This window comes from Amphiura filiformis, chromosome 10, assembly GCF_039555335.1.
Source record: "Amphiura filiformis chromosome 10, Afil_fr2py, whole genome shotgun sequence".
In the NCBI taxonomy this organism is placed as follows: domain Eukaryota; kingdom Metazoa; phylum Echinodermata; class Ophiuroidea; order Amphilepidida; family Amphiuridae; genus Amphiura; species Amphiura filiformis.
Genome location: NC_092637.1, coordinates 16,638,291 through 16,753,719, shown reverse-complemented (window position 1 = coordinate 16,753,719; position 115,429 = coordinate 16,638,291). Strand labels below are relative to the sequence as shown.

General features: G+C 38.0%; 3 protein-coding genes across 3 annotated transcripts; 2 read left to right on the top strand and 1 right to left on the bottom strand.

The window, feature by feature from the left end:
- Positions 1–3,912: 3,912 nt before the first annotated feature.
- LOC140162570 (histone-lysine N-methyltransferase NSD2-like) lies at positions 3,913–50,028 on the bottom strand. Its single transcript, XM_072185828.1, is given in 18 exon segments — positions 3,913–6,152; positions 7,195–7,408; positions 13,302–13,408; positions 14,598–14,856; positions 15,203–15,472; positions 16,812–16,924; positions 18,576–18,784; positions 19,595–19,754; positions 21,753–21,932; positions 22,239–22,439; positions 23,373–23,603; positions 37,863–37,986; positions 38,461–38,712; positions 40,091–40,236; positions 43,294–44,313; positions 45,132–46,149; positions 46,152–46,555; positions 49,644–50,028. Coding segments are annotated over 17 exon segments (5,430 nt in total). The 5' UTR covers positions 46,425–46,555; positions 49,644–50,028; the 3' UTR covers positions 3,913–5,499.
- Positions 50,029–52,092: 2,064 nt separating this feature from the next.
- On the top strand, positions 52,093–80,767 carry LOC140162569 (mitochondrial proton/calcium exchanger protein-like). Its single transcript, XM_072185827.1, has 14 exons — positions 52,093–52,205; positions 59,960–60,038; positions 61,024–61,546; positions 62,476–62,760; positions 63,534–63,737; positions 65,203–65,322; positions 66,396–66,527; positions 67,784–67,936; positions 68,621–68,689; positions 74,306–74,431; positions 75,892–76,023; positions 77,521–77,789; positions 78,310–78,451; positions 80,401–80,767. Exons 1-14 carry the CDS (start codon positions 52,121–52,123, stop codon positions 80,692–80,694), a joined length of 2,613 nt encoding a protein of 870 aa, XP_072041928.1. The 5' UTR covers positions 52,093–52,120; the 3' UTR covers positions 80,695–80,767.
- A 21,817-nt stretch (positions 80,768–102,584) lies between these two features.
- On the top strand, positions 102,585–111,166 carry LOC140162142 (serine/threonine-protein kinase 16-like). Its single transcript, XM_072185415.1, has 7 exons — positions 102,585–102,670; positions 103,924–104,143; positions 104,952–105,094; positions 105,723–105,843; positions 106,180–106,275; positions 108,222–108,346; positions 110,767–111,166. Exons 1-7 carry the CDS (start codon positions 102,594–102,596, stop codon positions 110,891–110,893), a joined length of 909 nt encoding a protein of 302 aa, XP_072041516.1. The 5' UTR covers positions 102,585–102,593; the 3' UTR covers positions 110,894–111,166.
- The last annotated feature ends 4,263 nt before the right edge of the window (positions 111,167–115,429 follow it).

Below are 115,429 nucleotides of genomic sequence, written 5' to 3'. Positions count from 1 at the left end.
TGCCTTATAATATACAAATCTTTTTATTATTTCTTATCTTCATTCTAAATTGTCACATCTATAAATTTACAACATCAGTACTGTTTTCACAAAGTCTACCCAGTTTGGAATTTCAGATATCTTAATAAGATAGACATACAAAGTTGGGGGCTTCGTATGTTTGCAATTCGTTGGAAGAATCGTCACAACATTTGATAAATTGAGACATTTATACAAAAGCAGCAATTTCATGAGTTATCATAAATGAGCAGCCATGGTTGCATAGGGCTATTCCAGCTGAAATCCATACACCCCCTATGGAAGACATGACCTAATAATAATATTCTACACAGGGAGTGTGAATTTCAAATGAGGTTACCTGAATAGACTATTCCAATTGAAATCCCTACACCCCCTGCAAGACATTACCTTAATCTCCCACACCAAGAGTGTGAATTTCAAATGGGGTTACCTGAATGGGTGACTCCATTTGAAATCTATACCACCTGTGCGAGCGATTAAGGTCATGTCTTTCATACGGGGGTGTATAGATTTCAACTGGAATAATCATATTTCTCTATTTATATGAAACCTTTTTATTTCAATTGCTGTCAGTGTCACATCATAAGTCACCATTAATTTTGGGCAAGATTTTGAACAAAGGCTCTCACACTTATGCTTAATTATAAATTAGGGTTAGATTTTACAGTTAGGGTTTGGATAAGTATTAGGATTGGGATTAGCAGTTAGATTAGGATTAAGGCCTTTTGAACTAGCATTGGGCTATTCCATTTAAAATCCATACACTTCCGGTGGAAGACATGATCTTAGTCTTCCACACAGGGAGTGTGTGTCTCATTTGAAATCTACACCCCCTGTGTGGGAGATTAAGGTCATGTCTTAGTTATAGTGTGGATTTTATGCAATTGCTCATTATTGTCTGTCCAATTAACTTAGACACCCAGTTTTTGTTACTTATTTGAAAAAATATCCACTTTTAAAGAAAGTCATGAAAGAAAAGTGTTAACATTCGCTGAGACCTAACGGGATTTTTGTGTTTCCAAAGCATTGAGTGAGAGTTTACCAGAAATTCTATAGAAATTGGAAGGTTTTTCTCAACACTTTAAAAATAATCCGGTAGAAGTTGGGTACCATTATTTTGGAAGGTCTCATTATACAGATTTGTAGGTATGGTGATTTTGGATAGTGAATGGATGAATAGTAAATTAATTATACTTCTCACCAAAAACATTTTATAAAAATGAAAAATATAATTCAGTTCATAAAATGCAGACAGTGTTTCTAATTGGCATATTTATTCTTAGTGTATTAACTATAAGTGATCCCAGCTGTCCCTCAACCAATTACAACAATTCGGCGCTGTATTTGAATCTTCTTCTGTGCATGCTTTTGGCTTGGCCCAATTCTAAGAAAATACCAATTGTATGCACTATAAATGTTCTGATGTTATTGGTGAGGAGTATAATTCACAATACACTCCAGCCACATAGTAACTTGCTCTATCATTTGTTATAATGCACCAACTGTGACATCTTTGAGGTATAGAGGTTGAGCATGGAATTATTGACTGGCTCCAAACAAAGGATTTGAACCGGTGTCCTTCACCGAAATCATGGCACAGTGCAGTCCATTCAATCAAATATTGTCATCAACCTATTTGATCGCAGTGTATTTGTTATGTGTGTGAGACGACCTCTCGCGGTAGATTGCAAACATGCTTTTGTTGAATGCATTTGAGTAGACCGCCATTATTGTGAATTAGTAAAAGGATCAAAGAAAAAGGGTGGAATCACTGATCAATATGCATGATTACAATGTTCAAACACCCTTACTGTAAATAGATTATCCCATCAAAAGTTTCAAGTCATTAGGAATATTCGGCTGGACCCAGATATCTTGCTGTAAATCGGTCAAAATTGAATAAAAGTAGACAAGGAAGAATATTTTTTCATCGCTTTACTAATAATTTCTGTTAGGTCTGACCGTGTTTAGCAACTTTTCTTTCATGACTTTTTTCCAAAGTGAAAACTTTTCGAAATATATCCTAAAAACCGGGTGTCTAAGTTATTTGGACAGACAATAGTACATGTGTTGATAAGATGGTAACTTTTTGTTTGCAATGTAAAAAGTTGCTCACATACAACACAATTACTTTTCTGCTGATGAATGTTGTGGTTTACAACCGAGCAACTGAAACAGGGTTCCTGCATCTTGAAGCCTTAAAATTTCAAGGACTTTCAAGGTCCAAAATTTTCAAGGACTTACCACAACACAAAAAGTTGATACGGCTCTCCATGAGGCACATATTAACGAAAAGTGACAGCTCCTCTCCAGTCCCCAAATTATACTTTAGGTAAAATTCCAATTTTCAAGGACTTACCACCTTGTGCAAATTTCCAGGAATTTCAAGGTCTTGAAAAGATGTTTTCAAATTGAAGGACCATGGGAACCCTGCTGAAATTGCAGGTAAGAAACTCCCAATAGATTTTGGCATTGCAATTAGTAGTACTTGGTGTTAGTAGTGTTCATAGTAAGATTTGGATGACATTCCTTGTTCCCAAGCGTCCAAAAAATTACAACTTGCTTCTTTAAACTTGAACGATAACTAGACCTAGTTTATTTCAGTGTAATTTTAAAAGTAAACACATCTTTTTCCCCCAACAGTGTATTCTGTTATCTAAGAAGTTTACAAAATATCTCACTGCAATGAAGCATTTAAAGCAAAAGCTTACAGAAGGTTCATGGCCACGAGATATCTAAAAGAACTACAGATCACATACTATTTTATGGATAATTGCTAGCCTGAAGTGGCATTAACAGTTTTCATTCCTTCCCAATCCAAACCTTCAAAACAGATTTAAACCTGAATTGACCTACATGAGTTGCAACACCTTCGACTGATAAGGGCTTGAATTTGGCACTCAACAAATTTTTACGAGATGAAGTTGTCGCACGTCTGTTACTTGTCCTGATAATAAATACATCTAAAGTTCCCATTCCATTTGAAATCCATACACCCCAAATGGAAGACATGACCTTTATCTTATGGGGGAGTGTGAATTTTTAAATGGGGCTACCTGCATGGTTACCTACATTTGAAATCTACACCCTGTGTCTGGGAGATTAATGTCATGTCTTCCACAGGGGTGTATGGATCTCAACTGGAATAGCCGAATGGTGGCCTTTCAAATGCCATTATCATCTATTTACAATCATTGCTCAAAATGTAACCCAAAAGTTGTGCAGCATATTTAGTACCCAATACATTCAGGTCATTCTGTGAAATATACAAAACATTAGGGTTAAGGAACTGTGTACTGGTAGATGAGAATGTTCAAGATTACCTGGTGTAAGTGTAAGCCCTGGATCAAATATAAATCAAGTTTTAATCTAGTTCTGGCTTTGCCAGTGAAATTTATATTTCCTTTGTAGTCTTGTCTGCTCACAAACAAACTTTCACAAAATTTTAATATTCATCAATAATCATGTTCCAAAATATACAAATTGATATTCCCTTGTCAGCAGAAATCTTACATAGTGCCTGTCATCAACACCAGATGGAACCGACATTGAATTCCATAAAGGTCAAAGGTTACAATGAAAAGGGCTGATGACAAACCTGATTACGCACTATCTGCTCCTTAATCTTTAGATGTATTCACTGTTAAAGTGACGTAATAAATCGGATTAGCTACCATAGCAATGGATGAATACAATTTTTACTATATCGTCCTGCACTACAAGCAGGTTGCACTCATCACTTGTGTATGTCTGCAAACATAGACTGAATACAATACCGCTCTTTTCAAAGATACTTACAGGGGCGAGTGATCAGAATAATATGGTTCAATGCAGAGGTGTGAGCGTTGTAGTGCAAGGCAATATAGTCAAAATTTGTATTATCCATTGCTATGGTAGTTAATCTGATTATAACGTCACTTCGACAGCGCATTGAATTCCATGACGATAAAAACCTTTAACCGTTATACAATTAGGAGAAGACAATTGCAATGTAATAAAATACAGAGGCTTATCATTGCAACCTTCTTGGAATTGTTATGACAACAATTACACATGTGCTGAAATGCATTACCAGCTTTCATACAACCATTGTGATAAGTGAACAATTGCAATAATTTTGTCTCTTAAATATCATTTACATCTAACATATATATAGTACTTTCATTCAAACTAATAATTTCTTCAAAATTGTGCAATGCGCCCATGTTTAAAACAAAAGACATTAAATGTGTGCAAAAGAAACAGCAAATCAACAACAATATAATATTTCAATGGACTATTTAATTTAAATTCCACGTTACCACTTATGGACAATTTTGGAAATATCCTCCACAGGGAATGAACACATTAGGCAGTTCTATTTGAATCTCACACACCCTCTGCGAATGATTCAATCTGAATCTGTCACAAACGGAGGGTGGGTTTCAAACAGAGTTTGATTAATGTGCTAATTCCATTTGAAATTCATACTCCCCCTGTGGAAGCTATTCCAAAATCTTCTACAGAGGGAGTGTGGATTTTGAATGGCATAACCCCTTGAAAAAGTTTAGTCACCATTATGGTGGGCATTTAAAAACATTTCACAATAATTCACAATCTTCATATTTAACTCTTTAACAGACACCTTGTCGATATATTTGATAATCATTCGCAAGAATTTTTTTCATCCCTTTGGGTGAATTTCAATTTTATTGTAGACAATTTTTGCAGATTTAGGAAGAATATTAAGCAACTTAAAAACCATAAAAAAGAAACAAAACATGATTTAAAAACACCTGTTGTACACATGCTCTCAATCTCAAAAACTGATTTGATACATGAAATGATTAAAAAAAACCAATTTGGACATTTTCCATTGATATCCACAGAACCATGTGAGGAGAGTAACAGAAAACACCCAAATTCTACTGTTGGGTGCTAATTTTGCACTATTGGGTGCTAATTGGGTATTCGGGAATAGATAACATCCAATTTCCACTGGTATTCATTAGGTATTTGAGGAATCAAAAATACGCTTTCTCTTATTGCAGCCTCAAAATAATACCCCACATTCAAATGCACAGTAAGACCAAATAAGATACAAAAATACACACAATTTATACAATAAGGTGCTTATTTGGTAACAAAGAAGTAGCAGCAATTACAATATCTCCCTTTGGGCTCTTTTTACCTCTCTTTGGGTTCCTTTAGCTTTTACCAATTCAGAAGAAATTACCTCCACATTAAAAATATACATTCAGAAAATATTTCGGTGAAAAAAATACATCCAATTCAAATAGGTACACAATTGGTGGTAAGGAGCTGAGAACCAATAGCAATATACCTTTGAATTGCTTAAAAACCACCTCTGAGAAAAATAATCATTCGCACCAAAAATGCACAAATAAGTGGATAGTTCAGCTGGGTGCTAAAACTCCTTATAAAAAGGTGTTGGGCTTCTTATACCACCTCCACACAAATTTGGTGCTAAATGCCACTTCAGGATTCACCCGCTTTACCTTTGGCTTTGTTCGCTTTCTTGAGCAACATTTCCCGTAATTTCTCCTTTTCCACAGCTTTGTCCTTCTTTTTGTCTTTCTTCTTGTCCTTCTTCTCTTTGTCTTTACCCTTCTCCTTCTTCTCTTTATGCTTTTTACCCTTCACTTTATCCCCTTTCTCTTTCTTCTTCTCCTTCCCTTTGCTCTCTTCCTTTTTCGCTGCTTTTGTTTTCTTACTATCACTCTCACTTCCCGACGCTGATGATTTTTTAGTCTTCTTCGCCGGTGGTGCACCGTCTTCCTTCTTTTTCGGTGCCTTTGGCTTTTGCGGTGCGCTTTCGTCAATAACAAGTTCGCCTTCGCTCTCATCAAGTAAGATCACATCAAGTTTGTCCGTCTCCTCGGAGAGTTCATCAGCGCTATCTTTCTTCCCTTCTTCCTCTCGTTTCTCTTTCTCCCTGATCTCCTTTTGTCTCTTCTCGACGACCCTGTTCATATCATCCGTCTCGTGCTCGTCGCAGAAGATGAAGTCCTTGACAGTGACGACTTTTGCTTCAAAATGTGCATTGCAGAATGAATTGGGGCAGTCTTCGCAGTACTTGAGAGCCGGCTTGCCGCAGTCATCGCAGTGATGCCAAGGACAATCCCATTTGCCTGTTGAGTTGTTAACAAAAAGAAGACGATATTAAAACTGTTAAGCAATAAAAGACGTATTCAAAGCATTATTGTTTCTGTCTGACCTAATTAATGCTCTGGAATCTCCATGGCTCGAAAAAGTGGGGAATTCAGGAAGCTCATTCCCAGGAAATGTTGGTGTTTGGAGGGAAATTCTGGTATTTGGAGGGAAATTCTGGTATTTGGAGGGAAATTGTGGCTTTTTTTGTATATACAAACATGCTATAAATTGTGGGAAATTTAGCTTGCTTCCCAGGAAATTAACATTTTCTCGAGCCCTGGGAATCTCATTTGTGTCATTTCAAACTTTTTTTTAACAATTTTTTTTGCATTTCTTTTTTCTTTCCTTTGGTTGTCAGAAAAAATTTGGAAGAAATTTGTACCAAACAAACAGAAACAAAAACAAAAGAGGTTTCTCAACTTTCTTCTAAAATAAACCTTTTCCTTTTGACTTACAGGGATATCACAGGCTTAAAATGGTTGTCCCCCTCCCTTAAAAAAATTAAATCCCCCCTTCATTTTTGTAAATTTCAACCTGGCAGTTATCAACCATGCCAAATTAAGACCAATGAGTCTGGGGATTGAGTGCATCAGAGATCTACTCTGTTCATAATTATCTTCACATGTGAGAGGTGAAATAAATTGAGATTCATCATATGCACACAATCAACTGAAATCAACTGTAAAAGAGCAAATTTTCATGCTATTTTTATTTTCGCGCTTTTCACGTTTCAAACTGCAACCGCAAAAATAACAATGTGCAAATATTCCTTTTATGTATAGGAAAATGTAAGAAAATGTAGTCCTAATCACCGTTGGTTTTTTCAACAGTTTCCTAATGCATCGACATTTTCTACATTTTCTCAGATTCAAAACCTGGCATTTTATTTATCACACATCACTAGCGTACCACGCGATCAGCAACGCATACAATGTGCATACTTGTGCGCATTACGTGACCGGTAGTTCCGGGATATGCAATGGCGGCTTCTATTGCCGTTATAATAGATTACACACTCACCATATGGCGCTTTATCCAGATCTAAGCATTTCAGATGGTAAGCCTTGGTACAAGTCTTCCTATCGCACAGTACCAGTTCTCCTCCTTCCCCGCATCGAAAACACTCATCTTCGTGCACCTTAGCGGCCTCTTTTGGTTTTCGTTTCTTCTTCTTCTTTTTGTCTTTCACTTTCTTTGCTTTCGCTTTTTCTTCCTGAGCTTCAGCAGCTGCCGTCTGTTGGTGAAGAAATAAGACAGAGGTGTAAGCGAGGTAACGATCCACTCCCTGAAAAACATGCGAGCCAAAGGCGAGCACCTCGCCAAATTTAAGGAAGTGCACGGGGCTTGTCCGGGGAATAGGCTGCAGGGTATCATCCCCCTCAAAAAAAAAAATTTTTTGCCCTTTTTATGACGAATTATCATCATCCAATCCCGGAAATTTTTACATTTCGGATTTTTTTATATTTTGGCCACATTTCCGAATTCGGGAATTTCCGGAAGACTTACACCTCTGATAAGAACAAAAATATTATTTTGATACAAAAAGATTTCTGTGTAGTACAGTACACTTTTATTTACTTTTATGGTTTCAACAGGTTCTCCAATGGTTTCTTCAAAAGTGACAAAACTATTTTTGTATTATTATGGTGGGCCCAAAGAAATTATATACTAGACGGCTACACTACAAGATTTTTATTGCGGCCACCTGCACAGGCACACAAAGTAGTGGTACTATTTGGTACTGCACAGTACCAGCCAAGTACCTTGGCAACGGTGTACCTGTGCAGGTGGCTGCAAATGGAATCTTGTATAGAGGCTGTTAGCCTTTCGCCATCTTGTGGGTACAAATGATACGCGTGTTTATGCGTCGGACACTACGCGTAGGGCGCAGCTTGCCACGCAGCTGTTATCACACATCGACACGGTGATTTTGCTGTTCACGCATGGAGATCGAACGACCATCGCAGCGTGTACCCACAAGATGGCGGCATATGACGTCACGCTGACGACCTCTATTGTAGTAGTGGTGATATGCAAACTCATGTGTGGTTGAAGACGTAGCATGAATATCTATGGGCCAAAAAATATACGGCAAGAATTTTCGCACCATGTACGTCAAAGTTCACTTTTCAATGTGTGAACAGCAGTTGTTAGATAACAGAAATGACTGGTAAGTAAGTCTTATTTCTGTCTACTAATGACCTCAGAAGGTCAAGTCATCTGAAAAAATAAAAATTGCCGGCACAAGATGCGGTACCTTTGGGGTGAAAATATGGCCTATTTAGCCAATGCCAACATAGGGTTGAAAAGAGCTGTAATTCATACTTGGGAAGCCACTTGCCAATTAATAGCTCCCAAAAGAAAGGAACATGTTTAGATATTTGAAATGCACTCATTCAAAATCATGCAAAATATAACGACATGCAGTTATGTTGCACAGAACTGCTATAAATTATCAGCCAATAGTGACGCATGCCAATGCCAGCTCAGCACGATGATGCCATGCTCTAAAGCAGGAAATTCCTATAGCATCAGGAGCACCAGAGAATTATGTCAAACTAGTTATAGCAGATTCGACCCATCATGGAACGTTTTCCAAACATATTCAGGCTACCCAGGGTTCGCAGGTTTTTGCCGCAGGTGAAAAAAAAAACACTGTTTTAACAGCGGTTTTAACCACTTGGCAAAAACAGTTTACTTTTTTCATCTCAAAACAAGTGATTGAGTTACAAAAATAAATTCCAGTGTGTAACAAGGCCAGATTCGAGGCATGGGTTTTTATTGCTCATAGTGGATTTAACTGAATTGTGGCATATCAAATTCAAAACTTTTTCATTTTAAGGACTTGACGAGATAAAAAATATGTTGAATGATTTATCAAAAGTTGTGTGTTATTGTTTATGAGCTTTCTGTGTTACTTTTTAATATTTGACTGACATAATGAGTTTTTGCCGGTTTAAACCAGGTTTTTGCAGGCAAAAGCCGAACCCTGAGGCTACCGTACAATCAAGCATGTCACCCTAAGACTAGGTACAGATGATTGACCTGTATTTGTTGGAAAAACATCCCACGATGGGATCAATCGGCTATAATCATAATCTCTTTAATTCGTCCCTCTATTTATCTCTGCTGATGAATATTATAGCATCAGCTCTGCCAATATAGTTACTGTGCAGTCACCCATGGCAAGTGCAGCATTCAGGTACAAATGTTTCCTTTGAAATGCAAACTTTTCATGAGTTGTTTCAATAAGCCAATTCACTATACAAAATTCAGACAAGACATCAGCAAAAATTAACTGTAGTAATATAGTAATAAAAGTCCGAAATAACAAAACTAATTCGCATCGGACATCTCGGTCAATCAAGACCAATCAAATGCCATGTAAAGTTTGATTGACAGGGATGTCAGACAGGGGTGTCTATTCATCTGTTATTCGCCCTCATTTTTTAGCCCTTTGGGGAAGAAATGTGTGCGTTCAAGAAGGGAAAAAAAGAAAAGGAAAAAAAAATCATAAGAAGTTCCAACAGGATTTTTTAACAGACTGCCATGAAATAATTAAAATTTTCTGGAAGAATTGACAGTGACACCCCTGAGTCGTTAATTAGATGTGAGCTCCTTTTTTTTATTTTGGTCTTTCATGATATAGTTATATATATACAACAATGGTACCTTTACAATTGCAGGATTACAAATTAATTTTCACAAAGATTCTCATAAAATGATTTGCATGAATCAACATCATTGATTCTTGTAAATTTTGGTCTTTCATGATATAGTTATATATACAACAATGGTACCTTTACAATTGCAGGATTACAAATTAATTTTCACAAAGATTCTCATAAAATGATTTGCATGAATCGACATCATTGATTCTTGTGAATTGCCAAATTCTGTCCTTACCTTCATGAAAGCATCAAAACATTTTAACCCTAACCATGAACCATTACTTTAATCCTAACCTCAACCCTACGACCCTACCCCCCTAAAGCCCAGTGAAGATATCTTACACTTCCCACAATTCAGTTCTTCCCTGTAATGATTTGCTATTCAGTGCAACGTAGGTCAATAGTGACAAATATACCTCAACAACTAACAGAGTTTATCCAGATCCATAACATGCTCAATCTGAGGCTATTGACGGACGTGTTGATTACTATGCTTTATTCCGTACAGTACGCATATTGTTATAGAGGGCCTTACTACAGGCTGTATGCATTGTATGTACAAAGAGTAGCCTGGGTTCGGAACAATAACCAAACATTGTGTACATTCTTTCCAGATCTTGCAATTGAGGTAGTTCTTGTCACTATTGACAAATATTGCACTGAATATTTAGCAAACCAGTACAGTGACGAAATGCATATACTATGATTAGCTCGTAATAGGCGGGACTCATAACATCATGCACTGATAAGAATGGCGTTGATGCAGTTGGACGCAGCACCTATGCAACGACTCACACTTTTGTGAATTCAGGTGAGCAATTGAGCATAAGTTAGGGCTTTTAACATGCGCATTAACAAAATAAACAATTCCCACCTATTACGAGCTGATCAGAGTATAAAACATATCCTAGAATTTTGTAATTACCGTAACCACCGGGTATAAGCCCACCTTCGGCTATAAGCCCACCCCCTATTTTTCAAAACATTCTGGGAACAAGGGTGCACTCAGGTATAAGCCCAGTACTAAATTTTGGCCAAGTTCTTAAATCAAATCAATACTTCGCTCTCATATTTAAGAACAAATATAAAAAATATCAGTTGATAATTAACATTCCACATTTATTATTTTAAGAAATTGACATAAAAGATAGAAATTACTGGTACATTGGGCATATACAAATGGGGTTGATTGTTCTTATTGTTAAATTCAAGCACAAGCCCTTCCCCGGTTATAAGCCCACCCCCATTTTTGAAGTGAAATCTGCCATCTAGGGGGGTGGGCTTATACCCGAGTGGTTACGGTAATGCTTACATGAAGCTGAAACCCAAATTCTACACAGTATATACTTGAAAAAATGAAAAATGATTCACTCAATAAATTTGATTCCCACAACTGTGCAACAAAATGATACCCTCAAATATTCCATCATCAAATATGCAGACAAATGCATCTCATTTCAGTCCATTCATTCTATTGATTTATTACCTGATGTATGCTTGATCCTACAGATGTAACATGTCTGCCACTAGTTGACACCTCAAAATTACAACAAAATGCTCGTATAAATCAGTGTTTTATTTGAGAGATAGTGTGGATGGAGCAAACAAGTATGCATCCAAACCACATCAAAATGGTGCAGTTGTCAACAGTCTACATTTATCATTTTTCCATGGGTAGGGGTTGTAAACTAAGCCTTTAGGTGTATCAATAACACCTTTTTCTAGGCCGCTTTTTGATGTATATCGATGGATCATTTTTCAAAAAGTTTTTGTAAATGGCCAAATTTTATCTCACCGTAACAACCTTCGGTTTATCCTTAGTGTAAGAGAGCACGAAATACTAATAGATTAGAGTTAGGGTTAGGATTAAGGGTTAGGGTAAGGGTTAGGGTTAGGATAAAGGTTAGGGTTAGGATTAGGATTAGAGTTGGGATATGTTTGGTATTCTCTTACGCGAAGGATACACCCAACCTTTATTTTCAAAAAATGTCTGAAAATTTTGTTACAATTTGGGTGAACATTTTTGGTGTAATTAATGGGTCCACTTTTAAATTCTTAGCCAAACTAATCATAATTCCACTATAGAAAATTGGATAATTTAGCTTGCTTTTCAATTCAAAACAACTTTTAGCTACTCAGTCATCCCTTTGCCTCAGCTGGTGTAGCAAGACCCTCAGGACCCAATGACAAGGAGCAGTGACAAGGGACCCTTTTAATACCTGTGAGATTCATAACAGGAAAAAGGGCACTTGGTCTCGGTATCATACAAGTGTGTGTACACATTCCAGGTTAGGCATGTGTGCTACATCAAACAATAAAATATCTTGACAACTAGTATCATCTATGATACAGACCCCACCTGTCTGGTATTTGATGCTATCTCTCAACTGACAACTGCGTCGTTTTGATGTAGCCCGATACATATGGTAGGCCAACATGGGAATAACTATTCAATATTACCACACCATAGCACTTACCCTAACCCTTAACTCTAATCAAAGGGTGCGGTAGGAATTCTACACTTATCCCCCAACGTGTAAGAAAATGAGTAAAACCTACTCAAACAAAACAAGTATATTTCAACCATGCAAACACTTTATCAGTAATTTGACAAATATCACTCGATTCTTTCCACACAATCTTGAAAGAATCTCTTTTGGTTCTCACCAAGGACACACTATTTTGAATCACATGCATTGGCCTATTCTAGTTTAAATCCATTTACCCCCTATGGAAGACATGACCTTAACCTTCCACGCAGGGAGTTTTAATTTCAAATGAGGTTACCTGAATGGGTGACTCCATTTGAAATCTACACCCCCTGTGTGAGAAATTAAAGGTCATGTCTTCCATAGGGGGCGTATTAACTTCAACTGGAATAGCCCAATAGAGTTTGCACCAATAAAACGACTATGTATAGTTTGGTTAAACACACTCGCATTTTTCCTTCTCCATTCACTCAACATTTATCACAGATAATTTGGCACAAAAAAATCCTTCTTTCCAGACAACCTAATAAGAATACCTTGATATCTCCCATTTATTGAGCAGTTCCAGTTGAAATCCATACACCCCAATGGAAGACATAACCTTAATCTCCCACACAAGGGGTGCAATTTCATATAGAATCACCTATTCAGGCGATTTCAAAACCACACTGTGTGGAAGATTAAGGTCATATCTTCCATAGGGGGTGTATGGATTTCAACTGGAATAGCCCATTTTGGAGCAGACGACACTGAATGGGTGACTCCATTTGAAATCCATGCTCCCTGTGTGGGAGATTAAGGTCATGACTTCCATAGGGGGTGTAAGGATTTTAACTGGAATAATTAATTTTGGGGCTCCGAATCGGTGGCTCTATTTAATATCTACGCTCCCTGTGTGGACATTATGTTCATGTCTTCCATAGGGGGTGTATGGATTTCAACCGGAATAACCCAATATGATTCTTACCTTAGGTCTCACTCCCATAAAACCGCTACAGTTGGACGCACCACACTCGCATCGTTTCTTCTCGTTACCAAGGCAATCAAGGTTGTAGTTAAATGTCAGTTCCGTGTCTGTGGATGAAGAAATCCAAATTGATTTTGTGGTTCTTGACGCAAAGCGTTAACAGCAATGCCTCCACCTTGACATGCATCATTTTACGCAGGGCAATTTCACTTAAAGCTGGGGGTAAAAAAAAAGACCACCAAGGCACTATACGCCTTGCCAGTTCCGAGAAATTGCACTCAGGGACACTTATGCAAATTAGCTACCATATTTTGCGACAAAAACCTAATAGAATTTGGAGACCCCTCCTCCAAATCACATCATGATACGTCAAGACATTACACTTGTAAGCTCTTGCGGAATGACAGAATGGCGGACAAACAACTTGGAAACATAATACCGCCGGTGGAGGGGCATAAAAATAATAAAAGCCAGCAATAGCATATATCGTGTTATGGCCTTGAATTCTTTGATATTGTACCTGTATCAGAGATCTATTCCGATCACGGTTCATCAGATGTGAGAGGTGAAATAAACTGAGATTCATCATATACAGGCTGATGTAACTTGTATGAGTTGCAGTTGCACTATGTGGATGATGTGACATGGTATTTTCGCGCTATCATCCATCGATCAGACCATGCACTCATTCACTTAGAGCATCTACTTGAAAATATCATGTTTCTGTAAATTTCCTGGCACAAACTCTATTCTAAACAATGATTAGAGTAACAATACAAGTCTATTTTCATCAAAGAAGTTAGTTGATAAAAATTCTACCTCAGTATACCACGGCGTATATGTTTAACCTGATCTTATTCTAACTTCTTTGATTCTCGTTTTAATGATTCTCGTTTTAATGATTCTCATTACAAAAGTTACATTATGTTACTGTAAATACGGTAATTTTTGTGAGCAATTGTTTGCACACTGTTCATTTCAAACTACAATGAACTACCTGCTACCACGAAATGAGCGTAAAGTCACAAATTGGTAGTTTCGTGAAATCCTGGCTGACTGACTTGATGTTCTTTGTTTGCCGCGCAAATGTACAAGCCGGAAGTATATATGTACTTTGCGAACGGCTCATTGTGTCCCCATTCACCAAGGACATACAGACATACTACTGGCTTTAACAGGTGCGTGTGAAACAAAGAACACAGACGCAGTTGCCAGGGTTCTCAAAACTACCAGTAGCAGCGTTTAGCGCAAAAATGTTCACAAAAATTTCCACTTTTTTCTTATCAAATCCCTTACTTGCTGGAATAGTTTTGATAGCGAACAGGCCCACTCTTGTGTCTCCGTTAACCGTCCATTTTTGCGTCTCGCAGTTTGGTTGACAGCAGTGGTTCATAAAACGTGACAGGTTGCCTTTAGGCCCGGCATCGATGATCCGATCCTTATCCAACGTTAGGAAGTAGAAATCGGTGATGTTGTTGTCGTGGGCTTTTTGGATTCTCTCCCTACAAGTGTCTTCGTCGACTAATTCGCCTACATATTCGTTTACAAACTGACCCTGGGAAGCAAAATACGGACTAGAATTAGTTTGATTTGAACATCATTTGTAGTAAATAAAACCTGGATATCTCCTTCATTTTTGGTTTGTAGATTGAGTGCATCAGAGATCTACTCTGTTCATAATTGTCTTCACATGTGAGAGGTGAAATAAATTGAGATTCATCATATGCACACAATCTAAGTTTCAAACATCAAGTCCCATGGATGTGAGCTGAAATATGAAGCAAGTAAAAAAAAGACAGCCAAATGCTTGTTTGTGGCATCAAACATTTATGTATCACACACTATTAATTTTATTTTTTTTACATTGGCCACTCTGGAAAAGTTACATCTCTGGTCAATACCTTTTTAACATCCACCAATGATAGGAGTCCCCAACCCCGCTCCGACGTCTTGAACGGCGCCTCCGCAGGGTACTGCCGTTTCTGGAAGCGCTGATTCTGGCATTTTTCGCCCGCCGGGCAGACCTGAGGATGGCACTCAATCATAAGGATCCTGTTGAGACAATCACTGTCTGGGCCGCATGGGTTCTCCTGGGTTGGTTTACAGTCACAGGGCTGACATTGAGTGATGTCAAACTGAGGCATCTGGACTTTACCAACAGGCTTATTAACCTGAAATTGAAAATTAGGATATTCCATTCAAAATACACACTATCCCTGTAGACGATTTTGGAAATATCTTCCATGGAAAGAGTATGAATTTCAACTGAAATTAACACATTAGGCAGCTCCATTAGAATGTCCTATACCTTCTGCAAAAGATTCAACCTGAATCTTCCACAGAGAGAGGGGATATAGAGTTGGTTAATGTGCTCATTCCATTTGACATCCATACTCCCTCTGTGGAAGATATTTCCAAAATCTTCCACAGGGGGAGTGTGGACTTAAAATGCATTAGCCCAATACATTAGATACACTGCTGACATTCAAAGTTATGATTTTTTTGCTCTGAAAGTACGTTCTGGACGTCTCCATTTTTTTGGTCTGCAGATTGAGTGCATCAGAGATCTACTCCGATCACAGTATTTTGTCACATGTGAGAGGTGAAATAAATTGAGATTCATCATATGCACACAATCTAAGTTTCAAACATCAATTGAAATCTGCAGGTATGCCAAATCTATTTTTGTACAAAACGATTCTAGTCTAGCTATATTGTCTGTAATAAATGCCACCCTCCAATTCAATTTTTCTGTGAAAAATTAACAAAAATTAACATTTCCATGCTTTATCGTGTGAGTAAGCTTTACACTTGCATCAGTCATGTCAGTCTTGCAGTGACGATCACTAAATTGAATGGACAAAACCTATTATGACTCAAACTTCCATCCATTTCATTGCCTATTTATGGTAGAATTAGTGCAGATTCTTGCTTGGTGATGCTGCACTTTTGTTGTATTTACCACAAAAATATTATTTTCCACTCAATTTCCGGCATGGTAGTAGTATTAGTATTGTTGTAAATCCCTCCTTTATACAGGAGCACCATCGGGAAATTTTACCTGATTTTTAAAGTTTTTCACTGACAATTCACCTTCAATAAACGCCCCCTTTTGGAAAAAATGCAACGCCCCTGGAGCGTTTATTACAGACAATACGATAGTTACTAATTAACGCAATGATAATCAAAAATGCTACAGACTCTTCCAATTTGCTTACCACCTCCCTCTATCCAAACCCAATCTATCTTGTCTTTGAAAAAAGAATTCCATAACTTTTCCATGACTTTTATCTTTTCTTTGAATGAAAAAAAAATAAACAAAAAAACTAAAACAAAAAAAACCACACACACCCACAAAAATAAACTGTTCCGTGAATTTTAGCATAAATTTATTTTTAAATTTCCATAACCATAAGCCAAATTCCTAGACTTCTATCAATTCCACAACTGTTTCTCAGATCAATTTTAGACAATGGTATTATTGTAGTAGATTATACTTGAATGTATTACCTTGATAAATTTGAAGGCAGCTGGTTTCTTACTGCTGTGCTCAGCCTCTCTCGCCTCCCTTTGTTCTTTCAGAATCTTCCATGCTTTGAACTTCTCTATGGCTTCGTTGAGCGCTGAAGTATAAATAAAGATATTGAAAAAACAATTGAATATTTGACAAACTTTCTGAGATCTTCCAAGTTGCCAAATATTGAATAACACATTGGATAACATTTTCTGACTTACAATTGTGCCTATATCAGAGATCTATTCCGATCACGGTTCTTCAGATGTGAGAGGTGAAATAAATTGAGATTCATCATATACAGGCTGCATGTTACTACTAAGTACCAACTACATTTGGTTTCAGAGAAGACCGGCAGTCCTTTGCTCAAACTGATGCGAGCGCCCTGGTAATGAGCGACATACGCCGAGTTTTGCGATCCCTTCAAGAGCGCCGATTTGCGCCGGCCAACGTAATCAGCCAATCAGATTATCGGTCTGTTATTATGGTTGTCAGACGATTGAATCGGCCAATCAGAACAAACTCCTGAGTTTACGCTGTGCACGCTTTCAAAATGTAAACAACTGTCGTTCTTCTCTGTCACAAACTGTAGACATCACACAAACAGGAAAAATTCCCCAAAGCAGCATGCGCATAACCAGTCTTATCAGGGTGTTCCCTTGGCCAACATGATTGCTATGCGTACGCCTGAAATTGGGCTATTCCAGTTGAGTGAAAAAGTGGGTGAAAGACTTGCTCTATCGGTCTATTAATGTCTGGGCACACTGTCCCTTTGCTTAAAATGGCCAATTCCAGTTCAAATACCAGGGTTGTCACTACGCCGGACGGCGCCGGTCGGGGCCGTCTGGCACTCACAAAAAAAAAATTAATTTTTTTTTTTTTTTTTTTTTACATTTCCGTAAGTGGATGATGATATTTCATCATAAAAAGAGCAAGAATTTTTTTTTTAGTGGGGTGGTACCCTCAAAGCCTATTCCCCAATCCCTAGCGTTCACTAAAAGATAGTGCGAGGCGGTAGAGCTTCGCTTTCGCTACGTTCGCCTTCAATATTTTAACCAGTACTTTTTTGGTCCTGGTGACAACCCTGTCAAATACATATCCCCTATGGAAGACATGACCCTAATCTCCCACACAGGGAATGTGAATTTCAAATGAAGTTACCTGAATGAGTAAATTCCATTATTTTGAAAAAAATACACTCCCTGTGTGGGAGATTAAGGTCATGTCTTTCATAGTGGGTGTATGGATTTTAACTGGAATAGCCAAAGGACAATATGCCAAGCCAGATATGCAACCGATATAATATGTCTTTCACCAACTTTTGACCAAATTGCCTTGCAGACAAAACTTTTTACAGAAAACATTTATATGTGGTATTACATATTAAAGGATATAAAATGTTTTAATAGCATCAAAATATTCTTTGAAAACTTGCCACAAAACATTCTAACATAATGCATGTCAATTCGGTGTTGACAAAATATTTTGCAAAACTGTTTGCCAAAATTACTTTATTACAACATTTAAAAAAATGTTTTTATAGTGGTGTTTTTTTTCATAATTATAAAACATTTACAAATTTTTTCATGACCTTAATCTGACATTTAAATGTGACAGCGTTTTGACCGAAACTAAACCAGGTTTATAACGTTTTAAAAACATTAACTCAATACTGAGTATGAATCAGTAACTTACCAGCTTTAAAGACCGCTGCCAACACTGAGTATTAACTCAATACTGAGTATGAATCAGTAACTTACCAGCTTTAAAAACCGCTGCCAAGCCCTTTGACGTCGTCGTCTCTTTGCTCCCTTTATCTCCCTCGTGGAATGCAAACACCCGTCCCATGTGAGTCCAGAAGTAGTCGTGCGAGCCAAAGAACTGTACGGGGAATTCGCCTACTTGATGCGTTTTCTCCTGTATGTTAGTCGGCACATTCTTTGGATTGCACACCTGAGCTGGCCACCACCTGATCATGAGTGATAAAAAAATACAAATCATGATGTATAATCATAAGTTTATATTTTGATTTTTTTTCCACATTTGATAATTTTTTGTTTTTACTCTGGCCTGCCTGTATCAGAGATCTATTCCGATCATGGTTCTTCAGATGTGAGAGGTGAAATAAATTGAGATTCATCATATACAGGCTCCATAATTATATCTAACTTAATGAGCTACTCCAGTTGAAATTCATACATTCCCTATTCACCTATTGCGAGCCTCGAACTGGCAACAGACATGAAAGGAAGTATTATGTAACTTAACGCAATGTTATAACACTGGTTCAATTCTCATTCATGCATGCTGCCAGATCGAGGCTCTCCTCGCATATGGCGGAACCATGCAATGGATGAAAGGAAGATATAACCTTAATCTCTCACACAGGGGGATGTGTGGCGTCACTCAATCAGGTAACCCCACTTGAAATTCACACTCCCTGTGTGGAGGTAGAGGGTGTATCGGCGCTCAAAATAGACAGGGGCTAAGGTGATTTTACACCCAAAATGCTACAATAGCCCTCAAAAATTACATTACCAGGTAGATTTTTAATAGAGACTTACCCTTAAAAGTAAACTATTTTGAGGCTTGTGGCTTAAAGTAAATTGGAATTTAGGGTATTTAGACCCCGAAATCCAGAAAGTTTACAGGGAAGACTTTTTTTTTCAAAGTTAAAAAAGTATTTTGAGGCCTCGGGTGTATGGATTTCAATTAGATTAGCCAATTTCAAGGGGGGGGGGGAGAGGGGGATAATGTAACATAATGCTTCCAACATTACCTGTAATTGCCAAGCTTAACCCAGACAATGTCACCATATCTAGGCATCCTGCCGTTGACACAGTCTCTACAATACCAGCTTCCTTCCGGTAGTTTACCCATACCTATGCATGCTGGATGGAAGGCTGCAGGACAACCTTCACAACACATCAGATTACCACCTGCAGGCACACAAATAATAGGAATTATAACCTTGAAATATATCTCTATCCGAAAGTACCATTTAGCTTGGGGGTGGGAGCTGGAATCTGTGACCCGCTCTGACAAAACCAGGAACAAGTCATATTTTTGACATTTCATGATTTGAATAAAAATGTAAGCTAGGGTGTATCATCCGCCCCTTTTTGTCAGAGTTTTGTCTGTCCCCAGTCTAAAAAGTTTCCATTTGGGTAGAAACATCACCAGTAAAATTTTAGGTAAATTGAAGTTGGTTTGGGTGGGCCACGGCGCCTTTGAAATTTTCAAAAGGTTGCTGAATTGACAGGTTTAAAATGGAAAAATGCTCAATTATAGTCTAAAAAGGCTATAATTCAGCATTTTTCCATTTTAAACCTGCCGAATTCGGCAACCTTGCAGTTAAAAGTTTCAAATGCCCGGTGGCCCACCTTAACAACTCCGATTTACCTAAAATTTACAGGTGATGTTTTCTACCAAATGGAAACTTTTTAGACTGAGGACAGACAAACTCTGACAAAAAGGCGTATATCACCCTAATGTAAAAACTAGACAATAAGCTTTAGAATGATACCACAATTCAATTATATAAATAGCATCAATACTTTTAGATATGGCTGATTTTGGAAATGGTACCTTGATATTTTTTTTTCAAATTGCTATTCTGAGTAATGGGCCAATTAGTTTCCTGCCTTACACAGGATGAATAGGGTGTATTATAGTTCAACTGTTATTTAATAAGTACTTTCAAAGATTTGAAAGTCCACTTAGTCCTACAGTCAAATACCATGAAATTAAGAATTCCAAAATTTGACTTCATTTATGGGAATGTCATCTGTAAAGGCCTATAACTCAAAAACATGGCTGGCGACTTGTTCCGGGTTTTGTTGGAGCTTTAAATTGTTAAATTCTAAGGCAAAATTTAGAATTTCTATGGCAAAATCTAGACTGGCAGACATAACAATACTTAAATTGGGTCTTCAACCATTCTTTTTGATCCAACATTGTGTGCCACTTTTATGGGTGTTCAAACCGTGTTTCCCTCCATCTCCACTCATAAAAGCTTTACACAATTTATATGTACATTCTCAGTTTCTCTTTGATGAAAGAATTTTGCAACTTTCTCCTTAATTTCTGGCACTTCCTCAGCCATAATTCAATTCCATGACTTCTACAACTAACCCTTCTAAAAATACAGACTGAGTGCATCAGAGATCTACTCTGTTCATAATTATCTTCACATGTGAGAGGTGAAATAAATTGAGATTCATCATATGCACACAATCAAATTGAATTCTTGAATCAATGCCAATAAATATGGCCTATGATGTAGTTTGTGCTACCGACATCGGTATAATACAGTCCGAAATCATACATTTTGGACCAATACATTAGGGTGTCAAAAATCAGCAAAAATGTAAAGTTTTGACAGGACCTTGAAGAAACCTGGGGTGAAAAAAGTAAAAAGACCTCGGACATTAAATATCTAAAAATTGCGAAATAATTACCATTTTCTGCTATTTTAGGATAGTAAACAAGACCAAACTATGTGTGTTTAGGGGTATTATCATGGAAAATACTTGGGGTCTGTTTTGAAACTTCATGTATAAATATCATGATATCTATCGCAAAATACAAGTAGCCCAAGCGGAGTAATGGAGGTTGCCATTAGTAGTACTATAATAGTACTTCCCTCCTTTCTACAGGAGCACCACCCAGATCGAAGATGAACAGGAACGCAGATGAATAACACATTTTAAGCCTATTTTCAAGCTTATCACATGTTTTTGCATTTTTTCAAAACCACAATTGTGCATTTCTTGCTGTCATAAATCCCGCAAAAGTCAAACAAATATTGTTAACCACCTGAGCAGAACTATTTTATCATTTTAGAATATGGATGCAAGATATTTGGGGCGTAAACATTTTTCTGTGACAGAAACATAATAAGCATACAAACAAACAAGGAAAATCTTGGAACATACCTGTTGAACATATAAAACACCAACTAACGCTCACATGCGCATGATGCTTCTGCGATTTGATTGGTTGGAAGTGACGACTACATACGATGGCATTTGAGGCAAGAATAATGCTTCCAGCTGCTACACAAAAATCACCCGTATGGAAGGCAGTCGGACACCTTACGCACCGCATCAGGCGACCTGTTAGAAGAAAACAAAACCTTGCTGTCAAAGTTCATAGTGAAGACTTATTTATCTGCCCTCACCCCAAGCAGATAGAGCACCGTGGGGCAACAATTTTTCCACCCCGATCCTGGCATATCCCAACTAATATCAACCTGGCCCAAGCAATTTATCCAGAGGATAAGCACGAGTAGGGTTGAACTCTCCTGTAAGGTTTACTGGCTTCATTTTCCCACTTTCCCCCCAATTATTGACTCACTTGTAAATTTAAAAAAAACCTGCTAAAATGACTGCAGTTATATGCTGCAAGGGAAAAACACAAACCTTTTCCAGCTTTATTGTTCTTTGGATTATCAGCAAAGCATGACGTACACGCATGCAACGGACATGTGATTCCTCTGTTGTCAAAGCGTGCCTGAACATAGTCTCTCACACAGTCCTCATGGTAGTACTTCCCACAGACCGACACCGAACATCGCTTCACGTCTTGGCTACTTTGCTTGCACACAAAGCAGGAATGTTGGCCTGTAATAATAAGTGTAAAATGCATCATTATCGATTGGTTTTTAATAATATGATTCAAGGAAAATATGTACAGGGTGTCTATCTTGTTGCTTGTCTCCACAAAATATTAACACTTTAAATGACTGTTACGTCTTTCACATGTCTTTGTGTCACCAAGCCATGAGCTATTAAGATACAATCGTTCATTTAGCAGCCAACGGACATATATCTTTGTGTCGCAGAGCCCTGTGCTATTATATTAAGATACAATCACTGAATCAGCAGCCAATGGACTACCATATTGTCTCTAATAAAAGCCCCAGGGGCATTGCATTTTTCCAAAGGGGGGGGGGGGGCATCTATAAGAGGCGAATTTTTAACGATAAAACATAGGCAAACACCATATACCAGGAAATGACGAAATATCGCCAGGTGATCTCTGGTTGTACTTCCTGTACTTAAACTTCAGGGTTGCAATGCTATTTTTGGCTATCTGATCGCGATCGGTAAGCTTATTTATTCGAGGAAGCATATTTCTGCATTTTTAAAGCATTTTGGTCATGAAAAATATGAGGGTGGGGCGTTTATTAGAGTCGGGCGTTTATTAGAGGGGAGCGTTTAATAGAGACAATACAGTATGTATTTGTGTCTGCAATTGGCGAAAGTGACATCGTAAACCTGGAGGTCATTGGTCCTAAGTTCATCATTTTAGCGTAATTTTTAAGCTTACCTAACAATAAGGGAATTATCGTTATAAAAATGACCTTTAAAATTAACACCCTCTTTTTGAAAATGTCATGCCCCATGGGCATTTAAAAGAGGAAATACGGTAGATACAATCACTGATTCAGCTGCTAATGGATGACACATCTTTGTGCTGCTGAGCTATATATACCGAAATACAAAATTCTTCAACCACACCTGAGGAGGTCAAAGGTCATGTGGAGGTCTTACCTGAGATACATTCATCACATTTAAACATGCCATTAGGCATCGTCTGCAGCCCTATACAATCCAGATGGAATGCGCCGCAACAACCGCCCTCACACAGCAGCAATTCACCAGTTGTTTCGCACACCTGGCATACATTCTCCTTCTTGGCAGCGCCACCACCACCGGCGCCTTTTCCGTTGGATTTTGATTTGGCCGAGTTGCTGCTCGTTTCTTCATCACCAGATGTGTTAGCTACAATTAATGACAAGTATAATTAAATAATTTAATTACGTGTACTTACAACTTATTAATTTTCCATATGGTTTTAATTTTTGCTGAACTTGTATTATATTTTCATAATAATGCTTGCTTTATAATTTCCTAGGGTATTTCAAATCATACACACACTGGAACATGTGTGTTTGTGGTTGCTTTTCGCCAATCGCACAGTCATCACAAAACGAGTTTCTACCCACAAAGTGTGTGTTGCGTGTGCGTATGCCCACCAAACGTGTGCTTTAACTGCCACATACGTTTTGCAAAAGCCTTCTGACGCGTTGATAGAAAAGCGCAAAAACTAAAAATACACTTTTTGTGCATGCGTTTGTAGGGAGGACCTCGTTTTGGTAGCAAGATGGCGGAGCCGTGCAAGGGTGAGTACCCATGGATTGGGCTATTCAAGTTACACCCAGATGGAAGATATGCCCTTAATCTTCCTCACAGGGAGTGTTAATTTCAAATGGGGTTACCTAAATAGGTAACTCCCATTTGAAATCTACACCCCCTCTGTGGGAGAGGTCATGTCTTCCATAGGGGTGTATAGCAGTGATTCAAAGTTAGTAGGAAATCCTCCTGAAAAACAGCGTGAAGTTGGGCTTAAATACTAGTACCACAAAATGGCTGTGTAAATTATGGCCACAAAAAATCCTGAAAAATCACCCCTGGTATGTGTTTTTAACTGGAATAGATCAATTTGACTGCCTTTAGGACATTAAATCTTAAGCAGAAAACTATGTAGCTCCTGCAAATTCATGCAGTGATATATGCTTCTTGTAGTGTATTGGGCCTTGGTTAGTGCTTTCCAATATGGTATTATCAATTCATCATTTTCTATTCAATTCATGCCTTGCAATGCTGTCATTAAATTCATGGTAATACTCATTCACCTGGGAACCAAGGAAGAACAGTACCAGTGCATTGATTGGTCACGCCACTACGCCAGGTTATATAATATTAAAACCTTCAGGCCTAGTGCCTGTATAGAGCTATATCCAGTTTAAATCCATACAACCCCTCTGGAAGACATGACATTAATCTCCCACACAAGGGATGTAGATTTCAAATGGAGTCACCCATTCAAGTGACCCAACATTCAGCATCCCTAGAAGATTAAGGTCATGTCTTCCATAGGGGCATAGATTTCAACTAGACTAGTCCATATTTTCATGTACAAAAGTTTGATTTAGTATCTAAACCTTCAGGCCCATTGCCTGTATTTTTCCATTTAAATGTTTCCTCAATACCAACATTTCCTTTGTGTTTTCCATGCAGAGTTGAGTTTAATTCATTTCTGTGGACTGCTCAAAAGAACAAAATATAAACCACTTACCTTTAACTGAAGAAACTGGAAATTAATAAACTGCAGAATGCCTCTGGAGTATCTACTAAGAACCAGCATGAATCTCGGCTATGAATTTTGACTTGATGCACAACTATTAAGCTATGTGTGATGTGATCAAGCCAAGAGTCAGATATCGGGTGTTATAGCCAATAATAGTAATTCAACTTCCTCTGTATTTTACTGTTCTGAGCAGCACTAAACTGATCATTGATGTCAATGAACCTCTCTCTGGAAGTCTAAATAATTATGATGGGGTTTTCAGCAAAATAAAGCTCTGAGAATGCTCATGCAATAAAACTGAAAACCAAACTTCATTTTGATCGACATCAGACTTGGCTTGATCGCATTAATTTGTTGTTTTAAATAATCAAACAACTAACAATATTTTCCGACAGCTAATTGCGATCTTGGGGCCGTTTCACAGACTTGTGATCGATTTTAATGATTGATTTAATAGGGATTTCCAGGATTATGTGTGGTAAACTAATTGTAAGTTTGATTGTAAGACTGTGTCAGGCTTTTGTGTACCCTTCATATCGCCCCTCTGCGCCACACAAAACTTTGGCATGTAAATCGGCCAATCGGATTAATGGTCTGTTGTTATCAGCCAATCAGAATTCCACTTCCGTGTTTATGATCAACGTGGGTACGAGCTATGAGCCATAGATAAAGCAATTTTGCTGTTGCAATTGCTGTCATAGCAAAACACAAGCAAAATATTGAACTGCAGTTTACCGATTCAAAGGTCTTTGACCTTTCTTGTGGTGAGATACGCAAGGCAAAATCAGCAGACAAGGCTTTTTGTTGCCACATTAATATTGGGCCTGTGTGTTTGCCTCATGCCTCGCTGTAGGATTGACATGCTAGACAACCAGTGTTCCACTGAAAACGTACATCAAAGACCTTTGAATTTGATCAGTATACTGTATTACCTCATGGCTCTTAGCCATTCTTTGTATGACACACTATTATAATCTTGTTGCATATTTACAGCAGTATAAACACTAGCAGGCCAGTTAGCAGTCACTTCATGTATTGTCTTGATCACGAAATAATTGAAAAGATGAACATAAGGGGTCAAAATAAGAGCTCAAGTACCAGGAGTTACTTTCATAAAATCCCTCCACTCCCATAAGGTTATTTTTTTCAACAACAGAGAGTGTAGAGCATGTGACCTGCTAACACAAAATGAGCGTAAAGTCGCAAGTTGGTAATTCAAGACATCCTGGCCGACTGAATTGATGTTCTTTGTTTGCCGCGCACCTGTACAAGCCAGAAGTATGTCCTTTGTGAATGGCCATTGTTCCCCCATTCACAGAGGACATACCTCTGGCTTCAACAGATGCGTGTGAAACAAAGAACATCAAATCAACGCAGTAGCCATGGCGTCTCGTAACTACCAACGTGCAACTTGATGCTCATTTCATGTTCGCAGGTCACATATACTTCTTTCAAGGTAACAGTATTATATCATCATCACATTTTCAACTTAAAAGATTTGCCCCGGTAAAGTCATGGGAACCTGGGTTCAAGAAGAGCATAATGTCCCCTGGCACAAGCGTATAGTAATGTAAACCCTGCAAATTGTACACATAATCCACACAAAAAGTATCCGTACATTACAAAACAAAAGCAATATCTTACGAGATGCTAAACCTAAATTAGTAAATGAAGTAGTCAATAAGTATGGAAAATTTAGATCTGCGTATTTCGACACCTCATTAGGCACAATGCGACTTATTTTCTCAACATATTTGAATGAAAACAGCATTTTAAAAATGACAAAGTCTTCCAATTGCGAGAATCAACTAGGATTCACACAAATCTGTTTACCAGAATCTTTGGGAGAATTGATTCTCGCCGAAATTCTGACCCTGCGAAACATGATAATATCCATGATGGAAGAAATAATCCAAATCTGTCACTTTTCTCTTTTTCCATTCAAATTGGTATAACTTGAGAAGCCATATTGTGCACAATGAGGTATCAAAATACCTGTGGCGGTGCCCGGGGGGGGCATGGGGGCAACCCCAGTCAGAACTCTTGCCCCCCCTGTTTCCCCCCAGAAAAAACCTAAAATTACGAAAATTTCCACTTTTTGCGGTAATTTTGCACAAAATTTGTTGATTTTGCCCCCCCCCTGAAATTCACTTTGCCCCCCCAAAAAAAATTTTTCCTGGTGCTGCCACTGCAAAATATGCAGAAAATTCTCCATCTGTTGATAACTTTATTTGGTAATTTAGGTTTGGTGTAAGGATGTGCAAAATCATGCTAGGCGATAATATCATGAGCATATATTCGCGATGTGATAATTCTCACTGCGTCATTGATAACACCACGATAAACTCTACTCAACTCCGATATTGCAGTCAGATTTGACCTTTCTAAATATAATGAAGCTCTTGCGGTGTACCTAATTCCTTCTATGAATCCAGGCGGTGATGGAAGCGATATCGCCAATTTTGAGGTCGCCATTGGATTAACACATAATCATGAAATCTTCACAAACAATTCTAAATTTGTTATGTGGTGTCAAAGCAAAATTATCTTACTCTAAAACCGCCGGGGTTCTACAAAGTACCCCACTGCAAGTATGTTAATTTTCCATTTGTAATTGCTAACCGTGTATTTTGAATGGGGCTGTCAGCCCTGTATCTTCGCCAGCCTCGATGCGTCACGTGTTGCGCTTCCTCGCCGCCTGTATGAATCTATTTAATATTGATCCAATTGTTAGTTTTGTCGAAATTTGCCTGAAAATCAGGCCAAACGTGGAGAGCGTTAGAGTTTCCAGGGGTCTTCAAATTTATCGCTATATTATTGACATTGTGATCAATTTTGCCATGATATCGCGACATGGAAAACCCTGGCGATGTCCATCCTTAGTGTCTTTATGATAAGATAATGCTTTTGTTTTAACCGTACAGATACTTTTTGTACGAAGTATATATCTACACCTGAATCAGATCCCATCAACTTTTTTTCCACTCAAAATGCTGCCAATCCTGATCATCTTCACAATAGTACCAATCTGAGTCCTGACTACTAAACACACTAACCACTGTTCACAAAAGAACACATGCAAGCCTAAAACACGACTACTAGAAAAAACATTATCAAAACTAAAAGAAATAAATCAATAGTAATGTGAAACCTGCCAAGCACAAAACACAGCTAAAATCACAACTAACAACAACATGCAATTCAACCACGTAACCATGGAATTATATACAAGTTAAATCTCCATGGTTTTTGAGAGAGACAAAATTGGAGTCATTATTTTGAAATAATTACAAAATCAAGAAATCATTTTTGTTACTCCAGGCAGTATTATTGTTTTCCCATTTTTATTACCAATCTATTACATATCATTACACATTCAAATTTTATACTTACAAAATAAAATTTGTACTGGTCATTATCCATGAACTTTTTTTCTCATAATTTTTTTTACTTATTTTAAAAACACAAACACAATAGGCAAACATTACTATAATGTTACAGTCTCCTTTGATATATTACTTTACATTCTAAAACACACACACTGACACACAAAAAAACAAACGAATACCTTAACAACCTTACGGTCCGATACCCAAAGCATACCTATCTAATACCCAATTCAAACTGGGGAAAAGTCGTAATCGATTTCACAGGAAGTCGTAATCAACTTAGTTTGTGTCATAAATGTACATAGGTACAGCAATGTCATAATTTAGCATTAAGTAATTTCAATGACAACTTGAGGTCATCATTCATTTGAAGTGAATTCAATTTTATGAAGTTGTCATTAACCCCAACTTACTGGAAGCTTTTTGGTAAAGGGCAAGGAAAGAAGTATGGAGGAAGAAGTTGAAATTGTTTTCTTGGGTGCAATTTTGAACTACGGACCCCTCTGCTGCCACACACACACGACCAGGGATAGCACACCACGAGGCTGTACCTTGGCCAGCCCAGCTTTCTGTGTCCATATGTGTATCACACAATGATGCAATCGGATCATACAGGATACTTGCGCTTATACGGTAGTTGCTTTGTGCTGTAGGCTTTTGTAGTTTTGTTTGGGTTAGGGTTAATTCAAACTTCATGTTAATGTTACGAACAAACATGTTGTTGAGTTTGTGTGCATCTTGTGACCCATGGATGTTGCATTTCCAGCTATCCACCAAGGAAATTAATTCAGTGGAAACACCCACTATACACAATTATGCTTATCCTCGGACATAATTCAAAGCACAACTAAAATTTTCTTGCTCTTGGATAGAACTAATCGATAACAATTTTTGCCCAGTGTAAACACGGTATAAAATTTTCTTGCTCTTGGATAGAACTTGGGCATAATTTATTACAGTACCAAAACCAACATTTTACGTCTGTGAAGGAGCTTTGACACAATCTCAAACAGGATATTGTACAATCTGTTAACCCCATGAGAACTACCTGCAGATTGGAAAAAAAGAAGTTGTCATTATCAATTGGACCAATCAGCAACATTGTTAGAATAATTTCACCACAAAAAAAAATGGGATGAATTATTTGCAAAGCTCAATTCTGATTGGTGATTAAAGTGAAGATATCACATAATTGACCAATCAGAGGCAATGTTAGATCGGCAGGTAGTGCTCAGGGGGTTAAGATACTCAAAAAAATGTTAATGAATGGCAAGATCAACATTTTGATTTTTGAGTTAGGATGACGTTTTAAAATAATTTAATATTAGGCTCTTTACAGATTTGAACATTATAATTTATTATTTTAAAATTCTTTCCAAGGATCAAGGGATACTTAAAATATACAATGTATGTGGAACCAATACTGTGGGCTAGTACATGCAAGGTTGTACGACAAAGTCGCATTTGTGACTATTAGTGATAGTTGTGATTTTTGACTCCAAGCTGATAAAATTTTGTCTTCAAAAAGTGTACAGAATATATTTACATAAAATTCAGCTAGAGCTGTTTTAAACTACATTGTATCTTTACAAGTTGTCTGTAGTATGAGTTGTGCTTAACTATTGGATTTCAAAACTGAGTGTATATTTATTTTTCCATAGGACATTTGTCTGAAAAAAAACTGTTTTAGCATCATAATCTTCCTTATCATCTACACATTCCCACTGAACGCAAGTGTTAACGCCACCCACAAGTCTAACATATCTAAGTAAAAGACGCTCTGTGCTATACCGATCATTCACCAACTGAGCATCGATTATACAAGTCCACATAGTTACTATTAACTACCACAACCACTTTAAAAAAACACCCATGTCTATATATATGTATATATATATATAATAATCCATCAACACTGAACTGGTATAACCCTGTTCAAGATTAACATCTGTTTTTGTATTATAAATCATATAAAAAATTGAGTTGAATTTGCGTTACGCACAAAACGTAAAATCTTTGCACTTGTTTTTCTTCAATAATTACTATGTACATGTACAGACAAAAAAACCATTTTCAATGAAATTTTGTTTTATATTTCAAGAGTTATTTCAAAAATTGGAAGCAATGTGGACACAATAAAAATACATTCTATAGACTTAGTATTATAAAATAGGCATTACATATTTTGTTATAACACATACCTACTCCCAATTCAAGAAAAACACAGCACTTATTTTTGGGACTAAGAAAAATATTACCCTGTTTTGCTTAATGGAAAAATAGCCTAAACTGACTAAAAGTCTAATTTTTATATTTGGAAATTTTTTGGAAAGGGGCTTTTAAAAACATTGCACATTTGCTAACAATTACATTCACATAATTCAAAGACTTGAAACAAGTCAAAGCATTTTTTCTTAATTTTACTATTTCAGGTTAGTTTTTAATAAACTAAAATAGGAGTTTGCTCAAAATTAAGTGCATAGACAGATCATATTAGACTTTGTACAAGTCTTTAGGCTTGATTGTCATAGCACACAAAAAAGAACCATCGCCCTAATTTCCAAAAATTTTTTTACTTTTATTGCCTTTTAGTTCCAACTTGAACTAAAGGGTTACGATTGAGCAGTATCCTAAAAAAAATACTGCTGTGTTTTTCTGGAATCGGGGGTAAGGCTTAAACACTGTGCTGGAACCGAATGATTGTACTTTTTCAAATATCACTGTGGTGTTTTTGTATAATTATTAAAGAGTTGACCTTATTTCAAACAAACGTGTGATCATATTGCTTTACATCTGATTGCTAATTAAAAATAGAAATATATAATTATATATTAAACATATTGAGGGATTTTTTCCCAATTTAGCCAATTAATCATCATAAAATAACTTAATTATTTCATTTGTACACAGAACAGAACTGACACTTACAGATTATTTTACATTCCTTATTTATATGAATATGGGGCTTTTTTTAAAGAGTTCTGCTCTAGGATAAACATCACCAAAATTATTCCTGCATATAATGGACTATTCCAATTGAAATCCATACACCCCCTATGGAAAACATAACCTTAATCTCCCACACAGGGAGTGTGAATTTCAAATGGAGTAATCACCCATTTCATATCAAAATTGGCCTAGAAACGGGGTCATTGATCCCGAAAATAAGACCCATATTTGCGACACATCTCTGTATGGTCAATTGGTCATTTGTACCGAGTACACCCCCAGGCTGCGGCCATACTGTAGTACCCCAATGCAAATGCCTGACGCACAAGCACTTTTATCATCACACTACCGCTTAAGGCGGGTGGCCCAAGTTTGTCACATGGTGTACACTCACTAACATAGAAGCCCCCCCCCCCAAGTTTTGAGTTAAATTGCTCCATTGGTTTAGCACATTAATGTGTATCATAATGGCCCATATAACAGTACAACAGGCTATTCCAATCGAATTCCATACATACAGGTAACTCCATTTCAAATACATACACACTGCATGGAAGATTAAGCTCAAGTCTTCCTTCCATAAGGGGTGTATGGATTTCAAATGGAATAGCCTGATGGTCTTGGGGTGGTACACCACGCTGACACATTCTTGTAAACATCATATTCCAGGTCTTATACTGGGGTAGTGGGGTTATGAGAAAAATTTAAATTTTGATTTGATGAGATAAATTGGGATGATCAGTATGTCAATTGGGTCACCCTGAGAAGGTATCTTACAATTCCCAGAATCCTTTGCAACATGACACATCACCTCATTACATCCAATGACACTCCTGTTACTTGTGTACAGGTTCCCTTTGTTTTCATGTTGAGTATATATTGGCTAAAAAACATGGGCTGATAGTAAAGAAAGATCTGGATGTGCTCTGTACTATTGAGGTACTTTTGTCACTTATGACCCATGTTACACTAGATAACAAATCAGTACAGAAAATTGAAATGGAAGAAATGTATTGTGGGAAGTGTAAGATACGTTCTTTGTGAGTCACCCACCTTTAAAAGAGAATTGTCACCACTTGAGTGGAGCTAGATATATAGACAAAAAATATTTGAATCAGTTTCAAGGGTACCTAATTTTCACTATTCACAAAGCTAATTCACACAGTGAATTCGACCATGGAACTTGGTGCTACCTGCAATACATAGATGTGAGGTTTTACAGGCGCATAGCATTGCAGGTAGGAAATTCGGTACAACTCAACAAATGATAATAAAAATTAAATGACGTTCAATTTGTGTCAGTCCCATTTGCACCTAATTGCATTGGCATGTTTGAAATATACTTATTTATTAGCAGGCCTCGAGGGCCCTTGGCCCCCAAATTCGGGACCACAAAAATTTGCGAGGGCCCTCAAACATTTAAGATCGAGGGCCCAAATGGCCCTCGGAGATTCTGGTTTATTTCGAGGCCTGTTTATAAGGAGTATTCAATTATCTCAATTTGTTAGTTTGGTCCTTTTGCCATGGTAGGGCAGTATAGTGCATGTATTGACTGATCTTATGTATTGAAATTCAAAAATTTACTCCGTCATTTGCTAGATCCTAGCCACAACAGCTTGAGAAAATCTGAGCATCTAATTTTGAGTTGCACCGGAATTATTGCCCACAGTGCGCATCAGTAAACTTCAAAACTGTGTATTGATCCGGACCCTTAAATGTACAGACTGACATAATAGCAAACCTGACAATGGTAGCGATTCCTGTAGCATGTAGACTTGATGGTCTCACTCATCCAGACTATGGGAGAAGTTTGGACTAGTGCGACCAGCCATGCCGACTACTTGTGTGTGTGTGCGGGCCTGCCGAGAGTAGAGCGCCCTCTAACAACTGCTACCTCTGCTCTCTAGCTGCGCCGCAAAGGCTGCTTACCACCTACAAGTATACTTAATACAAAATGTACACATTAAGGCATACACACCCGTTTGTTATGTTTGTACATATGTGACTTGCTCCCAGGTAATGCGCATAAATAACATCGCAAGTTGATAGTTTCGAGACCTTGAATGAGTTGATGTTCTTTATTGAAGAACACCTGTACAAGCCAGTAGTATGTCTCTGTGAATGTGGCATTCTGCAAACCAGTTTGTCCTTGGTGAATGAGGCATATGGACATTCATTCACAAAGGACATACTAGTACTGACTGGCTTGTACAGGTACAGGTCAAACAAAGAACATCAACTCAGGAGCCAGAAAGTCTCAAAACTACCAACTTCAGACTTGACGCTCATTTCCTGGGAGCAGGTCACATTTTTGACAAAAAAAAAAAAAAAACCATTCTACAGGCTTATTGCTGATGCAATTAAACCTTTTTTTGGCTGTACTGAATTGATTTTTTAACCGAGTTTTTACAAAAAATTCAGACAATGTTTGCAAAAAGGTTTTTATATTTTTGAAGCTTTCACTTCAGTGATTTTTTTTAACTCTTAAAGAAAAACAAATCTTACCTGAACGATCGTCTGTAGAACAGGGATAATTATTTTTATCGACTTGACTAATTTATTTTGGGGGGTATTTTTTTGTTGCCTACAAGAAGCAAATGTAGCAACAAAAAAGAGCAAAACCATGTTTTGCTGCATTTTGACACTATTTGTAAGGAAAAAATATTTTACTTTTTTTTTAAAGACAAATTGTGCCTAAGATGTCGTGTTCAAAGTGCAAAAATAAGTGCAAAATAAACAAAATTTGCTTAAATCAAAAAACCCTAAAATTTGATTGGTGAGATGGTTGATTTTAAAAACAGTACACATTTTTTTCCAAACTAAAGAAGCTAAATACAAATATGTTGTATTTTCCCTCTGTAACTTCCACTGTTTGTAGTAATTCCAAAGAGGGAAGTCCCAAATAATGGTGCTAATTCCGCGAATTCATCCAAATATTGTACTTTCCATTGAAGTTCATTTTTCCCCTGTTAATCCTCAAAAGCGGTTAATCCAGTTGAAATCCATACCCCCCCTACCCCCCCATAGAAGACATGACCTTAGTCTCCCACACGGGGAGTACATATTCTCAAATGTATTTCAAATTGAGTTACCTGAATGGGCAACTCCATTTAAAATTCACACTCCCTGTGTAGAAGATGAAGGTTATATCTTCAATATGGGGTGTATGAACTTCAACTGAAATAGCCCAATGGGTTATTCCATTTTAAAACCACAACCCCCTTACAGACAATTTTGGGAGTTCAAACCAAATTCAACAGTCCCCCGTTCTAGATTTTCGTCCAAAAACAGTGGTATAGTTGTGGAAGATTTTGGAATTTCAAATTTCCCAAATACTAGGGGCAAAATTATACCACACTTAACTTTCTTCAGCTGAATTTTAAACATGTATGAAAATCCACCTGGATCGACCAGATAGATAATAAAATTGCTATAGCAGTGTCATCTTCCAGAGGGGGTTTGGATTTCAAATGGAATAGCCCATCTTCCAGAGGGGGTGTCACCGGGTGTGGATTTCAAACAGAATAGCCCAGTGTCAAAAATAAGTGCAAATTCTTTTACTTAATATTCTAGAATCTGGAGACAGCACGAGTGTCCTTGTGCTTTCCATACATGGTCTGAAAATTAAATTTACATTTTGGAACAAGTTCATATATTCAAGAGCTTAATAAAGCACTAGTTAGTATATTATGAAGATTCTAAGAAATTGTTAATAAAACCATCATGAGTTGCATGATAATCATTTATTAGAAAAAAAAGTACCTCTTGGACACAGTAAACTTAAGGTTCTGGATATGCACTGAAAGAATAAGAGCTCAATATTTCATAAAAGTTTGATGTGCTTCAAGGACCGTAAGTATACCAGTTCCAGTTTCCATTTTTGTCTCTCTCTCTCTTCAAAATTACTTCAATTAACATTTTCAAACTACCAGTCCAAGCAAGACAAATCAAAGACAACAACCAAATTCCCTCATCACAACATTTCTAGTGGATTCCAGAAGCTAACACAATAACAAGTTAGAAGCAAAGCCATATTAGACGCAGTAAGTTCAGCAAAAATCAATCACAACGAAATCAAATCACATCATAAGTGCTCTCTACGTTTTGCAAATCCACACATATTTTCTCTCGTATTTCCATGTGATCTGAAATTACTCATCTAAACCCCATCCGAATCCTTGGTTCATCTCAAAATCATCAGCACACAAAACAGACAGCATAGAACAGCCCCACAGAATTGCTTGCCGATGTAATATCAATATCGCTCATGTTACAACTTGTGAATGATCCAGTCATCCACTGAACAACTTGCCGAATCAAACACCTTTAAACCAATCCACCCTTTCTTAAAATATCAGGCTAATTCAGTTGAAATCCATACACCCCCTATGCAAGACATGACCTTATCCTTCCACACAGGGAGTGTGAATTTCAAATGGGATTACCTGAATGGGCAACTCCCACTTGAAATTCATACCCCCAGTGTGACAGATTAAGATTGTGTCTTCCATATGGGGTGTATGGATTTCAACCAGAATAGGCCATTCTCACCTTATTTTCCAGTCATTTAATGGGCACCTTGTTTATATAAAAGACAAGGGCTATTTCAAAATTATCACACTGCTGCACTGAAACTTCTTGCCGCAACAAAACTGCATTGCACTCCCAATTTCACTTTTGGAGTGCAAATTTTGAAACACAAACATATTTCAAGGTCTGGTTGATGAAATAATTTGATAAATCTGTTAATCCTCAATAAATTCTGAACTCAAACCTTACCTTTTCTTTCTTCACCACAGTACTGAATCCATTTGGAGGAAAAGAACAATGTTGTTGGACAGGAAAAACCTGAACATGTTTAAAACAAAACTGCCAACAGATGACATAGGGAGGTTTTACTTTACACATGTTCAGTGGCCAAGGACACAAAGGAGGTTTTTCCTGCCAAACGACGACAATTTATTGATCATGAAGTTTGCAAAAATGCTCAAAATTTAAAAGGAAATTAGTGCAAGGCAATCCATTTGCAATAGCTGCCTGGTGTCATATTTTTAGATAAATGTACAATATAGAATGGAGAAATTGCCAAATGTCTACAGGGCAGCTATTGCACTAATACTCATGGCACCCTGCATGGAAAACACAAGAGACACTGGTGCTGTAGTCCAACATCTTATTTCATTCACCTTTTCACAACTTCTTTAAGAATCTGTAAAATCTAATCATTTTCTACTTTTGTACGAATCCAATGGGCTAATCCACTTAAAGTCAACACTCCCCCTGTAGAAAATTTTGGAAGTATCTTCCACAGGGGGAGTATGAATTTCAAATGGAATTAGCTGGTAACCAATTCTATTCCTCCCTCTGTGGAAGATTCAAATTCAGGTTGAATCTTTCTCAGAGAATAATACAACTTATAAATAATCAAGTGTCTGGAATTCTCTTAATTTTAGTCAGTGTAACTATGGCCAAAATGTTTGCATTAAAATTTGGTTCATAATCCTTTAGTAATAAAATATTGTCCTTATTTTTTTCTCTTCTCTTTCTAAATGATTTTTTTTTCTATAAAGTTTTCTCCCCTTCTGGCACTACTGGCAATTTTTTTTCACTTAAATATTGTTTTTCATAATGAGTTGTGCAGTATAAAATTTTGATAATTTCAGTGTTATAATTGTAAAGGGGAGAAATTGGACCATACAGTTGATGTTGACCCATCTTTGTGAAGCTCTACCACATGCAAAAATCAATGTACAGTAGTTCGCCAAGTCCTTTTTAGCAATTACCAACATGCATGCATGGTCTGATTACTATGTGAAAGGAACCACGAACCATGCCAGGATCACATAGCCAGGATCACATAGCGAGACTTAGCGAGGAACTGATATTTCATGAAGTAACTCAATATGTAGCTTAGCTTGCACAGGTTTTGCATTGATCAATAAGTGCGACAGAACACTGGTTCATGAGGCTTCAGATGCATGCTAACATGATAGTCAGATTGAAATTTGCATTGCTTGTACTTGTTCTTCTACAATTTGAAAAAAAAAAAAGTTAAATCTTCAATTTGGCACTTATCCTCTTGTCTAAAAATCACTGGGACAACGATATTGAGAAATGTACTTATCCTCTGAACCACTATATTTTACCTCTTAAATATGACGCATTTTTGGGACAACCAAAATGTTTTGAAGACAATCAGAATTTATGCTTTAGTTGTCCTTGGGACAACCTCCATATTTTCCTTATTTCGGACACTGCTTGAAAATCTAGTTGAAGTTACCTCTTCCCCCTACCCACATGTCAAGCACTTGTTAGCCACTTCCATATACTGAGTGCAATCAGGCATGATATGCACCTGTTACAACACAAAGATTGGTCAACTTCAAACTGACATTTCAAAATACACCTGTCAAATTATACCTTCAGTGGTCAACTAAACAGGTACATTTTGAAACAACTTCATTCCCACGAATCTATAATATATCGGCCAGCCCAATCAAACATCAGACTACCCCGAGAACCCCGGGAAAGGAAGGAAAGAAGAGTCGTTACCGCTGCTTCCGTTGGTACTGCGCTGCATCTGAAGATCACCGGCCGACTGGATGGCGCTGGTGATCAGATCCGTGTCCAGGATCAGATCGTCGTCCTCTTGCATCTCAGCAAAGTCTGCGGACATCTGCAGATGGATAAAGGGAATATGAAAAATAAAACCCCTTTCAACTAGGGCCAGACTGCGGGCAAGTATAGACTTTGAAATCGTACATGCAAGTATTATATCTCGAATTTCAAAAAATTATAAGTTATATATAATTTGATATCAGGACGTTCCTCGTATAAATGAATGCAATTCGATATGTCTGATGTGCTCTCAGGTCCCAAAAAAATACTGTGCATATTTTGCTATCCGATTCCTTAATGGAAGGAATCTGGTCATTTTGCAAGCAGCCTGCATGCCAACGGTTAAAGAATCCTTTTAATGACACTCGGAATTTGTATGCTACATACCCTTGTACTACAACAAGGTTATCTGCGACTGCAAATCAGTTAAAAAGGAATTCTCAAGCCCAATTCATGAAACTATGCAGGAGCTATTATGTAACCGACTCTCACTAAAATTCTAGACCTGAAATCTGAAAATCATTCAAAATACCTCGGTTATTGATGGCTTTTTCGCTTTCGGTTCCTTCTTTGTATTTCCTCCGTTGGTGATATGTCTCTTTTTGTCGCGCCTTCGTCGTGGCTTGGCAACAACTTCCCCTGACGAAGCTGCTGCTGGGGCAGGAGGAGCGGCACTAGCTGGCACTCTCGTGGAAGTGGCGGGAGGAGGTTTGGATGGTTTGCCTGAGGTGTTGGTCTGCTGTGTAGGTCTGGTTTCCCCGTCTTCTTCTGCCTCATCCAGCTGCTTGGAAACAAGGAGCATCACAAAAATGGGTGAATTCAAAGAACTGCATTTTATCCATACATGTACATACTTGGCAGTGTGGTTTGACCCCCACCCTTTTTATTTTACCCCCACCCTTTTTATTGAGGCACCCTTTATATTGAAAATTCCTGACCCCCACGCTTTATACTGAGGCACCCTTTACACTGAAAATTCCATACCCCCACCACTTTTTGCTTTTTCCCCTATTTGTATACATTATTGATGAAGTCACAAAGTAAATCAAGTACGCCAAATTCTGCACCTATCATCACACGATAGCCTAGTGGATGTAAACATGCATCAAATGGAATTTTATCTTGCGATATGGTTTGCTAGCAGTGGTTTGGCACTTTTTGTGGTTTGGCACTTTTTGTGGTTTGGCACTTATTCTTGGAAACTAGGATGATTTTATCATTCAATAAAAATATATTGTAAGCTGTCACTCCCACCCTTTTTATTTTACTCCCACCCTTTATATCAATCCACCTTTTTACCAACAAAGTTTAAACCCCCACCCTTTTAAGGATTTTCCAAATTTCAAGTGGCACCCTTTAAAAGGGTGCCCTGCCAAACAGTGTGTATTAGAGTTGGCTGACTATCACTTTTTTCCTAGTCGACAGCAAATAGTCACGACTACGACTATAGTCGCGACTATCTGTGGTCAATATTGGACCAAAAAATCGGGTGAAAGATTGGTGCAAATTTACCATAAAAAGTCAACAAAACCAATTTAATGATGATTTATGGACTTTATGATTATGCGTTGGTTATTTTTACTATTGGTAAGACGTTTGTTAACGTTTTTATCACATTTTCACGGTTTATATGTTAGTATTTGGTTGGTTTTGGTGCGGATATCTGACGCGTATAACACTGATTTTTTAACATAAAAATATAGTTGTGTTAGTCGACTTTTGGTTTTTAATAGTCGTAGTCGACTTAGTCGCCCAAGCCTAATGTATATGTTGAATATGTTGAATGTTTCTAAAAGGTCAAATTCTGTTGTTTTTTCCTTTTCTAAAAAATCTGTTAAATTCACCAAGGGAATTTTGTCAACTTTATAGAACCACTATTTTCTTTTCTCTTTTCTAAAAAAAAATCCGATCAAATTCACCAATCTAGTGAATTTTGTCAACATTCTAGAACCGCTGTGACACAAAGTAACAAAATGGCGCCTTGGCAGAAGTCTCAAAAAATAGTTAATTAAATCACCCTCTATTTAAATATGGTTTGGCGAGTTGTGAGCTACCCGACAATGTACATATTTCTTAGTTTGAAAGTGGAAAAATAAGCATATTTTTAACTGTCTAAAAAACCTTGTTAAAAACAGAACAAAGCCACATCTGCAGAAACTCACTTTGAGAGCTTTCTTGTGTTTCGGCGAGAACCCCAGGTTCTCCAAATCGGCCTCCTGCAGCTTCTTGGAAGGTCTTGTCTCGCGCCTTGATCTCTTCAAAGGCATGTCTCCTGCTGGCGATGACTCCTGGACTTTCCTTTTCTTCACTAAAGCAAGAATGAAAAGGAAATTGATATGAATACACTTCAAAAATACCTGCATGATTTTCTTTTCCCCAAAATTTGTTATCTCTCCCCGTCTCTAAACATCCCAATAACAGGCGGCAGGGGTAGCGCTGATACAAAGCGCTCCAGAGTCTGCAGGGACCCCGAACTTGCAGAAAATCTGAAAGTGGGGGGTCCGTAGTAGAGTTTGGTGAGTCAGAGTTGTACAAATGCAGCATTTATAAATAGTACGTCTGCGGCAGCGCTAGATTGAAAAGCTGGGGGTCTGCAGAAACCCCTGAACTTGCAGAGGGTCCGAACTGTATTTTGTCCGGGACCCCAAAATGCAGCCTAGCGCTACCCCTGACAGCTGGCCCTGACATATGCTATTCCGTATTTCAGTTAAAATCCATACACCCCCTATGGAAGACATGACCTTAAATCTCCCACACAGGGGGTTTAGATTTCAAATGGAGTCGCCCATTTAGGTAATTCCATTTGAAATTCACACTCCCTATGTAGAAGATCATGGTCGTTTCTTCCATTGGGGGTGTATAGATTAGCCCAATCCAGTGGTGTATTTCACCAACATTTGCAATGTATTGCAAGTCCTTCATGCCGTTAAAATATAACAGAAATCCACAAAACTTCTGTACAAGCCCTCAGCAAAATACGTTGCATGTGCATACTGCCGGGCAAACAATGAAAACTGCTGACCATCACATTTCATTTCAATTCAGTGACATAGCCAGGGAAGCAAGGGGCAGCTACCCCCTTCAGGGCCTTTTTTTGCCCATTTTGGACAATTTTCGTCAAATTTTGCCCTCTTTGAAAGTTGGCTACGTTACTGTCTCAAATATAATTATAGGTTGAGTTTAAATTGTCTTTTTTTTAAATTGTGAGTCATGCATCAAGTGTACATGAGCGTGAACACAGAAACAATCACTCTGATTGGCTGATCAGCAACAATCATGACAACAAAACACTGGTCTAGATGTGTTTGTTGTAGCAGCACTGACAAGTTATCGAGCACGGTTATCGAGCACATAGACGGGTGGAGATTTTGCCTCTACTACATGCTCGTTTGCTCGATGTTCATCATAGCCAGTACACTGAAGAATAAGGAAATTTATTTTAGGACTTGCGATACATCGTAAACATTAGTAAAATGCAACCCAGACCTCAGAAATCTTTTTACAAAATAATTACTATGCCTTCGGGCAAATCCACCCAGAAATCCAATTGCCCTAGAAAATGTAAAAATGTCAGTTTTGAGACCTTTATACACCATGAACTTTACGATAATTACCAGATAAAGAAATAACATGCAGTGTGGGTTTATTTTAAAACTTACTTGCCCGTCAGGCCGACATGTTGGTGTTTTTAGTTACCAGACACAAACAAATTTGGCTGTGCCAGGCTGCTGGGCAGGATGATTTTTACAAGACCTGCCCCATACCAACCTAAACACTCTATATAGGAATCCAAATTTTCCCAACCTTTGGGCCCCATCATAAGTTAGCAGTCGCTGGGATCGCAAAATTGGCGAGTAGATCAAATGCTGGCGATTTGATAATGGCCAAAATTGCGCAGAGACTTGCACAACAGGCCTTTTCAGCAGCTGTTCGAAATATTGGAAACAAGTTCAGAGCGAAATTGTGTGCGGTACACAATAACACCACCACGACCAATCACGCACTTGCGACAGAATGTTTGATGAGCGCCTCGTGTGGACTGTGTGGTATGATTGTTCATGTACCACATTTACGGGTGGTCGAATACACCTTCAAATCGGCAGAAATTGATTGGTTGACTATACGTTTTGATAGTCGCGTATAATCACATTTTTTGTAAAAGTAGTCCTGAAAAGGTCTGCTGACTTGCCTCGAGTGCAAGCGTAACCTATTCCTTGCTGGATCTAGTCTCGGTCCCAGCTGATTTGTGCTCCTTCATAACTAAACAAACCGTCTGGCGACAACCTCATAGTCAATTAGTCATAGTACGTTTTTTCTGATTGGCTGAACATCAACTCTGAGGCAACAATTGGTTGTCAATCAAGCGCTGGGCTTCAGCGCATGCAGCGACTGATGGACAGCCATGCAGTGATAAGAATCCACACAATGCAAGTCGCTGACATGAAAGAGAAAGGCGATATCAGACAATTGGCGCCTCTGTGGCTGCCGCTATAGCTAGCGTACATTCTGCGTTTGTGGTATCTACGAATATGATGTTTAGTGTCACTTCTACACAAGTCACGTACTAATTCAGCAGTCACATGGTTCCATAGCCAATTGAAAGGCTTTTTATTTGGAAATTCATTAACCAATCAGTGATCGCCATTTCACGGGTTGTCGCCAGACGGTTTGTTTAGTGACGGAGGAACACAAACCGGCTGGGACCAAGACAATGCTGGATAATGCTAGCTAGCTGGCAAACGTCAACAAAGGTAATGCCGGTGCTAATAGTGCAATCAAAACCACCAAGTGCTCCCCAAAACAAATATTGACTACCTGTCAACAAGGAATGGAGAAACTGTCTTTGAAATATATGATCGCCTCTAGACTGACGTCTTTCCGGGTGTTCTTCTGCTGCGACAGACGTTGTGCTTTCAGTTTTCCGCTGCAAGGAAGGTTGTCGGCTACGATTTTCCAAAACTAATTTGCTTTATTCTCTTCTTTCTTGATGTTTTCTGCAGCGGAAATCTCCACTGTGTCTGTCGCAAATGGAAGAAACGCCCATAAGACATCAACCTATATCTCGGCATTATTCTTGGGTATACTTTAAGCCTGAGACTTCCTGTCATTAGTAAATTGCCTTTTACAGGACAGCTTTTCCACCATTCCTTACATAGGTAGTCAAAATTGGGCTATTCCATTTGATATTCATACCCCCTGGAAGACATGCCCTTAATCTCCCAAACATGGGGTGTAGATTTCAAATGGAGTCACCCATTGAGGTAACCCCATTTGAAATTCACACTCCCTGTGTGGAAGATTTAAAGGTTATGTCTTCCATAGGGGGTGTATGGATTTCAACTGGAACAGCCCACTGAACACATACCCCTTCTTTCACTTGGCGGTGTTGCTCCTTTCTTCATATATTTGAGCTTTTCGTCTTCGGGCAGTTCTTCCCATTTCTTTTCAATTGCCACAAATAAGTCTCTCTTAGTCATTGATGGATTCTCCTTCAGAAATTCTGGTTTCTGTTCCTCGCAAAATGCCAAAAACTGATCCGACTTGCGCCCTCTCTTCCCCGGCGACGCATTAGGATCCATATTTCTCCGCCTTGGCGGCGATGGTTTCACTTCCGGCACATATTTGGCTTTTTCTTCCTCTGGCAAATGTTCCCACTGCTCTTCCAATGTCACATAAACCTCCCTCTTTTTTAAAGCTGGATTTTCGGCCATCATCTCGGCCTGTTTCTGTTCGGCATAAAGCAAAAACTGCGCCGTTTTGCGCCCTCGTTTTCGTATCACTTTTGGCGATTCACTTTCAGCAGGTCCCTCTTCCTCGCCTTCTTTCTTACGCCTTCTGTACTTTCTCTTTATCCTCGGTACATCTTCCGACTCCAGCGCACTTTTTTCACCACTTGAACTTGCCGTTGTTGGATTATCACTTGCGGCTCCGACGGCGGGAGGCATCGCAATCGATGGAATAGTGTTCGTAGCTGCTGCCTCATCATCCTGCAACTTCTTATACGCTCTTTTAGCTTTCATCTTTGGTGAATCGCCAAGCGAAACAACATCTATATGCTCCGCCTGTATTGCTCCTGTCGCCCCTTTCGGTAGTTCGTACTTAAAAGTAAAATTCAACTTTCTTTCATGCCTACTCATAGGTAACGCCCTTTGGCATTCTACTACGGCAATATCCCACGCTTTTTGCCTGCTGGATTTCACCGCTAATTTGGCGGCAAGTCGTGTCCTTTCAGATTTCTTGACTTTGGAGACCATTTCCTGAACTAGTTCATCGTACTGTTCACGGCCGGTAAACTTTCGCATACTGCTCCCGCTCACCCACCCCCTCTCGGGGACTTCGCCAAAGAACTGAACATGGTACATTCTGTAATTTTTCCCAATTGAACCTGCAAGAAAATTAAAAAGACAAGTTACAAATAGAAGAAAAATTAAATTGATTTAGTAGAAACAAGAAATTTCCTCTGCTTCCTTCCTTTCTTTATATGTCATCATTAGCATTTCTTGGGAGTGGGCTGCTCTAATCTACATGAATAACGGGCATTAACGGCATACGGTGCTTGTAATGTTTATCTATTTTTATTTCTTTTATTACAGGTCTCCTAAGCACTACTATTGTATTCATATCAATCATTTTATTCCACTGTTAGGATTTGAATTGATTGTCCTAAGCACACTGTTCAAACAAGAATCAATACCTATATGTACATGAATTTCAAACTACAAATTGAGGACATGCAATCATACCCGAGTTAGGTCCACAAGCACTAATCAGTAATTACCTAAATGCTAATGGATACTTAGACAAGCTTAAAATCATGCCAGTATGAGTTATGATCGCCAACTTCCTGTGTAAACATAGTTACATACTCCTGGTTCGTTCTACTGCTCATTTCAGGTCAACTTTGGGAGGTAATTTTCGACTTTCCGATGACAACATGATCATACGGTAAGCTTATTTGGACAAAATAGCATGGAAATTCCATTTTTTCCCCTTTTGATAGTCGTAAAAGTGTCGAAAAGGGCAGTTTATTCTGACATGTCGGATTTAGGGTCATGTTGAGGATAATACGACACATACGACAATCAATAACACCTTTATAGTAAATTGAGATGACAAGAATTGATGTTGAAAATATGACTCCATATGTCTGATGATCTTCATGATCTGTATTATAGCTACAAATTAAATTGAATGTAAACTCACCTTTCATTTTTGTATAGATCCCCAAATTAGGATCATATGCTACCATGCAAGGCCACCACGGATGACCGCTGACCTTTGACCACACCAGGTCACCAACTAACCACTCGCAAGGTTTCTCATCATATGCATTATTAGGAGGTGGTTTGGAACCAGCAACCATGGCAACGGGTGCCTTGGACAACCCCACTGCCTTGACAGCTTTGACGTTCAACTTTTTCTCCGCTACCGTCAACGGTTTCCCAACACCCGGACTCGGCTGGCCAGTTTCTGATGGGCTGGTGGATTCCTGAGTTGACGACGAAGAATCGTCTTCACCTTTATCACTGTCTTTGCTTTTGTCGCCCGCCTCCCCACTGCACAACGACGATGTCAATTTTGCTTTACCAGAGTTTGTAAAGGTTTTTTTGATTTTCAGTTTGATTGCATTTTCTGGCGAGCCCGTACTGGCATCCTCTGCTTCCGCCGGCGACGACATCTCCGCTGTGGTTTTAGGCGCTACCTGTATGTTATCGTCTATGTTAGTAGTAGTGGTTTGTTGTATGACCCCTTGGTATGTTGGGGCAGTAGCATTTTGCGATGACTGCATGGTTGCTGCTGTTAGCTGTTGCTGTTGAGGTGAAAGGTCAGCTTGCTGCTGTTGCTGTGAGTAAGGTGTTATTCCTTGTGTGATGGGTGAGGATGATTTGGGCAAAGCGGATGGATCAGGCTGAAGCTGGGATGATATCGGCTGCTGAGGTACCGCTGTTTGCTGCTGTTGGGCAGATATCCCTTGATCAGAGTCTTGCTGATACGACGACCGCTGGTACCCTGTGTCGTATTTCTGTGGCGAGAATTGTGATTGATTTGCGGTAGTGGTGGGTGGTTGCGGGGAATGTTGCTGATATGGAACGTGCTGGGGCATAAACTGCTGAGACATAGAATGCATGGGGTTGTTATAGGACTGTTGTGGATAGCCCGATTGCGGACTGTAGAACTGCTGTTGTGGATAGGACTGTGTATAAGGCTGCTGTTGTGCTGCTGCTGCTGCTGACTGTACCCTTGCTGAGAATACTGCTGGTACAATGACGAAGAGGAACTTGAGGGCGCCTGCTGCCTGACGGGCTCTGCTATCTTATGATAGGGCGGGCCGGGCATAGGATTAAGAGGAATATGACTGTAAGCTTGCGTGGACGAACCATAAGGCATTGATTGCATCGCCGACGATGATGTACTGTAGCTTGGTCTACTCGGAGTTTCCGAGTCACTGTAGAGTGGGGGCACCGGGGGCAATATATTGCGTTGGTCTGGATTCATGATCTGGGTGCTGGTCACCACCAGCACCAGGTGTTTCCACTGGTCAGTGGGGTATCGGTCGATTCGATACCCTTTTCCTTCTGGTAAAGATGCTCCCAAAAAGGTTTACACGGAATTGAGGCACACGTTTCCTGCAAAATAATAAGACACAGTAAAATGAATTAATGATGTAGTGACCGAAATGCAGAAACTTTCATGCCATATCAAGTGAGTAAGCTTAAAACTGGCAACACTTCAACTCTATCCAGTTCATTGCCAAATTATCAGCATTTCAAGTAAAATCACATTTTTGCTTGATGCACAATACCAGTATCATCGCGGTCTATGTGATTTGGTTGGTGTTCACATCGACTGCCATTTTACACATTTTAACCTGAGAGCAAGTCATATTTTTAGCTTACATGTTTTGTTTCTCATGTTTTTTTCATTAAAAATTTATAGCCAATACTATTAAGGGTGTGAGTGAGTCCCGGGAATTCGAGTCCCGCCTGATAATCCTATTACCCGGGCAGGAAATTCCCTGACATGAAAACTATGTATCAATTTTCATATTAAAAACACAAAACAATGTGCAAATTTTTTTTTTTTTTTTGCAATTTGGTACCGAAAAATGTGCAGTACCCGGACACAAAATTACCGAAAATCACACCCTAAATACTATACATGTACATGCATTGTTGTATGGTCATGGTATTACAATATCATCCATAAATTCTACTGTTTTTACACAGCTTACTCTTAGCCCTTACTTCGTGAGAAAGGAAATTGGAATGAAACTGGAGCATGTGTGGAGAAGTCCAACAATCACTTGCAACAAAAGTCAAGCTTTGTACTTGTACATGTAGTCGCCTGCTTCAAAGCCGAATGAAATGAATGAACAATATTAGATTCCGAATGCGAACGAACAAATTGGCAGACGTTATTGCGTGGTGCTGAGTGGAAACCCAATAAGGCCCTTCGCACTTGATTATTAGTTTCCTGTTAAAGATTTTGAAAAAGAGACGAGGTGACTTTTAATTATTAATTATTAATTATCTTTTATTTTCTTTATTTAGTTTAAACTATTATTAGCAACTATTGACTCGTTTTGACTAGAGCGGGCATTTAATTATTTCACAACAATATTTGATTTTATAAATAAGTGAAGTTGGAGTTGTACTCTTTGTTCATTCATCATCATTAAAGTCAGAAAATGGCAAGTAGAAGTAGTTGAAAGTTATTTTAAAGGAGAAAATTAGAAATAAAAATAAAATAATTAATTATTTTGAGATTTTCAATTTTGGACGCGGGCGGTAAACAGGAAACTAATAATCAAATGCGAAGGGCCTAACCAGATAGCCAACCAATTATCTGCACTATAAAATAAGCCCACACAACAAACACAGCCAAAAATACAGTTCACTCTTGTTGAAATTAATTTATGCGATGATAGAAATGAGTGCATACAAATATACCCCGCCCCCCTAACTCGACACAAAAGTTGTTAACCATGAGAGTTACCAAATCTTTCATCAAAAGACCCCCTTTGCAATGATTTTTGATCAAATTTACCCCCATTTTTCATGCAAAATTGAGGACAAAATTTCACCAAAAACCAGAATATTTCAAACACCCCTTTTCAATGACACTAAATATTGACATAAAATTTGTACCCTTTTCCAAATTTCATAGATAGTGCAAATTAAACAAGCATGAGAATACATTTCAATGAAAAAAAAAGGAAAATCCTGGAATTGAAGGCGGATAAATTATGGCAAAAATGGGCTAAAAAGAAATAAAAACGCAAAAATTTGGGCAAAAAAAAAAGGAATTGCTTTTTAAAAAGGGAAATTCTCAAGCCTGATTAAATACCCCCTATATTGCTGAATCCGAGAATCAATCAAGAATTCAAGATTCTCGTAAACAGATTTGTGTGAATCCTACATGTAGTTGACTCTCGCAAACTTTGCTTTGGGGGTTAAACACAGAAGTTGATTTGCAAGAAGCAAATGATTTTATACGCAAATGTATTCTACAAAAATCAAGATTGATTCTCGCACTGCAAAATGAAATTCTGACCATTCTCAAAAGATGTGATTGCGTTGCATAGTATGCTCAACGCAAATATCTGTGCGTACGCAAGTCATACAATTGCAATTGGCTCTCATTTATCATGATCGAGAATTAAGATATTTCGCCAGGGACTGCCTTTTGACTTTGAGGAGAGCGAGAGCAATCTCTTTTTTCTCTATTTTTAATATGCATAAAAAAGACAAACAAAATACATGATGTACGTAGCACAAATCAGCATGACCATCAACAAGACCAGTGCAGCTTAAAAAATGTAATAATAGTCAAATCCTTTTTACAAAGTAAGCGAAAAGCGGCCACATTATTATTTATTGCAAAAGAATATTTGGCAAAACATTTATCAACTTGTAATTTACAAAATGTACGTGTACACGACGTCTCATGCATGTCATTGGCATGTAGAATGATGATAGACCTAGAATTTAAGAAGAATTAAGGAATTATTATTATATAAAAGACACACACAAGTTTTATAAATGCATGCTGAATCATGGTAAAACAATAAATGGTGTAATTTGTGGATTGCTGCAGCTTGCTGATATGCATGCATATTAAATCATGCAAAATTTATTACACAATTGAGCAACAAAATTACTGGGAAATAGAAACCAGCATCAGAAATTAAACCAAAATGCTCTCATAATAGAGCAGTATTATTTTGTAACACATACATCACAACAAAATAGCTTAATACAAGATACTTCAAGAAATCTACAAAATAATTCCATGCAAATAATTTTCAAATGTCATGAAATACAGATTCATTTCAATCAATCAATAACATGTGACAAATTTACCCCAATTTTTTTCCTATGAATATTTCTGATACATACTACACGCAGTAACATTGCTACAATATCTTAGAATTCAGACCTGCAAGTTAAATATATTTTGTATGCCTAGAAAGTATAATAATGATAATTATTACAGCAATATTTTATGAATTCAGGTCAAACATGTTTGTATCAATGAATGGCCGACACACATTTTAAATCATGAAATAAAAATGCTACGGTAAAAAGCTTGTTTTCTGAGACACTGCGTCAAATTCTTCCCCAATATGTTTACTATCAAATATCATTTTATATTGTCTACAACAGATCGGGGTTTAATTATTTAAAACTCTTTGATTTATCACAAAATGCGAACCTTTTTTAATCGACTGGTATCTTCTTTCCGGATTATTTTTTCACCACACAAGCCTCGATGGCTGAAAATTAGTCAACTACACAAGCCGAGGATTACCGAAGTGCTAGAGCGCCAAATACGGACGCGGTGATTGGATGACGGAAATTGACGAGGAAAGACGGGTGTCAGCGGAAAAGGCCGAGCGTGTGATGCATGTCAGAAGCGCTTTCCTTCCTTTGTCCAATGTTTTTTGCATGTTTTAGCTTCTTTTGCAAACCTACTGTGATTTTTCGTCAAGTTTATTATTACCTAATATCTCAAATGTTCTCAGCTCCCAGTTGTAGACTGGTTTGGTCTCTAAATATGGGCCAGTATGCTTAAAAATATAAACATTGAACGATTCTGCCATAAAAAATTTTAATTTTGGAGTTAGGTCAAAGGTTACAAATTATAACGGGCCTCTTTTGCATGACCGTGCCCATTTAAATGTTGCCAAATGTAATAAATTTAGGGATTTCGTTTGATGAAAGCTGACAAGGCCTAAAAAATTGGCGTAACATAAAAAAAAATAGGGTAGGTAGGTCAGGATCTTTTTTTTTTTTTTTTACTTCTAAAGCTGTACTTTCCTAAATTGCGTTTGATGAAGGCCTTGGAACTTTTTTCTCCTTTTTTTGTTATGTATTTTTTTTAATTTAATTCAATTTTGAGCATGTTTTCAGCAACTTCAGACAGTTTTGAAAAAAGGTTAAGCAACTTTGTGAAACTTTAAACAACTTTTGAGAAACTTTATACTATTTTGACAACTTAAGGCAATTGTCCCTGTGACATGGGGCCTTTTAACTTTATCAAATCATTATTTTAGCCTTTTTCATATCTTCCAAAAATCCATTGCTAGTAGTTTACCCACTTTTCGAGAAAAACACGATTTTTTGAATTTGTGTGATTCCATAAATGTGAAGGCCAATATAGCAAAATGCAGAATGGTGGAACCTCATTACACATTTTAAGCATATTTACATGTACATGAAAATATCCCAAAGATTTATTATTTTTATGTTGCTATAATTATCAATATGCATTTATAAAATGACATACTTTGGATTTGGTTGAAAATCAGAAAAGATAATGAAAATTTAACAAAAATGTGAAAAATAGGTAATTTTTTGCCTTTTTATTGTGACATAAAAAGACAGGTGATTATGATAACCTGTACCTCTTTCATTTTTTATATTTATATGTTCCTTTCTGGTTTATCTTGTTACCAAAATGTACTAAATTAAAAATAAAATCACTATTTGGATTCATATTAACACATTGTCAAAATACAGGCTTTTTGACAAAAAGGTTTCACGTGTAAATTTTGGTGTCTCACTTTTTACGCGTGAAACCATGCAATTAAAAATTATACTTGTACTTTCCTTGAAACTGATAGATTTAAACTTGTTACTTTAATCAAATGTTAGGTATTGGCAACATGTTGATTTTCAAAGCATTAAATGATTATAGAAGTTAAAAAAATTAGCAAAATTGCATGATTTATCTCATTACGAAGCCCTTTTGTATCCCACCAGAACTCTTGCCCCCCAAGAAAAACCCAAAATTACGAAAAATTCCACTTTTGCGGTAATTTTGCGCAAAATTTTTGATTTTGCCCAGCGGGATTTTGCCCCCCTGAAATTCACTTTGCCCCTAATGCCCCCGAAAAAAAAAAATTGAATGGGGGTTTCAATTTTGTCAATTCTGCTGTTTTCTTCGTTTTTTGCCATAAGTTTTCATTTAAAATATACCAAATGACAATTTGAATGACTTATCCTTCACTTTTAAGCAATTTATAAACAATTTTTTTACACTTTAGCTGGGACCAGTGAATGGGGGTCTTTTATGTAATTTTTGAGTATGCAAAAGTACAATTGTAATTGATTTTTTTAATACACAGAAGAAAGTACAATAGAAGAGTATCGAATCAAGTAAATTTTCTTCAAAATATGTTTCAGAACTTCATGGTTTACGGCAACAAAAAAAAAAAAAAAAAAAAGGAAAAAAAAGAGAGAAATAAAAAAAAGAATAAAGGGAAATAAAAAATTAATTTGCTGTTTCAGCTGACATGGACGCGCTAAGAAAAAAGATTTTTTTTTAGCTTGTAGGCCTATCCATTTCGGAGAAAAAACTATCCCCGGCTATTAAAAATTCATTGTTTCGGACTTTTTTTTAAAGAACCTATTCATTTTGACAAGAACCTATTCATTTTTTAAATGACAAGGCAATCTTATGAATAAATGATGCAAGTCTGATACAGTCGGGTGGCGGGAAACTTGCCATGGAAAACATGGAAACATGAAACTGCACATAGACTTTCTTTTCGCCGGGCTGGGATCCGTGAGGGAATCAGGGAAACTCTTTTTAGGTTTATTTGAACAAAAACTGGCAACTCTGTTTATTATTTGCACAACATTTTCTCTGACAACATGCTCGGGCAACCTGAATGATCACATTGAACTATGTCATGCGCCGGTTTATGTCGATGTTTTACCCTAACACGGGCAAATAAGATCGTTTCTTACAATACTATAGGTTGGCAACAAGGTAAGTATTCCATAGACTCATCATCACATTCATTCCATTTAAGTGTCATTGTATAAAACGACAGAAACTACTGCATGATTTCCAGCCATTCATTGCATGCATGTGGTCATAACAAACGTACTTTCACGCAAAGGTTTTCAATGTGTGCATGTACATGTACATAACTGTACGAAATTCATATTGCAACACCGTGTCTGACGTACAATGTCATGAATGACGAATGTGTATGTAACTAAAATGGTAAATGTCATAATCATCATTTATCATGTAATCAGGGCAAGGGGACGACAGGGACGTGATCATTGATTCAGTTTGATATGTGAGTTGACCTGCAGCCGGCCGGAACAGCCAGGTCGGAGTTTTCTTTAAAATTTGCTCCCCATACTTTGTTTCTAAAATTTTTGTTGACTTAAAATTTCTGCTCAGATGCCCTGCTGGTGATGATTTCAGCAGTTTGTCTTACATGGATCGAATCCATGGGTTCCTAGGCTACAGTCACCCATGGAAAACTAGTTCACCACGTAAACTTGTATGGCTCAAAATTCGGACCGCTTTAATACCCTGATTTTCATCAGTACCCACTACCCATCTTCTTTTTTTTGTTGCAAATTTATAAAGTATATAAATATGTTCATCATCTCATGTCCTGAACTTATAAAATATCTCTACATAAAAAGTGGTTTTAAACCATTTTAGAAAATCATTTTAGCCCTATATATTTTTTTGTTTACTGTATCCTGGTAACTGAGATATTTGTTTCATAACAAACCATAATTTATTCTATTGAACATGTCCAAGTAGAATACATGAATAGAATACATTAAATCCTTTGTTAGGCCACATAAAATTAATGTTTTGGTTCTCGTCCCCGCCCGCCTCGGTTTGGGTTTTTGTGTTTTTTGGAAAAAACCAGAAAAAAATCGTTTTTTTCGCGGATTTTTTCCCCCTCAATTTTTTTTACTTTTCTATTTTCGTGTCTGATGCTGCCTGGGGCCTCTTTAAAACTACCTCTCTTAACAGACCTGGCAGACCGTGTTTGATGCTCCATACACAAATTACATATTCAGCCAATCACATCGGCTTATACATTATCTGGTTACTAGAAGTCTGATTTCATTTTCTCGATTGGTCAGAGAAATACCTTCAACATACTATCGACCAATCAGAAACGCTGTTAGTAACTATAGCGTCCTTGACCTCGTGTCGTGAACAAAATCTGAGCGCTGGGCAAATCAATTGTTCTCTCGATTATCAAACATTGACTTCCCATTGCAAACCGATGGCGATACCCTTCCGGTATCGTCTTATCTTGTACATGTGAGCCCATCTCTAGATATGTTTTGCACAAAATAGTTTTTATCCGGCGAATTTGATCAATATTATTACCAAAGTTACAGCTGTTTCATCGCTACATTTCGAGTCAGTTTTGCAGCTCAGAACTAGGGATCGCAAAATTTAAGTAAAAAGCAGGTTTTTTTTAAGCAATCAGGTTAGTTTTAGTGTAAAGTTGAGAGTCGAATTTTACTTTGGTGCAGGGGTAGCGCTAGAACTAAACACTCCGGTGTCTGCAGGGACCCCTGAACTTGCAGAAAATTAAAAAGTAGGGGGTCCGGAGTAGAGTTTGGTGAGTCTGAGTTGCATAAATACAGCATAAATAGTCTGCAACAGCGCTAGGTTGAAAAACTGGGGGTCTGCAGGGACCCCTGAACTTGCAGAAAATTTCAAAACAGGGGGTCCGAACTCTATTCTAGTGGGTCCGGGACCCCAAAAAGCAACCTAGCGCTACCCTAGCTTTGGTGTCGAATTCAGCTGACGGTAATTCATCTATTCGCTTTTGAAAAATTGCCTTGGTGCCCTTCTCAAATTTTCAACAGTTGCCTTGATGCCCTTTTGAAATATTACAAATTGCCGTGCTGCCTTGCCTTTTCAGTGAAAATCCACGGCAATTATCAACTTGCCCTAAAAAAGTTGCCGTGCCCCTTCAGATCCTTAATTCGAGGGCTGGAGGGAGGTCCCAAATATATGGGGGGGGGGCATTGGGCATATATTGCAGTTACTGGATGCACAGCCAACACTAGCAAAAATCCAACTCCGCTTGCTCCCCCCAAAAAAAAAAAAAAAAAAAAAAAAAAACACCTCCCTCCCTCGTCAAATCCTGAAAATCCTCCGGACGAGAACCAAAACATTAATTTTACGCGGCCTTATACTATCTATAGAAATATACTCACTGATTATAACACCAGTTGAATAAATTAAATAGGCCTAAATAATCTCTTCCACATAGACAATTTAATACTACACCATGTATGTATCTATATGTTGTTAGGAAAAGAGATTAAAAAAGGCTATAAGGTCATCAAAGGTCAGGTTATAGGTCAATTGGTTCAGGTCAATTTCAGGCATCAATTTTGAATACATGTGATAGTCTGTGATATCATACATGTCATAATGAGGCATCAATTTTGATATTTTGTCTGTTACTGGATATATAATGGAAATGTGTGAGGTGGATATACTAAAATACCTTGGGATGTAAATGGTGAGTACAATTTAGATTGCCTAGTTGAGTTGGATTGGGCAAATAAATATAAAATAGTTACCAAAATGAAAATCACAAAAATGAAGCTTACGGAAAACTACCTAATATGGTGGTATAGGTGACAAAAATACAATCTTTTTCAACATTGCTGTAGTGTGGTTGTGGTAACCTGTTACCTATGGTTTAATTAAGTTTCAGTGACATAGTGTTGCAAGTTCAAAATACAAAATATAGCTCGACATTGAAAATAGAAGCATTTTAACCGGTTCGTTTTTTTGATAGTTGTGGAGCACCAAGTTCATGAAGTCATAAAAGAAATCAGGGACCACTTATTCCCATTTTACATATCAACATTATTTCCCTAATGTGTTAGCAACACATATCCAAAACTTTAACGAAATCCGTTGATAGTAAGCTTTCCAAAATGAAGTGAATTTAAATCATCAGTGATGTACCTCCTTTTGGCTTCTATCTTCAAAAGCATGTAAGCTACATTGATACCGATGCCACCAATAAAACGAGAAGATTTGCCCTTCATTTTGCATACCACTTTGTCCAATTTTTTTTGTAATTTCTTCACAAAATGCAAAAAATGCAAAAAAAAATCAATGGGTGTAGTACCCCCTTAAAGGCCCTTTCAGTGATTTCACAGGAACATTAAAAAAAATGGAAATTTGTCAGAGTTGCTTAGAAATAAAGAATAAGTCTACAGAATTTCATTAAACCACTTTTCCCTGAATACATCGACAAATTAGTCAAAAACAGAAGTTTTAGAAAGGTTTTCTACTTCAACTCAGATCGACTCGAGAAAATCGAGATTTTTAGTACAGTGCGCCCAATTAATCGACTGGAAAACTTCCTAGTCCAGTGTTTCTAACACGGGGAAGTAGAGTCTAAATTGATTTAAAACAGGCGCTTAATTTTTGTAGTAGAAAACAAAATAAGCAATTAAAGGTCACCGAGGCAAACTAACGGTCAATTCAAATATGAAAACAGTTAAAATTGTGTATTTTGTTTAAAATAGTAGCTACTGATGTAATAAGTAGTAGAAACAATACACAACGCGTGTTGGTACGGTGGAGTCGATCTCGAGTCGGGCTTTTTGTACTGTCAGTATCAAAAGTCCAGAATCATGCAAATGCTTTATTTTGTCTAAAATACACGGCTTTCGACCGAACCACTAGCAGGCTATGTTAGCACATCTATGCCAATTACAAAGGTACCAAAATCTGAATTTTGATGATTTTTACGATCGTCCGGATGAGCAAATCACTGAATGGGCCTTTAAGTTTACTGCTTTCTGTGTTTTGAAATTTGTTGATGTTTTAATGATCCCCGATTTCCGGTCGATTATTTTAGCTGTGTCACGTCACATGCATGACGCTAGTTGGTACCAGCCAAACTTCAGAAAAAAAAAATCATGATCGCCGATAACGATGTGATGGGACTTACATAGGATTACACAGACAGAGATATTTCTTGCCAAAATTTGACCATTTCTAGGTAGCTTGGCCCTACTTTGTCTGTGTTCAATAATGAAAAAGGACAGTCTTTAAGTAAGTAAATGTGCAAGGCTTTTGATGTTTTGATGTTTTGGGAGACTGGGAGGGATAAGAAAAAAAAAAATGATGGAGCCTATTCTTGACTGTGTAATATTCCTTCAACCAGCTGCCGTGCGGTAACAGTCTTATACGATGGACAGATAGTATCAGTTTGTGAATGAGGACATCGTATAAGTTCCTTGTACTAATGGAAAACAGGGTACTGAAAACCAGTACACCATGTTCATGATGATATGGCTTTATGGGCCATGAGTTAGTTTGTTTACATTGGTCATTGCAGTAATTCCCTCAGAATAGTCAATACAGATTCCAAACAGATAAAACTTACCTCAAATCAGTTTTAGTTGCCCTTAATAACTCCAAATTGACATGCACATGACAATTTTATTTGCTCAATTTCATACCAAAATCAAGGAAAACATGGTTTTGTTATTGCAAAATAACATGGAAATCGCACAGGGTCATATCTGGTCACTACACTACAGTCTACAGTAGGCCACTTGAGGTAATCAATATTGGTACTTGTGACTCAGTAACTTTCTGCTCATTGTAAGACTAAGTGTTGTAAACTTGATTGCATAACATTAAAATTGCCAAATGATATCCTTTATTTACTAATTCGGTACCCTCAAACGTAAATAAAATATTTTCTATACCGCCCTCGCCCTCCCCGTATTTGCCCCTCCCCTTTTAACTAAAAGGAACATAAACAGTAATAAGACTATAGCCAAAATAATAAATTCTCAATCATGAGAGGATGTACCTTCTGCGTCAGCGTATTTTTCATAGAATAACACGATTGCGCAACCTGCATGACCGAACCTTGACCTTGCCTTGTGATTGGTCAATTCTCAAAAGCTGTGTTTGTGCCGTAAGCGCCGGTCTTTGCGTAGTACGCTCGGCGCAAATAACTGTGCGTTCCCAAATTGGCTCTCATGATCGAGAATTTATTATTTTGGCTATAGGGGAACACCGTTCTTCGACGAGGCAATGGACATCTCCATGTTCCCTAATCTCAATGCCTGTGTTCGTTTAACCCGCCTTACTCTTACGTAACAATCACCAATGTTATGCAAATAGGGTTCCTGGCTCATAACAGAAAATTCATTTGTATTTGAGTTGTCAGTTGATGTTATTAGAACTGTCATTAAAGTAAACATTAAAAAAAATATCAACAACATGCTACTGCAGAACTCTGTGACTATGTGTGTGTCTGAGGGCCGATGACCGGGCCGATGACACACATTCGATACAAGTTCCATATTTGAATTCCTCTCAGTCAGAGCTTTTTATACACGTACATAATAATATCATAGGGTTCAATAAAATTAAAATGATTTTGTGCCAGTCTCTTTGTAGGCATATTTTCCCATTGACTTCAATGTGTAAACCCGTAACTGTATCTTTCGTAGCTCTCTACAAGCAAATTAAATTACCTGGAATATGATTGTATGGTGTTTAAGTATGTAGTTTAAAGTGAATTGTAAAAATATGAAAAAAGAAACATTTGGACCTCTTGCCTCATATAACCCCTGGGGATCACTTTTATTAAATTTGCTCCTCCTGATCCTCCTCCTCCTGATCAGACACCCCACACATTATGATAGATGCTAATTATTCAAATGTTAATAACTTTTTACAACATTTATTATGTTTATTGTATCAATTGGACTCATCACAAGCTTTAATTTGACACCAAATTTAACTACATTTGTATAGGCTGCATATATTAACTGAGAAAATGAGAAAGATGAATGCCAAAATGTCGCGCGCATGTTACATCTCCACCTATTTACTGGCCCAACTCAAAACGCATGGCCGGCACACGCTACAGTTACATTGCCATTCAAACCGCCTTACATTGATGCAGAAAATAGTCACCGGTCAGGTCGCCATAACCGGGCAAATATTTCTCACACCAGTCGCCCGCCACACTCGTAGAATTAACACAAAGGCATTCAACAGACCGCAAGCCACCAAGAGTTGTTACAAGAGTCTTTCATTCCCAAGACCATCAGCGAGTGGAACAACTAGTCAACCTAACTGCAACAGAAACCTTCAAAGACCAAGTAACAAGCCACCTAAGAAAGACACAACAACGCTGCTAGTAATTAACCACCCGCGCCCTCACATCCCTTCACGCTTGGCTTCTACAGAAGCGTTGTGGAGTACACCTTCAAAGTAGGGTGGTCACATGAAAATTTCAAACCCACCCCTGGAATTACTTTTTCTGTCAGGATTGTTCCTTCTGCAAAATGATTTAAAAAACCTTTTGAATCAACTCAATCGGACAATCCGTTGCAAAGATTCAGTCTTATAAAGATTCACAAAATTGGCCATTTTTACCCCATTTTTAGGGAAATCCCGATTTTGTCATAAATTTGCATATTCATGAAGCGATAATTGTGGGAATAAAGCCAAAGAAGGCATGAGATGTATTGTTTTTGTTTATTTAATGTTCATTATATGCAAATATTAAAAATCCAGGGTCATAATTGCTATATTTGCTTTTTTACAACATTTTTAAAATGGCTGAAATCACAAAAATAACTCTTTTGCCAGGACTTTTAAGGTAAATATGTGTGATTTTCACCATTGAGGGCGCTATTATATGCCAATTATGACCTTCAAAGGCCTGTATTTCCTAAACTACACAACCAAATTGTCTGATTTTTGCACAGGATTTTGCTCTGAGGGTCTAGATTGTAAAACTGAATATAGCATAATTGTACATCTTTGGGAAAATAGTTTTATTTGATGACAAAAATTTATTTTGTGCGTAACTTTTTTATGCGTGACCGTACAAAAGTGCTATATTCACCTTCATTACGAGCAGAAAATTTTCGATCTAATTAGGTAGTCGGGTTTGCACAGAAGTTACTAGGAGACAAATTATATGAGTTCAAAATGCCCAAAAGTTTCCCAACTGCTGCAGAATCTGTTACAATTTCTACCATACATTTGTGTATGTAGGCAGGGGTACACACAATAGCTAGCATTGTGGCCACCCTATTCAAAGTCAAAGTTCCAAACAAACTTTGTAATTGTGGAAGAAATAACATCCACAATTTAAACGTCAGCTTAAAACCTATTTCGTCAAGCTTTTCCAGATTTACAGAATTAAATTGTTAAATTTTTTGTTTGTTTGTCTTTTTCATGTTTTTGCGCGCTCTGAGTTCCTCAGAAGATTTTGCGCCTTAAACCATTTATTATTACCATAACCACTCGGGTATAAGCACACCCCCCTAGATGGCAGATTTCACTTCAAAAATGGGGGTGGGCTTATAACCGGGGAGGGGCTAGTACATGTACTTGAATTTAGAAAAAAGAAAAATCATCCCCATTGTATATGCCCAATGTACCACCAGTAATTTCTTTCATCTATGTTAATTTCTTAAAATTCTAAGTGTGGAATGTTAATTAACAACTGATATTTTTTTATATTTGTTCTTAAATGTGAGAGAAAAGCATTGATTTGATTTAAGAACTTGGCCAAAATTTAGTACTGGGCTTATAGCCAAGTGCACCCGTGTTCCAAGAATGTTTTGAAAAGTAGGGGGTGGGCTTAATACCTGAAGGTGGGCTTATACCCGGGTGGTTACGGTATTATGTAATATAATTAATGCTGAATATGATTAATTCCTTTCCTTCAGGTACAAGATGTATAGCCACCAGTCCCAATGTTGCCAGGAAATATCACTTAGAAAGAGATAATACACAGGTCCTAGATAGGTGAGTCACACAATGAGGTGTTGCCAAAAGGCATCTTAACTGCACTCTTATATTCACTTTACGGATTTACTCTTAAGGCTCTCACCAAATTTTCGGGCGGGGATCCGCCATCCGGGTACCCGAAAAAATACTGTTTTTGCAATGTCCAGCCATCTGTGCTTCCGGCCGGGTGCTGTATCTTGTGAATGGATGGGCGGATTAACTTCAGATTTTCAGGATGTGGGTCATTTTTGGACAGACCAGTGCAGGGACTGCCTTTTGAGGAGAGCGAGAGCAATCACTCTCTACTGCTCTCCTCAAATCTGATATAGGAGAGTGATTTTTAGCTCTCCTTAGTTCTCCTTTCTCTCCTTATGTATGTTCTATGGTAAATGCTATAAACAGCTCCCCTTTAAGGCTCCAGAAGAGCTATTTAATGCTCTCCTGCAAATTCTAAAAGACAGTCCCTGCCAGTGGATTCAAGGTTCGCAAAGTCTTTTAAAACCCCAATCCTATCAAAAGGCTACAGCACAAAGCAAACTGCAAAGCGCAAGTATCCCATGTGATCCGATATCATCATGCCGACACACATATGGGCACGGAAAGCTTGGTTGGCCAAGATACACCCCCTGTTGGGCGTTATCCCCAGACAGGTGTCCAGCTCCCGTGGAGTCTGTTGTTCAAAATGCACCAGAGAAAGCAGGTTTTCTTTTCCATCTCCTTCCTTCCTTCCTTCCTTCCTTCCTTCCTTCCTTCCTTCCTTCCTTCCTTCCTTCCTTCCTTCCTTCCTTCCTTCCTTCATTCTTTCCTCCAATCTTCTCTCCCTCCCTACTTTCCTTCCTCCATCCCTCCTTCCCTCCCCTTTCAAAAAGCCTTCAGTATGTTAGGGTTAATATAGATAGGCAAATTTATTTCTGAGTTCTGACTTGTGTGTCAGCTTATGCCACAGGCCTACATTTGTTCTTAACTAAAAAATAAAAAATCTTTTCACTTGTAATTCCAACAGGTACAGAAATAGTTTACTATATAGGAGGTCCTATTCGAGTTTATCATCATCATCATCGGTTTTTGGTTATAATAGTGGTAGTCATGGTATTACTACAGAGGACTGGTTGCACATCACAAAAACTTTAAGCACACCTTCATGGGGCGTTTGTCAGCCATGTTTGTCTGTACGTCAGAGACACCCGCTATCGACGTCGTCCGCAAGATGGGTGCACTCCACATCCAGGCACCGGAAAGAACTTGCAGAGTCCGACACAAAGATCGAATCCACCGTAAAACATTTGAAAGAAATCAAAAAAGAGGAAGAGGTGAAGAAAGGAGCGACTGCCGCGGTGTCTCCTGATGTGGCGGAACCGTCAAAGACGGTGGTATTGCCGAAGAAATCAATCATGACGAGAATTAAAGATGAGATTCTCCATTACTGGCATGGATTTCGACTTCTGGGATTGGACCTCAAAGTGGCCTTCAAGTTGCTGTGGAGGGTACTGAATGGAAAAGTGTTGACGAGACGAGAATATAGACAGGTAAATTGGCTTTAAGTGTGCCCGCATTAGTAAAATTGCCCGCTTTTTGCACATTCATTATTCAGGTTTTTTTCTGTTTTATTGATTTATTTTCAAATCCACCGCACTAAAATCTCATGTCTGATATCGCCAGACGTCAAAATAGCCTAAATCGTAAATCACAATAAAATTCTTCATCTTGACCACAGTGAAACCTCCTTGAGATATGAAAAGGTGGTCTATTCTTGAAGCTTGTCCCACAGAAAAAAAAAAATTGAAAATTAAAAAAAAACCTCTAAAAAATGAATTAACTGCATTAGGTTTTTAACTTGGCTTTGAGACGAACTAGTAACTAGCCCTGGGAACAGATTGTACAACATTAATATTATATGAATTTTTTAATTATTGCGATTTTTTTCGGATTTGGGGAGTCCCTGTTGATTTATAAAAGTTTGGTGAAAAAATTTGTATCTAAAAGGGACCCCGACCATGAGGTGCTGCGCTCCGTTTGCTATGCTCTCTGTGGCTTGCAATTGTCCATATTATATTCAGATTTTTTTTTTGGGGGGGGGGGGGGCAGTGTCTTAGCCAGAAATCAGAAACCACCCGTCCAAGCAGATACCAAAATTTGACCTTCAAATATAAAACAACTTGTCTATACCCATGGAAGGGTCACTGGGGTCAAATATGTCCTGATTTGGCCTTTACATGTCACTCTGAATTAGTCTCAAGTTCATAGAATCTTAAAATCATCTGTTTTAGAGCTATCACATCTGTAAAATCCATTAAATCCACCCGTCTAAAATTAGATTAGCCAGTCTTAAAGACAGGTGGACGCATGGCTGGCTAAGACCTTGGGGGGGGGCAAGTCACTGGCATCTCTGTAAATTACTAGACCTGTAAAACAGAATTTTACCAATTATGACCTGTTAACACTTATTTCATCACAGTTCATCAGGACAGTTGTCGACATGATGCGTCTAGTACCGTTTCTAGTGTTCATCCTCATCCCGTTCATGGAGTTCCTCCTCCCAGTTGCTGTCAAGCTCTTCCCAAACATGCTGCCAAGCACGTTTGAAGACAAGTCTAAGAGGGAGGATAAGCTAATGAGAGAACTCAAGTTGAAGATCGAGATGGCCAAATTTATTCAGGACAGCATCGAGGATATGCCGCTGGTGACGCGGACGTCGAAAGATGTGAAGAGGGCGCAAGAATTTGCTAATTTCATAACAAGGGTAAGGGGGTTAATAAAGGGGAAATGAAGTAGTAAAGGGGGGGATATGTGTAGCTTTGATTCAGCCTAATTAGGGCACAATGGATTATCGGATCGGATTCTGGTAAAAAAAAAAAAAAAACCTTAAGGGCTCTGGTTTGAGCGTTTCGACAGTATTTTTTGTGGGACATGAGAGCACATCAGACATATCAAATTGCATTCTGAATATTTAAAAAAATAAAAATTCTTACCGATATCAGATCGAATATTGGCCGATATTAGACAAATGCCATATCGGTTGAGCCCTACTACTAATAATTATGGGGTTTACTACAGGGACCCTTCGTAAAGTTACGTCTAGCATTGGGTATTCATAAGTTTATGAACTGTTACTTGAGTTACGAAGGGTTAAAAGTTGAGTGAAATGGACCCCTAGACTTTGAAATTATACTACTGGTATATTAGAACATCATCACCAACATTCAAGATAGTAGTGGTACTGGAGATCGGATAATTGTGTAAACAAGCGTAACAATTCAAAATACTGCCATTATTTCGACCCCTGATTAAAAAGTTGGCGAAATATTAGGTAAAAGTTGAGAGTTAGCACTGAATTTTGTCGAAAGAACATTGCAAATGGTCAATAATTTGAGTGAAATTTAGCTAATTTTTTTCAGTTCCATTTAGTATTTTCTATGTACTTTGTCATTTTCTATGCATCTTTTGTATGGCATGACGAAAGGATGTAGAAACACCAAAATTAACTGAAAAAGCTTTGCTTTTTTGTATTACCAGATTCGCACAAGTGGTGAGCAAGCCACAAACGAGGAAATCGTCAAGTTCTCCAAGTTATTCGAGAACGAGTTGACATTAGACAATCTGAGCAGGGACCAGCTCATCGCCCTCTGTCGGCTATTGAGACTGAAGCCTTTTGGCACCAACGACTTCCTGCGCCTCCAGCTACGAATGCAATTAAGGAACCTGATGCTTGACGATAAGGTAAATTCAAAGTCAAATAATGATGACTTGATATTGTATTGTTGCGACTCGTAATTTTCCTGGGCCTGTGGTGTGGCAGTGCAAAGGAGAGCATGGTGATGCAGCTGCAGAAGTTTCGACTCATAATCATGAGGTGGTTGTGGGTTTGAATCCCTGCAGCGCCAACGTGTTACGCACTTGTGGAAAGTACTTTACCTTGCCTGCCTCATTCCACCCTTGTGAAATAGGGAGCTGTAAGGTGATAATTAAAATGTAAAGCTGAATTTATACTCGATCACTTTTGCAGAAAAGCGATTCTCACGCATGCTCCGTGTTTACTTACATTTCCAGAGCGTCTAGCCGATCAATCGATTCAAATCGCTGAGGCTAAAACGATGTCGCTTTTGCGAGTTGAAGAAATCTCAACTTCCCTTCCCAGCGATATCGTTTGACACATGAATTCGTCAACTAATCATATACAACCAACTGGATCTATTATTTTGCTAATTAATTTACCTTTCTAGATTATTAACATTTGGTGATGAATTAATTCAAACCAATAATTATTGACAGCAACTGATGTTTTAAAAATGTATTTTGTGGCATTTAGAATATTTTAATTGTCGTCTGCAATCGCTATCGCCGTGATTAGTATAAATACAAAAGCGACGAGCGATGCATCGCAAAATTCGGCGATTGCCCATCGCTTTCCGAAAGCGTTTAATCGCAATCGCTCGGCGATCAAGTATAAATTCAGCTTAAGTGCTAAGAGGAGCTGCACAATCTTTATGATATAGGCATAAATTGTTGAAGTGTTATCCAAATGTTTGATATTTTTACAATTACATATTAATGGCCAGTTGATTTACAAGCTGCTTGTGAAGCATGTGTTATGCAGTAGTGTAGCCAAGGGGCATCTTTGATTGTTTGCGGCAGCAATTGTTGTTCCAGGAAGTATAATTTCTAGTAACTGCAGTTTTGTCAATAGGTGGCGCACCAACACATGTCACAGATGGGTATTTTCTGGAAAATTGCAGCAAAATTTGATTGTGTAAATAATCAGAAGAACATATTTGTAGCAATACTTCTGATATGTTGTGTTCAATCCATCAGGTACATGATTTAAGAAAAAAAGTTATTTTTTTGTAAAATCTAAAAATTGCCTTCTTGTATTCAGAATCTGAACCCAATATTTGGATGTTCTTAGGCCAAAAAAAAAAAAAAGGTTTGTCTCAAAGCTCACAAGAAATTTAAAACAAATGCGAAATGCGATTTTTTTAATATTTTTTTATTCCGACTTTTTTTTCATGGTATTTTGAGAAAAAAGTCTGATTTTCGCCGATTTTTTTCTGGAAAAAACTAAAAAATTTTTTTTTTTTTAATAAAAAAATTTCCGCATTTGTTTTTTGTCAAATCATGGGATTTTACAAAAGCGCGTGCAAGCTTTGAGACGAACCTTTTTTTTTTTTTGGCCTTACCATTACAGATGATCGCCAAGGAAGGTGTAGACTCTTTGACAACCCCTGAGTTGCAGACAGCTTGTCAAGCGCGTGGTATGAGGGCTATTGGCGTGCCTGTGGAGAGACTAGAATCACAACTACAACAGGTGAGCAAGCAATTGGGCTATTCCATTTAAAATCCACACTACCCCTGTGGAAGATTAGCTAAAGTCTTCCACAGAGGGAGTATGAGTTTGGAATAGAATAGACAATTGGGTAACTTCTATTTGAAATACTCACTCCAGTTGTGGAAGATATAGGTGAACCCATAATACAGGGGGTGTATGGGTTTCAAAATGATGAACCCTGACCAATTACATTTGAAAAACATACTCCCCCTGTGGAATATATTTCCAAAATCTTCCACGGGGATTTTAAATGGAATAGCCCAATTGAACGTTTTTGATGACATGTACGTGCAGAATGGGAAAGAGAAGCCATCTTTTCATGGTCAAGATAAACTGTTATTGGAAAACTACACCTACCCTATTGTTCCTACTAAATGAAATTGCGAAATTGACAACAAGACTTCTGCAGGATATAACAAGACTTCTGCAGGACATGGGTAATCGGTGCAGAATTTGGCATACTTGATTTACCTTGAACCGAATTGAGTGTGACTTCAATGCATGCAAATGGCGGAAAAAGAACAAAGTCGTAGGGGTCCTGACTTTGTAAATAAAAAGGGTGCTTTTGTAAAAAGCGTGCCACAAAAATAAAAAGCTTGGGCATTTGACCCCACTGCCAACTATGCTCTTCAAATATTTAGAGAATAAAAGATAGGATTTTGTCTTTTGCCTATCCAATATCGTGTCATAATGGATTGGCTGGCCAATATTTTGATAAACTTATTCAGTTTTAATGTAATTTTTGCGAGAAAAACTGCCTTTTTCCAGAAAAAATAAAGTTACTTTTGTGAGGACATCCCTGTTGTTTTAAATGAACGAAACCATCACGAACATCTAAGCAGCCGAATCGCGTTTTAGTTCTCACACGTGTATTACGCGAACGCATTATCGCGCGATCATTGAGGAGCAACAAGCGTGGCGGTGATGCGTGACTAATATCACTATCAACTATTGTGAGATATTATACACCAGAAAACCAATCAAATTACGTGAATTCTTTACAAGACGCACCCATTGAATAAGAATGATTGTTGTTTTTGTGTCTACTCTAGTGGTTGGACCTTCATCTGAACGAGCAGATTCCGACGTCTTTACTATTGCTGTCGAGGGCGCTCTATCTCCCGGACAATCTACCTGTAACAGACCAGCTGAAAGTTACTATTGCATCACTGCCAGAGAAAACGGTGAGCTGGAACAAAATGTGCACACATTTTCAAAACAAATATTATGTGATGCGATCAAGCAAAATCAGTCGGAACTCAGGAAATATTGATTCTGAGATAAACCAAACAAAGGAAATATTTCCTTTTGTTTCCTCTTTATTTGGAAACTCGTATCTTTGAAACTGGCTGCTCAATTTCAATGGGGATTTCTGGTTGCAGCTTTGTAAATGCTTTTTACTATCCTATAAGAAACTGAAAATTTCCAAGTTCCGATTGATTTTGCTTGATCGCATCACATAATTTATGTAGAATTTAATGATCTGATTTCAGAAAAATACAAAGCTATTTTTTACTGTGTTGAAACCAAGCAATTAAAAGAGAACAAGAAATCCATCCTGGTCAGTTGATCTTGACACGGTGAAGTTTGCACTATATTATGGAAGGAAGGAAGGAAATACGCATCATTTTCTGATAAACTATGAACTACTTATTTCTACTGATCAACTTCTTATTGGTCTTAGCTGGTCTGAATGACCAAAAGCAAATTATTCAAACAAAAAAGACAGTGCAGGGCAGGATAACTGTCTATTTCTGTGATAAATCACAAATAAAAAATCTTGTGTGCAAAAAAAGTGGAACCTTTTAGTGCCTTTTGGTGCTCTCAAGTTGTGTAAAATTAAAATTGCGCAACAAATGTGTATGGTCATAAATTTAGGTACCGCATTTACTCTATTAAACACCAACATTTTCGGAAGAAGGGGCTTTTAATTATTAGATGTCTTTTTTACATTGCTAATTCCTGAAAAAAAATTTGTTAAAAAAAACTTAAACATCACGCTGAAATGACAAACTATGAACTTAGGATCATTGACTCCCATTCACTTCCGGGTTTGCGATGTCATTTTCAGCAAGTAAAGATCATGTGTAAACCTTGGTAAAGTTGCTTACACAAGATAACATGGAAATTTCCACCTTTTGTAAACATTTTGGTTGAATATATTGATGGGGGGCATTTAAAAGAGTAAACACGGTATGCGCACAACCCCTTGACCTACTTGGTTGCAAAGTTCATTTTCTTATGTTTAAATTGTATTTTTGCTCAATGTTTTTACACCTATATCTCAATTTCATTATTGCTTACTTTGGTCTAATTGGATCAGATCATGTCACCTAATTAACATGGGCCTGTTTTATATGTTCAAGGTTCTTCATTTGCAACCTTTTTCTTTGATATATTTTTTACGATTGAATAATCATTATTAACATTGTTTTATCAGGCTTCTGAAGCAAAGATCAAACTGTCAGAACTCGCTGGTGAGAAGGTGTCCAATACCGAACGTCTTGCCGTCATCAAGGAGGAAGATGAGGTGATCCACAAGGAGAGAGAAATGAGGAGAGCAGAGGAGAGAGAAGACCTGGAAAAGAAGAGGGTAAGTAGCCTGAGTCTTTATTGCCAGGGGGTGCAAGGCGCTGAAAAGGAAACAGGAGAACATGGAAAAAAGGGAGACGGACTGGAAACAACTAGAGTCTCTCTCGTCTCATGTTGAGAGTAACGTGATGTTGGATTTTACAGTGACAGAATCAAATTGTACTTGCTAAATTAATCCTGTGGGATTTGTCTGTTCACTGGCGACGTAACTATGTAAACATACTGATTTGAGTCTGCCACTACAAAATCCATTGTGGTATTACTCTCAAATTGGGACGAGACGCACTATAGTTGATGTATCAAAACTGATATTATGTTGGAGTTTATTACCAAGACAGGCAGATTTTTCCATAAGCAAGACTGAGAGAGGCTGCAGTGGAAAAGCTGCGTTTGCAGGAAGTCGTCTGCCAAGCAAAGAATGGAGTATGAAGAAGAGTTCTGGATTAGGAGATGGAATAAGAGTAGCTTGGAGAGAGACTTGTATGTGAAGATCATTTTATTATTGAAATTTTGTTTTGTTGGCAAAATTAATTTAGCTGACCAACATAGCTTTCTGGCTCTTCAACACCTGAAAATGTCACTTAAAGTTACTATTTACTAACCGATTTCTTTCCTTTCTTTCCATCACGCCTGTCACATTTTACCTGTTTGGGATTGCGAATTAATTATCCAACATATAATACAGGTAGAAGCAGAGGCTGCTCTTGAAGCAGAAGCTGCTCTTGATGCCAAAACACAGGAAATAGCTGAACAGGTGACTTGACAACTATATATAACTTTATATTTTTATCCCTCCCCCCCCACCCTGAATACAGGCATCGCAACTTCTAACTTTCCTCTAACGTTGAAGTCAGTGTATGGTCTCATGCACATCCTTTTTGTCTCTAATTCTTCAATACTTTTTGTTCAACTTTTTGCACAACAATACAGAACACATTTGTGACCAGCTCCAACAAAACCCGGAACAAGTTGGCAGACATGTTTTTAAGTTATAGGCCTTAAAAGATGACATTTCCACAAAAAAAAAATGAAATTTTGGAATTCTTAATTTCATGGTATTTGACTGTGGGACTAAGTGGACTTTCAAATCCTTGAAAGTACTTATAAAAAGAGGTTTATTTTCAATAAATAACAGTCTAACTATGATAATCCCTATTCAATTCTGTGTAAGGCAGGAAACTAATTGGCCCATTACTCAGAATAGCAATTTGGCAAAAATATCAAGGTATTGTTTACAAAATTATCCATAGCTTGAAGAGTATTGATGCTATTTATATAATTTTTGTACCATTCTAAAGCTTAATATTGTTTAGTGCTGACATTGTTATTCAAATCATGAAATGTCAAAAAATGTGACTTGTTCCTGGTTTTGACATTTTGGCTACTCTTTGAATTTAAATCAAGTACATGTTTTCAAGATCATGACTTGTTTTAAAAACATGTTGCAGGAAATTTAGAGGTTTTAATGCCTGTTTCTCTTTAATCTTGTAAAAGTATGATTTAGGCTTGCATTCTCACCAGGAAAAGGAATTATATAGTGACCTTAGTGCTGTTATCAATACACTTAGTATGTTGGAAGAAAATACTTTTAGGGTGCACACCAGTAAATAGTCCCCATTGACTTTGTGTACAAACAGGGTCCGGGAAAACATCATTTTCTTGACTCCAGAGCGACTCAGTTCTTCAAAACTTACCCTTTCTGCAAGTCGAAATTCAGATGAAGACATCTATTGTAGAAATTATATACAGAGTCCAGCATTTTTTTCCAGAAAAATGCCAACTAGATCACCCTATAGCCATACAGCATACGCCACCTCACGAATAGCTTGGTGTTTTTGAAATGTAACACATTTTGAAAGTTTAGCCAAATTGTCATAAAAAGTCAGATCCTGCTCATTTTTCACAGCCAATCTATTTCCCAGGCCTAAATGAGGATTAAATATGACGCAGGGCCTAATAGTTGGGTTTTAAGCCTTTTCTAATGGATTTAATGAAGTCGTATTGCATGTTTCCTCGTTTGATTTTTTCCTCCTAGAGTGTAGGAGACTTGTATTTACTGGTGTGCACTCTTTAACCTGACATCAATTGTTGACAGTCATGTCAGCGTAGTCTTGAAGTTGTAATTATAGGATATTTCTCAACGGTTATTTTAATTAAAATATATTTGTTATTTGTATGAAGCTGAGGTATGGCTCTAAATTTTTATGGTTTAAAGAGTGATTATTGTGGAAAGGAAGGGTATTGTGTGACAATTTTAGTATAAAAGGGTGCCTGGATAAAAAGGGTGGAGCAAAAATAATAAGGGTTGAGTCTGACCCTATTGTACAATATGCACTTTGGATAAGGCCTAAAAAAATTTTTTGATTGGCGTAACATGAAAAAAAAATTAGGGTAGGTCGGTCGACATTTTTTTTTTTTTTTAAATTTTTTTTACACGCATTTTAAGCTGAAAATCATTTAATTTTTTCTTTTTTGCAAACAAATAAGAAAAAAGTCTAGGGTCAGGCCTATTTTTAGGGTCAGTCGGGTTATGCCAATCAAACAATTTTTTAGGCCTAATGGATAACAGCACTAAGGGACCTAACACTCCACTGCTTTATTATAGTGACCTAACACTGCTTATTTTATTGCTTGCATTTGTTTGCTTTTATTGAGAATCGCCCATCCACAGCTAGACTTCAACCATTCTTGCAAGTCAGTTCTTTGTCTAATTAATTTCCTATTTATTTTTTGCTTGTGCTTTTCATGATTATGTTATGTAACAGGAATGGAAAGCACTGTGTTCCAGACTTTCAAGTCTTATTTTTACTTACCTGAATTATCATTTGCTTTTGTGTACTGTAAAAGTGGTTATTTTCGCGAGGGTTTTATTTTCGCGAATCTCGCGAACGGATGTGATAGCGCGAAAATAACAACACGCGAAAATATACATTTTATATGGAGTGACATTATATTTGACAACAATCTGCGAAATTAACAACTCGCGCAAATTTCCAAAAACTTCAAAATCGCGAAAATAACTGTACGCGAAAATAACCACTTTTACAGTATTGGGCTATTCCATTTAAAATCCACACTCCCCATGTGGAAGATTTTGGAAATATCTTCCACAGGGGGAGTATGAATTTCAAATGGAATTAACACATTAGCAGCTCCATTTGAAACTCATCCTCCTTTGTGGAAGATTCAGGTTGAATCTTTCTCAGAGGGTGTATGAAATTCAAATGGAGCTGCTAATTCCATTTAAAATTCACACTCCCTCTGTGGAACATGTTTCTGAAATCTTCCACATGGTAGTGTGGGTTTCAAATGGAATAGCCCATTCCGGCTTCACCTTGCTTTCACCATTTACACAAAATTTAACGTCAAGCTACACTCCATAAAGCGATCTGTGGGTCCAAGCTTCACCATGCACCATAATAAGGTTTTCCATTGTCTCACAATTCATGCGTTCAATTTTTAATATTGTTTCACCATAACACTTTAAAGCTTAGACGTCAAGCTTCACTTTGACCAGTATTTTATTAGTTCAAGCTTTGAGAAAGTCGTTTTCTTAAGTCCAACTTTTACCACCAGTAAGACGGCAAAGCTTTTGATGTGGCTTGCAGAGTGTGAATGCATAAGTTGATGTTTGTAAATGTTATTGTAAATTATGAACAAGATGGTGAATGGGATGCTGTAGGTCAATTTTGGAATAATAAATCTGTAAGAAACAGAAATTTACTCTTTTCAAAGGAATAGGGAGAAAGCAAGGCTCTGTACATTGTATATAGCTCCATGCTATATCAGACTCCATATATAATATATAGTCGGAGCTGGAAATAAAGAAACAAATTTGCGTCTGACGATCAACTCCCCACAGCCTGTGATTGGTTAGTAGTGGGTAAAAGGAAGGTTGATTCATCTGGTGCCTTCATTGGAGAAAAGGAATTGCAGAAAATGGTGAACAATGTCGGTACTTTTATCAAGCAAAAAGCAACTTATCCAGGCATTGTTGATGTTGTGCCGTCAAGAAAGGACATTTTCACCTAAATTTTGAGACAGTTTATGTTTGAAGGTGCAAAATTAACCATAGGGCATGCTGTTTTACCACTACATTAAGCAATTTCAATCATCACAACAAATCAAATCGTAAACTAACCATTCCTTGAGTTTGATTGACAGGTGACGTCACACACAAACTAGTTTCTTTATCTCTGGCTCTGATTATAGCTCCATGCTTTAAGCTATTTGAACATCAGCTATATTGGATTGTTACTTCAAGGGCCAAAAATAGTGTACCTCTGGTATTTTTAAGTGAGGGAGCACAAACAAAGTGCAAAGTACAAAGTTAAGTGCATAAACATTCAAGTTTGCTGGGTACATGGCAAACTAATCAGAAGAACACTATTTCTGACCTGCTCAAACGCAATGAGTTAAATCACAAGTTGATAGTTTCAAGACCTTCTGGATGCTGAGTTGATGTTCTTTATTTGACGCACACCTGTACAATCAACTCAGTGGGCCAGAATGTCTTGAAATTACCAACTTGCTATTTTACGCTCATTTTGTGGGAGCGGGTCACATTTTTCCCTCCATGAGCAACATCATGCTAACTTGCAAACATTAGGTCGGACAAAATATTGATGTGTTTCTGGTCACATGACTGTCCCTCTCAAATCTCAAAATAGTTTTCAGTGATGGAACACAAATATTTGATCAATTCTGGCTCCCCGATCGACCCAAAATGGATACCCGAGTCAAAACATTATTTTTTAAGCTTATGTAACACGTAAAAACTTGGTGTAGGAGAATTAAATGATCTAGTTCTATGTTTGATTATAATGTCAAAAATGAATACTGCTTAAATACCTGCTATACATTATCAACTCAAAGTAACTACTAGTAGTAAGAGTGTCAAGCTATCCTTGGTAGTGGCTCTTTTGTTTAGTATTGACTCAGTTCTGAGGGTGTCAGAGCTGCTTTAACAGGACCTTGACAACTTTACTCGTCTGACAGCTTATTTTTTGTGTGCTTTATACCCTGTAGCATGCATTAATGTAGTGAATTCTCTGTATTCACAATACATGCAATGACAATGGTTGCTCTTGCCAGTCCAAATTTTGACCTCCGGTGTCCACCAGTGGAGTTTCACAACATTATATTGATATTTCATTGTTGGGCCAGGAAAAAACCTCCTATGTGTCATTGGAGACTGAACATGTTTAAAGCAGAACCCTTTATGTAACTGGTTGGCAGTTTTGTTTTTAAACATGTTCAGGGGCCACAAACACATAGGAGGTTTTTCCTGCCCAACGACATTTTATTATTTAAAAACACACAATGACATGTGTTCTTGTGTTGTACTTGTATTACACATGCTTTGGATGTTGGCTTTATCCATGATGCAATGCATATTTTGGCCTTTCCCCAGCACCCGCTAGTGGCATATCGTATTGTGAATACTAAGAATTGTGTAGTTCTTCACCGACTCTTAATTTTTCAAAGTTGTTTCAAAAGCATGTTGATCCATTGTTGTATGTTATGCTTGTAGCAATATATTTTGACAGTGTAGTAGATAGATACCGTATTTAGTCAAATAGTCGCCCCCCCCCCCCCGCCCCCCCCTCAAATAAACGCCCCACCACTTTTTTCAACCAAGATGTTTCAAAAATGCCTATATTTCCATGCTATCTTGTGTAGTAAGCTTACCAAGTTGCGCACATGGTCGATAATAGCGTCAATAATTGGCGAAAATCTGGATCAGAAACCCGGAAGTGAGCCAGAAGTCAGTGTTTCTAGTTCATAGTTCGTCATTTTAGCGTGTGTTTTAGTTTACCTAATGATTTTAACGGGAATTATCGTTCTAAAATTGACCTTGAATAAACGCCCCCCCCCCCTTGGGAAAATGTAACGCCCCCGGGGGCGTTTATTTGACGAAATACGGTAGGTGGACTTCAGGTGAACTGTAAAACTCTTTTTTTTGTTTTGAAAAGTGATCACAGAAATAATGGAAAGATTAATAGAAGTTTTTTTCTGAACAGCTACTTAGTGCTGATGCTGCATCCAACAAGCCTAGGCATTGCATTCACAGAGTTCTAAATTAGGATATGTGCAATAGCAGTGGAATTAGACTCCCCACCAGGTCTAGACAGACAATCAATGTGAAGTCTGTGTTAGAGACTAGAAGGTAGCTGCATTGTATTGTGGAATGCTTGAAGGATATAGTATTAGTATGTAATTCCTGAGTTCAGCTCTTTAGATGCACAAGACGCAGCGATGGGTAACCTTTCATCTCAACGATTGACAATTTTCTGGGGTAATGTGCAACTATACCAGAACCAAGCTCTTCACTAACTTTCAGTCTTGTTGGTATATCTTTATCCTACAGATGGCAGAAGCTCAAGCTAAAGTCGCTGCAGAGATTGCTGCTGCTAGGGAGATTTTGATAGACACAGCGCCAATCATCCAACAAGAGCCTGTGATCTTGCAGTACGCCAAGAAACCAGATATAGTGGTAAGAAAAAGAATTTTGTGTTTGTTTATTTTGTTGTTTGCTTAAAAATGTTTAAAAAAAATGTTGGCATTGATACAGCGCCTTTCACATGTGTACATGTACCAAAGCGCTTTACATTTATTCCGCTGTCATTAGAATATGTCAGCTGTCATACCTTTGGGCGGCGCTCAGTGGACAATATTCGTAACAGCTCCCCATTTCACTCCTGGGTAGAGAGAGGCAAGTAAGGTAAAGCGCCTTGCCCAAGAGCACAACACGATGGCACCGCCGGAGCTCGAACTCGCAATCCACCGATTACAACGTGCCCCCACTTAAGGGGGTACTACATCTCTTGATAAATTTGTGACTATTCTTGCATTTTTCTCAAAAAATAATAACACACTGGTAACTAAAGTTATGTATATTATAGGGGCAAGGAATCCTGTTACCTCACAGGAATTTCAGTGACTCAAGACAAGTGGTACGTTATTTATGATAAGAAAAGAGGTACCGCTAGAATGTACCTCATTTCTTAACATATGAACCACTTGAATCACTGAAATTTCAGTGAAGTAATTGGATTTGTTGCCCCTATAATATACATAACCTTTGTTACCAGTGTGTTATTATTTTTTGAGAAAAATGCAAAAATAAGTCACAAATTTATCAAGGGGTGTAGTATCCCCTTAATTGTTTTACCCATTCAGGTAACCCCATTTGAATAGTGCTGTAATCGATTGTCGTAAGTATCGATAGTCGGAAAATACATAGACTTCCGACATGTCGAAACACTCAATGTCAGTATCGATACACAAACGACATGGCACACATGCTTAGATTATCTCAAATCAGGTCTCAAATTACCGTCAAATACTCAAATTACCGTCTCCCAATTCCAAGGTGAGCTTTACATCTAGAATACATGCATCATGTCGTCTTCACGATCTCCAGCCCCTCCAGTATTGGTAAACTCAAATCCGTGTTTCAAACTGCGTGAGTATCGATAATAGTATCGACATGTCGGATGTTTGCCTCCCGACATATCGATACCCAGAAAGCTTATCGATTACATCACTACATTTGAATGTCTTCCATGGGGGTGACGGATTTTAAGTGGAACATTGATTTGGAAGGGAAGGGGGGAAAAGTTTACACGTTAGCGCTTGGAAACTGGGGGATTTGCTAGCGGCAAGTATGTAGCATGTTGTGCATAATAGCTGATCATGCAGCACACACAGTACACAAAAAGTTGTGAGAAGTTTGTGACAGTTTCATTCCTTTCAGTGGCATAGCAAAGGGTGGCAGTTGTCCCCATCATGGAAAGGCCCCTCCCCCGATGCTGATGGCCTTCATATTTGAGATTTGTATGCTTTTTTGTACTTTTAAGCCCATTTTTGACCATTTTCATCAAATGTATTTTTTGAAAGCCCACTCACAGACTTAAGACATCTTTTATTCTCTGATTTTTTTTCATTTAACAGGATGATGTCAGTAAGGAGGACATCAATGAGCTGAAAGAGGTCATAGGTCAAATAGCCCATGAAAAGGCTGCCTTACTGAAGGAGAAAGAACAAGTGGAAGAGCTGAAAGAAGACATCTCTGAATACAAAGAGGTAGGTACAGGCATGGCAGAAAGCTGAATCTTGGTCAGCAATCCAGTTACCCTGATGGGAATTGCTTTATTCCATGTGGTTGTAACTTGATTTTTGACCAAGATTCTGATTGCTGCACGGGCATGGAGTGAATTAGTGAGGAACATCCCAACATTGTGTCCTTTATCACACGCAAGGGTAATATTATTTATAACAACTTCGCAACCAGGACGCACTTTTGAAAAAAGGCGAGTCCCGGTTCACCTGAATTTATCTGGAACCAGGACTCAATTTGGTCTTACCAGGATATTTTTTAACGATTTTAAGAAAATGATAAAATTTGAGAAAAAAATCTTGAAAGACCATCGCTAAAATTCAAGATTCAAGATGGGCGTCTTCAACGCGATCGAGAAATGTACACCAGGAAACAAGGCAAAATACTGCCAAATTATGGCCCGTGGAGGGAAATAATAAGAAAAGTTGGCGACATATAAAGTAAAAAAATAGGATTTGGCGCTGCATTTTGTTGAAAATACATTGGTAATTGCCAATATTTTGAGTGGAAATGAGCTTGCCTTTTCACAGGTACCATGTAGTGTTTTCTGTTTAATTTACGTATGGCAGTGATGGTCGACACTTTGGGACAAAAATCGTCACCTGGTTCTGTGTAGGCCACAGTGTAATGAAATGCAACATCACATTTTAGTTAGGTGAACTATTTTCACTCTTCTCTGTGCGGTATAAGGTGGAATATGACCTACGACAAAATGCATGAATCTTACAAAATGGGGCAAGGGTCATGTTGCCAACTTACGGTAGAACATACTTTAGTTGTTACAGTAGCCGCAGTTTATGGGCCTCACAAACTTAACAAGCGCGTAGTGCGAGCAACTGTATGTGCAAGGTGTTCAACCATGCACTTTAGCGTGAGGATGCAACCTCTCTGGGTAATATAACAGAGTCCAAAAGTAGTGCTATGTTACAGATCATTTTAGTGAAAGATGGAATCTGACTTTGGACAGGGTGTATGAGATAACAAAGGTTAACACTCTCCATGCGGGTGTTGACTGCAAACCCGGACTGCAGACGACAAGCTCCAAATTTTCTTTAAAAATTCAAAAATTTCAGAATTTTTCATTTGAATATAATGTGGAATCAGCATGAAAAATGCATTAAAATGAGTACAAACAAGCCCTGTATTGCTTCAGTGGTTCTTACGATAGTTCTTGATATTTTGAGAAAATATCTCAAAACTTGGGCTTTACATGTTGAAGCCTATGGCCAGCAGACAAAGCATTAGTGGATGTGGGTCATATTCCCGCAAATCCTGAGAGATTATAATAATCTTTGGTACAATTACCGAATAGGGTGCAACTTGCTAGACTTGAGTCCAGTCCTCGTTTACGGAGTTTAGGGTTAGGGTTTAGGGTTGGGGTAGGGCAGTCTTGTAATAAGACTAGTAGAGTTGCACCCTATTCGGCAATCGCTCCTAATCTTTGTATCATATCTTTTTGTCAGGATCTTGAGGAACTACGCGCAGAGTCTGAAGACTTCAAAGATGCGCTACGCATCAAGGAATCCACGCCTTCCACAATACTGGGCAAACAAGTCGGCCGCCTTCTGAACAGGGTAGACACGATCGTGGAAGAAATGGAGAAAGAGAAAGACTTTTTGAAGAAAAAGGAGGTGTCGATGACGGCCGATTTGAGGATACAGCAGGAAGGTCTGCACGAGGATAGGGACCACAAGAAGGAGCAGAAAATGGAGGATGCTATTGATACAATGAGGTAGGGAAGCAATTTTAGGAGAGTGGATTTTAAATGTTCATGGAAGCTTGGCACACTAGTGAAGGTCTTTACCTTTGGTGGGAGAGATCCCAGGTTCAAATTCTATGCAGGACAAAAAATCAAATCAAATCATTCTGCTCTCTCTGTTGCTCATCTGATTAAGACCTTGACCTTGTTACAGTAGGTTTGGATCAGTGTAATATCTGAGTGTTGGCTACACTGGCCTGTCCTGCAAAAATACCCCAACCTGCTGTCTATGTCAACTCCTTCACCATGTTAAGGTTGGTCTTAACCCTGGAATTATGGAAACCTTTGGGCCTCATAACTGCTAAATTATTGGTCTGAAGTATATAAAAGAAAGTAACATATTTAGAATAGCAAAGACTTGACAAATCCATCTGTGAGGTCAAACTTGGGCCAAAATGCTCAGTTTTTGGAGAAAATCTTCCCAGATTTATGTATTTCCCCTTAAGCCTAGTGTTACTGATATATTTTTCCTATGGTTTGCTTGTACTTCCAGGCAGGACATCATTGGTGTAGAGGAATTAATGGAATCGATCAATAAAGTCAGCAAGGTGACGGACGAGGTGAAGCTACGAAACATCCTCAAAGAAATGGACGTTAACGAGGACGGAAAAATTGATATGGGTGAAGTCATTAAGGTAAGTTTTGAATGAACACGTTTCCTGAAAATTATTAATTTAAACTTCAACACTACTTGTTTATTTCGCTTACCGGGAGCGCTTTTGAGGAACGGCTAGAGACCAACCTGATCAGGTGACATCACTTGATGACGTTACCGAAGTTGGAAGTTTCCTGCCGCTGGGTTTGATCAGGTTGTCCCACACAGGATCAAGTTCCAATCCTGTATCTCGGTTTAATGAAGGTCCCTGCTTCTTGATCTGGATAGCTTCCAGGACCCTCCTGGGAAATTCTTTTTTGTTTCTTTCTCCAATACTTTTACGTTGTCCCAGTCTATTTGGTGCGTGTTTTTGCTCGCTTTTACATGTTCTCGTACAGCCGATTTAGAGCCAGCCGCTTTCGACTTATGTTCTGCAAGTCGCTTTTCTAGCTTCCTGCCCCACTCTCCGATGTATGTGGCGTGACAATCAGCACATGGAATTTTGTAGACTGTTCCCGACTGTTTCAACTTGTCTACCTTGTGTTTCGGGAAGACCAAGGTCTGACGTAATGTCTGATGTTGAACGCTCTACGTAGACGTTCAGAGGTACCTTCAATGTAAGGCAAGGTGACAGTGGACACAGTTTCCTGTGGGTTGGATTTATCTTTCTTTTCATGAGCGCGTAAGAAGGTCTAATCTCTGTATCCGCAACTACAGAGCGCTGACTTAATGTGTGATACCTCCTCTTCCTTTATGGATCCATCACTATTTCACTTCTGTGAATCAACGTTCTGACCACGCTTAATTTGTGTTCCAGTTTGTTTTTAGATTGTTCGTAGGCAAGCCTCGAAATAAGCCAGAATTTCTGGGGGCCATTTGGGCCCTTGATCTTAAATGTTTGAGGGCTCTCCCACATTTTTGTGGGCCCGAATTTGAGCCGTTGGTTTTAACCTATGAACCCCACAAAAAGTGAGCAAATTGCCACAAATTTTGCAGGCCATTGGGGCTCGCCAGATGTGTCTTTTGTGGGCCCTCACTGATTTTTTGGGGCCGAGGCCCTCCATATTTTGAGCCCTGTTCGTAGGAGAAGCCTTATGGCATCACGAGCTGTGTCTATCCATCCGTCAATGGGGGTGGATGTGTTTGTGTCAACTGTATGTCAGACATGTGGTGTAGAATTTGGTCACATATGAGCAGTTCAAATCCTCTTGCAACCAAACTCGGGTCAAAACTGCACTATTGGGAACTTTCTTGTATTGTTGATGTTCAAGGTCACATACTGAGGTCAAACTTGTAAAATAGACTGAAAATGCACTGCTTGGTTACCACTTGAACATTCAAATCCAATTGCAACAAAACTTTATCATAGCTGCACTATTTGTTGAAGATTTGTGAGAGATTAAGGTTATGACAACCATAGGGATGTAATATGTAGCTGGAATATAGCCCAGTAAACATATCAACATACGCACAAGAAAAATCAAACTTTAACTTTGTGGCAGTACCTTGTAATATATAATTCATACAATGATTAAAATTGTCCTAATTAAGGGGGTACTACACCCCTGCCTAATTTTGTGCCTATTTTTGCATTTTTATCAAAAATTATAGGGCATTGGTGACAAGTAAGATATGTATATTATAGGGGCAAGGACTACAACTACTGCACTGGAAATTTTATTTCAGCACAGACAACAGTTGTGGAGTTACAGTCAAAAATGAGGGAAACCCAATATGTCAAAAATGAGGAAAACCAATATTTGATCAATAAATCAATAACTACTTGCCTTGAGTTGCTGAATTTTCAGTGCAGTAGTTGTAGTCTTTGCCCCTATAATAAACATATCTTACCTGTCGCCAATACGCTATAATTTTTGAGAAAAATGCAAAAATAGGCACAAAATTGGCCAGGGGTGTAGTACCCCCTTAAAATATTCATACCATTCAATATTTATATCTATAACATGTATTTATATGATCCGTTCACAGGCTCTCGACACAATATCCAAAGAGAAAGTTGCCCTCAATACCAAGCAAATTGGAGATCTCATGGACATTCTATCCAAAGAAGAAGCAATAGAAGAGCTGGAGAAAACATTAACTGACCTCAAGCAAGAACTTGAGAATGGCTTTAAGCCTGTTGGTGCTGCTGCTGCAACCCCAAAAGGGGACGGTTCTTCCATACCACCAAACCTGCCATCATCGCCACCACCGCCGTCATCAGGAGCAAGGCCACCTCCACCAGTTTCAGACGTTAAGAAGACTGAAGAGATGAAGCAGTGAGGAGGATGTATTGTTACGGGTATTCAGTATGTCTAGTGATACAAATATGATATTGAATGAGAAAAATGTATCCCATAGCCATCGCAAATGAATTGGGCAAGTTAATTTGGCAGGCATGATTGTGCATTTGGATGCATATTAAAGCTTTGTAACTGATCTTTTGCATCCTAGACAGGGGTAGAATTTCGGCTTGATTCAGCAAATTGCTTCACACCAAAATTTGTAAACAGATTTTTGTGAGTCAAATTGATTCCGATGAACTATTGGGCTATTCCAGTTGAAGTCCTTACACCTATGGAATTCATGATCTTATATCTTCCACACAGGGGATGTAGATTTCAAATAGGGTTACCTGAATATGTGAGTCCATTTGCAATATACCCCCCTCCCATTGTGTGGGAGATTAAGGTCATGTCTCTCATGGGGGTGTATGGATTTCAACTGGAATAGCCCAAAATACCAAACTGTATGACAGATGCAGATATGAGTTATGACCAAAGTTTGGAGCTCACATGTCAAGAAGAATCAAAGAGAGATACTGAATTTAAGTACCACTTTTCATTGTACACTGGTAATTGAGAGTGATGTGCAATCATGTTTTGCTTTAGCTATGCAATGCTAAGATATAAAAGCTACCTCTAATAACCGTACATGCAGTGGCATGGCCAAAGGGGAAAAGGGAGGCAGCTTTCCCTAGTGGGACATTCTGCCCCCCCCCTCCCAGCTCCTACTACTGTGGTATACTGGCTACCATGATACAGTTTACATGTACTCCCTGTCATAAAAATGTGAATCCTCAATACTGGTCTATTCATATATGTGGTGTAGGCAAAGGGGTATGTTGTTTATACCAGCTATAACACTAACACATTTAAATTCATCATGAGAAAGGAATGAAACATAACCGTGCACAGTAAAATATAATGATTTGTAGTGCACAATGGCAAACCCACAAGGCTCAGTTGTGATTTCTAAATTACATGATCTTGTTATTGTGTGCTGGGGTTTTGCCTGTTTATTAAACCCACAATGTACGTTGTGCTCACAGGAACGCCCTCAATTTTTCTTGATTTTCTACTTGTTGCACGATTGTAATACGCAGTGAATACTGTATGAAAGGCGAAGCCTGAAATGCTTAATTACTGTAGAATTCGGGCGTATTTATAATAAAACCAGGATCCTGGTTCACCAATGCATTGATACACTCAGTGGATGATATAGGCACTAGAATGAAGCAGCAGTTTTCTCTGTTTTACTTCATTTGTTCAGCCTGGAGTTAAGGGATCCAAAATGAGCGTTTATTGCGTTTCGACAGTATTTTTGTGGGACATGAGAGCACCTCAGACCTATCGAATTGCATTCTGAATCTGAAGCATGTTTTTCTGATATCAAATAATTTTCATTTTTTTAAAATCACAATATACCGTACTGACGCGAGTATAGTCCCACCTTCGAGTAAAGTCCCACCCCAAATTTTCGAAAAATTTCAGAAATTAAAAAAAAAAAAAAAAAATTTTTTTTTTTTTTTTTTTTTTTAAGTTATTTATTTTTTCGGCTTTGGAGTGTCCCAGGACCTAGACCTAAATGCTAGGATCATTCATGGTTGAACCTAAAAAAAAAAATTTAAAAAAAAAATTTCAAGATGTTTTGTATTTTAATATGAAAATTGATACTTTGTATTCATGTCATACTCTATTAATGATTTCAAAATGCATTCAAATTCAATGGATTTTGAAATCATTAATAGACTATGACATGAATACAAATTATCAATTTTCATATTAAAAATACAAAACATCTTGAAATTTTTTGTTTTTGGTTTTTTAGGTCAACCATGAATGATCCTTGCATTAGATCTAGGTCCAGTGACACCAAAAACCTAAAAAAACTTTAAAAAAAAAAAAAAATTTTTGTTTTTTTTTTTTTTTGAAATTGAGTATAGTCCCACCCCCAATTTTGAAAAATGTTCACCCAAAAACGGGGTGGGACTATACTCATAAATCAGTATCTGATAATACAAATTTTATGACAAATTATAAAAATTTGATATTTTTCAAATTTTTGATATATAACAGTCCTCAAAAGTAAATTATATAAATCTAATGATATATTCTTAAAGTGTATGTAGCAGGGAGGAAAAGCCGACGGTCAATTGAAAATTTTGACCTTTCATATTGAAGATATGGATTTTTTCCCAAAAAGACCTAATTTTTTTGGTGTTTTGGGAAAAAAATCCATATATTCAATACGAAAGGTCAAAATTGTCAATTGATCGTCGGCTTTTCATCCCACCTACATACACTTTAAGTATAAATCATCAGATTTATAAAGTTTACTTCAAGTACTGTTTTAAATATCAAAAATATCAATTTTTAATGATTTGCCATAAAATGTGTATTAAATTGCGAATTTCAAAAAATCAAAATTATTTGATATCAGAATGACATTCTTCATATTCAGAATGCAATTCGATATGTCTGATGTGCTCTAATGTCCCAAAATAAATACTGTCCAAACGTTCATACCCCAGCCCTTAAAAGAGGACATAAAAGTGAAAACCAATAATATTTGGGAAAAAATTAAAATTTTATTTTAATGAAATGTTATTGCTTTAAGCAATAAAAACAACAAAAACTTTGAGTCATTTCCTGAACTTGACTGAAATTTTATCAAATTTTATGTAAATTTTATTTTAAAGACAAAAAATTTATTAGAAAAAAAAGAAAATTATAACCACTGAAATGTCAATGGCATTCATAAGTTATTTCATGACTAAGTTGTAGTCACCGGCTGCAGTGTTTACTCAGAGGCTGCATGTCGTGATTTCGGCCCAGGGATAGCTAGATTTGGCAATTCTGTATGACAATTAAGTCAATTTGAAAAGTTTTGAGCCTAAATTTGGCCAGTTTGGGAAAAATTGCTTTCATTTGGCACACCAAATTTGCAGAGAAAGTTAACTGCCTGGATGTACAGGATGCTGGTTACACTTGTAAATGATAAAGCAATAAATTTTGTTAATTTTATGCTGTTGAACAGATATTTTTCATTCAAAAAAACCTTTGTTTAAGTAAGGAAAAATATGTTTTTGAACTTGGAACATTTTTGTGGTGTACTGTATCGCAAAAGTTGTGACAATTTATAAATTCAAAATATTTTGCTCAACGGTACTAGAATAATCACAAGTTATCCATTGAGCTGAGTAAGAAGTTAGGTTGTTTATAAATTGCTTACAAAAATGAGCCCATAATGCTTTCGCAGACTACAACAAGAGGGCGCATGTTACGTTGATGACCATGAGGTTAAGAGTGTACATAAGATGTTTAATTTATTGATGATCTATAATATGTGTTCTTAAAACAACTAATTGGGCCTGATGTTTGAACAATTTCAGCCAGTGCTACCCTTCCAATCAAAAATACAAGGAAGGAGTTTTCTAATTTTTTTTTTTAGAATTTTTGGAAAGACCAGAGAAGAAATTTTACATTTCCTACAATGCATTAATGCAATGCCTCAATTGGAAAAACTGGATGAGCTCTGTTAATTAAAGTATTTTTTGTGACTATCAATCCATGTTGCACTGCATAGCAAATCAGTACAGGGAAGAAATGCATTGTGGTATTAACCCTTTGAACCCTGGCCTACCACATAGTCCCGTACATCCAACCCTGAGCTTCCTAAGGCACTCGAAAATCGCCTCAGCATTTTGCCAGTCACGCCAAAAGAAAAGGTCTCTGACCCCTGAACCCCGGTTTTCCAGATAGCCAAAGGAGTCCGATGTAAACAAAACATATTGCAATTGATGTTACGTGAGCCGCTTTAGCGACTCTTCAGGTTTTTGACACACCGTGGTAGAAGCCTCTATAGCGGCTCATTGGGACTACATGTATGGTACAGGTTACCGTGCCGCTATGGAGGCTCGTCGGGTTCAAAGGGTTAAGTGTAAGATATCTTCTGCAGAAATACAAATATATACATTTATAATGCTCCTGAGTTCAGAGTTGAGCCATGTTATATGTGCAGCTTGTTTTCTAACAACTCATGTAAATTGCGTAGTGGAATGGATTGAAAAAATAAGTGTATTCGCTGCTGTAGTGCATGTTAGTAACCATTGGTTACTGGTTCAAGCCTGGGCTCATACACCTGCTCCGAATTATGATATGCCATAGCAACGGTCATATTTTAACATGTACTACAACAGCAAATTGGCCGTGTACAGAAATCTAATGTGTGGGTAGAAATTGAGTAGTATCTGATTTGTAAAAAAGAGAGAAGAAATTAACTATTTCTGTTGAAATCCATATACCCCCTATGGAAGACATGATCTTAATCTCCCACACAGGGAGTGTGAGTGGGGTTACCTGAATGGGTGACTCCATTTGAAATCATGACTTCCATAGGGGGTGTAAGGATTTCAACTGGAATAGCACAACAGAGATTTTGTGTGTATATGATGATGGCATTATCATTCTTCAATATGTAATTGCAGCTGAATATGATTTTATTGCTGCAACTGATTGATTTATTGATTGATTGATTGATTGATAATGATTGGTATTGATCTTGTACCTGAAAATTGAGATCTGCAGAATTAAAACCAGAGAACCAGGACTCTCTATACTGCCACATGCAATAGCACGATTAGTCATGGGCACAAATTGGGAGTATTTGGTGCTAATCACACTATAAATAGTGGTGGGTTAAAGAATGACGTTTCACATTTCTTAGAGAACCCGCTTATTTGATGCAGTATGATCTGAGCATTTTAACACCTTTTTCATCCATATCGGCCAAAAAATGAGTAGGTGCCTGCAAAACAAGTATTTGGGATCTGAAAATCAATATTTTCATCAACAATCATTATTATATGCCTGATTCTGTTAAAGTTGGTATTGGTTTATGTAATTAATGTCTAGATTTCCATTTTTGAAAGTAGCATAAAAATTAGGAGTTTCTTGTTCCATGCATGTTTTAAGATGGCGGACGAGTCCTGGGTCTCTGGGTTTTATTCTGTGGATCTGCTATGGAGGTGGGTTTGTTAGTGATGTTGTTGTGTATTTCGCTACTCAGAGTATCGAATCGTGTGCGATATCCTAATTCTGCAGATCATATACACACACATATAAGTTGGTTTTGTTGCCATGTTTTCAGCTCAATTGCATAAAGACACTTACGTCACTCACTACCAAATTTGAGGTGCAATGAAGTTCAGCTGAACAAAATGTATATACCAGTGCACTAGCTTGCGCACAATATGTAATTGAATGGAATGTAATTGAATGGACGAAAGCTTGACAGTTCTCAAGTTGTCCGACGGCGAACCCGCTAAAAACCCACTAATTGTTATGAATTCCCGTCGTAAAAGCCTATCCCACAATTTGAATGGATTGTACCTTGATAGCTTAATTTGCACCTGACTGAAATGAAAATACTATGCTGAAATGAGATGTATGTATTGGTTGGACATTAGGTGGTCCTAGTATTATGCATAGTAGGTCCAGAATAAGGCAGCTAGCAGTGTGACTAACTGAAGGTAGTAAGGCAGAATAATATTTTAATATTGATTATTATTCATTTTTGGTTGCACACTCACTTGCAAACTAACATATTATCAATGAATTTATGCATGGTGCTTGATATTATTGTACATGTTACCATGCACAAAATATTGTTTTTTAATTATTTTTTTGAAATATGACGAGAACAATGACTATATAGAATGACTTGGCTTGTCAAGACAAATTGATGAATGGTCAAAATTATAATTTTGTGTAATTTTGCTTTGAATTTTACAATAATCAAGTTAATCAGTAAATAAACTACTGTGAAGTTATTTATTTTTGCTAGTACTTAATTCGCTATCCAATGACCACCATTATCGTTAGTATTTAATCTCGCAAAATCCAGCAATTCATGTTTACAATTCAATGTAAAACTGTCAAATTTGCGGGTATTTAATTTAGCGAATTAAGGCTTCTGTTGAAATTAGGGAAATTAGATACCAAGTCCTAGCGAAATTAAGTAGTTTTACAGTATTTGAAGAGTGTGGAACTTAAGGGTTGCCTGTAAAATACCGGGCGAGGAAAACCAGGCAGAAATACCAATGTTAATTGCTGGTACTACTGATCAAAGACATTTTGGTCAGTGTGGTAAATTGTGGGAATATTAGGAAATAATCGTAATTCGGATGCTATCTTTGATCAAGTATGGATTGAGAGAGAAGTTGCAGGTATTTTATTTTATAGTTTTACATGTATGTTACCTGGTTACATAGAACTTGGTATTTACAGAACAAAATTAGTATATTTTAGTAAAATTTAGCTACGCAACTGTTACCTGTCAAATATATAATTATTTTTTATACCTTAGCTGTTTGGTTATTAAAAGCTTCCTTCATCTAATGGAATTTTGGGAGCTGCAATGCAGAGATTAAATCGGTAGATGTTGCAATCTATAAGTGCGGATAGGTTTGTGCTGGGTTTGGCTGCGATCTGATTGTGATGATTCACCTGTACGTGGCAGCGAAATTACATCGCTTTGAATCCTTTGGAAAACGTTCTAGATATAAATCAAAAATTCGCTCCATGGGCCACTCAGAATCCGATATTTAGATTTAATCCCATGGTTACTACTACCTTCCTTACAGAGCCCCTGATTGGTTCATTACATGGCATATTTATCTGAGTAGCCAATCAAAATAGAGTTTTTAGATCTCTTAGCAAATCCTGTTCAATCCTACTCACTATTCTTACCACATCTCTGATTGGCTCAATACATGATACAGGCCTTTTTGTAACCAAAATAGTTCTTAGAAGGTGGTAGATGGGGATTAAGTACCTTTTATCTTAATTTGATTAAAGTATGTTATTGTTTTGTAAATAGAAATTCTATTATGTAATCTGCTTGATACATATGGTTGTAAACTGTTAAATTGTATAAAATAATATATGTACAGTATTATTGTAGAAAAATATAGGTGAATAGTAAAATGGCAGCCTATGCAGAATAAACCTGCATAATACAGCGTTGCCATCATGTTTAGGTGCGATTCCCCTTTTGATATGGAGTCTTTGCATCGGATGCCACAGTGATTTTAATCCCATAATTTGAGTATGAGTGTTCAAAATCTGCAGTCATACCATCGTCTGCTTCACACACTGTCGTATCTCAAAAGGCTGCCTTATGTGAGTTTTCCCTAATTGTGTTGAGATACACTGCAATATAATACAACAATGATTATAAAAATCACACAAGGCAGCATTTTGATTTTGAGATACGACATAATGTTATGCAGACAATGATATGCAATATAAACGGGCTATTCCAGTTGCAATCTATACACCCCCTATGGAACATATGACCTTACTTTCACATAGGGAGTGTGAATTTCAAATGGAGTTGCCTGAATGGGTGACTCCATTTGAAATCTGCACCCCCTGTCTGGGAGATTAAGGTCATGTCTTCCATAGGGGGTGTAATGATTTCAACTGGAATAGCCCAGTGGTATTGCTATCCTCAATAAGGAGTAAAAATAATCACTGCAACTGGAATCAACCCAATAAATGGTGCGTTAAATACTATTGTCCGAGTACAGGGATTTAGTTGACAAGAGGTATTTGCAAAGACTTTTGCCATCTCCCATACTGGGATAAATAGTGATAGCTGTCACACACGGTGTGAAACTACTTCAATATATAACCTATTGCAAGGTTCCTTTTATGTGTTAACCATCACATATATGCACGCAACATCGAGCGTGTGAGTAGGACCTTGTGGAAAATAATACGCACTGGACGGTTAGCAGTACGCTTAATTTAAGGTATTCTGCAAAATATTATGATAGGGTGATATGAATCAATCAGTTAGTCTGGAACACTGGGTTTGATTGATTCATCTGATGCAATTGTGTTCATATCTAAAGGTGAACCACGCCTAACCAACCCATAATTTATGAGGAGATCCCAAAAATATGGTTTGTTTTTCTGTACAGTGATATCATGTGTAATAAAATAATGTTAATAGTAGGCTGTTTCAGTTGAAATCCATACACCCCCTATGGATGACATGACCTTAATATCCCACACAGGGGGTGTAGATTTCAAATGGAGTCGCCCATTTGAAATTCACACTCCCTGTATGGTAGATTCGGGTCATGTCTTCCATAGGGGGTGTATGGATTTCAACTGGAATAGCCGCAATGTCAAATGAAGCACAAAGAGCAGTTATGTTCAAGAGGCATTTTCTTTTTTATCAATGTTTGTCAGTTGTTAATTTATCAGGGCTATGCCGGAGATATTAGAATGAGAGAAGACACTCTGTAGTTAATGCCATAGAAACTTGAGGACAAAAAAGTAGCCTCATCCGCTACTGGTTTGATTCGGTTCACACCAAATCAAACTGGCTGCGGAGGAGACTAACACAAAATGGCCACACAGAGACGACTTCTGATCGGCTAGTATCGAGATTTAGAACAGTGCCACAGATTTGGACCATTTGTGCCGTCACATTTTTGTACCATCGACATAGTCTCGGACCCAGCCTGCATGTAGCTCAATTGGAAATATTGCAGAAACTGGCTGTCTGTGAGATTAGGTTGATGGTACAAGAATGTGGTAGTGCAATGTCTAAATTTGTGGTGTTGTTCATGTTGACCTCCAACAGAGTGCTGCGGGCCTGGATATGTTATCATTTTTTAAGTAACACTGATCCATCCACTTTCATTGGCATAATGCACCAAGTGCTGAATGTAGCCATGGTATAAAATGGCATTATGATCCACAACATGCTCATCTATCGGGGGCACAGTTCTTTAACCACAATACATTTGTACATTCGTTCAATTCATTGAATGATCTTTGAAAATTTGGGTATTAAAACTGATACTTTGCAACTTCAGATCAAATTTTCCACTATGATTGTTTAATTGAGGTTATTGAACTATGCCATTGGGATGAGGCCATTGTGGTCCATAGTGTGGGTGAAATGCAATAACAGCGCCCTCATTGTTTGCTCATTATTATCCAGACAATGACTTGTATTATACATATTTCTTACAGAATATTGTTTTTACTATTGTCTATCGCGTCATAGATGATATAGACATGCTTTTATACCCCTCCTGCTGGTCAATATGAAATCATTAAACACCTTGTTGAAATCTGCTGTACAGCTTTTGATAAATACATGTGTTGTGCTCCTAGCACATTGTGCTCCTGGCATGTGTTGTGCTCCTAGCTTCAAAAAGCAACCCAACGTTGATTGGTGGAGACAGGATTAGAAATAGGTTCATGAAAGATATTGAGCTGCGGGCAATCTTAGGGTTCCCACGGTCTTTGAAAATCCTTGAATTTGAAAACACCTTTTCAAGGCCTTGAAAGTCCTGGAAATTTGCACATGGTCCTTGAAAGTCCTTGAAAATTGGAATTTTACCTAAAGTATAATTTTGACAAAATTTGGGGAGCTGTCACTTTCATTAATACGCAGCTTTTTGTGTTGTGGCAAGTCCTTGAAAATCATGCTTTTGGGTCTTGAAAGTCCTTGATGAAAAAGTCACCGAGTAAACCTGCACAGCTCATAACAGTTGTGTTTATTCCGTAAGCTGGAGGTCGGTGTCTCGTGATGACATCACAGATGGCGAAACATGAAATTCCTGAGCTCCCATAGTAAATTGGCATGATTTTGACTTTTTGGTTTAATGCACAATCGTTACCAGTGTTTGTGCATAGCGACAAAGTTGCCTTCAGGTCAACTGCTTATGATTTGATGCTACGGCATGCTAGCGACTTATCGATCAGATATCGGCAATCGTTTTTTTCGAAAAGTAATGGATGTTACACTCCGACATCGCCCGGTTAATAATTACATTATGCAGCAGAGGCACTGAAATGAATACCCGGGATCGATACATGTGAATGTGCTATGCACGATTTGATATTCAGGCGATAAATCTTTGGATACCGGGTAGAAAATGATGAATATCTCCGTAATTGATTTAGTCTAAAGAAGCCAGATTTTGTTCCTTGCACTTATATATACGTGTTCAACGGATATGATAGTCGTTAGCTTGCGTCTTGAGAACTCTTGAGCTCAAAAACTGACAAAAATATTCTGATTTTATATGTGCCCAACTATAGTGCAGCGTAAGCTACCTGCACTCACTCGTGCAAGCAGTCTAAAAGCATATGACCATTGACCTCATCAATGGCGTAAACATGCTCACTCACACACAGAGAGGTCAATTACCAGGCTATTGTCAGTAGCCTTAGTCTGATGTCCCTCGGCTCATGCGTCTCAAAGTTCGGAACAAAATGGCCATGCGTGGTTGTGGATTCAACCTACCATGGCGATTTCTGCCATGAAGATATCGGGGCGATGACACTGTGCGTTATGCCACAAAAACCGCTACGCTCCTTGTGATTGCCTAGTATATTTTGCTTGCATGAGTACTTATGCCTTATAAAACCATTCTGCAAGAAAAGCATGAAAAACAAAATTCACTAATTATGCCTGCGTTTGTGTGCAAACCTCATTTTGGTAGCAAGATGTCGGATTCATGCCCGGGTTTAAGGGTCAACAGGACCTTCAGTGGGATGCATGTTTATGGTACTCATAATCTATTGGACTATTGGAACTACAGAACACAATGACAGCATCTGTAGATTTCAGGTGACTCCATTTGAAATTCATACTCCCTATGTGAAAAATTAAGATCATGTCTTCCATAGGGGGTGGAAGGATTTCAACTGGAATAGCTCACAGGTACAAGCAAACACACACAATTAAATTGTTCACCACGCAGCACAATATGCAAAGCAGTCCTTATAAAAACCTTTGTCTCTTTATCTTTTTAATATCTGATTTTGTGCCTTGTTCTGAGAAACAATGACATGTTGAAATTGAGCAACTTAATTATAAATATCTAGAATTTGGTTCACCTCAAGTTTGGTAGCGATGTCAATGCTCTTTCGCGTTTGCGCCGCAAGCGTGCTGACAAACCGCCCCTGTGCACGTGCATGTACACTCAGGGCGTTTAACTTTATGCGCGCGATTCGATACTGCGGCGAGCGAAATAAGCACCTACGTCACTACCGAACTTGAGATGAACCACAGTATATGTCTGTGGAATTCTCTATTCTATAAAGATCATATTTCAGATCATACCATAATGATACAGGTTTAAGGTGGTTATGGAGGCATTATAAAAGTGCTCTAAGCATGTGTTAAACAGATGAATTGAGTAGAGCAAAGTACACTGATCAATGTGCCTTTTGTTTGAAGTCAATCGGACATACGGTTTTCAAAATATATTAATTTATATTTTCTTTGTATCTTATTGTTTTGATCAATAATCAATAAAGTTAATGAGCTAAAATGACTGGAGAAGCTCATTAACATATCATTTTTGCCAATATTTTGCTAAAAATCCATGCATAAATGTTCAGGGTACTTTTATTTTGCATAATTTTGCCCTGAAACTTGGTCAAAGTGTTTCTAATATATTCTAATGTATTATATAGTGAAGCCGCCCCCTAATTTGCATATTTGCATAATTGATTAGCATTTATGCAAATTAGCTCATTAATTATGCAAATATGCAAATTAGAGGTGGCTTCACTATATAATACATTAGAACATATTAGAAACACTTTGACCAAGTTTCAGGGCAAAAGTATGCAAAATAAAAGTACCTGAACATTATTTATGCATTGATTTTAGCAACATATTGGCAAAAATTATATTAATGAGCCTTTACAGTCATTTTAGCTCATTAACTCTATTGATTATTGACAAAACAATAGGATACAAAGAAAATATATATTGATGTATTATGGAAACCGTATGTCCGATTTGCTCCAAACAAAAGGCATATTGATCAGTGTACTTTACCCTACTCAATTAACCTGTTTAAAACATGTTTAAAGCATTTTCTAATTTCTAGAAAATGCATCCAATACCACCTTAAGCCCACTCCTAGATGAGCGATTCCACTCAAGGGGCTAGTATTTGAATTTAACAAAATCTTCCCAATTAGCAATATAAAATCATCCTCAGTTAAACCATGTCTCAGTGAAGCCATTAAGAAGATTTGCATCATCTGATCATCGTCAGTGTTAAAACAACTGGGGGTCAACTGTTGAACTATGAAGGTTATTGAACTATGTCATTGAAATTAAGGACATTTTGACTGTTTAGTGCCAGAAGTGGGCAAGTAAAAATAGCTGCCCGTGAACATTTGCCAATTAGCACACAGTATATTGTACTGATTTACACATGGCAGCTACACTTGGCAGCTATTGCACTTACCCACTTCTGGCACTAAGCAGGCGATTTTCCCTCATAGTGATATTATCTGGTGTTTGTAATGTCAATAATCTGTGTAATCATTTGATATTCTCAGGACTGTACAATTTGATGTGTAATTAATAAACTGAACTGAAATTAAAATATTCCACATACACAAAATAATCCTTCTTTTGATTGACTGTTTATTTTACTGTAGCACTATTTGAATTTGGTGGGTAGCTTTTTGTTGTATGATCCAACATTCTCCCAGGCCCCTCCCTCGTAAATAATGAACGGTCCCTAATGCTGAGCTCATTTCCCATCTGTTAGATTCCTTTTTTAATTTTTAGGAGGTGATCCTCCCCAAATCTATTTAGACTATTTCATGTAATTTTTTTATACTCCTCATAAATTCTTATTTAGACTTTAACTGTGACCAGGCACAGTTTTTTTTTAATGCCTTGTTAGGGATTATACCTGGGGCCGAGTTGGCAGTGGGGCCGAGTTGATGTGGGGCCGAGTCGACTGAGGCCGAGTTCACCCCCCTTTGCCCCCCTCCCCCGATGGCTTCGCAGCCATTCAGTGAGTGGCGCTTTGCAGTTTTCTTTTATTTCGTCGTGGCACTTCAATAAAATCTATTTGAGGAAGCCTGATCTAGACCATTTAAAGGTTTGCAAATTGGGATCCCAAAAATTTGGCATGTGTAAAGGGGGAGGTGGGAAGTTTTTTTTGTGGGCCGAGAGGGGGGGCAAGCGATTTTTGGCAGGCTGGGGGCGGGAAAGCGATTTTGGCAGGCCGTTTGGAAATTTACCCCCCCCCCTTAGCCTGAGTCCCTGGCCTCTCACTCGCAAAATGGCGGACAAACATGGCGGCGGCTCGTTCGAGGCCTGAGAACGATCTGTGCATTTTTTTTTTTTTTTTATTTCATGAGCGGCCCTGTATATACAGGGTCGCGCAAAATGCAACTCTAATTGGTACGTTGAAATCTCAGCGCGCCTATTATCCATATATGGCCTTATACAGTCCATATATGAAATATAGCCAGATCAAACAAATCAGCGCCATTTAAGTGAATTTTAAACACCGATGCCAAAATTCAACCACGGCGCCGTGTGTGGAAGACACATTTTGGACAGGATATACCGATTTGTGGAATAATAAATAAGGTATATTAATGAGCGGCAAGTGTTCAAACATCGCTTGGACCAAACTGGAAGTGAAGAAAGAGTTGAACATAATCTGATTTAGAAGAATTTGAGCTAATTTGTGTGGATAGTATTGCGGGAGTGCACTGCATGACCGTGTGCAGTAAAATGTGTACACGATACTTTTACATGTCATGATGGTGATGATGTTCTTTTTTACGTACTGTCTGAGCCCAGCTGAGTGACGACAAATTTAATCAGCTCTATTCTAGTATAAAACAAGTTCATTCTTGCGGCAGTGTGTCTGTCTGTCCGCATCTCAAGTTGCCGTGCAAAATGGACACTCCAATTCATTGAATTCAATGCATCATGCATGCAAACCCGTGCGTGAATATGTCATGGCATACATGGCATCACATTGATTGTACTTCAGTGTAGACCGGCGTAGCCTCGGACTTGGCAAGAGAATACTGCTACCGGACTCCATAATAACGACGCACCGACCGACAGTGTCACTGCAAGCTACTGCAATTCATGCAATGATCAAAACCCTGAGACTTCCATGCAAGATTCTCCATCCTGCCATGCATGCATGTCAATGTCACGAATGTTGTACCAACAAAACATTTAGCGGATAGCCGTAGCATAGCATGGCCTAGGCCCGAGGCAAAGGAGAAATCAGTTGATTTGACATTTGTAGACTGTGCCTGATGTCATGATTGTTGCCTGGGATTGTTGCCTGTCTACTTCCAACATGTCCAAGGTCATGAGGTGTACTCATGGTACTGGCATGGCACTGACTGGAGAGTTTTACGCTGATGTTGACAGTGTTACCATTATTCATGGCCATGTCATATCATTATTATTGACTGTGTATTCTGACTGTGACATTGACAATGAGTACTATAAATTTGCCAAGATCTGACTGAACAAGCACCAATGGCATACCGCATGAGTATACAATGTGTCATCCTGTCAGAAGCTGCAGGCCTACAAAAGAAAAAGCGGTAAGCAAAAAACATGACAACAGTTGTGGCCTAGACTGTTGAACATGATGTCCTCTCCCGTATGAGGTCTGAACTAATTAGGCCCTGCCCTGCGTAGCCCCTGTTGGGCCTAAAATATACTAGCAAGTCATGATTGTAGTATACCATATGTACATGTATACTGTAAAAGTCCTAGCATACACCCCCTCACACCTCCGAGCGTTAGTATGCTAGCATGAGCTGCATCCAGACCATGACATTATTTTCATGAAAAAAAAGTCAACTATTTTATTTTAAAATGGAAATTATCAAAATTAAAATTTAACCTCTCAAAATGCCAGACCGCCCTGCTGTTTGTCTTAGCTAAATGTATTAGGGGATGTCATTTTCTTCGCAGGGGGTCATGAATATGTCGGTGACCGGAGTAAATTTTGTATGACCCCCCTATCGTGGGCAAAATTTTTTTACGACCCCCCTATCTTGGGTCGAAAATTTTTGTGACCCCCTCCCTTCCACCTACACAGACTCAAGACAAAGTATTGCTGGAACAAAGGCGAGGAGCGCACCAAAACTTTAGAGCGAAGAATTGCGCAAATATTTTGAGTCACCAACCCTTAATAATTATATAACCCCCCTATTTTGGGTGTTAACAAATTATAACCCCCTATATTTGGTCTAAAACTGTATGACCACCCAGTATATTCATGACCCCCTTAGGGGGCTGTCATTTTCTACAGAAGGGGTGGGTCATGAATATGTCGGTGACCTGAGTAATTTTTTTCATGACCCCCTATCAAGGGCTAAATTTGTTACAACCCCCCCTATCTCAGGTCAAACATTTTATGCCCCCCCCTTCCGCCTTCACAGACTGACTACAAATTATTCATCACTGGAACTAAGGGGGCTGTCATTTTCTTTGGAAGGGGGAGTCATGAATACATTGTATACTGGGGGTCATAGAATTTTGAGACCAAAATAGGGGGGGGGGGTTATAATATTTTAACAACCAAAATAGGGGGGTTATAGAATTATTAAGGGCTGGCGACTCAAAATTTTTGCGCGCTCCGCGTGCCTTCTTTACACTTACGATCAAAATTTTTAATGCGTTTCACGCACTCTGCTCTAAAATTTGGGCGTGCTCCGCTCCTTTTATCCTTCCGCCGATGAATAATTTGTCTTCAGTCTGTATAGGCGGAAGGGGGGTCATAAAATAGGGGGTCGTAAAAAAAATTAGCCAGCGATAGGGGGTCGTAAAAAAAAATTGACTCCGGTCACCGACATATTCATGACCCCCTCCTGTCAAGAAAATGACATCCCCTAAGGCACGAAGCGCGTTAAAAACTTAAATCGAAGAAAGTGTGTGGAGCGCGTTAAAATTTTGATTGTAAAAGTGTAAAGAAGGTGTGCGGAGCGCGCCTAAATTTTGAATCATATAACTTAAGATTGTGCATACATTTTGATCAAAAGATTACCCGCGCAGCGCGCGAAAATTTTTGGACACCAGCCCTTAATAATTCTATAACCCCCCTTATTTTAATGTAAAAAATTATAACCCCCCTATTTTTGGTAAAAAAATTCTATGACCCCCCTCCCCCAGTACATATTCATAACCCACCGCTTCCAAAGAAAATGACAGCCCCCTAAATAACCCGATAATGTACAAATGATGTACACGAACCTGGTGATTACAAAATATTTCTAATTTCTTTTCAAACTCAGCAAATGATCTTTTTTTTTTCAATCTGTTGCAACGGTCTGATATTAAAATCTACTGTTAAAGAAGGCTAAGCATTTTTCTTGTTTAGACATGGTCTTGACAGGTAGGCCTACCGGTATTGAATGAAATACAATAAAATATTAGATCAAGTCGCATCATCACGCGACAAAAATTATGCGACAGGAATTTAAAACATTTCATTTGACTTTCTATTTTACTGTGGGTGCACCGTAAAACTCGGCTGTACATTCTCTACGGTGGCGGCATATATAAGCGTGGATCGTGTTATAAATATTGTTCACTGCAACTGCAAATATAAGAAACAAGCCTACCATCCATTTTGAAGTAATTAAAAACAACAACAACAACAACAACAACAAAAACACAAAAACAATGGAGCCTTCGGGCAACACACAAGCACTTTATTTGTTTTTCATGTTCGGCGGCTTCGGCCAGGTTAGTTTGGGCTGTAATTGAACCACAAATAAAAATAGGCGTCTTGCGAAATAATTATGATGAAAATAAATTGAACGTAGGCCTAAGTTTAAAGAAAACAAAGCAAAAATATGCCCAATTAAAACCGGACCGACATGACGGCCGAGTGAAAATTGAAGAAGTCAGAGTAATAAACAGAATCAGAATGGTGAAAGGAAAATATAACAATAAAGCAATAGACCTATTTAAAACTAAACAGTATTATACTATTATATAATACTGATAGGCCTAGGAAAGATAGCAATTATTATCATACAAAAGAACAAGTTTAAAATTCATTAAAATTCCTTAAAAACAGTTGTTTTATTCACGGGCGAGTCGGAAGATAATTTACCCGCGGAAATTTCCTTGAATTGCAGTGCGCCATGCGACGGGAAGCGCGCGTAGTCGCACGCGTTTTATTAATGAGCTCAAAAGTCCTCCACGCTCAGAACACGTTTGGTGTTCAGTCCTCGTATACAGCACAGTGTAGCGGCCCCAGACAAACAAGTACCTAGACCTATGACTTTGGTTCGCGTAGTGAAGCCGACACTGCTTAGCAACGACTTTGACAAGGGCGCATACCGGACGCAAGCAAGCAGACATGTTCGCGTCACGGAACATTATTGCATTTGACGCGTGCGATAATGGCGCAACAATCACGCAAACGAGCATAGACATACCACCTAGACCTATTACTGCCCATCCTTTAATACCACAGCGGGAGGTGAAGCCCCGTATCCAAGGTGATATTGTAATTTAAATAAGGTGGAGGATGAATTTCATTTTGTAATGATATGTCCTTTCTATACCAACCCTCGCCAAGATTTATTATCTACAATACATGAAATGTATGATATAGATGGTATGGTAGACACTGACATTTTCAAACTTATAATGAGTGCAAGTGATTTTGACAGTATTACTCCAATAACCAAATTCGTCAAATCAGCTTTTGATTCACGAACGAACATGGACTTATAGATAATAACAAAGTTCCCATTTGGGCTTAGAGCAGCGACCCCCTGTCATATTTTCATTCTATAGGCTCAATGTAACATGGACTTGAGCGCCACTATTAATATTGTCTATTATTATTAAGACTAATTTATATTTCTTCTATAATTGTAAATATTTGTACTTGTAACTTTAATATTGCAATTTCAATTGTAAATATTTGTAGGGCCCTATTTGTAAATATTAACTATACCAGTTTGTTTGGTGAATGTTAATAAAATATATTGAAATATATTGATATTGACGGATTGACGGGGTTACTAGGCGCGGAGAAATATCGCATACATGTTTGACGCGCTAGTTTGCGTGATTACTGCGCCGTTATCGCCTGGCGTCAAATGCAACATGTTCCATAGACGCGAACATGTCTGCTTGTTTGCGTCCGGTATGCGTCCTTGTCAAATTCGTTGCTAAGCAGCGTCGGCTTCACTACGCGAGTCAAAGTCATAGGTCTAGGTTCTCGTTTGTCTGGGCAAACGAGCGCGTTTTCTCTCCAGACATGAACGCTTATTTCTCCGCGTCCGACCACCCGACCAAAATCACCTTGGATACGTGGCTTCACCTCCCGCTGTGGTAAGGGATGGGCAGTAATAGGTCTAGGTGGTATGTCTATGGTAGCGGCCGTGTGTATATTCGAGACTGGAGGATTTAGTCTACCCCCCCTCCCGGGGGGCTCATAATTATATATTGCACAGCCCCTGAACATAGAGTCTATGCCCCTGAATGACGTTGGTAATTAATATTCATATAGTCCAACCAACCGGAAGCCGGAAGTAAGTATATTAGTGCTGCCAAATGAAAACAAACATCTGGATAGGAAATTTATACGGGTGAGTGATTTCTACAGATTTTAATTTTCCTATAATGTACATGATGTAGCAAAGTAAACATTTACAAATATTACCCATCAAAGAATATCAACCACCAAATGTTGTGGCTTCTGTCATTGTAAAAAGAAAGAAGATATTGATGTAAGCTTACCGCTGAGTTGAGCCTTTTTATTAAATTTTAAGCTTACTTCACTTGCAAAATTACACGTCACTGTCATATATGAATATCAATATGATGTTATGCATGTACATGTAACAATCTCTAGCATGAACATAATGTGTAATTAATTTTAAAACTTTTTTGAGTTAAAGGAGGATCTAGGGGTTCATTCATATATTTTCATGACTAAAATAAACGGTTGTTTATGCCCGAGGGCCGCTTGCGGCCCGAGGGCATAAACAACTTTCGTTCATATCTTCGCTATATAACTTGGTAGCGTGATTGGTTGAGAGCCGGGCATAAACAGCGTTTATGCCGGTGTCCCAGATGTGAGATCGCCGGGTAGGGAAAATGCAGGGAAATCGTGTATTTTAATAACGTTTAAATAATTATTTTGATGAAATAAGAATCACAAAATGTTCTGGGATGTATGAGCGGGGTTCATTCATATATTTTCATGACTAAGCGGTTGTTTATGCCTCGGCCGCAAGCGGCCCTCGGGCATAAACAACCGCTTAATCATGAAAATATATGAATGAACCCCCTAATTTAGTCATGAAAATATATAAATGAACCCCGTTCATACATACCAGAACATTTTGTGATTCTTATTTTATCAAAATATTAACAAAAAATAACAAGAAACATCTTGGCATTAAAAACCATGAATTTCGTTCGTTCTCCCTACCACTGCAATCGCACATCCGGGCCACCGGGCATAAACGCTGTTTATGCCCGGCTCTCGACCAATCACGCGCGCCGTTATATAGCGTGTATGTATGAATTCGTGATCATAGCATCCTCTTTTTAATGACAGTTTGTAATTATTCCCAAAATTTCAGTTGAACTTGATTCCGATTTTGCGTTTGCGAGTTTACATGATTATTGATAAGTGTATTTATACACTGCTGCTCCATTGCCCCATAGGACACTGTTGTAATTTCATTCTGGTATACCAGAACGAAAATTCAATTTTGACGTTATTTTTGCTAAACGAATTAATTTGCAAGAATTTTTTTGTTCATAAACATGTAGCCACAGGTGTGGTATAAAAAAAAAATTGAGAAAAGTGGGGGGATGAGGCTGTGGATCCATCGGATAGCGTTGGCATTTTTTGCAACATGCAACGGATGTAAGTTAAAGCCTTAATGTACGATTTCCGTCAAATTTTGATTTTGTTAATATCTTTATTCAAAATTTTGAAATAATATTAGTAATAACTGACGAGAAGGGTTGCTGTCCATTTTAGGTTAAACTAACAAGGTAAAAGTGAAAGAAACCCCACTGGTTATTTTGGGCATTTAACACGTACTGTAGTTCTATGGGAGGACATATCATAATTTTTAAATTATGATAATATGTCAAACTTTGCTCTGTTGACCTACAAAGACAACAAATTTGGCCGATTCCATTTAGGTGCAAGTTGGGACATGTGTAAACATTAAAAAAATGCACAAAAATCTGGTTTGAAAAAATTAACCAATTTCATATTATAAGATCGTACATTAATGGCTTTAATGTAGGTATGAAAGGCAAACCTTAGTTAACATTTGCTAGTCGGCCAAATTGGCCTAAACCGGGGCCCAAACAATACATATTTACATAGAAAAGATTTGTCAAGGAAACCTACATAAATATGTTGTCTATACTTGACGTTGCCTTGACCCAAATATAGGATTTATTTTATCGTAATTAAATTGGAGATACATAGTGTGCGGTTTCTGTGAGAACAAATAATTCTGGGCTTAAAAATTACAAACAGTTTGAAAAACTGACTCCTTTGGTATAACCAACCCTGAAAACCAAATGGTCAGTTGGTGTCAGACAACAATAAGAAGAAGGCTAAAAATATTGAACCATATCAGTTTCAATCAGTATTCACACCGGAGAATATTACCAACATGCCAAAGATAATCAAAAGTATACACGTACGCCAGATAAACTTCACTGTTACAGGTGGGGGGAAGTTGTTGACCGACCTTAACCCCGGAAAAGCGACAGGACCCGACGGCTTGCAGGTACGCATTCTAAAGATGGGGGCTGTTGAAATCACTCTGGCAACCTTGACCACCATCTTTAGATATTCTCTTGAGACAGGCAATCTGCCTGCAGATCGGAGATTCGCAAACATATCTCCAATCTTCAAGGAAGGGGGCCGTACAAAACCTTCCAACTATAGACCGGTTTCCCTGCCGTCTACAATGTATTTGTTACAAGGTAATAGACCATGTACTTGATTCGAACATCATGCTCCATTTAGACCAGCATGATATTTTGACCGGCTTCCAACACGGGGGCAAGTTGATAATTGCCTTGGATTTTCACTGAAAAGGCAAGGCAGCACGGCAGTTTGTAATATTTCAAGAGGGCATCGCGGCAACTGTTTAAGGCACCAAGGCAATTTCTCAAAAGCGAAGAAAACACACACAAATAAAAAATAAATGTTGGTATTTATACAGCGCCTTTCACATGTGAACATGTACCAAAGCGCTTTATATTTATTCCGCCGTCGTTAGAATATGTCAGCTGCCATACAATGCCCAAGGCATGCTCATACCTTTAGGCGGCGCTCAATGGACAGTATTCATAACAGCTCCCCATTTCACACCTGGGTGGAGAGGAGTAATCGAGATAAAGTGCCTTACTCAAGGGCACAACACGTAATCCGTTCCGCTCGGCCACCGTGTTCCCGCATAATAGTCTGATAGATGATTTTATAATGAAGGGACAGGGCTGGGGCACCGATGGCAACTTCATTAGAGGACACGGCAAGTGACTGCCTTGGGTCAAGGACATATTTTTAGGGCATTACGGCAGTGGGGTTGGGCACCCACGGCATTATGCCATGGGTGCCGTGGGTTAATTTGAGGATTGTATGGAATTTGGAAATTTACACCACCTTTGTCAAAGATTAAGGGAGTAGGGGGTGTATGAATTTCAACTGGAATATCCCACATTTGTATGAATTTCGACTGGAATATCCAAAATTTGTGCAAAATTTGAGTCCTTGTCAGTATGATGTGAAAACAAACAAAAAACAATATATGTTTTTTTTATCCACACAGAGAATTGTAATTTTTTTCTTGTATTTTTTCATATTTCAGGTGCAGAGCATTGATATATGATGGAACATGCGCAGTAGTGTGTAATTTGGTAGTATCAACTATTTACAGACATTGACTATATATCTGGTATGAACTTTCATGTACACATAAGTAGGCCAATCATACGACCTTTGACCTGCAGCTGTATCAGAACACTCTGTAGTGTATATGAGGGTATAGTGCCATCATGGGCTGTTACTGTACCAAGGAAACCATAGAGATCAATGGCAGAAGGTTCTATGTGCAGAAAAGACTGGGAGAAGGGTAAGATGTTTCTAGTATCTATACTGGACGTATATCGTCATAACCTTGTAACTTTAATAGCTGCTATGTGTTAAATATATACATACGATATATCATATTGTACATATTTAACACATGGCAGCTATTGGAGTTAGGAGGTTTTGTGCAAACGGTGCCAATATGTGACTTGCTACCATGAAATGAGCATGAGCATGAAGTCGCAAATTGCTAGTTTTGAGACGCCCTGGCTACTGCATTGATGTTCTTTGTTTCTTACGCACATGTTCAAGCCAGTACTATATCTGTATGTCCTTTGTGAATAGGGCACAATGGGATCCCATTCACACAGGACATGGCTTGTATATGTGTGCGGCAAACAAAGAACATTAACTCAGTCAACCAAGATATCTTGAAACTACCAACTTGTGACTAATTTACGCTCATTTCGTGGTAGCAGGTCACATACTGAATGCTGTCTCGCTCTTTCATGTTTTTTATATCTCTTGCTTTCTCTCACTCTCTTAAATGTGGTATTCTTGTTAAATCCATACATGTACATTGTACACCCTCTATGGAAGACTTCAAATGCAGTCACCTGTTCAGATAACTCCATTTGAAATTCACACCACCTGTGTGGAATATTAAGATCATGTCTTCCATATGGGGGGGGGGGGTGTACTGATTCCAACTGGAATGGCCCAGCCCAGTGATGATTCTCCTAAGTTCATTTCTCTCCTCCATTATTTCCTTTCTCTACTTTCTCTTTCATCTCTTTTTTTTTCTCCTCTACTTCATTCACCATTCTATTTACTCTTAACTTTCTCTTCCCCTCTTCTACCTCTCCTCTCTCTCACTCTCTCTCTCTCTCTCTTTCAACTCTCCTCTCCCTCTTTCTCTCCTCTTTTCTATTTTGCTTTCCCCTCTATTTTCTCTCCTTTCCTCCATTATCCTCATCCTAATTCTCTTTCTCCCTCTCAGCGTATATCTCCTCCATTTTCTCCCCCATGATCTGTCCCCCTTCCCCTCTTCTCTACCATTGTCTCAAATTTCTCACTCCCCACTTTAGTATGGAAATGTCATAGAAATGTGAGTTAAATACCATCATTTTTCTTATGAACTGTTCAATATTAACAAATCCCCAGTTGAAATTAACATTCTTAATGAAAGAGAAACAAATTGTGTCTATGAACTTTTCCTTTTCAGCAACACCCTGAATATATATAATAAATATTACTATAATGTATGTTATTATTTATGATATTTTATGCATGCAGTGGATTCAGTGTTGTCGATTTGGTGGAAGATGAAACGGGCAAAACATTTGCCATGAAAAGAATACTATGTCATGCCACAGAAGATGAACAAATGGCTAGACAAGAGGCAGAATTCCACCAGAATTTTAACCACACAAATCTCATCCCTCTAGAAGAATGGAAGATGCTGAAATATTCTGGCAGGGTTCCAGAGGTAGTACTGGTGCTTCCATATTATAGGGTAAGTTTATTAAAGGCACATGGGTCGCATAATAAAAAGTCTGCGCATCCAGGGACTCCTTATTTTTTTTATTTAGGCCAGTTTGGACTCCTTAAATCACAAGTTGAAAGTGACCAAAGGGTCCGTTAAAAACTGTATGGACCCCATAATTTTATGATGCATGGAGGCGTAAATCGGTATAAAAATCGTCAATTAAAAAAAAAGAAAAGATATATCAGCAAATCTTCCAAATCGTCACAGGCCAGCGAAACTAAATATTTGACCAGTTCCAAAGTTTAGAATTTCGGACAAATGGACTTCTTTAAATTCTCATTGGACTCCTTAAATATTGGTTTTGCAGGTACCAAAGGGTTCAGAAAAATTAAGTTGGAACCTTTGATTTTTTGTGCTTGTAAAGGCCTATTCAGGGATTTGCTCATCCAGAAGATTGACCCCCCATGAAAAGACTTTCATTAATAGGACATCATTAAACTTTTTATTTGTTCTCTTACCCAACCATGACTCTTATCTGGCCTCTGGCGTTAGGGTTAAGTCAGAGCAAAGTAGGAAATTTTCAAGATGCAGTTATTTCCATTACTAACATATACTCAGTTATAACCTGTTACACTTGGGTGCAAAGTTATGACCATTTCATATGTCCATTTTCTTATGGTTTTCATTATTGATTTTAGCTCTGTATAATTTGTACCAATTAACTTTGATATTGCTGACTTTGGAGTGATTCAATCAGATTGGTGTCACAAATAGTGATAATAAATTCTAGGAACTGCAAAATTGTAATTTTGTCCTCAATTTATTCCCCATACAGGGTGGTACTTTACAAGATGAGGTAGAAAGATTAGCCAAGCAAGGAGAACACATGTCTGAGCAGAGGCTGATGCGCATCTTTAAAGGAATATGCGAAGGTGTGAGGGCGCTTCACAGTGCATCACCAGAACCACTATCACACAGGTTGGTGTAACAATGTATTATTATTGTTCAAATTTTAATATCAAATCATTGTCGTCGAGCTTCTCATATCTGAGTATTCATAATCTTTCTGGTGAAGTTTCTCCACTCATGTTGATCTTGCGCTTTGATGTAACAGCTGTAAATTGACAGTTCAGTTAATTAAAAGTGAAAGCCCCACTTTTGGTTCAAGTTCCTTATGGAATTAATCAAGGTCAAAATTTATCCATGTAAATTCTGTTCTGTCTGTGATCAAAGTAACAGTGTAAGTCCGTTCTTCTGTGGAGAACTGCAGCCAAGCGGGGCTTCCTGTTTAAAGAAATAGTCCTGTCTGTCCACCTGAGACTCTGTCTTCCTCTGCTTCTTTTCCCCTCAAATTTTCCGAACATAACCACTTTATCTAGATTGATTCCTTCTCGTCTGGCAACAAAATACTGTATTTTCTGTTTCATCACTGAGTTTAAGAGTGAGTCTTTCTCCCCTATTTCATGCCAAACACTCTCATTTGTCCTTTTGGCAGTCCATGGGATGCACAGAAGCATTCTCCAGCATATGCTTCAATCCAAAAATTACCACTTTTACAGTATATTTTTGATATTTAGTCATCAGTATTCTGTTTTTTATTTTGCAGAGACATGAAACCAGGCAATGTAATGCTTGATGATAGAGGGACACCTGTCATTATGGATTTTGGCTCCATGGCCGTAGCGAAAATTGAGATCAAAGGACGGTCACAAGCTGTAGCATTACAGGTAACGGCAGTCAATTATCATAATATTTTTAAAGTACTTTTTCTTTGTACTCTGCATCAAGGCAAGCAAATAGCCTTTTCGAAGTATGGCATAAACAAAAGGAGGGCAGTCTGGGCTGGTTTTGAATCTTTAAGATGCTAATGACCCTAAATAATCTCTGAAAGCTTAAAAAATGTTTGGCAAACATTTTGAAAATTTTTTTCTTCAAAAAATCAATCCACTTCCAAAAAACTTGAAAAAAAACCACCCAAAAGCACAAAATTTGGGTTGGTTGGGCCCATTACTTCATTGCCTATATAAAATTAGAATAATGTTTTGTTTGTTTATTGGATACAGGACACAGCAGCTGAGAAGTGCAGTATGTTATTTAGAGCACCCGAGCTCTTTCATGTAGAAAGTCATTGTATTATTGATGAAAAGGTTGATATATGGGTAAGTTGACAAAAATTGCATGATTAAATTAATTATGCTATGTAAAAATATTAAAATTAAAAAATAATGTAGCATGAAAATTCACATTGCAAAGGTAAAAGCACATAGGAAATGTCAAGGAGAGTTATACAATCAGGAACAGAAGTGTAGCCAGGACTCTTTCAGGGGGCAGGGCAATATCTAGGAGGGGGCAAACTTAAATGGACAAAAATGTACTAAAAATCAAAAAAGACATAAAAATCTTAAATATCAGGGCATTCATGATATGCTAATCTATATTGTGTTGATCTATGGATGGCTCTGTATGTGTTCTACACACTGTCATTCAATTCTTTATCACTTGATGAACTGGATGAATAGAAATGACGATGGACATCGAGGTCACATCACTGAACTTCATGAATAGACTACTTATGCAATACCAGGGGCGTAGCAAGAGCATCAGGGGCCCATGGACAAGGAGAAGTACGGGCCCTTTTAACCAGGGCGGGATTTAGCCTACCTTATGGGGCCCTGGACTCAGGCCCCGAACTCACGTGCCGAGGAAGGCATGTGCATTCATGTCAGTGGTCAAGTTTTGGTTTAACTAAAGTGGGACTAACATATTTTGTTCAATTCAATTTCAGACTATTTTGGCCCCAGATCAACATGAATTCTGCCATATGAATTTGCGCGTAGCGCGGAAAATTTTAAAATTTTGCCATTATATTGACCAAAAAACATGTTATTATTGGGGTTAAAAGAAAGATGCATAGGGCAATTTTGGGGCCCCCAAATTTTTGGGGCCCTGGACCCGGCCCATCTGGCCCAATGGTATAAAAATCCGGCCCTGCTCTCCATTATCAGCCCTTATTTAATTCTCGCTTTTGTGCTCGGGGCCCCTGAACCCTCTGGGCCCATGGACTTCGTCCGCCCTGCCCCCCCCCCCCCTTGCTACGCGCCTGTGCAATACGTTTTTGTGTCAGTGTTTGACAAATGGTGCTCCAGCTGAAATATTGCAAAAAATGTCAGATTGTAAATTTGCAAACCTGTTATTTCAGATAGCGTATCTCGAGCCAAACAGTGCTAGAAACATATTAGGTTCTGTTATTCTTTTAGTTGCTATAAAACTCTGGGGGGGTGGTACTCAAGTTTGGTTTGGGTAGGGATGTGCTGCTGAGAATTTGAAAGTGGACCCATCTGTATACCAATTTTTCAAAAAATCGGGACCCATCACTATACCAAAAGTCCATCATTTTTGCTTAATTCAAAGCAAATTGCCAACAAAAATTTCAGAAGAACTATTTTTCAGAACAAATTGTGAACATTCTGAAAAAAATACCCATCCATATACCAAATTTGGCCAAATGGGGATGCACCACAAACATGGGTCTCATTTTCTACTACTTAGTAGAAAATGAGACCCATGTTTGTGGTACATCCCCATTTGGTAACTGAGTGAATGTTCTTAGTGATTCAGTAGTTTTAAAGAAAGTTTTGGAATTAAATCAAATACTAGAGCTTGCTTTTTGCTACTTTGCGATGTTGCGTCTGGAACCACCAGACTTCATCAGGCAACTGACCCGCTGGATTGGTCACGTGATCATTAGGCTATTCCAGTGGAAATCCACACTACCCCTGTGGAAGATTCTGGAAATATCTTCAACAGAGGGAGTATGTTTTTCAAATGTAATTGGTCAGGGTTAATCATTTTGAAACCCACACTCTCTCTGTATTATAGCTTTCCCTATATCTTCCATCTGGAGTGAGTACTTCAAATGGAAGTTACCCAATTGTCTCTTGTATTCAAAACTCATACTCCCTCTGTAGAAATCTTTGGCTAAATCTTCCACAGGGGTAGTGTTGATTTTAAATGGAATAGCCCATTTATAATGAGTACCCCCTGGGTAAACCTCATCTGCCAGATCTTCCATTTATCCTGGTTGTTTTGTTTTCTTACCATGCAGTCATTAGGTTGTGTGCTATATACATTAGCATTTCTTCAGTCACCGTTTGAACCAGTCTACCAGAGGGGAGACAGTCTACATTTAGCGGTCTTGGGGAGGAATTTCAAATTTCCAGAAAATTCTCGGTAAGATTGGTTTTGTTGGTGTATACAGGCTGTAATGATTGTAAACTGCAGGGGTGTGATTTTTCCGGATTTTTCCGGATTTCCGGATTTTGGGATTAAAAAAAAAAAAAAATCCGGATTTTCAAAAAAAAAAAAAAATTTTTTTTTTTTTTTTTTTTTTTTTTTTTTTGCTTTTGGAGTGGCCCTGGACCAAGAGCTAAATGCTTAACAGAGATGTCACATTTCGAATTTTCAGTTCGGATATGAGAAAATCTCCAATTTTAAAATGAAAATTCCTTAGAACCCTGACTGGATGATTTATAGACACACTGTACTGTGCAAAAAAATGGTGATGCAATTTCTCATGTGTATGTGAATGATATGATACTGGAAGTATGTATTCACAGATAATAAATGTTTTATACTATAAAGTGAAGTATTTTAACAGTTTCTCATTCTTACATTTTACCCCATGAAATTGCATCTCCAGTGGTGCTCAAGTGTGTAAAACCCTCTGGCCGAGGGGCATCGCCCTTCGACCCCACCAGGCGTTGCCCCTGGACCCCACCAGGGGCCCTTGAGCGAGCCCTGGACCCCCCGCCTAGCGGGCGAGAGCTCGCTTCGCCCGCTCGCTCCGCCGCAATTTCGTTGCCTTGGGGGTTTTTTCAGAAAGCACCAATCACACCCCTGAAACTGTCCCACAGTCTCGGTTCCATCTCTGGGTAAATAATTATTATTTTAATTATTTATTATTATTATTTATTATTAATTAGAGCTAAAGCCACCTTCTCCTTCACTCCAAAGATTAAAACCAACACACCATTAAGCCCTAACTAATGGCAACACAGTTATAGTGCTCCTGGAGCACTGTGTGTCGACGAAAACTCAATTAATCTACAAACCAACTTGTTTATTTTTTTATAACAGCTCTCCTAATCCGAGACTGTTCCGCTTTGATAGTAAATTGACTTCCAAATAATTATCAAGCTATGTAACGTGACTGAAGCGTCAATTATGATAGCCCTGCCCCATTATTAATTCAAATATGGTAGGCACATAACATGCATGACCCAGTTCTATTGTAATTTTGCGCGCGCGTGAATATGATCAACAGACTATTAATGAAAACTCATTTCAAATATCGCCTTGCTTGCTGAGCTCTACATTGATTGGTCAGGCTGAGTAGCCGCTTACACAAACGGCAAGACAGTGAGACCACGGATGTGATATATAGAAAACTCGTCTGACCCAGGATCGGGAAAAGTGAAATGCTGGGAACTGGAAGGCAATTTGCCTACAGATTGGGAGGGTCCATGTATCGGGTTTATTTAATGTTATATGATCTACATTACCAGTCGTTCTCCATGGACCCGAGGGAGGGTCTATAATGATTGGTACTCAGCAATTTTGATGTTTATTGAAAAGCCTGTCTCTTCCAAATATTAATGCAACATTGGATACTCTTGAAATGTCCAAGTCAATTCTTGCAAGGTGAACTGAAATTTTACCCTGCCGGCCAAGTTGTACAATCAAGAATGCAGCCCACAATCAAACAATAAAACAACCAAAAGATTTGAAGTTGGGAGTGGTCTATCATATTGATATTGTACATATTTGACTCTAGAAATGAAAATCTTCCCACCTTTATCAAAACTAATTTTTCATTTTTGTTCTTTTGTCCTGTTTTTGTTTATGTTTGTACCTCTCCTAAATGTTATCATTATGTTCACATTTGGTGTTTGTTTGTTTGTCTGTCATTTCACCTGAAACACAAAGGTATTCATTCCAGTTTGGTGCTCTGGTTTCATCTATGTTAAAGATAAACCCCAAAGACAGACCTGATATATTTGGAGTCCTGGACATGATTGATCATGGGGTCATTACCTCGGGGCAAGAATCGGATACCAGTTCAGATTCATATTCTGTCGACTCTCCCGTAATGTGAATGGTGGTTTCAAACCAGATTACACAGACACGGTCGATAGTGATGATTCTGTATTTGATGATTAAAGAAACATATAGGGTCTTGACGGGCAGAGTGTCCCCTTCTTCTCATTTGAGTGTTTTTGTATTATAAACACAGCACAAGAAAATTGTGGGGAGTTTGTGTGGTTTTGTGTGCTGTTTGTATGGTGTGTATAATGGGAGTTAATAATTTATGTCATATATCATCTTGTGCTTTTTGTAATGGAAAAAAGTGAAATGAAAGGTTGATTCTTGGAGAGTAGTAGTTGTGCTGTGCCTGCCCAGTCAAATATTTCATTATTGGGTGTGCATAACACACTGTTATCCTCTGCTCCATTCTAAGAATTAATGGTTTCAGCTCTATAGATGAATTTGAAGGGGTTGTCATCCATAATTATCATGCTGTGAGTTTATCATTCTGAATATTTGAAAGGCTATTAAAATCCATTTTCTTTGTTGGTTTGCATGCTTGGCAGGTATTCGGAGGGGCTACATGACCTTGTATCCTCAATGTTGGTGGTGGAACCCATGGAAAGACCAAGTATATCCTGGGTTATGGACAGAGTGGACAATCTTTTACAAGACTTGGAGAATAGAGTCTAGAAACACTTGATGCATATAGGCCTCATAACCATAGGTGGTGAGTCCTTGGAAAGACCCAGTGTATAAATCTTGAGGAGGTGGACTGATGGGATAATCTCATACAAGAATAGAGTCTCCAAATAGAGAAACATTCAACATATAGCGATAGGTGGTGAGTCCTTGGAAAGACCTAGTATAATTTGAGATTGACAGCTTGGATGATCTCAAGACTTGGAGAATAGAGTCTAGAAACACTTGACACATAGCAATAGGTGGTGAGGCCTTGAAAAGACCCAGTATAATGTCAGATTGACAGCTTGGATGATCTCAAGACTTGGAGAATAGAGTCTAGAAACACTTGACACATAGCGATAGGTGGTGAGGCCTTGAAAAGACCCAGTATAATGTCAGATTGACAGCTTGGATGATCTCAAGACTTGGAGAATAGAGTCTAGAAACTCTTGACACATAGCGATAGGTGGTGAGGCCTTGGAAAGACCTAGTATAATTTGAGATTGACAGCTTGGATGATCTCAAGACTTGGAGAATAGAGTCTAGAAACTCTTGACACATAGCCATAGGTGGTAAGTCCTTGGAAAGACCCAGTATAATTTGAGATTGACAGCTTGGATGATCTCAAGACTTGGAGAATAGAGTCTAGAAACACTTGACACATAGCAATAGGTGGTGAGGCCTTGGAAAGACCCAGTATAATTTGAGATTGACAGCTTGGATGAACTCAAGACTTGGAGAATAGAGTCTAGAAACACTTGACACATAGCGATAGGTGGTGAGGCCTTGAAAAGACCCAGTATAATGTCAGATTGACAGCTTGGATGATCTCAAGACTTGGAGAATAGAGTCTAGAAACACTTGACACATAGCGATAGGTGGTGAGGCCTTGAAAAGACCCAGTATAATGTCAGATTGACAGCTTGGATGATCTCAAGACTTGGAGAATAGAGTCTAGAAACACTTGACACATAGCGATAGGTGGTGAGGCCTTGAAAAGACCCAGTATAATGTCAGATTGACAGCTTGGATGATCTCAAGACTTGGAGAATAGAGTCTAGAAACACTTGACACATAGCCATAGGTGGTAAGTCCTTGGGAAGAGCCAGTATATTGCAGGTTATGGATAGAGCGGACAATATCTTACAAGACTTGGACAACAGAGTCTAGAAACACATAGCCATAGGTGGTGTAATACATGGAAAGGCCCAGTATATCATGGTGTATGGACAAAGTGGACAGCTCATAAACTCTCATTAAAGACTGGGAAGAAATAGTCTAACACATTGCAATGTAAAAGGCAAGAATCTTTGTACTGCCTTCTCCCCTAACATTATTATAACTTATTGCAATGCAGCATAAAGGGACAGTTTATAGAAACCTGGTATTCACCAGTATGCTGAAATAACAAAAATATCATACAAGATTCAGCAAATAGAAACTAGAAACAGTTGATGCTTAATCATTTGTGGTGACAACCAAATGCCCAATCTTGTGTACATGAATGAGTCTAACCCATGAGGGTAATCTGGTTGCATGCTAAAATTGTGAAATTGTTGGGGAAAGTTGTGCATGCCTGGAGCAGGGGTTATCATTTTGCTAAAATAAAATGTTGTATTGGAGTAAGAACAAGCCTTAAAACTTGATCGCTGCTTCTTGCAGTCAACTAAATCACAAGATGACAAAACAACTTTTGCCAACTCTGAAAAACTCTTTTAAAAAAGTCTAGGATCAGGCCAAATTTTAAGGCAGGGCAGGTTACTCCAATACAACAATTTTTTAGCCATATTACGATAACCAGGTAAGCATACCTGGCGAAGTAATAATCAGATTAACTACCAATAGGGTAAAACAATTTTGGAATATATTGTGCTGCACTATAAGCAGGTTGCACTCATCACCTGTGCATGTCTGCAATTGTAGATTGAATACAATACCATTGTTTTCAAAGATATTAATCTTACAGGTGCGAGTGATCAGCATGATATGGTTCAATGGTTCAAAAATTGTTTTACCCTATTGCTATGGTAGTTAATTAGATTATTACATCACTTTGCCAGCAAGTAGCATATTCACTACAAGATTCATGTCGTGTCCGCCTGCACAGGTACACCATTGCCAAGGTACCTGACTGGTACACACAGAGTACCTACACAGTACCAATGCTGCTACTGCATGGGACCCACCAGAAGTGGTACTGCACCGATAATCCTCTGGTACTGTACAGTAACACTAACAGCCAAGTACCTTGGCGATGGTGTACCTGTGAAGGCGGCTCAAATAGGAATCTTGCATTGTAGTCAGATAATTACACAGTGCTGATGTTGGCTGGCCACATAATCCAGCTGGTGCCAGGTTGCATTGTGGACCAAAATGGCCTCATCCCAATGCCATAGTTCAATAACCTCAATTAAACAATCATAGAGCAAAATTTGACCTCAAGTTGTGAAGTATGAGTTTGTATGTACCCAAATTTTCAAAGGTCATTCAATGAATGTGCAACTGTATTGGGGTTAAAGAGCTGTGCCCTGATAGATGAGCATGTTGTGGATCCTAGTGAAGGCAGTGCTTTGCCTGTGACCTGTGCAACTGTAATGTGCAATCGTAAACTAGGATGTCCTGCAAAATCCCAAAGCCATCCATAACCCGTCCATAAAAATCCCTGATGAGATCATGCAATTTATGGTAGTATTTTCTTTTAAAAGTTCAAATCAACAACTTAAAAGCCTCAAAGGTCTGATTCCTCAAAGCTTAGCTAGTGGTCAGGCTTCCTATAAAGCTAACATGCTAGCCCTACCAAGTGGATCCATTTATTGAATTATCTTTCTAGGTGATGTACAGTGTGAAATTGTACGCACTGGTATATAAAACCAATTGGGCTTAAAGCCCGATGGCTTAGGAAACCTGACCACTAGCCATGCTTCAAGAAACCGTCCCTAAATATAAATATCTATAAAAAGGCTAATTCTGATCAGCTTTATCAATGGTTACAATGTAATGAAGTCTTTTTTGAGAATTTGAAAATTGTTTGGTTGAAATTTGCCGTGAGGAGGACTGGTGGTAACTGTGGTGTACCCATTGGCAGTTTAAATCCCAAGATGGTATGGTCATCAGGTCTGTGGACAGGCAGTGTTTGGATCCTGGCTAAACCTAAATCTCCAACACAGGAGTGTAGATTTCAAATGAAGTCACCCACCCCAAAACTGTGTTTTGGTTTTGATCAAAAGGTTTTTTAAAAATAACATTTAAATGTCGGGTTATATAAAGGTCATCAAAACATTTTTAAAACATTTTATATGGAAAAATAACAACATTTTTAAAATGTTGTCAAAAGGTTCTTGAAAAGTATGTGTTGGCAAACATTTTTGCAAAATATTTTGAAAATACTTATTAAATAAAATTATTTTAGAATATTTGGCAGCTTGTTTTCAAAAATGTTTTTGAATGTTATTTACCGGTAAATGTTTATTCACTTTATACCATTTCTATAACCTGACATTTAAATGTTTTGTGTACAAAGCGTTTTGTGTTTGCTGGGTCTCACCAGGAGCTGAGGGAACAAATGATTTTTTAAAATCAAACAGACATTCAGAGATTTGTCATGATGCATCAAGTCTTCCTCCACACTTTGCTTTTTTTCATGTTTGCAAAAATTTGTGCTTTCTGTTGAGGAAGGGTAAATTGGTAAGGCCTAAAAAAATTGTTTGATTGGCGTAACTCGACCAACCCTAAAAATCGGTCCGACCCTAGACTTTTTTTCTTAATTTTTTGCAAAAAATGGATAAAAAAAGTAAAAAAAGATTAAAATTTTCGTGATTTTCAGCTTAAAATGTGTGTAAAAAAATATTTAAAAAAAAAAAATTCCGACTGACCTTCCCTAATTTTTTTTTTTTTAGGCCTAAGGGCAATACTGTTTGTTTTTCATTTGTTCTTATGGTCAAATTGACCTTAAAAAAGTATTATCATGTTAATTGATCTATTTGTAGAGCAAACAAGATATTTTATTTTTTTGCAGAAATATGTATGTTTATAGAACAGCTCACTCGATCATTCTCACAAAAGTAAGAACATTGTAAAATTTATCGAACTTACCTGTTTGGTAATGCCATAGTTCAATAACCTCAATTAAACAATCATAGAGCAAAATTTGACCTCAAGTTGTGAAGTATGAGTTTGTATGTACCCAAATTTTCAAAGGTCATTCAATGAATGTGCAACTGTATTGGGGTTAAAGAGCTGTGCCCTGATAGATGAGCATGTTGTGGATCCTAGTGAAGGCAGTGCTTTGCCTGTGACCTGTGCAACTGTAATGTGCAATCGTAAACTAGGATGTCCTGCAAAATCCCAAAGCCATCCATAACCCGTCCATAAAAATCCCTGATGAGATCATGCAATTTATGGTAGTATTTTCTTTTAAAAGTTCAAATCAACAACTTAAAAGCCTCAAAGGTCTGATTCCTCAAAGCTTAGCTAGTGGTCAGGCTTCCTATAAAGCTAACATGCTAGCCCTACCAAGTGGATCCATTTATTGAATTATCTTTCTAG

What these genes read in the sequence shown, in the direction of transcription:
- LOC140162569 (XM_072185827.1), top strand. Translation starts at nt 52,121, where the DNA reads ATGTCATGCGCCGGTTTATGTCGATGTTTTACCCTAACACGGGCAAAT. An exon ending in TTGCTAATTTCATAACAAGG is followed by an intron (nt 62,761 to 63,533) that starts GTAAGGGGGTTA and finishes TTGTATTACCAG; the next exon opens with ATTCGCACAAGTGGTGAGCA. An exon ending in TAGAATCACAACTACAACAG is followed by an intron (nt 65,323 to 66,395) that starts GTGAGCAAGCAA and finishes TGTCTACTCTAG; the next exon opens with TGGTTGGACCTTCATCTGAA.
- LOC140162142 (XM_072185415.1), top strand. Translation starts at nt 102,594, where the DNA reads ATGGGCTGTTACTGTACCAAGGAAACCATAGAGATCAATGGCAGAAGG. An exon ending in ATGAAAAGGTTGATATATGG is followed by an intron (nt 106,276 to 108,221) that starts GTAAGTTGACAA and finishes CTTACCATGCAG; the next exon opens with TCATTAGGTTGTGTGCTATA. An exon ending in AAATTTCCAGAAAATTCTCG is followed by an intron (nt 108,347 to 110,766) that starts GTAAGATTGGTT and finishes CATGCTTGGCAG; the next exon opens with GTATTCGGAGGGGCTACATG.